Source organism: Poeciliopsis prolifica, unplaced genomic scaffold, assembly GCF_027474105.1.
Source record: "Poeciliopsis prolifica strain line A6 unplaced genomic scaffold, Auburn_PproV2 SCAFFOLD051, whole genome shotgun sequence".
In the NCBI taxonomy this organism is placed as follows: Eukaryota; Metazoa; Chordata; class Actinopteri; order Cyprinodontiformes; family Poeciliidae; genus Poeciliopsis; species Poeciliopsis prolifica.
The window spans coordinates 1706454-1823397 of NW_026562426.1; the positions used below are offsets into that span (position 1 = coordinate 1706454).

At 39.1% G+C, this 116944-nt stretch overlaps 11 protein-coding genes across 21 annotated transcripts in view; 5 read left to right on the forward strand and 6 right to left on the reverse strand.

Annotated features, from left to right (window-relative positions):
* The window catches only part of LOC129378303 (immunoglobulin kappa light chain-like), a 2135-nt gene extending 1155 nt beyond the window's left edge, over positions 1-980 (forward strand). Inside the window, exons 3-5 of the mRNA XM_055058611.1 lie at positions 489-611; positions 699-736; positions 852-980. Of these exons, the coding sequence (XP_054914586.1) occupies positions 489-611; positions 699-736; positions 852-980 (290 nt within the window). The remainder of the gene's footprint in view (positions 1-488; positions 612-698; positions 737-851) is intronic.
* A 1707-nt stretch (positions 981-2687) lies between these two features.
* LOC129378351 (uncharacterized) lies at positions 2688-5214 on the forward strand. 2 transcript variants are annotated; one of them, XM_055058672.1, is made up of 5 exons: positions 2688-2752; positions 2857-3534; positions 4669-4791; positions 4874-4905; positions 4987-5214. In XM_055058672.1, exons 1-5 carry the CDS (start codon positions 2698-2700, stop codon positions 5101-5103), a joined length of 1005 nt encoding a protein of 334 aa, XP_054914647.1. In that variant the 5' UTR covers positions 2688-2697; the 3' UTR covers positions 5104-5214. The 2 variants fall into 2 exon arrangements, with proteins under 2 accessions (XP_054914647.1, XP_054914646.1); XM_055058671.1 differs by having other exon boundaries at positions 4874-5214.
* Positions 5215-6533: 1319 nt separating this feature from the next.
* LOC129378304 (uncharacterized) lies at positions 6534-8761 on the reverse strand. The gene is made up of 3 exons (XM_055058612.1): positions 8731-8761; positions 8292-8657; positions 6534-6982 (listed from the first exon to the last, which is right to left on the reverse strand). The coding sequence occupies exons 1-3, from the start codon at positions 8759-8761 to the stop codon at positions 6534-6536; spliced, it is 846 nt and encodes a 281-aa protein (XP_054914587.1).
* A 4330-nt stretch (positions 8762-13091) lies between these two features.
* On the reverse strand, positions 13092-15778 carry LOC129378354 (putative C-type lectin domain family 20 member A). Its single transcript, XM_055058676.1, has 5 exons — positions 15702-15778; positions 15237-15617; positions 14803-15147; positions 14001-14089; positions 13092-13882 (listed from the first exon to the last, which is right to left on the reverse strand). Exons 1-5 carry the CDS (start codon positions 15733-15735, stop codon positions 13778-13780), a joined length of 954 nt encoding a protein of 317 aa, XP_054914651.1. The 5' UTR covers positions 15736-15778; the 3' UTR covers positions 13092-13777.
* A 1289-nt stretch (positions 15779-17067) lies between these two features.
* Positions 17068-26594, forward strand: cd99l2 (CD99 molecule-like 2). Of its 2 annotated transcripts, none has more exons than XM_055058641.1 (10): positions 17068-17232; positions 19066-19125; positions 20207-20257; positions 21637-21732; positions 21938-21991; positions 23082-23150; positions 23245-23295; positions 23387-23506; positions 24127-24192; positions 24857-26594. In XM_055058641.1, the coding sequence occupies exons 1-10, from the start codon at positions 17172-17174 to the stop codon at positions 24916-24918; spliced, it is 690 nt and encodes a 229-aa protein (XP_054914616.1). In that variant the 5' UTR covers positions 17068-17171; the 3' UTR covers positions 24919-26594. The 2 variants fall into 2 exon arrangements, with proteins under 2 accessions (XP_054914616.1, XP_054914617.1); XM_055058642.1 differs by having other exon boundaries at positions 20210-20257.
* Positions 26595-26645: 51 nt separating this feature from the next.
* LOC129378334 (myotubularin-related protein 2-like) lies at positions 26646-36639 on the reverse strand. Of its 2 annotated transcripts, XM_055058639.1 has the most exons (18): positions 36409-36639; positions 35479-35584; positions 34928-34951; positions 34176-34263; positions 33927-34021; positions 33745-33852; positions 33104-33202; positions 32356-32439; positions 31717-31866; positions 30981-31169; positions 29628-29813; positions 29325-29483; positions 28696-28743; positions 28503-28595; positions 28276-28389; positions 28135-28178; positions 27924-28056; positions 26646-27739 (listed from the first exon to the last, which is right to left on the reverse strand). In XM_055058639.1, exons 1-18 carry the CDS (start codon positions 36507-36509, stop codon positions 27602-27604), a joined length of 1959 nt encoding a protein of 652 aa, XP_054914614.1. In that variant the 5' UTR covers positions 36510-36639; the 3' UTR covers positions 26646-27601. The 2 variants fall into 2 exon arrangements, with proteins under 2 accessions (XP_054914614.1, XP_054914615.1); XM_055058640.1 differs by lacking the exon at positions 36409-36639 and having other exon boundaries at positions 33927-33990; positions 35479-36366.
* Positions 36640-40119: 3480 nt separating this feature from the next.
* mtm1 (myotubularin 1) lies at positions 40120-52922 on the reverse strand. 5 transcript variants are annotated; one of them, XM_055058668.1, is made up of 16 exons: positions 52837-52922; positions 49802-49882; positions 48801-48873; positions 48223-48317; positions 47893-48003; positions 47210-47311; positions 46965-47048; positions 46684-46833; positions 46316-46504; positions 44694-44876; positions 44470-44625; positions 44346-44393; positions 43785-43877; positions 43199-43312; positions 41981-42157; positions 40120-41697 (listed from the first exon to the last, which is right to left on the reverse strand). In XM_055058668.1, exons 2-16 carry the CDS (start codon positions 49856-49858, stop codon positions 41506-41508), a joined length of 1824 nt encoding a protein of 607 aa, XP_054914643.1. In that variant the 5' UTR covers positions 49859-49882; positions 52837-52922; the 3' UTR covers positions 40120-41505. The 5 variants fall into 5 exon arrangements, with proteins under 5 accessions (XP_054914643.1, XP_054914641.1, XP_054914642.1 ...); XM_055058666.1 differs by having other exon boundaries at positions 40120-41700; XM_055058667.1 differs by lacking the exon at positions 52837-52922 and adding an exon at positions 50806-51171 and having other exon boundaries at positions 40120-41700.
* A 4051-nt stretch (positions 52923-56973) lies between these two features.
* Positions 56974-84540, forward strand: nat16 (N-acetyltransferase 16). 4 transcript variants are annotated; one of them, XM_055058424.1, is made up of 7 exons: positions 56974-57137; positions 69586-69712; positions 69800-70032; positions 75792-76020; positions 76968-77192; positions 77292-77626; positions 78127-84540. In XM_055058424.1, the coding sequence occupies exons 4-7, from the start codon at positions 75805-75807 to the stop codon at positions 78353-78355; spliced, it is 1005 nt and encodes a 334-aa protein (XP_054914399.1). In that variant the 5' UTR covers positions 56974-57137; positions 69586-69712; positions 69800-70032; positions 75792-75804; the 3' UTR covers positions 78356-84540. The 4 variants fall into 4 exon arrangements, with proteins under 4 accessions (XP_054914399.1, XP_054914400.1, XP_054914402.1 ...); XM_055058425.1 differs by having other exon boundaries at positions 75795-76020; XM_055058427.1 differs by lacking the exons at positions 69586-69712; positions 69800-70032.
* Positions 84541-87935: 3395 nt separating this feature from the next.
* On the reverse strand, positions 87936-101988 carry acox3 (acyl-CoA oxidase 3, pristanoyl). The gene is made up of 19 exons (XM_055058422.1): positions 101486-101988; positions 99913-100060; positions 99483-99580; positions 99203-99338; positions 98434-98508; positions 98178-98267; positions 97320-97463; positions 96259-96347; positions 95780-95876; positions 94076-94258; positions 93710-93832; positions 93515-93635; positions 93319-93441; positions 92656-92769; positions 92221-92336; positions 91155-91329; positions 90993-91060; positions 90283-90369; positions 87936-89490 (listed from the first exon to the last, which is right to left on the reverse strand). The coding sequence occupies exons 2-19, from the start codon at positions 100030-100032 to the stop codon at positions 89371-89373; spliced, it is 2079 nt and encodes a 692-aa protein (XP_054914397.1). The 5' UTR covers positions 100033-100060; positions 101486-101988; the 3' UTR covers positions 87936-89370.
* A 181-nt stretch (positions 101989-102169) lies between these two features.
* Positions 102170-108350, forward strand: znf16l (zinc finger protein 16 like). Its single transcript, XM_055058723.1, has 3 exons — positions 102170-103204; positions 103593-103802; positions 106738-108350. The coding sequence occupies exons 1-3, from the start codon at positions 102463-102465 to the stop codon at positions 107424-107426; spliced, it is 1641 nt and encodes a 546-aa protein (XP_054914698.1). The 5' UTR covers positions 102170-102462; the 3' UTR covers positions 107427-108350.
* Positions 108351-109586: 1236 nt separating this feature from the next.
* Positions 109587-112590, reverse strand: cd248a (CD248 molecule, endosialin a). The gene has a single exon (XM_055058732.1). It carries the CDS (start codon positions 112530-112532, stop codon positions 110376-110378), a length of 2157 nt encoding a protein of 718 aa, XP_054914707.1. The 5' UTR covers positions 112533-112590; the 3' UTR covers positions 109587-110375.
* Between the last annotated feature and the right edge of the window lie 4354 nt (positions 112591-116944).

The following is a 116944-nucleotide window of genomic DNA, read 5'->3' on the forward strand; positions in this document are numbered from 1 at the left end:
AAAGGAATGACATTCACTATTTCGCGGCTCGCTTTCAGAATGAACTTGTTAGGACAGCCAGGCGTGTTGGCAGCTGCGTGAAAACTTTCCCACAGACAGACTTCCTCAGTGTGTCAGTTGATTTCAAATCTTTAAGACCTTCAAACCTTTTACAAGATTAATAAACCAATACGGTTGTGTTTCTGATGGACTCAGAGTCTGTTTTCATCAGGAACACATCAACCTAAATGTCAGCAGCTAAAACTGAGCTGCCCTTTCTAAATATACTGAATAATGATGTTCCTCTGGTTGACTGATGTGTGTAATTTTAGCCATTTAAATGGAAGTTATAATGGGCATGCTGGTCAGTTTATTTAGTTACTCCAAATATCTTGGTATTACATCCAGGCTGCCGTAGATTACTTATTTTTTTTCACACAATTTTATAGCTACTCAGTGTTTGTATTAAAACACAAAACTAATTGTTTTTATTTCTTGGCTTTTTGCAGGAGAAGGAAACATCTTGTTTTACCTCTTTGTGGGATCTCTGTTTGGGTCTGTCGCCACCGTCCTCGTTGTTTTACTGATTATCTTTGTGAACACGAGAAAGAGAAGAACTCACCGAGCCACGGGTAAAGTGGGAAACATTTATCATTCACTTTATGGCTACTGGAGTGTAATTTTAATTTTTAAAAAGTGTTTAATGTTTTCAAAACTAGAGTCCAGACTGCCTGTGGCCCGCACCATAATAACCGATGTAAGAATAACCAACGAATCACAACCTGAAATTGAAATTATTTTTTATTTATTTGGAATTTTGTTCAAACTTCCGTATTTTTAACCGTCCACCTATAATTATTGTGTATTTCCAGAATGATCACAGAGACTCAAGCGACCTCCACTATGCAGGTATAAGGGTTGAGTCATCCAGCAGATCGCAGAAAAAGAGGAAGAGCAGCCAGTGTGTCTGCGTCTACTCCAGTGTAAACCATGAGAAATAAAGATCCTTTACTATTCAGAATCACTGAGACTTTTCATACGAGGTGAATGTTTTTTGTTCTCTGAATTGAGATAAACTTTGTAAGGCTTAGATAAGACGTCAAATTTATTTCTTTATTTCTTTAGCGTTTTTTTATTTTAACTAAGGCAGCTTTCTAATTTTGTTGTTAGTATTCTTCTGCTCATTTCATATGAATGAGTCAATGAATACATTTTTCTTGGCTTCAATAATATTTCTTTTTGTACACGAAGCTATCTGTGTTTTTCCCACAATAAAGATGTTTCGTTTGTGTCTGCTTGTAGTTTATTAAGGCCAAACTTTTTTTTTTCAACGCTTCAAATATAGATAGCATTACATAAACTTGCTGTTGTTATTTTTGAATTTAATTTTTATTTTTTGACAAGCTCATGAGGAACAAAGATCAGGATAAAATGGGTTTTATGGCACAACACTGAGGTTCACAATAAAAAGTATAAAATAATTCAAATGTGATAGTCAGTCTTTTAAACTGGTCATTGAGTCTAAACATTTGTTTTGGAAGGTTAATTAGAGGTCATTTTACTCTCCAACCAAGTACCTTGTCTGTCATGTCCCTAAATTTTGTGATTTCCAAACTCCTAAAACTGTGAAGTGTCATTTCAGCAATGACACAAATACGGATTCAAAATGTTTTGAGATTTCAATATAGGAACGGTCTACAATGGGAAACATGGTAAAGTCGAATTTATGTGTTTCACATACATATAGATCACAAAGTGCTTCATAAACACAAACATACCAATAAAAAACATTAATCATAAGACTGTCTGAATAAAAAATGGCTTTAGTTGTTTTTTAAGAGTCTGAGCTGCAGGTAAGTCGCCCCCACCTGGTAGAGGATTGTGTTATTGCCAGAGTTTGAATAAAATATGTCATATTAAAACATACGTGTAAATAACAGAAACATTTACGAATGCTGTTAGTGGTAATAGGCATGTAATGAATAAGATACGAACAATGTGTATAAAATAATAGTACAAAATCTTTTATTCAGAAGTTCTGATCTGAACTTATTGCAACATATGAAATAATACTTCAGAAAAGATGGCCTACTTACATCACCCTTAACCTAAGCTGAGATTCATGTTACTTTCTTTAATGAAAAAAAAGATTACTTTAAATTGAAATCTGCCAGGGGTATGAATAAATCTGAACTTAACTTTATGTTTGTGTGTGTGTGTGTGTGTGTGTGTGTGTGTGTGTGTGTGTGTGTGTGTGTGTGTGTGTGTGTGTGTGTGTGTGTGTGCGTGTGTGTGTGTGTGTGTGTGTGTGTGTGTGTGTGTGTGTGTGTGTGTGTGTGTGTGTGTGTGTGTGTGTGAAATGAAGCAAGTTGGTTCAACTGTTTCCTTTTTACAACGTACAATCATGTTCCACGTCAGCAAACAGCTGAATTCTTATTTTTCTTGAAAAAGTATTAAGCATCTCCAGGTAAATGAAATACTCTCCAGATTACCGCATGTAAAACATATATATCTGTCTGTCTACTTTACAGACTCGGTTTTTACGCCTAATACCAGGTTCAAGAGTCATAGAGCACAACTGTGGAGGGAGGCGGCACTGACAATGAGCTCAGAGTGAGACATGCACTCTGACTGGCTAGTCAGACACAGACAAAAAAAAAGGGAGAAAACTCCCTGAAAACTTGTAGTGATGTCTTTTATCACTGCATTTTAAGCACAATGTCTCCTCCAGCCTTTGCTTTGTATTTAGTATCTCTACTCGTTGTGATAGCAGGTAAGTTGAGTTTTTTTTTATGATTCTTTCGTTCTCACCATTCACACCTCCTTCCATTGTAATTTCAACAGATTTCTTGTCTGTCGACATGATTTTGTCTGCAGCTCATAAACCAGTTTTGACACGTTTGTCGTTACTTGTGGAATCAGCTGAAGTTGGAGGCAGAATGGCTTTGCAGTGTCTCTGTGGGGCCGATGCAGCTGTGATGTTTTACTGGTACAAACAAACTCAGGGGAAGGAACCAAGGCTTGTCTGCACATTCTACAAGTATAACAACAACAGCCGTTTTGAAGATCAATTTGATCCTTCTCGTTTCTCTTTAGAAAGTAAAAACCACAGCAACATTTTGCTGAGCATATCCGATTTGAGGATGTCAGACTCAGCAACTTATTACTGTATAAAGAGCGACTTAGCTAACATCAAGTTTTGTGAGGGGACTACACTCACTGTGAAAGGTTCAGGACTAAACCTCCCAACATTACTCCAACAGTCTGAGACGGAGCCCATCCGATCACCGGACTGCTCAGTACAAACTGGGAGCTGCGGTCCAGAGCACAGTTTTTACTGGTTCAGGAACTCTGGAGAATTCCACCCTGGCTTGATTTACAGCCAGACGGGCGATAAGAATCAGTGTGAGAGGAAACGCAAGACATCAACAAACAGCTGTACTTTCAACCTGCCAGTGAAGAACCTGAATAAGTCACAAGATGGAGCCAATTTCTGCGCTGTTGCTTCATGTGGACGCATCCTGTTTGGAGACGAGACCATCGTCCACTCTGAAGGTAGGAAAGTCGCCTCAGTTCAAGAGTACATTTTATCACCAAGTCCAAACATCCAGCTTGCTAATTTCATTCTTGATAACTGTACATGATTCCACTCTGTGAGGTTTAATTTGAGATGCTTTGGCGTTCCGGTGCCCTGTAGAAATAATAACTCCAGGCCTTCACTTATTTAACAGCATCCAGATTCTGTAGCTCTTTTTGTAAATTGTTATCAGTCAGTGAGTTATTTACACCTGACCCACTGAGATGTTTCTAGTACTTTCATTTGAATTCAAATTGTTCATCCAAGCAATTGTACCAAGATTATGGGGTATGGGTGGCTTTTTTGTTGTTGTTTTTTTTTTGTATTTTACTCTTATAACATTGTATGGGTGCAAGCTGTGGGTTGATGGTCTAATAGTACATTTAGCCTATCAGATCTGTCTATCTATCTATCTATCTATCTATCTATCTATCTATCTATCTATCTATCTATCTATCTATCTATCTATCTATCTATCTATCTATCTATCTATCTATCTATCTATCTATCTATCTATCTATCTATCTATCTATCTATCTATCTATCTATCTATCTATCTATCTATCTATCTATCTATCTATCTATCTATCTATCTATCTATCTATCTATCTATCTATCTATCTATCTATCTATCTATCTATCTATCTATCTATCTATCTATCTATCTATCTATCTATCTATCTATCTATCTATCTATCTATCTATCTATCTATCTATCTATCTATCTATCTATCTATCTATCTATCTATCTATCTATCTATCTATCTATCTATCTATCTATCTATCTATCTATCTATCTATCTATCTATCTATCTATCTATCTATCTATCTATCTATCTATCTATCTATCTATCTATCTATCTATGTGAAATATAAAGAGCATATAGCACACTTAATAGTTTTTTTTTCCACTCTTGGTTGCTGATTTTGTGCCACATCTTGTTCTAATTTTCATCTTCTTCCTGCAGAGGGTGTAAAATAGTGTGGCCCCTTTGTCACAGAGGGACAGATTAAACTTTTCTGTTCTTGCAATTTCTTTGTGAACGTGGAGACATCATCCTGAATATTCAAACCAATAAGTGTTGTGTTTTCTGCTGCTCGTCTCCCTGCAGGTGCCTCTGTCTCCATTGTCTTGGTTTATCTCCTGAGTGGAGCTTTGTCATTCTCCATCCTGCTGGCAGCTACACTGGCCTTCTCAGTGTTAAGACTGAGCAAAATACACAGTCGGCAAACAGGTCGCTGCTGTAATTTGAAACTCTGTGTAGCTGTTACACAGTATGGAAGTGAGAGTAAATGTGATTTTATCATCCTTTACAGATTGCAGTGACACATTTCCTCCAATTGCTAAGGTAAAAATCATCTCCTCTAGAGAATTAAAGTCTATTTCTGTTTCAGTGCTGCATTTCCTCTGTTTTCTCTTTCGTATGCAGCAGCTCCAAGGTGGAGAAAAGCCCCAATATGCTGCTGTGAACAATCTGAAACCAAACATGTCAGGAGGAGCAAAGGAGAGCTTCAGTGAATGTGTCTACTCTGTTGTCAGGCAGTAGAGTTCTGTAGGTGGCGCTCATGTTGATGATTGTGATTTTGTCTTTATCTGACTTTATCACAGGGTATAAAGGTGATATGTAAACTTGTAATAAAGTTTTTCCCAAAGCTAACACCTGCTGTCTTTGATACAGAAAACTTGAATGTGTTAAGGATTTTGAGACACTAAAAAATGTAAAAACAATAATTGCAACATGTCCGATGTTAGATCTATAAGCTGATAACCTTTGAACGTTTGGGACTGAGACATTACCACACATATCCAGCTCAGTTGGTCCACTTAGTATGGAAATATTACATATTCAGTTACATCTGAATCAGAATAATCTTTATTAAAATGGACACTTTGCTTGACTTTTTCCTGAATTTTTCCTCTGTGGGTCAATAAAAGATATTTCTAATTTATTCAGTAAAGAGATATTGTTTTGATCGCTTCAAATAAATGTTTAGATTCATCCCAATTATGTACACTGTGTAATAAAAAAGTTGAGATTTTTTAATAAGTTGCTCAACATGTTTATTCAAATATTTCTTATTTGATTTGAGCAATTGGTGTAGATGTAGGACATTAATTCACTGTCAAAGGTTTTCACTAAATGACTAACTCGAAACTAACTGGAAAGAAACTACAGTGCCAGAGAATGACTGGAAGACGGGAGGATAAAAAGAACAGACTAGAAATTAGAGAATGTCAGAGGAAAAAATAAAATTAGAGGAGTGGGAATTGGAAGGTCAGAAAAATGGTGAGAAAGAAGGACAGAAGTAAAGAAGAATAGGAAGCATGAATTCCACAACATGACCAAGAAAGAAGAAAGGATGGAGCAAGGAAGAAAGGAGTGGAGGAAGGAAGGAAGGACACAAGAGAAGAAGAAACTAACCATATAATCAAAGAAGGTGGGAAGGTTAATGAACCTGTGAAATCACTACTTTTGGATGGGAAGTACTCCAACAAAATTATTGTTGTTTTTTTTTCAAGGTATTTCCTTCACAGCCAGACTTTAAGTTAGTCTGATTTATTACGATGAAATGAAATGTAAAGGAATGAAAAGCTACAGGACTGAACTAATCCAAACCCCAGTTGCTGTTAAATACACTTTGGAGGCAACTTCTACTGATAACCAGCAATAATAAACTTTATATAACTGCTTTGGCAACGCTTCAGTGAGAAGAAAAAAATCATTTTAACTTTGACTTCTCAGGTGATAAGTGATCACTGGCTACATTAAAGACTTGTTTTTCCCTTCTAGCTGCTGAAGATAAAATAAAAATAATGTGTTTAAACGTAGTGAAATAAAAATGTAAACTCTTGGATCAAACAGAAAAGTGCAACATAGTTTCAAAAACTGAATAGCAACAGCAGGTGAAATGATTTATTTTGATTTCGTTTGTGGCTGCTATGTAAAACTACATAACCCAACATGCAACACTGGACTTACTGGCTCTTTCTGATGTAAATGCAAACACAAATGATGATAAAGAGCAACAGAATCCCACTTCTGAACACTGAGAGCCAGAGGAAGGTTCCAGTCTGGGACAGCCGTTCTTCAGCATGGCGTCCGATGAGCAGCTCGCTCCCAGAACCAAACAGCATCTTCCCACAGGAAGCAACAACACAGTAATACGTTCCTGCATCAGATGAGCTCAGGTTGTTCTTCTGTAAGTGGTACACACAGGTCTGTGGGGACTTTTGTTGAGCAGGGGTCATTTCACATTGGCTCGTGTGTGTGTTGAGAACTGCTTGGTAAGTTCCTTGCCGGAACCAGAGGACAGTGTGTCCTCCTTCACATGCCCCAGCGTCCACCGTACAGTTGAAGGTCACTGAGCTGCCAGGCTGCAGGGTCTCAGAGTTTGGCTCTTGGACTATTTCCACATGGTTTGTTCCTGTAAACAAATCCCATTCCGAGTTATCTGCTTATGCAAAACTCAAGTCACTTGAGAAACCTAAAATCAGGATTTACTTTACCAAAACTTAAAGGAGATTAAATAACTTGATAACCTTCTGTTTATTAAGGTCGTGTACAGTCTTGTTCATGAAATAAATAAGATTCAGACAACGGATTATGGTTTTGATAGTTGCTGACTTACGTATTTTGAAAGAAAAGTTTAACAAATAAAGTAGAAATACTGGAAATACAAGTTTCCCTTTGGTGCCAATAGTATCACAATTATGGTTGTTACTTTAAAATCTTACCTAGGTGCTTCCTCCTAATTATGCAAATATGACTTCAATTCAAAATGAAACTATTTCATTGGGCAAAATCAGTTTCACCACTGAATTGATCTCAGCTGTTTGCAACAGAACCTTGGTTCGGATGGAAGGTTGGAACTTGCAAACGCCACATTCACTTCCATTTGGACGTGTGAAGTCCATGGACGTCTTTGAAGTTTTAAGCAAATGTCCAAAAATGTGTGTGTTTGTGTGTGTGTGTGGTGTGTGTGTGGGGAGTCGGGGGGGTGCATGCGTGTGTGTGTGTGTGTGTGTGTGTGTGTGTGTGTGTGTGTGTGTGTGTGTGTGTGTGTGTGTGTGTGTGTGTGTGTGTGTGTGTGTGTGTGTGTGTGTGTGTGTGTGTGTGTGTGTGTGTAAAAGGAAGACAGAATAGCATGGAAAGGGTTTGTGTTGCAGCTGGCCTGTCACACTGTGCAGTGCAACAAGGGAAGAAGTGGATTGGCTCGCTGACAATAACAAACATCAACATACAACAGGTAGCAATAGAAAGTCCTCTCACAGGTGGACAGAAAAACGCAAAAAGCAAAAAACAAAAAACAAAAACTTTTTTCATGATTCTCTGTGTCCTTTGATCATTTAGCAGTTCTACGCTCAAGTCGCACTACAAAAGGAATGAGGAAGACCTGCATTCTCAGCCTCAACAACCCAACATGTGGAAGCAGCTCATTGCCTAAGAACCAACCTAAATCACACCATGAGTTCAAGTAGTATTAGTTAAAATACCAGTCAAAGGCCTTAGTAGTTTGATTTGCAGCCTCTAGGGGTTTGACTATAACTTTTCAACATCCTTAGCAAAGTTACAATGGAGCTCATGACCTTCAGACTCCTGACCTTCGGTGAACTTGGCCAAAACTCGAGCTGTTTCCATTACAAATGTGCGCAAACCTTTGACTAGATTTAAAACAGTACAGCTTCATTCTTTAACTAAGAACTAAACAATATTAAAAAAAGGAAATACCAAACCTACAACATTCAAAAACAACCCTTCCCCAAACTCCACCGAGTTGGTGTAGGAGCTTCCACAGTAGTATGTTGCTGAATCTGAGAGCTGGACGTTGGAAATGTGTAAATGATTAATTCCTTCACTTCTTTCCACATAGAAACGGGGGTTCTTCTCCAACCAGTGGAAGACTTTGGATGGTTCGTCGAATTTGTAAATGCTAGACAGGAGCTCCGGTCGTTTCCCTAATTTTTGGCGGTACCAGGAGAAGTGCATCGCAGACTGGCTGCTGTAGAAGCAGCGGAGCTGAACATTTTCCCCGGCGATGGCAGATCTCACGCCACTGTCTTGTTTGACTGGTCCTGACTGGATCACAGCTGTCAAATGAACTGGGCCAAGAGGACAGATGATAAGCTTCAGATATTTCCCAGTAGGTTCCTGGATTACTTGGTTCATACTTACAGACTCCACAGAGAATGGCGCACAGCCGCATCGTCTCAGAGCTCCTCGGGACTAAATCATTTTGAGCAGAACAGCAGACAACAGCATACAAAAACGGGGTTACATTTGATTGGCTGTTCGAGAAGTCAAACTGCGTTTCATTTCAAAACCTGAGACCGAGCAGGAAACAAATCAGCCAACGCAAGCAAATGTGGAGGAAAAAATATTTTGAGAAAGTCCCGTCCAAAACCATTAAGTTGAAAAAAAACAAACTATGGCTAATATTAATATTATACAATATCACAAAATAAAAAAATATTCATTGCAATTGACATAATTTAAGACGATGCAGTTGGGTAGCAGCAAAGTTACCCATCCTGCTCTGAAAACATTCGCTCTTTGTTGTTCAGGTCAGCATAATTGGCTCTTATTAAGGACCGCAGAATTATGACATATTAACCTCATTTAACAGTGACAGTAACAAAAACCATGCACTGTGTCATTATGTGTTGCTAAGAAACATTTTTACTTCTTTCTGTGTCACAAAAGGTCAGAAATATGCTGCGAGTTTCATGTGCTAAAAAAAAAATAAACAGTTCAATAATTGCAAAAACAACTGCATGTACTGTTTTAGACACCGACGATAGTAAGACCATTTATGATGCAGTTGTTGGAACTATTGAACCTGTTAAGCTGTCACTATTTCTGCAGCTGTTACCGGTATGCTGTCAAGACAACTGCAGGTGCTGCCCAACACACAGCCATCATCAGCACTGTTTGGTCCGCTTTAATCCAACTCTAGTCCATTTGTTTGAGGAGGTGTGAATGTGTGATCAAACTTCGATGTAGACCAAGAAAGCGAACACTGGTGTTGGTTCGCTACAAACGCAGTAAGCGGACTAAAGCGCAGGGGTTTCTGGGAAAATAACCTGCCAAAGCATACTCGTGAGTCCAGCACCAGGGGGAGAAATGGCTCTTGGTCTTTTCACAAGAAAAAAAAAGAAATCCTGCAACAGCTAAAATCTGACGCAGTTCTTCTTGGTTTATATTTTCTGAAGAGGGAAGTTGTGTCTTCTCCAGAGGTTTTTGAGTTGTTTCTTTCAGTGGTTCTTGGTGCTCCCTTCAGGAGAAGGGATTTCTGAAAAGTCCAATAATGTCTGTAATTAAATATGAACCCTCTGTTAATAATGTCGCCATGGTTTCTCCAAGTTTTCTCAAAGCGAAGCACATTGTCTGTGATGTTGCTTTTCTGTTGTCAGTGCTGAGCTTCACAAACCTTAAAGAACAAAGAGAAAGTCACTGCAGCAATGTTGACTGAGATTGTTTTGATTTTTGTGAAGCCCAGCAGAGTGATTTGTGTGAAATGTAGGTTGAATACCGCCCCCTGGTGGCTAACTTCTCCACTTCTTTAAAATGACTGCACAGTCAAAGAGTCTTGTGAGTCTATTTTACAAAGTCAAAGCATCAAACGAGAGAAGTGAGGAAAACATGGATGAATGAAAGTGATGATGAGAATATTGCTGCGCAAGAGTTTTGAAGGTTTGTCTTTATTATACCTCAGGTGTCTGATTTGGTCTTACTATTGAACTTGGAGTTAAAACAAAGGAAAAGGTCAGATCAACATTGTTGTGTGAGGCCTTAAGGGAAAAGATGAGGAATTGAAACAGGTCTCAAAATAATTTAAAATTAGACCTTTTACTTGAGGAAATAAGTCAATATGTTGAGGACATCCAAATCACCCGCCAAGTCTGACCAAACTGTCCAAACACCAAAAATCCAGATATAAATGGGATCCCATCTGTAAAGCTGTCTAGTCAAAAATGAAGAGCAATAATTTGGCTTCTTTATCCTGTCATGACAGAAAAGATATATTTTCACCATGTTATCCATTAATTTATAAATGTCCCCATTTCAAACCATTTAACTATTTTAATGAGAGATAAATATTTAACTTAAAAGGTAAATATTTAGCTAATATATAGAAATAATTTATTTTTAATAATTGATTTATCCTGAAGAGGAAAATTTAGTAGAACCAACAGTTCTACTAAATTAAAATACCAATTCTACACATGGTATCAGAGAATTAAAAACAAGAATAAGGAGTTGATGTAGGTTCTAGCTTTTATTTTGATAGTCCACCTACCTGCAGACCACAGGTAAGTGGACTCTAGGTACCATTACCACATAGAATTATCACAGTAAATATTTACCTCTAATATAAATGCCATGTAATGTATGTAATGTATGTAATGTGTTAACTATAAAAATATAGACAGCTTGCTAACTATATACTTCAAACTGTATATGTGGCTAGTAAACTGAACACTTAGCTTGTAATAGCTTGGCTTATTAAATGTCTAATATTTGTCTTTAAGCTAAATATTGCTCATTGTTGCCAGCTCCATGATGTGTTTCTTTTACACTCACCGAACGAAGCTGAACAAGCATCCAGGTAAATTTCTCCAGTGTGCTTCAGACCTTTTCGGCCTTTTCTTCCTTGATGACTGTTTCATGGAAAATGTGTTGCGCGGTGGACGACTGCAGGCAAATGTGAGCATTGAACCCAGGTTTGACTTTTCTAAGCAAATATCTTTATTATAAGACACCACTCAATCTTCATGACGATGCAGAGATTTTTTTTTCTTTATAAACAAGTTGTTTAGGTCTAGCAAGTTGTGAAAAAGTTTGATAATTTTTTTGTCACTTCAGAAACACAGTATATTTCAAGTCTATTTTTAAAGGGTGTGTGATGATGAGAGATGTTATTTTATCACACTGAAATTAGGACAAAATATAGAAGTGAAGGGAGATTATGCAAAATAACACGGACAGTAGCAACTGAAAAGCACTTTATGATGTTCACAAATGAATTGGATATGTATGTTTTTTACTAACAGAGTAATTGGATGGGTGGGTGGTGGATGGGGCAGAGGGACAAGGGTCAGAGTTTTGTTTTGTTGGGGACAACATAATCAGAACCAGGTCTGCAGAGAGAAGAAGTAATTAGGGAGGAAGGTCATCTATGTTAAGATGTTAAGGTCCTACAGGTCAGTGATGGAGGCTGCAATCTTAAGTGATATCAATACTACTTCATGGCACAACTCTAAAAAAAAAAAAAAAAGCGAAAAAGTCCCTTTAAACCAAATATGAGCAGCTGTATTTCCATTAAATATAGAATTGTGGTGTAGTGGGAGAAAAAAGGACTGGATGCCTTTTTGTATTTGCTCACTGAAGAAGATGGAAGAACCTATGAGAAATATATAATAGCAAATTTTGCAACATTCTGAAATCCTATCCAGCATTAGTTGCAATGTCAAACAGCAAAAAAATAAATAAATAAAAACTGCAACATACTCAACAGTCAGTACAAGTTACACAAAATATTCCTAAATGCAAATGAACCCACTGCCATGCATCACTGCTCGAAAGTGGAACAATCCATGACGTTTGTCTTTAGACTCACTGAACAAACTCAAACCTTTCTAGGTAAATTCCACTTATCCCTCATAGTTCTAATGACTGTTTTAGGAAAAAGTGTTACATGGCGAATGACTGTAGGGAAATGTTAGTAATAAAGTCATCATCCAGGTTTGTCTTTGAATTCTCTTTTCTGAGATAATGCCTTGCATTAAAAATATGATACTGCACACAATTTCGATGAGGAGATTTTATCTGAAACTCCAGCTGTTTGAGTTCAGCCCAAACCTGCTTTCCTTCCACTCTAATTGGGTGCTGCTAAAGGTACATCTTCATACATTTCTGTGGTTTTAAAACCTCTGTCCCTCTTGATCCTTTGGCTCATCTTTAGATTTATTATGATTGTCCATCTACAGTCAGAACAGCATAACTTAGAGAAAAACACGCAGTGACGTGAGTGTGAGAAATCAGATCCCCCTCCCTCAAATTTAACTATTTCAATCAATCCCTTTGCAGAAATCTTTTACCATGTCTTTAAACTGAGCTCAAATGTTTTATCGGGAGATGACATTTTAATAGACATTAAGCTAGGTGTTGTTTTAAAGGCTCGTGAAATAGAATTAGGATGATTGCAAAGATGTTTTTGAGATTAGAGTTGTTGGACAAGGGTACAGAAGTCTGCTTTACTCTCAGTCGTTCTAAAGCCATCTCATCAGTTTTATTTCTGAATTTAAAAGACAAATATAGCAAATATAGCAAAATCAATCAGTAATGTTAGGCAGGTATTTAGGCATATTAGCTGAACTCTGGAGAACATAACTGCATAAATCTCTCTTGTTCGGTTAAACTTAACATATGAACATTTGACAATCAGGAAGTAAGAAAGTTAAAAGAAGTATTACAAGCTTTACATTTGTACAAGTGATTACTTTATTGAAATAAATGAGTAACCTAATCACAGACTAAACATAGGAATACAAGGGGAAAACAAGGTTTTGTTTTACACAAACTGATACAGAACACCTGCAGAGAAAAAATATGTCAACATCTATTCATGAAGGTCAAACATAATTTATTACAAATTTTGCTCCATCACTCTTTTGCGTTTCACCCACAGGACTAATGCTTTTTTCAAATAAAGCAGAATTAATTTGTCACACTTAACATTCACATCTTCAGTTTATTTGCTTGCCTTCCACAGTCTAAGCAGTACATGTCAATTTATCTGTGGTTCTGAAAAATAGTCTCTTTAATGGCTTCCGTATCATGGATGATAAACTGTCAGCCTCATAATTCGTAATCACAGCTTTTGAAGCTTATAAAAGAATGGAGATGATTAACTCCTAAAACGTTCAAGCCATAAAACACATATTTACTGGATAACAGAAATGTGCAACCTTTTTAGACTCTTAAATGCATCTGTAAATATATACTTCTATCTTTAATTTGTTTTAGTTTTCATGCTGTTGCTTTATTTGAAACTCTATCTGTACAAAATATATATTTTCCAATGTGTGTTTTTTTTTATATGACTCACATCAAATGGATGCTGTAGACAAATTGGCATTTTAAAGAAAAAAAGACTACGTTAATGAACATTTTCCTGTATTAAAATCTGGCAACAAACAATGAATCTCGGGTTTATATCTTAAGGAAAAGGCTTCACTTCCTTCTTGAAGACTTCACCATCAGGCTGCTCTCTCCACTTTAGGTTTATGTTATTCACTCCGTTCTCCTTCAGCCTGTCCTGGAGCTAGGAGACATAGATAGCAAACATTTTAAAAAGCATTCGTTTACAAAAAAAGAACAACCCTCAAATCCAAAGCATGATAAATACAACAAATATCGAGCCCTAAAAATCCCAGCCTTGCCTTTTTAAGGATGCTCTCTTTCACAACAGCCTCATTGAGATTCACAGAGTCCTCAGTCGTCAGTCTCAGCTTCATGCTCTGCTTTGTTCCTGTTTTGAAATAAAAAAAGAGATTGAAGTTGTGACTAGTAGTCTCTCACCAATTTTTTGTATGCAAATTAGGTAAGTGCCATGAATGCAGCCTGTTTATGCCGGTTACATTAAATGGTCAATGTTTTGTTTAGTTTTAGAAGATGGTAAACTCGGAATGCATTCTGTAGATCTGATAGTGTGATCTAACTTCTTTATCCTGTGATGTTAATAGGTAATTCGCTCAAATAAGCAGATTAAAATATACTTTCTGTTGGTGCTCTTTACTGTTTTTTACCTTTACTTTTTTGTTTCACGATGGTTTTCCTGGGCATGGAAAGGGCAAACTGGCTTGGTTAGTTCAGTGCTAACTTAACTTAGCTGATCGTTACTGATCAACTAAGATCAAGCACTTGTTCTCTCTCTTGCTGTCTGTATCAGATGTTTAACTTAATTGGTCCTCTGCCTCCATTAGTAATAATAATAGTTGTAATAAATGTAGAATTTTTGTGGCTCTGGGGGAAAGGGCATATTTTTGTGTAAAGTGCCACAAGACGACATATGTGACTGTTAGTTGGTGCTATACTGCATAAACACACCAAATTTAAATGTGTGCAATGCACACAATTTAGACTCAATACTTTTTTTTCCCTTACCATGGAGTTTTTGTGTTTGATTTAGAGCATAAGCAAAAATGAAAATCAGTCTAAAAATGTCATAATTGAAACACTTACGGTTGGGGATATGGTAGCAGACAACAGGTAATTTTGTTTCACAGGACAAAAAGCCCCATTTTCCCTTATTCCTTGCAGATGTTATGCCACAGATAATAGTCATTGAGTCAATTGGATTGTAGCCATTATCCCAGTTGTTGATGCCATCAGACCAGAATAGGTTTGGAGATCGAAAGAGGCCAATCCACGAGTAGACTCCAGTCGGCACCAATTCCTCGACCATCCTGTTCTGTAGATCACTGCTTACTGTAGCCAGATCTATGAAGTTCTCCCTGCAGTACATCTGGGCATCGGTCCAATTCATTTCTTTCTTCACATAAACATATGCAGGATCCAGCTGTGTGCCTGTCGTTTAAAAGAAGTCAGAGGTCAGTAAGTTGTTGACATCCTGTTTTAGAATAATGCTTTTGAAAAATCCTGCTAGACATGATTACCATTGTAACAGAGAACTGAGTAATTCATCGCACAGTAATCATCCGACCACAACCCAGCGCCATCAATAGTCACACAGAACTGACTGGCTCCATCAAAATTTGGCTCATTAAAAATGATTTCCCAATTGCTGTAATTAGCACCAGCCCCTTCGAAGCCATCAGACCACATCCAGTGGATTACACTGTAGAGACCAATCCAGGTGTCAGATCTGTGCCAAGCAGATGAAAGCGTGTCCATGAGCCGGGTCAGTTCTTCAGAGTCCTGGATTGTGGCGATGTCTGTATACGTCTGTCTGCAGTAGGCCTGAGCTTCAGTCCATGTCAGAGATTTATCAACAAAGTGGTACTGACGGGGAAGGCTGCCAGAGAGGACGAGGCAGGCTGTAAAAAAGTAGGCATTTTAAAATTTTGAAAATAGTCAATGTTTTATTTTCGATAGAAATGTACATAAAAATATAGAAATACCTGAAAGAAACAAGACTAGCAAGATCCTCTCCATTGTGAGTCGACACCGTGGACTGCAGAAGAAAACGCCGCCTTTCTCAGAGCAGTCTGGGAAAATGAAAACCCTTCTGTGTGCTTTTTGACCATTTGTCTTTTGGTATGCAAAACATGTTGCAGCAGGCTCCAAGAAAATGTTTGAATTGAAACTACGGACAAGATTTGCAACTCGAGTTCATCGTACCTATGCTTCATAACCAAATGATCTACATGACAGAAACAACTCTCACTCGTATGCATCATTATCCACATGCACAATGCAAAACTCCAGAGCTGCAATTTTGTTACATACATACTCATTTAGGATTTGCAAAAAACATGCAGAAATTTTACGAAGATGCTGCATGCAGACAAACAGCTGTAGACCTAAATCATGGAACAGATATTAAATTAAACATTCATAAAATAATCTGTCAATGTTGTAGAACTCCACCATAGTTATTTGTAATGGTTGAAGAGATGCTGTCCATTATAATTGAAAACGGTGGAATAAGCAAGCCAGTAATAATAGTCGCATGGCGGATGATACAGTCCTTCTCTTGAAAAGTCAAGATCAAATCCCTTTAGCTCTTCAAACTCTGGACTTCAACTAAACTTAAATAAATCTGAGCTGTTTTCCCTGAAGATCATCATCTAAAATACTACAACTATTACTTAGTTGGAACTAATGACAATTGTAAGTTGATTCTAAATAGGTAGAGAGCTTATTTTTTGTCAAGATAGTGGTCTCTCCAGATTTGTCTTTGCGACTTTTCTTTCTGCATCGACCAAGATCATTAAGGATATTAAATAAATTGCAATTTTATGAGGAATAAAAATCACAATATGTGAAAAGATCAACCCTGATCTTTTCACATATTGTAGGTGGAAGAAATGGAATATATTTTGAAATTATGAAAGGTATTTTGAAATGTATATGGTTAAAAGTTTATGTAAATGTGGCAATACTGATGAAACTCAGAAATAGTATGCAATTTCAGTTTCTGGACCCAAATATTAAGTTGCTCAACAACACCACCCTTGGAATGTTACTTTCTGTAAACGGTTAAAGGATTTTTGATTTTAAAAAAAGGGGTATCTTGTTATTTTGAGGTGTTACAATGAGATGAGATAATGTGTAATGAGTATCTCAATACAATGGGATTGTTCCAGAAACAGACTTCCATAGAAATTTGTCTTTTTTGCTTTCTAGTAAAGAATTTCCTTATCGTTTGCAAAAAGATCCTGTCGCGGCCATTTTTCCCCCCAGCCCCCTTTATTTTCTGTGTTTTGCATTGTTACCAATTATTCTTCGGTTTTATTTTGAAAGGTAGTCGGAAGTGGCCCAACGTGGGAGTGTCACTGAGTGCGGCAGTCAAAGGTTCCCTGCCTATTCGGCTTTATTTGAAAGCGAATAAAAATACCGTTATCGCAGCTGAATTTAGCCCGCGAGTCATGCTGACCTTTCGCTCTGTGTGGACTCTGTGTGTCCTGGCTCTCCTGCTGCCGCTCGGAGGTAAGAACCCTCTGTCACATCTTAATGCAGCTGCGGCAGCGGCGGCGGCGGCGGCGGCCCTCTTTGTGCCGTAGCAGGTTGGTGAGGTTGGGCGCACGAGGTACAGTTATGCGCCTCAGAAACGCACGAGCTTGAAACGATCCGCCTGCTATCATCCATTTGATTGTTTTCTCTTTTTTTTCAGCAAACCGTAATAGATCCGACACTTATAGGATATTGAATTGATTATAACAATTTGGTATTAAACCTCCGGTTTGTGCAAATACAGAGAAGGTATGCTGACAGAGCAAACTAGAGCAGACCCTGTGCAGTGACGTGTGGTGAGGCACCTTGAGGAGGATAAAGTAGGGGTGTCCGACCTTTCACACACCAATTACTTCTATTTTTTCTCACCAGTCGGCTGAGAAACGACACGAAGATATCTATCTATCTATCTATCTATCTATCTATCTATCTATCTATCTATCTATCTATCTATCTATCTATCTATCTATCTATCTATCTATCTATCTATCTATCTATCTATCTATCTATCTATCTATCTATCTATCTATCGAATACACATCAGTTTTAGCAGACATTTTAAATTGATAGACTTTCACACTGGTTGCAGGTGTCAATCAGTTATGATCGACCTAAAATTTGGTTCAATGATCTAAATGTGAGCGAATACAGACTAACAGGAAGAACCAATTAGGGCCCCTGAGCACATCTTCTGAAGTCGGGATATTTTTCCTCCAGAGTGAAGCATCTTGCCTGATGTTGGACTGGATTTCTGTTTCGTTGTCATTTGTGAAAGTTAGCTCCTCGTTTTCAACAGCAGAGCTCTTCTGGACTGAAAAGGGTTGTCAGTTTGGAGAAAATCTCATCAACATTAATAGTTACACTAAATGGGATGGGGAATAGATTCCCCATCTATTCCCCTGGATAGATGGGGAATAGGTCCCCCATCTGGATAGATGGGGGAATAGGTCTGTTGCAAATTGATAGACCTATTTGCAACAGGTCTATCAAACCTGTTGCAAATAGGTAGCATCAGGTTTGATAGAGGAAAAGTCAGGTAAACGTCCCTCACAAACTCAGTGCTCAAGGCAAGGTGCCAGAGAGCACCAAACTCCATTTTCTTTTATATTGAACAATTAATTTAATTTTACATAGTTGTTGCGATAGGAGTATAGCTTGTTAAATAAATATCTTGTCCTATTTGATGTCAAATGTTTGTTGTGAATATTGTAACGTATATTCACAAAACGCAGTAATTAGTCCCATTTTGTCATTCATTGAGTTATCAGAAATGACAGTGACTGCAGTGTGCTAAACAAAGGTAAGGTAAAGCAGAACAGATGAACAACAACAAGTATGGTTTTACTCTCGGTCGGCTTTACTCCAAAGCCATTCAGTCCGTGAATGGCTTTGGAGTAAACAAAGCCATGGTGAAAACAATGGTGAGGTTTTATTGTCTGATCTTCTTTGTTCTAAAACGGATGGCTTGCAGACCTTCAGCCTTTTTGTGTATGCTGGTGTGTCCACAGAGGTCACTCCAGAGGTCGGCACCATTGCAGAAATAGTCAGTGCCGTTGGCATGGCGCTGGTGGGGGCCATCACCAGCTACAAAGCTAATGTAATCTAGTAAAGGCCTTGACTTGATGAAAGGGTATTCTCTTTACCAGACCAGTAATCCCTGTAGTTGTAGCTTCCCCTCAAATGAAGGATGTCCTCCCCTGAGGGGACACTGAACTGTCCCAGATGACAGTTCACTGTGAACTGTCATCTGGGACAAAATAGTCAGATGTGTAATTTCTGTTTTTCTCTTTCATGTCCTCTGTTCTAAAGTCCTGTCTCAGCTCAACTTCGATCTGACTGATGCTTTGGATGATGACAACTTGAAGCCATGTAAGTAGACTCTTGACCATCTTTATTTATTTTTCTGAATTAGTAAAATAGGACTTGCTTTATGTTGGCATTACCTTTGTTTGCTTTTCACATTCAAGTAGTTCTATTTTGTGCAGGTTTGGGCATTTTAGGCTATCCCTAGTGGTTCATCCCCTTTGTGTGCAGTGCAGAACTGAAAACCTAGTACTGGCCCATCCTGTTATGTGGGCCAGTACTACATAGCAGGTGGGCTGCTACACCTACATATCAGGTGTAAGTGTAGCCCCACGTAGCAGGTGGTACCAGCTGTTATGTCCATCTGAGTCTGTCCAAATTATGGTGAAACTGGACAATCAGCTCCCAGTTTTCTCCAGCAATCCGCAACATAAGAACAAGAATGAATAATGAGCAAGATGTCCATGATCCTCTTCTGCTCGACCTGCCAGACCAGCATGACCTATGACCTTCATGCCATTTGTACAAGTGGCCTTGTTCCAGACCACGCCGTGGATCAGGACGGGAGGCTTGCTGCCCTGGAGGCCTCAGTTAACTCATTAGATGTTTTACTGAGCACGTTACCAAGAAGTGTGAAGACTTGGAAGATCGCTTGATATTAAATAATAAACAGCTGGTGGGCGTATCGGAGGGATTAGAAGAGTTTCTCTGTCCTTGCTTCAGTATTTGCTTGGCCTTGATGCTGATCAATCCTCGTTCGGACCCGTCGTACAGGTCAAGCCAACTGAGTGGGACCCCAGAGCCTGTTGGTTGTTGTGTTGGTCAACCTGTTTCAAGTACGGAATGAGAGGCTATCAAAGGCACATTGTGTTTGGGCACTACAACACAATCAATATATAATATTTAATTTACTGCTCCTGAGAGTCTTTTCAATTCAATTCAGATTCAAAAACACTTTACTGTGATCCCAAACGAACATTTCTGGATAGATGGGGGATATAGTTCCAGTTGTTATTTGATTTCTGTGATTTTGTTGACACAAGCCAGCTGGCCTTCATGATACTCTGTGCAGTTTAAACATCTGCTTTAGATCAATTTCTCACAAACAGCCACAGTCTGTATAAAGCCTGTCCTGTCATTCTGACAGCAGCCTCTGTTGGACCAAAGCCAGAAGCACCAACTCGAGGAGCAGAACAAAGTAAGAAATGTGTCACATGACTTTTGTTTGACTTTCTTAAGTGTGTCATTTAAATTCACTTTAAAGTCAAATATTCACTTTGGGATGGAGTATGGTCTTCCCAGAAATATTTTTGACTTCATTTAAAACAAAATGTGACCCAGGTGTGTAGAAGATGAATCACTGTGCTGAAGATGTGCCGTATCTTCAAGATGTTTTATCTCACGTTCACAAGCTTATTTCAGTTCTGAAAATGACTGGAAGTAACGAGCTTCTAGTATAATACGTTATATTCAGAACAATCACACTGGAGTGTGATTTGATCACCACACACTAAAAGTGCTGGTCATTTGAAGGACAAACTACATAAGCATATTCAACTTGAGGATTTCCATGTTTCCAGGAACATACAGTTGAACTCATGAGTTTACAGAATCTATAAGATACTTTTTTTTTTTTTTTTTGCTATTTACTAAAGAGTATACATAACAAAAAACATTTTTTTTCACTTATTGTTAGTGGTTGGAGGAACAAAATGAACCTAATTTTTCCTTAGATTCATTTAATCCTAAAAAGAATTAAACAGTTTATTGTTTGGTAATATGACGTTCATATTCTCTAACAAATGACTAAAACATATTTCACCAGGGTATGCTCATTTATGAGCACAGCTATACATAATTCAGTCCTCTGAAGAAAATAATAACTGTAGGAACATTTTCATCTCACGTGTGTCAGGAGCATGTGAGATGAGGATAATATTTGGGTGTATTTTTAAACTCAACAATATTCCCAGACAGAGATTGATTCCATAAAATATCCAAAAAGAAGCCTATTCATATGGTGCATGCAGGCCGGTGCAGCACTGAAAGTTTAGACTTCTACATTGGAAAAACTAAAGAGCAGCTACATAAATGTGTGAAACATTTTTGACAGGTAAAATGAAATGAAATGAAAAATCAATATTAAATATAGAAGAGGACTTGAGATTTCATCTTTCTAACTCGTACTCCAGATACATGATCAAAACAATTCACATGGCATCATTTAAAGACATATTTGTATTGTCAAGCAAACATTGAGTTGAATGGATCTAGTGATCGATTGTTCTGACTACGACATATAAGTCCCTTACTGTTAAGAACTGAAGGACTGTTTTAGATGTGAGATCTTGAAGAAACAAAAATAGCCCAGTTGCCTTCAACTAAAGTGCTTAGGGCTGTCACATCCTGGATGATGACTGAGAATCTAAAGCAACATGTTGGAGAAGTCCCTGGAAATGGACACAAAGTTCAGGCAGACTGGTAAACCTGGAATGAAAGTCAAAGTGTGCTGAAGTTCAAGACAAATGTCCTCTGTCATTTACCAGTTACTAAATCACTGTTGGTTTTACTTGCTAGCTACAGTAAGAACTACAACCACCAAAGTCCCAGTAAACGTCAGACCAAAGCTCCCTGCAAGTACTGCAGTATCAAAGAAGACAAAACCCAAGTCAAGTGAGTGAGACAACTCTACCAATCTGCTTTAGATCTAGAAATAACTTTTTAGAAATTATTATTATTATTACTATTAGATGAAGAGCTTTCAGATATAAACATAAGTGTTCGAGGAGATAAAAAAAATATTTTTAGTTTTGGTTTCCTGTTGGTTATGTAATCTAAAAACACATGGTGTTCATAATTGTTCTTTTAATCTTTGCAGCTGGACAAGACTTCGATCTGGCAGATGCTTTGGATCAAAACCAGAAGCCAGGAGGTAGAATTTATAAATGATTATTGATGACGATAGATGATGTTCAGATCCAAGTGATTTGGTGATCCTCAAAGACAGAAGAAATAAAAAAAATCACAGCAATTATTACTAAACAATTTTTACATTTTATTTCAGTTCTGTCTGCGTGATGTCAGCTAGTAGTGCACAGTATTTTGCAAATGTATAGTTACTGCAATATCCCTGTATGGCTGTACTGTGAAGAACAGGTTGAAATGCAGTAAGTGTTAGTAATTAATTAATTAAGTACCAGGCATTTTAGATATCAGTGTTTGTGTATTTGATGACACTTGCAGGATCAAGTATGACTCACATTTGTGAAATTGAAGAGATTTTGTCAGGGAAGCACAAATCATATACAAAATTATGAAGATTAGGCAGAAAAGTTTTTTATTTTGTTAATTTTTCATACTCTGCAGATTGGTGTGTATTGCATTGGGAGAGAAGGGAGAGTGGGACAGGATGAGTGGGTATAAAGTGGGGTGGGAGGGTGGGGAAGAAGGAACGGGGGTGGGGTGGGGCAAATTTGATCAGTAGATGGCACAATTATGAAGGTCAACATGTTTTGGGTTTTGACTCCCAAACTGGAAGTCCCACAAAACGTTTGTGTTTGCATAATCCTTGGATAAAATTGGATCAGTTTAATCGCAGACTCAGCACCAGGCTGACTCCTGTCGTCAACAGAAACACCCAGGGGCCTCATGTCGAGAGAATGCATTCACCATATTTCACACACAAGTCGGCATGTGTAAAAACGTGTAAATTTACACAGACGTTTTACCTGCTGCGAAAATGTGCAACAGTTACAAAGACTTTGTCTGTGGACAGTTACAAAGTACAAAAATCCACTAAAATCTACAGAGGAGCCCCGTTTCTGTAGGAACCAACTCAAATGATGGTATACCGTCCCTTTAAAGGACACCTCCTCTGAGCTCAGGGTGTTTGGAAACAGGGTGAGGAGCCAGCACCCAGGGGGCAGCCACTATCCCCTACAGGTTGATGCAGCGACTCACCAGATTTATTGCCTCTAAGGAGTGCAGCGAGTCTTTACCTTCAACGTTGTTTTTTTTCTCAGGAGGATTTTCTAACAGTGATCTGGAAGATGTGAGCAACGATAACACCTACAAACCTGACAAAGGAAAAGGTCTGCTTTTTTTTTTCCCTTTACTGAAAATCAGCCTAAAGTTAATCATTGTGCTTTATTAAAATGGGTTTCTATTTGACCTCTGTTTCCTCAGGAGGCTATAAAAAAGGAGACGCCAGTCAGAGTTCCCATGGTGAAAACAACGGTGAGTGAAAACAATGGTGTCTGATCTTTTTGTTCTAAAACGGATGGCTTGCAGACCTTCAGCCTTTTTGTGTATGCTGGTGTGTCCACAGAGGTCGCTCCAGAGGTCGGCACCATCGCAGGAATAGTCAGTGCCGTTGGCATGGCGCTGGTGGGGGCCATCACCAGCTACATAAGCTACCAAAAGAAGAAATTGTGCTTCAGTATACAACGTAAGGTTCCTTACTAAAGTCATCCTAAGCTGTGAGAATGTTGGAATCGCAAGTTACTGTGTCATAAACTTAAGCCTCTGTGTGGAGAATGTGATTTTCTCCAATCAGAGGCCTGAAAAAAGTGGTGAACTTCTATTTTAGTTGTACAAAAAGTAACTGGCCCGAGTATAATTTGATTTCATGTCTTTCAAAAGAAAAACAATCAATGAAGTAGAAAGTGTAAATTCCAAAAAACAAAAAAAAACATTCCATCAGCTTTTACTAATTAACAATTAGAAACAAATTAGGTTAGCAATTGTTTAACCATTTTAAAATGAAATTCTACCAAAAAGTCAAATTAATTAATAAGTAAGCGGTTTATATAGATTGCTTGGATTCAAATAGCATTCAAGCTAGAGCTGGGTGATATTTCTGCAAAACCGATCATGTTATGAGCATTTTATATCACTAGATACTGTTAATTATTTAGGTTTTTTTTTTTCGTCTTAAATATCTGAAATACTTCCAAGCTATCATGACTTTTCTTTTATCTAAAGTTTTCACACCAAGCTGTTGGTTTTTATTTGTAGGCAGTTATGACAAGGTAACGAAAATGTTCCTGAGAATCTCTCTTTCCACAGAGAGCCTGAATGTTGACATCAATAAGGCTGAAATCCCAGAGGGAGTGGTGGCAACTGAACCTCAAGGTACTTCATCTACTTCATTTCACATGCGTCATTCTACCCTCAGACACACACTCCAACATATACATCTACTGGTGAGTCTGTTGGCAATGACCAAGCAACAAAGCCAAAGAAAATGTAATTTGTGTGACAAACTCCCAACTGTACACAACAGTAAATATTACAATCTGTGAGACTGTAATAGATGGGTAATGACTGGTGCACAGCGGAGCAGAACTGCATTCAGTGTAAATTAGATTTACTGGAGAGAATTTAATGATCTTTGTCACAGACATGGAACTTTACAGATGGGTTCCTGCAGCCAAACTGAAGACATTTGGTATTTATGGATTACACGTGTCCCACACCTTTACACAAGTCTATTCAAATTGAGGGTTCCCTGGGCTTATGTTAAGGCAGGGGAATTGTCAAAATGTGGCGCTGCATTGTGACAATTCTGACCTCTGACCTTCTAGTTACAATGAATTTATATCCTAAGTTGGTGTTCGGTGACTCATGGTCATCCCTGAAGGGTTGATGTCATCAAACCTTGTGGAGACTGAGGATTGCTCCACTTTCAAACCACTTTATTGTTGTATACCTTTTTTGTTTGTCTGTTTTTATTTTTTGTCTTTAATGGATTTATGTGTGACTGAAAATTTTTTTTGATTTATTTTTCTTTCTGCAGCACAACAGACGCTTTTGGAACAACCAAAGTCTGGACCACCTTGTGATGACAATACAGTTTAGGAACCAGTCAGTCACTGAGTCAGTCAGACATTTCAGCTGTCATTTCATCCACATATAGTGTACTAATATATAAACATAGCAAATTCCATGTTTGTACCATGATAGGCTTTTTTTAAGGCATGGTGCTTATCTAAGCTATAAACTCCTGTTTACACTACTGAGCATTTCATGTTGTTAGAAGTAGAACCACTTGAATTCAAATCAGCATCTCACCTTTGTGTATGAATTCCATTTAGTGTGTTAATGAGGTTTGCATTAGAAAAATGCACATTTTAGAACGTAGTCTGTAGGAAGTGAGTCTGGAGTTTGTCTCAGTGTTGACCAGTGAATGACCAGCAGGTTCTGTCGTTTCTTCAGAGCTCAGGTCAGCGCCATGCCTTCGCTGAGTAGAGAAACACATTTTAGAATTTTTGATGGCTGAAATGATTTTTTTTTTCCTGTTAATCTCACATTCTGACACATGTAAGTGAAACTGCAAAACTACTTTGTGAATTACTTTTATTTATTTCTCTTGCAAGTTTAGAAATTTGTACCTGACTAGTGTGTTTACTGTGACAGATTTACTGGCATGGCTGCACGGGGCAATAGTTGGTAGCAATGTTGCCTTGCAGCAAGAGAAGGTCTTTGTTTTGAATCCCGGCCTAAACTCAGTTTACAATTATAGAAACTTTGTGACATGCTGTAAAATCATCTCTTCTAATCTGAAAATGTGGTGCAGAAGAAATTAAGAAAAGGTTTTATAAAGGCTTATATATGAGTTTACTCTTATCTTCTTATATCTTTACACTGAAATCTGAAAGTACTTCACACACACTGTTGTCTTTCAGAATCAGCCATTTTTCTTCTGACTGTAGTTATGTGAATATTAGGAAATGTCAGCACTACCACAGTCCCAGACCAGATGGGATGAGTTGTTTTCTTCATAAGACACAATCTGACCGTCGCTCCTGATCACACGATGACCTCTGTTCGCTCCACACGCCTGGATTCACGTCAACACACACACACACACACCTCATTTCTAAATCTGGAAATGTCATTTACTGACCTTCACTTACTGCTTTGACCAATTGTTACTCAAAAAAGAACAACAACAAAAATCACTTCACTTGTGATGCCTCTTCAGTGCCTGTTCTAGACATGAATGCTTCTTTCTGCAAATCAAATGATTTGAAACGTATCACTTCTCTGAATGTCAACAAAAACATGTCCAGATCAGAAATGTGAAAAGCTGCTGCTTGAGTTAGAGACTTTAACCGTAGTTGGATCTGTTTGTGTGCTTTGTACTTCTGCTGTTATAATGCTGTATCGAACTGAGACTGTTCCTTTGTACTCTCTGCTGCATGTTTTTCTCTATGTGTGTCTACTGTTGGCCATTGTAACAAAAAAGACATCCTTTGTCGGTTGTAGGGTTTTGACATCATGTGGACTTTACCAGGTTTTCAATCATTCAAGGTAATCCTAGGGGAACCAAACAAAATTTTCTAAATTGAAAACCATGTCTCAGAACTAAAACCCTAGAATTTGAAGGAAATGTACTTTTTTTTACCATGACTTTTTCACAATATTGAACTCTGCTTAAGATGTGCCAGTTAACTGATTTAACTTGAATTATTATTATATGTACTCCAGTTGTCTCCAACATAAACTAGTAAAATAAAGAATTAATAAAGAGACTCCGCTTCCACTGTAATTTCTGAAGAGAATATCAGAAAATATTGAAATGTGTGTATGGCTCAAATATGGAAATTGTTTTTTACATGGGACTTAAAAATGGTCGGATGAAACATTGTCCATAACTAGCAGTTCGTCAATTTTTAGATCGTGTCTCAGATATTTTTTTGTGATTTCGTGGTAAATACTGATGCGATCATTGTAGAGCTGGACTTTTAACTTTTATGTCAACACTTACGGTTGTTAAAAACCTGAACAGAAGTCAGTTTTTAAAAAGAAGCTGAAGGGTTTCCTTTTAGGAAGCAATGTACCCATTACCAAAATGATTATTATGCATTTTACAAATTCATATCAACACTTATGTTGATATGAATTTGAATGAATTGCGATTAATATGTATGCTAAATCTTTCATTTGTCCAATATTTGAATTATTCTATTGTAATGAGTGTTTTAATGATGGACCCCAGTAACGTGGTGTAAAGGATATTCTGTCAACTATTCTGTACAAATTTTCTGCACCATGTAATCTTATGTTGTAGCAAAGCAGGTTGTTGTGATAAATCTACCAAGTAGGTCACAGTAAACGGCCGATCTGAGTCCTACAGTTTAAATCAACAATACCCAGAAAATGTTACATAATCTTTGGTCTAAAATATTAGCCTGGTAAAACCCAGCCTCTTGTCTTGCACTGTTTGCTGCGTTCCGAGGCTCTGGGATCTCACCTGCTTGTCAAGTCTCTCGTTTTGGCCAGGAAACCGTTTTTTGTTTTGTTTTTTTTTATCCCTCTCCTCGCCGTGCTCCCAGATTATTTTCCTGTAATCACCCGGAATTGTGCCGCCTGCTCTCACGGTAGTTCCATCGCTGGAATAAAATCCTTTCTGTTATTTGACTTTACTCATTTTATTTGAGGGGGAAAAAAAATATTTTCAATATTTTCAACTGAAAACATTGTGGTCTCTAGCATTTGATTTACTGGGTCAAAACTTTGGGTAGGACACTTCAGTGTCTCAAACAGCAGAGTGCAGTGAGGTTGCTGTGTAAGGGCTCGGGCGCTCAGGTGTTGGGTGTGTGTTCAGCTCCTCCACCCTCCTCTGCAGCTCCGCTCTGAGGAACAGCAAGTCCTTCAGCGTCTGATGCACTGGCACCTGGGGAAACATCACAGAGCGAAAAACTTAAAACTACCAAATGGAAGGGGGAGAATCGGAACAATAACAGCAAAATGTATGTAATTAATTAAAGCCAGATGAATTTTTTTTTTAAATAGAATTTTTAAAGCCGCTGTTTGAATATCTTGCTAATCTGCTCAAGTAAAGCAAACGGCTGCACTACCTGCGGCCTCATGCGTGGGTTCCAGCGGGCGTAGTAGCTGGTCCACAGCTCCAGGTGTCTGGAGGAAAGCAGCGGATACAGAACGCAGTTCTCATAGACCAGGTAGAACGGGTTGGTGAATTCACTGGGCTGGCTGGAGGACGACATCAGGGTCACAATAGGTCAAACGTTTGGTTATTAGCTACCTGGAGTCAGATGGACAGATTTTCACCTGTTGATGTAGGACCACAGGGACAGTGTCTTGGTGTGAACCTCCTGGTTAAGAAATAAGAACAATTTCAGAAAAAAAACAATTACAAGATTGTGGTATTACATAAATATTTAGTGTATGTTACTGTCACCATGACCACACCTTGGCTAATTTCTCCTGCTCACTGTTGCAGAGGAAGGTGCCGAAGAGGCAGCTGTAGAGATGATCCAGGACGGTGATGAGGAACAGCTCATTAAATTCAAAGGCCGAAGGAAACTAAAAAAAAAAAAAAGAGTGGAGAATGATTTTGAGAAGTAGTGTCACATGCCGGTGGATGCGGCTTTCATATTTACGGTCTCAAGTTCTGAAACTGAGCATAAAACTCTCACCTGTCGGGTCATCTGCCAAACGCAGTCAATAAACTGAACAAACAGAGGTGAGCGCTCTGTGTAAGTGTGGGTCTGATCACCGTGTCCAACGCGCTGCATGGAACAGGAAGACATCCAGCAGTGAGTACACACACACACACACACACACACAGATACACAGCAGAAACGTTTCATGAAGCTGAACACATCTTACAGAAGCAAACTTGTGTCCGAAGCTGATCCACTCCTTTTCCAGCAGAACCTGAACAAACAAAAAATGTCCCTTCAAACTAAATGTACTATTAACTGTGTTTGTTGTAGACGTAGTGCGTTTTGAGTCTTACTTTCAGTTGTTATAAAAATGCTCAAGTCATAAAATATTACTTAAAAAGGAATTTGACTTTGTAATTTAGCGCTTCTGTCTCTTTAAAAAACTCCTCTTTCTGAAACTTCGCCTTGAAGACGTCATCACTACTTGGCTCCTCTTGACCCTTTAACAGTGTTTTCACCATCGTTTCACTGAGAAGTGGCTCCTGTAATGAGCTCAGCAGATGCACAGCTCCCCCAGGTTTTTGCTAATTGCTGCTGTCTAGTCTGAAGGAGCTGAGTGGGGGCGGGGCTGCTCAGTGAGGCTGGGAACCTGCAGCTCAGAGGAGGAGCTGCGCCTCAAAGGCGGAGCTAGGCCCACCCAGGCATGGAGATGACAAAAGTTCTCAAACATGAATGACGGAATCAAAGCAACACTTCAGGTATGTCTTTGATGAGGGAATAGCATTTAAAATGATGTCCATTTTACATGACGCTGCCCCTTTAAAACCGTATCAATGACTCGTAGTGAGTCACCTGGAATCCTCGCAGCGTCCGGTAGTAGCTGTCCAGCATCAGCATTGAGAGGGAAGTGAGCTGAGCCGTTCTGTCCCAGCCGTCACTGCAGTGGACCACCACCGACGTTTTCCCAGATTCCAGCTTGTCGGCTATTTTCACTGCTCCTGAGAGCAAGAGCTGCACACAACAGGGTCAGATACAGGATTTACAATATCCTGTTTGTACAATACAGGAACATTTTGCATAAAACAAAAGGTTCTGTTTTTTTTGGGTTTTTTTGTCTGTAGCACTTTCATATTTGTGGATATTTATCAGACTTACTCGTAGATAGTCCAGCCAGTGAGTCTGGTCGATGGCAGAGTGCCAGTGGGCCTCATCAATAGTCGGATAAATCACGTCCCTCATCTTCCTGAGAGACTCCCGGATCACGTGGATGTTCGGAATTTCCAGGAAAATCAGCTCAATGTTGGGATAGAAATTTTCATTTTCATATCCTCCATCTTTTGCCTTTATGTTCGTTCGGGTGAACAGACGGAGACAGAAGAAGTTAAAAATGTAATATTTACATGGACTAAATAAAGACAAACCCATTTTTAAGTCAAACCTAAATGTTCCTGTTTTAGATAAATCAGAATAATCAAAGCTACGTCTGAGAGAAGATTAATTGAGATATGGATTGTTTAATTTCTTTAAAAGAGGAGATATATTTACATTTCCTTAATATCTTGGTAGTCTTGGTGATTTAAAAGGTTTCAACGGTGATACCGTTAAATAATTCAAATTATATCAATCAATAAATTGAAATCTTGGATAGTTTAGTAAAATTTGTGCATTTAAATAAAAGATTTGGAAAAAAGAAACAAAAAAAACTTTAAATTATCCTGGAGTCTCAAATAAAAATGTTTTTGATTTTCATAACTGATTTAATAAAGGAAACATTTGCATTGATTTATTATCAGACCGGTAAATATTCAGGTCATCAGGTGTTTTTTCATTCATCAGAGGATTGTGCAAATTGAAATGACAAAAATACATTTGATTAATGGAAACATGCCGATTAAAAAAAAAACTTGCGTTTTTCACCAAAAGGTTTTCGTGCTGGGATGAGGTTGTTTATCTGCCGTCGTCGATGTATTTCATAGAACTGCACTTTTTTTTTTGCCTCACATGAGTCGTGTGATCAACAGCAGGATGTTGCAAGACTAAAACCAAGAAGTATATGACAGGAAGTGGTTTCTGGGTGGTTTCCTGGTTTCCCTAAAAGTCAGCACACAAGTAGGCGGGGCTTGTTGCTCCAACGCCTGAATAAAACGCAGACGTCTCGTCTGATTGGCTGACAGATGATGAGCTCCAGCTCCACGGCTGAGTTATGGATGTATTATAGATATTTCATGTAACTGTTTACAGCCGTCACTCCCATAATTATTAATAACTTAAAGCATGAACAAAGTTATTCACATGTGATTTTTAATGTCATTTCTCATTAAATAGAAACACTGTAGTTGTGAAATTGTTTATTTTAACAGAATATAGACAAAGATTTGTGCTCATTTGTAATAAAAACAGCTGGTGAGAAAAAAAATAGCATTGTGTTTTTGTTCAGTGTATATTATCTGATTGTAGATCAAACAAAATATTTAAAAACACACATCTGCGTGTGTGTGTGTGTTTCACCTTGCTGGACAGGGCTTCACTGGTCTGTCGAGAATCGAAGACGGTGAGCTTGTGGGACTGCGCGTTGGCGTCCATGATGAGCTGGAGGAAGCGCTCGTCCTCTTTGCAGCGGCTGTCCAGAGGGCCGACCAGCGGCTGGCTGCAGCGAACCACAGCGGCCTGAGACTCCGGGTGGATCCAGGACAAGACCTGCAGGGACAGACGGAAAGTCTCAGACGTGACCCGAACCATGAGCAGAGATCGGCGGTGCTCAACCTGAGCTATCTCTGTAGCTTTGACAGGGCTTGGGCTACTAGAGGACAAACTGACCACTTTTCCTCATTCTGCTGCTCTTTCTGCCACAGTGGAGCCCAATACAAAGTTAGCCTGTTTTTATTTATTTTCCCCAAATGTCTTTTTATTAATTATTGTAAATAAATGAAAGTATAGTCAAAGCCAGTTTTGTACGTGTATATAAGTGACTGTTACTTTACAAACAGTCATAATTTTTGCTCTGTTTCAACAAAATGTGTATTTTGTGTGTTTAGATTCAACCCTGTAGGTTCTTGTTTTTAAGATCCTGGTTGGATATGAAAGATGATTTACTTTTTGTAGGTCAACCTTTAATCCAATGGAGTAATGGAGGGAAACTGAAACTGCCAAATTCTTAAGAAACAGTTTGGTTTTTTTTCCCGCTGCTATCTGGATCATCATCAGCTCCGGTACAGATGGACAAACGTCTGTGAAAACCACTGACCGGTAGGCGGCGCTTGGCTCTGAATGACGCCACGCGTTGTGTGTCTTCTTCTGTCATGTTGTTGGGGAGAACCAGGACGGAGGGGTAGGTGTCACACAGATCGTAGTGGAGGTTCAGCTTACTGATGCACCAGCTCTCATTTGGTAGACCCTGGTGCAGCGTGTTCACACACAAAGGTAAGAGAGTGACAGATGCATAATCTTCATCTTTTAAGGTGACGGGACAAAAAAACAAACAAACAAAAAAAACACTTTGCTTAAATCTAAACTTTCATTGGTTTAAGACGAGCAGAGTTCACCAACAGATCAAGAAGAAATGGGAAAGCTTAGAACCTTTGACTTCTCAGTTTTTATTAGTTTTTTTTTTCTCCTTTAGACCAATGTTTGAAATCCAAATATCTGAGACTGACAGAAACGTGTCGAATCAGCTTGTTCACGTCGTTTCTACCAGTTCAAGATTCACCAAGTTCTTTTCTCAGAACATAAAGCCATACACGTCTGCACACGTCACATCTCTGTTGTTTTTGCTAGAAAGTTTGATCGGGTGAAAAAACTTGCCTTCGGTTTTACTGACAATCGTCCCAGGAAACCAAACTAAAGAAGTGATTCACACCAACAGCCGGGAGCTTGTTGTGGTTACCTGCCGGTTGTACTCTGCTGTCGGATCGTAGACCTTCCAGCCGTCCACAGGAAACTGCTCCTTGTACTTGAAGGCAAAAAACGGCTGAAGAAAAAAGTGACAACGTTCAGTCTGTCGGACGCAAAGTCAACACAACTCAAAAAAAGACACGTCGTCTGTTTTTGTCATCCCCTTCGATGAAGACAAAAATGGGTTCAGATATATATTTTAAAAAATGTAATTACATTAAAAACACTGAAATTACTAACCTAAGTTACAAATTTACAAAAACGCCTGTGGTTCCACATTCTGGATTTAAATCTGCCTGAGCTTCATGCAGCACTAACAGGACGATGTTATTCCCAGAATTATAATCCCCACATAAATCTGTACATAAGGTTACGTAATATCACATGAAATGTGGAGACACAAACAAGTGACTGACATCCACCAGTTCATCTCAGCATCCTCGCTCCATCATGACACTCCACTCTGAGTTCCTGCAAACTGCTTTGCTTGTGTTAGCTGTTTGTTTTCATATTAATAATATCTTTCAATATTCTTATATACGGTGTGAGAATGATTTTGTTGTGAGCAGCTGTCAGCGTTCAGCGCTCTGAGAGGTAAAAGGTGCTGTGATCATTTCTAATTAATGCTTGCTGACCACTTGATCTTTAAATAGTTTTAATAATAAATGAGCTAACATCCCGGTCTTTGTTACCTAGCAACGTCCAGTTTACCATTGTAATGATTTCTTAACTGGACTAACCAGACTGCTGGACAGAGGGAAAGCACGTTTGGACAAAACCTCTTCAATATCTGGCTGGTTCTCTTCTGGTTTGTAGGTAAACCTGGTGCTCCTAATGTCCTGGACAATGAGAGAAAAAAGAAACAGTCAACTTGAAAACTTTCAACAATAATAATTAAAAAAAACTTATAAAAAAACAAAAAAAAATAGGGATGCTCAATATTATCGTCATTGGCATCGGCCGATATTAGCTGTAAAATTTTAAATCGGACATTCTGTCAAAAAAATCTCACCGATATAAAAGGTGTTGTTATATGACAAAGCAGTGACAGTGATGCACAACGTCAAATTTGAGTGATGGCAGAGGAAATGTCATGAATAAACTAGACATGAAACATAATGCAAGTTGAAAGTGTTGCATCATCTTTAGCATTTGCATTTGGTAGCTGGCTAAATTGACAAAAATAATGCAGTATTTTAATTCCACAGTAGAGAAAGCCATATAGGAGGAAAATATTGGCATTGGTATTGGTACGAGTTTTACAATATCGGCATATCAGATATCGACCAAAAATCAGATATTGTGCATCCCTAAACAAACTTATGTGGACGAGATTTGGAGGTCGGGTTCTTAGAGGAGAGTGGAGCAGAAAAGGTTTTACCTTACAAACCAACTCGATTCCCTTGGTGTCATCTCCTTGGTTAGGAACATTAATGTTCTCCAATTTGCTTATTGCTCCCAAGTTGACATCAAGAATAAAAGAAGAGTCCTTAAAGACAACAGGCTGACATTAGCTCACACAGAAAGAACATTGTAGGAAATAGAAAGGAAGAGAAGGAGCACCTTGATCAAACTGGTAAAGTAGAGCTTGTAGTCAGTGATGGTCAGAGTGCCAGTGATAAGACCACTGAATGGACAGATATACATAACATCTTTAACTGAATATGATTACACACACAAACACGACAACAAGAGAGAGGAGACAGAGAAAAGGCTGTTAACTGGTTAAGGGCAGAATATGAAAATGCCTGGATATGAGACTGTGACAAATATGATGCTGGTAGTGAAACACGTGAAAATGGAGAACAGTACCTGTGATCTGAACAGTTTCTCCTGGCAGAAGAGGCACTTGGTTGTGTGAAAGTTTGGCGAGTGCACCGAATCCCAGAGCTGGACGGTTCTGAAGAGAGCAGAGAGTACGATTACGTACCTACAGGTCTACAGCCAAAATGGCTGTTTTAGGGTCATGTTGATGAGCTGAATCCTAAAATCACGTTGGGTTTTGCTCAATCAGGTCAACTTTCTGATCTATGGAGCAACATGAGCATCAAAATGCATGATTTTTCTCACATCTGGATCAGTTTCCTGAGAATCTGACCAATGAGTGACGAGCAGGAGGAGAGATTCCATCAGGACAGAAAAGAGACGGAGAATTTTACACAATGAAGGCATAATGTTCAATTCGCATGTACTTACATTTATCAGTGTTTATTATTCAATCTACAGAAATCTAAGGTTGTAACATTTCATTAATTAAAACATTTTTTTTTCTCCAGAAACCTTTTTTGAATGAGGAATTTTAACAGAAATGTTAAAATGTCCCAAAAATGTCATCAATTTAGTCAGAAGATCAAATTTCTCTGAATCAAATTATAATAAAAGCTTGATCTGATTGAGAAAATGAATCTCATTTTTGGATTCAGCAGTGCAAAACTAATCATAAATCGGTTGATAAAACATAGACAACTTCCAAAAAAATATTTACGAGTAACGCTATATATGAATTATGATTAACTTGGTGAAGGAGATGCACTGTAAACAGGTGAAAGAAACATAAATATTACCCAGGAACTCAGCCTTTTGGACACCTGCAGGTAAAACAGAGCAGAACACATTCATCAACCCGGAAGCTCAAATTCAGATGGAAATGAACTCAAGCAACAAAGCAGCGAATAAGATTCACTTTCTGAATTTTGCTACTTCTTGAAAAAAATGGCAGCAGAAAAACAAAATCAGGGATATGAAGGTTATGGTTTAGAGTTTGGTTAAGATCACTAAAAACTAGATAGAACTAGATCAGATTCCTGTGTATCCAGTGACAGACTAAAATGAACTTGAACTGAGTTAGACTGTATGTAGAAAATGCAATACAATATCTTCAGTACCTTTCAGAGGTTGGATAATGTTCCTGTTTGGGCCAAAAGACCAGAGCAGTTAGGACTGTATTAATCTCTAACTGGTGCAATGAAAACACTGTAACTGTACATATTTTTCTGATCTATCAGAAAAGCTCAATGCTTTCCGATAATGTTGCCCTGATATCCGAAATGTGATGACAGATTTTTTTTCTTAACGTCAGCATCGAGTTTGTCAGTTTTAGGTTTGTGATAGTTACCCTGGTATCCCTGTTCAGAACATCTGGTGCCGCTGTTCGTGGGACCTGATTGGATAAGGTGGCTGCAATTAGCTGCTTGCACCACTCCACATGAGAACCTGCAGAACTGAAGGAATGACCGGAAGAGCAGCTCAGGGAAACTCATTCTCAGTTTGTTAAACCGTGAACTTTTCAAAGTAAACTGAAAAAGATCAATATTATCGGTTAAACTCTGAAAACAATTTCAGAAGCAACTGTAGACCAAAGACCTGAGAATACCAAGAGGGTCCATAAATAGATAACAGATGACGCTTCATTCATTTATAAAAAAAATGTAAAAACAGACACATGGATTCAAAAACAATTCCAAGGGTTTCTATGTCGCAGACCAAACATCAAAAACACTGAATCTCATGTTAAGTCAACAGTAGTAGTCATAATGTTACTCAGTCCTGTTTTAATCATCTGAAAATCACAATTACAGCTCAGTTAGTCTGACCCGGTAGAACCCAGACCCTGGTTCTACACCATTAGCTTCATACAGAGGGCCAGGGCTGCCAGTGATAAGACCACAGACAGACAGACTGTCGTCACTACTTCTCCCTCTGGTCGCTGATTGGCCCGGTACTTCTATCAGAGATAATCCAAGTGAATGGGAGAAAAGACTGGAGTCCTGTCCTCCTCAAATCATGTTCGTTTCATTTGAAAATGATTTTATTTATACATTTTCGTCTCTTGTTTAAAGCCATAGAAAACATGCGAACCCGATACCGTTTTGTTACAACTCCATTATGACTTCCTGTTGATGAACAAACTAACTTTCATCACAGACTGCTTCAATCGTTCTTTTAACTCTGACGGGAACGAAAATATCGAGCCATCCAGCAGCCAAACGGGAGGAACTTTCCTGAACCGGGTCTGATCAGTGGAGCCGGGTCTGAACCTGCTGACCTGTCCGCTGCATCGGGGCTGGCTGGCGGGCTGGAGGTCTGGCCGGAGGTCGGGCCCCTCCAGGCGCCGGGGATCGGTCTGGCTCCGTCTTTCTTCTCCATGTCGCCCGAACAGTTCAGTCAGATGAGATCCGGGCAGCTTTCAGCACCGGGGCCGCGCTCGGCTCGGCTCGGTTCCGTTTCACTCCGGGTCTCGGCTCTTCGGTTTCCTCTCTGCAGCATCTCTTCCTCTCTGCAGCTCCGCCCCCTTCATGCAGCGCAGCGTCGATCCGAGTGATGATCTCCGGGTTCAGCCACAGGAAACCAGGGGTCAGGAGGTCAACTTCAGCTGCAGGAGCTTTCATGGAAAATGGAGAGATCCTGCTCTGTGATCAGTGAACTATAAGGAAATGATTTGCTGTATTTTGTTTGATAGTGATTTTTTTTTTATCCTACCAGCTAAAACGCCATTTTGAAATGTCTTTGAAATGCACACTTTATACTAAGTTTTATTATACACTTACTGGAGGTCGTACTCTACCAAATTTCTTACACTGTTACTGTAAATATCCACAGATCAGTTTGGTACAGTACTGATGGCAATAGGACAAACTGAGGCCTCATGTGATTCAGCTTCTCCATTTTTTTTTTACGTTTCTCTTTAATGTCATTCAAATAATGACATACTGTAATTCAAAGGTTGCTAAACATCGAAGAGGCATTTAGAGTTTCAGAAAATATCAGTCAGCAGAAACTCTGGAGGACCAGTGGACTTGTTTCCATGATATGTTTTGCTCACTGTCTCATCTGCACGATCATCTTTAAATGGTCATCTACCCAGCACACATTTCTTCAGAAACATTATCAGTAAACATTTTCCTGGCTCTCCCACCATCTTTGCCGCCACACTGTAACAGAAATCAAACCTTTTCCAAACGACACAATTTCAAAACTTTATTATTTTCTGTTTTCTAACTTCTTGGTAACATCCGATTACCATTTGGTCCAATAAACTAAAAATAAAAATAATTGATGTGCAATCACCTGCCACTCTGTCCTTCTGGTCCGGTCATATTCTGTACATCTACATTATTACAAACATCTCCAGGATCTATTGACCCAAAATTAACTGAAAAAATACTCAATCATAATAATAATTGGATCAAATGTATGAAGATAAAGCTTCAAACTAAGGTGAACTAATCAAACTGTATCCAATAGTTTGAAAAGGGGGAAAATTGAACAAAATATTTGACTGGTAGGAACATAGAAAATCAATGTCGTCATAAACGAACATAGTAAATGTAACATCTTTCCACCGGGAGTTAGGAAAGCATGGACACATTAATTAGAGGTGAAAATGAGGATTTCAATGTTACTGATCACCAAGGTTATCACAGTTAAAATAAAAACTAGGATTGAGAAAACATTAACTGTAATAAATAAAAATGACAATTAATGGGGGAAAGTATAAGAAAGTGGAACTATATCATGTGTCTGTGAAAATAAAAGATGCTGAAATTACAAATATATCTTTTGTTTTTGTGTTCATGAATCCATGTGAAATTGATTTTGCAGCTGAAAGAAACTGAGAAAGAAATGATGCATCAGTCCAAAAGAGACAACGCCAATCAATGCAGAGAAAAGTTGAGATTTTAGAAAATTGTAATTTAATAACAAATATTTACACTGAAGACAAAATTCAGAAAAAAAAAAAAAAAAAAAAAAAAAAGAGTATGACTTGGAAAAAGAAATATTAGAAACAAAAGCAAATAGAACTATTTTTCTGATGCCCCACAACCCCATCAGTTTACAGTCGTTCCGCCTCCGCAGCCGTCGCTCTGAGACAAATACTGTCAGTCAAAAGAGCCGAACATGCAGAGAGTTTATCAGGAACATCAGCACCTTCTGATCCCCTCAGCCCAAAAGCAAAGTTAAAATTCATATCCACAACTTCTAAGACAACACTGGTTAAAATGTTTTCCCTCTGAACCCAAACGACTCATCAGAAAGGTAAATAAAGAGATAGGTTTTAGACAATAAAACAGGTTCTGATTGAGCTAACGACGTTATAGTGCAAATTAAATAAACGAGAGAATAGTTTGTTCCTAAAAAGCTAACAATCCTGCCAAAATAAATGTTTGCTGTAGCTTCCACCGAGCTGACGAGTTTCATTTCATTTTCATTTGAGCTGAAACTGACCCACACAGACAGGAGATCTAATGCTGCTCTGAGCTTTTCCCGTGTCTCCAGAAGGTGGCAGCAGTCAGCTGTTCTGGTGAATCTGCCATTTGTAGGGTGAAGAGGTAGAATGTAGATGGTAATATAGCACTCTGAGCAGACGATGGAAGTCAGACAGCCAGTTCAACGTGTGTGTGCAAGACTGAAAGGCACAAGTAGACAAACAAACCTACGAGTGGATTGAAAAGTCGACTGAGGAAGTCAAAATAGTAGATCACACACACACCAGATGTCTGGTCAGTGTAAACACTCGTGGCGACTGAAGAGGGTTTCTGGTTCTGAGAGAGAATAAGGAAATGTGGCTTGGTTTAAATTAAAAAGAGGAAGCGCTTAAAAAACAAGGCACTTTTCGTTTTACTTATTTGCAAAAGAGCGGTCTCAGAAGGGCTCAAAATAAATCTGATGTAATGACCATCACTAAATTTTAGAATTTAAGACCATTAGAGCTTTGAATTCAAGAGTCAAGAACATAACATGGTCTGAAATATCACCAACTTACTGAAGAGCCGACTTTAGAAAATAAAATTTTTGAAAACCTCTCATAAGCCTAAAGGAAAAACATCGGTTTAGTACCCACAATATCATCTTTTCTTCTGCATGCCCTCAGTCTCAGACAGTGGCAGGAACAAGGCACGATGATCTGAGGCCCATTTTAAAAACCGTTGGCATGTCAATCTGCTAATGCTAGGCCTAACACTGGGGTCCGTTTTTAAAATCAGAGGAATTTTATCCTTCTGGAGTAAATGGACTCAAATTTTAAGTCTGATAAATTTAAACATCCAGAAATGCTTTAAAAATTCAAGGTAGGTGAAATATTTAGACAGTCACACTTATGCCACAGGAAGTGAAAGAGAGAAGTATGAGGGAGTTTCACCTCGAGGTAAACGACATCCTGTAGCTGACAAACACATTTATCAAGTTAACTGGACAGTTTTCTCACCACAACCAGTTACAACTTCATCCCTGTGAGATTCATTTTACTGTAATAGAACCTGCAGTTTACCAGAAACTGTCCAAAAGTCCAGCTTTAGCCAAACGTCTTGCCCTCAAGTTTTCTTCTATGCGAGACAGAAATATGAATGCAATATCGTTTCAACAACATGCATCTCCTTTTTCCTCTTCCAAGGTTAATGTACAGTCCCAGTCCTCAGTTCTATTACTATCCAGAAAGTCAACCTACACATAGTAACTAAAAACACTTAACCTGGTTTTATACTGCTGCATACACTTCGCATTTTACCATCCAGCTTTTAAATTTGATGACCAGAGCCTCAAACCTAATCCCTCTGTGTTGTCTGCATGTAATAATACTAAAATACATTCACAACGGTTTGTTGAATATTGTCATTTTAAACACTCTTTGCCAGTTTCGGCTTTAAATTGAACAGTCTGGCTTCAACGGATGCACGAGTCGAGCAACTCTTCGAAGGATGCACATTAACTGCACCAGCAGCTTGACTCATGGCAAAACATTTAAAACTTAGCTCACAACTTGTGGGGTAGTGTTTATTATTCCAAGTGTGGTTTCACTTGGTTTATTATCATCATTTTTATTCAACAATACTACTGGTCAAAATGATTCGTTGTTTAGAAACTCATGTTTCAGATTTGAACTCATTTATAGTTACTTTGTTGGCTTACTGGTTGTAGGTATTAACTGTAAATACATAATTTCCTGCACCTGTTAATCCAACATGGTAGTGAGTTCCACTGAAATGTTATCAGTTATTACAGAGAGGAGAGAGTTATTACAGAGGGCAGCTCGTCTCTGATCAACATCGGTAACATCGGTTAAGAAACGCAAAACCTTCCTGACAGTGACGACCTCATAGGAATAGCTGAGTTTAAATCCATAATAAATCAAGTTTTCATCCGTCTTCAAATAAACATTTGCAGATGAAGCTGCTTTAATGCATTTCTCTGTAGGATCAAAGCAGGGATAGATGCAGCGCCTGAAGTCTTTACAGCACAATTCTTCCACATTTTGGTAATGTTACTCTTATTGAAAAGATATATTCAGTTAATTTTACAGAAATCTGCATACAACTTTCTCTTTTTGCAATTTCAATAAAAAAAATAACTTTCCGAAGCATATTTGACTGCGATCACGACCTCAAGTCCTACAGTGAGCCTGTTAAAGCCATCTCCAGTCTAAAACAAAACTCATCACTTGTGCAGCCGTCGGCAGCCGTCCATACAAACCTCATCTGACTCACCGAATGGAAACTCAAACATCCCTACAGATGAAGCACATCAATCAGTTGACGCAAATAACTGCCAGGTGATTGGGCGTCTTAGCGTCGCAGTGATTTCTGATCCTGCATTCGGCGGCCTGAGGTGGAGAACGTGTAGAGGTGAAGGTGATTTTTCTGGACAGGCTGAGTTTGACTTTTCTTTGTTGGTAACTGGCCTGAGAACACTTAAGGTACCAAATAGTCGTTTTCCTAAATTGTCTGTTCTCTTGTCCTCTTTAAAAAAAAAACCAAAAAAAAAAAACCTTAGTCTCACCTAGTTAATATATTATTCAAACTTCTGATGAACTCAATAATGTTAAATGACGGTTTATATTAAATAAGAAACTATAGAAAACACGACCTGCAGTGGCTGTGTGTGCATCCTGTCCTCTGGAGCCCTTCAACTTTGAAATTCTTCAAAGCTTTGCTGTGTTTAAAATGTTCAGAGAGATATTGCATAATTCACCAATTTGTCAACTTTTCTATTAGGTACAAATGAAAGAGATAGTTTTTCCAAAACCAAACCAAGCCTCTCCCTGTGCAGTGTGTGTGAGTTAGAACAAAAAGAAAGAAGACTTCAAATAAGAGGACATGAACAGTGCAATCCAAAAGAGGTTCTGCCTCTCGTCTGTGAAGGAAGAGCTTTAAAACGGAGTCTGTAGGTGTGTGTACTGCTGTGAAGGTGTGGAGGCTGTAGATGAGGTGGTGTTTGGCGTGGTGCTGTTAGCCAGCTGATAGGGAGAGGAAGAATCGGATAACTGAAGCTGCTCCAGTTTCTTTAAGTATTCTTCTCTGAGGGCCAAAAGCTCCTTGTAGCGCTGCTCCACTGGACTCTGCTGCTGAAGGCACACACACACACACGCACGCGCACACACGTGTTACTGAAAGTTATAGTTTTCAAAAAAAGACAAGTCTATCAAACTATTGACAAATATTGTGCCTTCAGTTTTCAGAACATTACAAAAGGAAAGAAAATGTGCATTTCATTTCCAAATCAAAACAAAACTCTAGAAAGCACCAATATATTCTTCAAACACACACACACACACACACACACACACACACACACACACACACACACACACACACACACACACACACACACATTGTGTGTCCTACCTGGTGTCGTATACGCGGGTTCCAACGGATGTAGTAGGTCACCCACAGCTCTAGGTGGCGCATGCTTGCCACGGGGTATAGAACCTGTCCAGACTCTGGGGTGTAGAATGGGTTCAAATAAATATCCATCTTGCTGTTGACCAGAGACCACAGAGACACCGTCTTCGATCGCAGCTCCTGATGCAGAGACAGAGAGCAACTTGGGTTATTGACACATCATGTTGTCTCAAGGCACTTTACAACAAGAAAGTAAATACAATCGAATCAGAGAGACACATTTCAAGTCAATGACAGAAAGATGACTGTGCGTTGATCTTTGTATGGGTGTACTTATACACACCACATACAGAGAACCACTTTCACAGTAATTACCAACAACTAGAGGCCATTTCAGAACCTTTTTCTGGTCCTCACTTTCTGCAGCTCTACTGATCTGTACTAGATATATTTACAACAGTCTTTCTCAACCCGAGTCCAAAGACTGTTCTCAAAACACTGCACGTAAACTAATGTTTATTTCCTGACAAGAGGTCAAAGTTCAAGACGTACTGCTGGCTTATCAAAAGTTTGTGTTTAAAAATAACATTGGAAAAGAGGTTTAAGACTAGGGAACTCATGTATGCACAAAAAAATATAAGGTGCCATATTTTATGCAGAAGTCAACATGTAAAAAATAAACATGGTGTGAAAGTTTGCTTAAATATACACAAACATTTCACCTGCTGTGAAATTATGCAGCAGCAATGCAAACTGCAAAGCGGCAAAATTCACCTAAATTTGACTACACTTCTGAGAAAAAATAATTATATTTTTTTTCAATTGTCCCCATGCCACCTTTTAGTGTGAAAATTGCACTTAATACATGACTTTGTCTAACACTTCATATTTAATGTTTTCTTATTATTTTATTTAGGCAAGGTTTAATTCCACTAAAGTTCAGGGTTCACAGACAACTCACTGATGAAGACGGAAGCTCGCAGCCTTTCAGGAAGATGGAACAAAACCCCAAAACTAAAAATATATTTTTGAAGTGCAAGGACGTGTGTGTGTCAGCGTGTGTAAAACTTTTGCAGTAGTACATCAACAAATGTGGTTTCAAGGAGTTTAAATATGGCCGTAGTCGTTTTGAACCAACCTGTGACAAATAAGTTGAGTCGTTCGCTGTCTTAAACAGCCACGTTAGGAAAATAAGGGAAGGAACCCTTGATGGTCACTTACCTGCTGGTCTCGTATACTCTCACAGTTGTAGAGGAAAGTCCCAAAGCGACAGCTGTAGAGATGATCCAAGATTGTGAGCAGGAGATGCTCATTGAACTCAAAGGCTGTAGGAAACTGAGAGGACAAAATCCGGTTACATTTCCAAAACGCCAACAATCATGTGTTTCTGCTCCTGCACCCAAATCCTCCGTTAACCCTTACAGCCATTTCTTACCCCAAACAGTCACAGCTTGACAGACCTTTAGATGGACCACATTTCACCTCTGTTCATGTTTGTGCTAAATATTTTTTCTATAAAAAATAAATAAAAATAAAAATGGAACAGCTACATATCAGGCCTCAATTAAATGCCAAAGAATAAAAATGAGTTTCAAGAGGCGATTTGAGAAAGACAAAACTATCCTCCATAACTTAAATATATGCAATTCAACCAAGCTCACAAAACTTATTCCAGAAAAAAACATTTTAAGAGTTTGTAGTTTTTTGTTTTTTTTAACAGTTTCATCAGATACAAACAGTAAATTAAAAACAATGCAAGTAAATGTCTTAATAAGAGCATCTTATCAATCACTTGTGCTTAACTAACCTGTTTGGTCATCTGCCATACACAATCAATGAACTGAACAAATATTGGCGATCTGTCCTGGTCTGCGTGGTTTTTGTCACCGTGGCCAATCCGCTAAACACACAAAAACACAAACAGTCAACAATTTTTTTAAAGGGGCAATATTACGCGTTTTCTAGCCAAAGAATGCCATTTTATAGCAAAATCAAGTAACTAATGTCACCTTCAGATGTCATAAAAGTTGTATTTTATATTTTATTTAACCTTGTAACATTTTTACCAGCGTTTCACTGAAACGTAACTCATGAGATTTCTTAAACATGCATGGAAAAAAAAAAAGTAAAATAGTGCAGGTGTGTTTTTGATGACATTACAGCATGACAAAGATCAAAGAAGTGGATTTACATAATACTGCCCCTTTAGTAAATAAGTTGCGCAATCAATTGCATTTATGTGGATATTTCATTGGCATGTCTTATAATAAGTGTGACCTAATTATAATCAACAAAACTACACAACTGTAGCATAGTCTGAAAAAAAAAAAAAAAACCAAAACAAAAAAAAAAAACATCAGAATGTTACCGATGCAAATTTGTGACCAAAGCTGATCCATTCCTTTTCAATCAGGACCTATGAAGAAAAGTTTGACAGATTATTTAAAATCGGGCCGAATCCAGCCGGTTTGGTTTGGTGTGAAGTTACCGACCTGGAAGCCCCTTAGCGTGCGATAGTGGCTGTCTAGCATCAGCATGGCCAGTGAGGTAAGCTGTGCCGTCCGGTCCCATCCGTCACTACAATGAACCAGAACCGAATTCCCACTGGAAACCTTGTCGGCCACTTGGATGGCTCCCGACAACACCAGCTACACACATAGAGTTTTTAGTATACGCACAAAACCTTTGAAAGTAGAATGAATCTTTCTATGCTTACCTTAATATGTTCTAGCCAGTGTGTGGACTCTAGACTGGACAGCCAGTGGGATTCCTCCACATTTGGGTAGACAATATCTTTGAGTTTCTTAAGGGACTCCCTCATAACGTGAATATTCTGGATGTCCAGAAAGACTAGCTCAGCATTTAGGTACTCGTCCCCTTCATAGCCCCCTCCAGTGGCCTGAAATTGCCAACACAATGTGAAGCTAAAGTTACATTGGTAGACAAACAGAAGAAAATTTCTGTAACACTCTTATTGGAAGGACTAAACATTCATTCACAGTATTTATTATAGACCCAAGCAAAACCTAAAGGAAACTCCTTTGCAGGTGCAATCCATTAATTGTGTACATCTTCATAAATATGTGGAACATATGATGATTAGTAGAGAGAGCAAAATACTGGGAGGAGCATGTGCAAGTGCATTGGTTTACCACCCACAAAGCCGTTTATTAAACCTGAACCACCACATTGCTAGTGATGATTTTGTGTCTATTTTTATCCAGTTTGAATAGCTGGTGCAAGCTGGAGCAGTGCAACGTCTACAGTTACTGTGGGAAAATGGGTACAGATACAACGACAGAAGACATTGCTTGTCAAATATTTGGAATATTTAAAAAATATAAATTAGAAATACTCTACTGCAAAGGTAATTTAGAGCTGCAGGACTACTTAATATTTCCAGCGCACCATCAATTCATTGTTTTGTTGTACGGCCTGCATCCAACAGAAGATGGCGCAGATTTGCCTGCTGCATGTTCCACAAATTGTGTGGGCAAAAGATTAATAGAGCTATGCCACCGACAATATTCATACAATCAAACCAAAACAAAATTACCACCGCACAACTGGAGTGTTGTAGTTTTACTCAACAAAGCTAAGGCTGCTTTGTTGAGTAAAACCAGCAAAGCCAAGATGAGAAATAAACCTGCTTATTTCTCATCTTGGTCACTGAATCCAAAGGAAAAGTCTAAGCATTTTCAAATCTGTCACCTCCAGTTAAACCTCTTGCTCCAACTCATGGTAGAGAGTGTCAGTGCATCCAAACCAAATATCACAATTATCTTAATTATTTTTTTAACTTGGAGCTACCATTCTGGTTCCACTCTTTCTGTACACTGTAACCACACCCTTACTGTGAACCCATCAGTGACTAAGACTGCTATTGTCTCACTCTCTCTATGCATGTCATCCACTATTCTCTCTTTTTTTGCTACTCTGGACTTCCTCATTGCAGTGTGAAAGTTCCTCTTTTGGTACGCTCTCATAATACTCCTCTGATCCTCAAAGACACAGAAATGCTCTTTCTAACCTCTGTGCTTCTCTATCAGACTTCCAAGAGCATAACATGAATTTTGAAAACTCCCTCTGCATCAACTCAAAGAGCAGCAGACTGATTTTATCTCTCTTTATGATCTCGCTTCAGCCTCATGCATCCATTTCATCACTTGATGCTCTTCACCCTTTGTTACTAATCTATCCTCCTGTCCATTTCCCTTTCCTAGTTCCTAACTGATGCGGTCAGAAGGTGGACACAGTAACACCACAGTAGTTTGAATTGTTGAAACATGACTCCAGGTTGGTTGCTATTGTTTAGAAGTACTTCTTTTTCCTTCTGACCTTGTTTGCGACCGCGTTGACGTTGGGCCGGGCGTCGTAAATGGTGAGTTTTTTTGTGGTGTCGTTTCCCTCTCTGATGAGGTCCAGGTACCGCTCGTCGTCTTTATTTCTTTTACCAGACATTCCAACGAGGGGCTGGCTGCAGCGAACAATCACTGCCTGATTTTCCCGGTGGATCCATGACAGAACCTGGACCAAAATTCAAAGATGGTTCAATTTCAGGTGAAAAACACCATGGTAACTAGCGTCTGCATGGCGAGATGCAAGCACAGCTCATGTAACCAATCTCATGTGCATGCATTTTAAGAATGTGTTCTGTGATGTAAAGAAATCCCACTAGTTTATCTGGTTAAAAAGCTTGCTCTTACCGGTATGCGTCCTCTTGACCGGAAGGCAGCCACTTTTCTAAGGTCATCTTCTTTACTTTTGAAAGGGACTGCAAGGACGGTCGGGTACGTGTCACACAGATCATAACTCTTATTGATGAATGTAATACGCCATTTGTTGTTTGGTAAGCCCTGTAGGAACGACATTAAATTAGAAAAGACCGACTACAATACTGCGATGTTGTCCGAGCGGCGTTTAGATGCGACACTAGTTAAAACACAAATTCTAGCCTGAAAAAGCAGCAAATAATCCAGACATTTACCTGACGCCTAAACTCCTCCATAGCTTTATAGACGAGCCAGCCATTCTCAGTGTACTTTTCCTGATTCACATAAGCAAAAAGAGGCTGCAAGAAAGGAAACACATTTTCAGTTGAAATCTAAATAACAAAAGCTGAGATCAAGGGAGTCCTTTAAGATTTCTCTGTCACAATTGAATTGCATAACCAGCAGGACGCTATTGAGCTGGATGAATCATTTGATTCAGGCGAGTCACAGAAGAACTTACCAAACTATGTGAAACAGGAAAGGCATATCTGAAGAGCATCTCAAAGATCCCTCTCCTGCTGTGGCCTTCCTGCTTCAGAGCGAATCTCAGATTCCTCATGTCCTGAGGACCCAAAAATCAGACACTTTATCATCATCACAGGAAAAAAAAATCATTAGAGAAGGGCATTCAAATGTACATTTTTAAATAATGGTCAAAGTATATAAATTGGACTGGTTTAAAAGACTAATGTTTTAATACAATTTTCCACTGTCTCAGGGAACCAACAGAGACAACCTCCCTCCTGACAGCTCACATCATCGCTGGTGTCCAGCAGCGGGTCCAATGATTGCCACAGCAACGGGCAAGGACATCACTGGTCACACCTATCAGAAGCTACATCTGCAGCAGAAGCCTCAGGTTGTTCACTCGGCTTGCACGAACCTGAACTTCTTGCGCATCATCTAAATTTTGTACCCTGGGAAACCAGCCAACCTTTCCCAGAATGAAAGATTTCTCCAACAGAACCCACTGCCAGAAATTCTAAACTCACCATCAACACATGCTTGGGTTGTAATTAGCACCAAGCTAGCTAAAAAAAAAAAAATCTCAAAAATGCAATATGTGAAAATTTTACTGCTCCAAGCTGCACTCCTCAATTTTTGGATGTTCAAATAAAAACTGCAAATGCACATGTTACTCACCTTGCATGTGATATCCAATCCATATGAGTTTTCTCCGCGGCTCGAAGCTCCACCCATCTTCTCCACTCGACTTATGACACCCAGAGGAACGTCCAGGGCCAGCGGCACGTCCTGCCGCACAGAGAAACAGTTAACTCTGCACTCACTGATGAACAATATGGATGGAAATAAAGAATTCACAGTTCAAGTACACGCTATGAAGTTATTAACGTTAAACTGCAGCACGTCAAGCTGAAGGTTGAAGAATGACTGTTAAAACTGTGCTGTTAATAATTGTGTGTCGACTGGCTGACGTTCTGCACAGACATACAAACACTTCAGAAAACTTACAGCATCTGAGCTTTTGAAGGACAGTCTGTAGTTGGTAATCAACACTTTCCCTTTAACAGCTCCATTGAATGGACACATGTAGATGATCTCCTGATCTGAAAGTAGACACAATATCAAATTACTGCAACAACTTTGACATTTTTCACTTTGTGTCATGTTTGAGCCTATTACAGACAAGAACAGAAAACAAGACACAAATTAGTTGCAAAAAATTCTATGGCTGCTTCTTAATTCTGTAGAAATAAAGTATTGTAAAAAGTGATAATAAATCAAAAGAACGGTCGGTACTTAAAATGAAAATGACCCGCATGCGACACTTCCAGGTCATTCAACTCGTCAGTTTGTGGCCCCATTACAAGTTCACATAATTGTTCCTTCTTATTTCTAGTCTGAACTCAAAAAATATGTTTTATTCCAGCATATACTAGTGTGCCAAGTGTAATATTTTGGAATACTAAAAACTTACAATGTCTCAAAATGTTTGCCAAACTCAAAAAAAAAAAGTACATTTTTAAAAATATGAAAATCGCTCAGGTAAAGTGCAGCTGATGTGTATTTTCTGACAGTTGCTTCATTACCTGTAATTCGATCTTCTCCTGGAAGTAGAGAGACATCTGCTAACAATTCCATCTTCAGCGAATTTCTGCCAGTCTAAAAGGAAGAAACATTTTACTTTTAGTTTATTTTGCACAATTAAAATACAGATTAAAGATATTGGTAAAATAATAATGCAGAAGGAGGCTAAATAAACTACATAAAAACACATCTGCAAAGCATTAATGGGAATTTAAATAGAATCTAGGACAATAATTAAAAAAAAACACGACAATGACACTATTGCATAAAGTTTACACTGTTTTACAGAAGTATATTGTGTCTGTTTTACCAAGTATAAAAGGTCATTCCAAAGTTTACCTGTGCTGTACCGAAGAGAAAACTGACCTCCGCCGGTCTGATATTCAGGAAGATTACTTCCTCAAGAAATACAACCTAAACTCCAACCTTCTATCCATGGAGAGCCTGCTGACAGCCTGCATCACAGTGTGGTAGGCAGCTGCTCTGCTGCAGACAATGCTGGGCTCCAGAGTCATAACAACAGCTCAGAGGACTGTTGGTCTGATGCACATTTTTACCTGTAAGGTTATGGCTTACTGGGCTCATAATCATCACTAAAGACAGCTCCCACCCTGGCTTCTCTCCGTTTCACCTCAGAGAGGCGCTACAGGTGCAGCCGAACTAAAACAGACTCAATTATTCCCAAAAGTAACAATCACCCTGAACTCTCGCATTCCGATTCCAGCTTGTCCAAGCTCAAGAGAACGTGCTGCCCAGCTAGTCACGGTAGCAATAATCACAGTCCCTGAACTGTAGGCATCATGGTTCGTTTTTACACCAAACCATTTACAGGCAATTGTGTTCATACATTGAATATTTAGTGTTTCTACTTGCTTTTTAGGCAAGTGCTTTACACAGCAAACTATTACATGAACAAAAAGTATTCAAATCATCTCTTGAAATTTTCTGCATTTTACGGAAAACCTTTCGATTCCAAATACAAACATAAACAAATCCAACCTACACTAGCGATGTGAGAGTCCGGAGAGCTGGAGTGGTACAGAGAGACAGGTGAGGCCATCGCTCAGTGAGTGGCTTCCACAGTCTGAGAAATACATAAAAAAAAAAAGCTTAAGACGTCATGTGTAAAAGAACGGATATTTCAACTGGAAAATGATGGATCATGATTGTGATTTTACAATGAAAATTTTCATGTGTTTGTCACGATCGCCCACTCCTACATGTAAAAATGCTAGCATTCCTAAATAAAATTAAAAAAAAAGATGGCAATGCAGATCAAATGGGTTAAAAAAACATTGAACTTTGCATTAAACAAAACAAGAAGTGAGTTATTAAAAACCAATAGATGAGCTAGAGTTTTACACAAGAAATGAGTAAATAAAAATTCCACAGCAGCCGCCTGACAGCTTGCTGATGTCACTTGTAGTTTGGGCGATTTAGAACAGAACGCTCCCCAAATGTTTGCCTTTAAAACATGCTTCTCAATGACAGACACCATCTGAACGGCTATAAAAGACTTGCTTTATGTGGATACAAGCTTCACTTGGCAGAAGATCTATTACAATATGCAAAAAAGACCAAGCTGGTCAAGCTGTGACCACCCAACATGACAGCCTGCATCCCACATTAGGGCAGCCTTCCATCACTGGACAAGAAATCCCTGAACAGTCGCCTTCCTGATCATAACAATTGTTTCTCGTTTTAGAAGTGTGCGAATCTACATTCTGGGTAGGTGGAACATAAGTGACTCCATGTACATTTTAATTGTACACAATATCTTTCAAATGAGTTTCAGCTAAGAAAAATAAAAAGTTAATTTTCTACCAGTCTGGTAAAGACCAGACCTTTGTTCAATATGTTCCTTCAAACAGAGGGTTAGGGCTCCGAGTCGTTGGGAAACTACGTCTTCTTGGAGGCGTGGATTGGGTTTTAGTTTTACATTATATCAAATCGCTAACGTTTGTCTGTGACTTATGTAATGCAGAAGTTTGAAGCTATGATGCTTACCTGAAATGCCTGTGCTGTAAACAATAATCCGCCACAGCAAAGAGCCAATACAAACGAGGCAACTGTTGTTGATTTAATGTTTGGAAGCATGAAAAACATGGACTGAACAGTTTCCTTCACTTCCTCCGCCACCATTGCTAAAACTACAGGCAGACTACAATTCGAAAATAAAGCAGAAAATCAACGTCATGGATCACAACGTCTCCTCCTGTTCGCTGATTGGATCAGTAGAAAACCTACCGGAGGTAATCCAAGTGACTGGGAGAAAGCTCAGACTGTGAAAGGAAGGCAATGGCCAGTCTACCACTCTGTAGGTTTTCATTATTCTGGATAATCATATCAAGAGAGAAGCAGAAATATTATATGGCTCTCATTTCTTAAAGCAACAGAGCTGGCTGTGCTTGGGACCCACCTTGGGAAATCCCAAATAAGTTTCTCATAGAACATTTTTATATTAATAAAATAAATGTCTGGGCACTTCAGCCAACAAACTAGTCCATATCTGATACCGGACACCCCGCACCTTTCTGTAAATGTAGCTCTACATTTACCAATGGAGCAAGGAAAGTCTAGTGAAAAAATATTTTGTACTCTTTATACATCTGATCTCTGCAACTTTCCAGAATATTTCCTCATGGATGAAAATAATGATGTCTCAAAATGATGGGTCTCAAGGGATCACCTTGCCTTGTTGATGCTTCAGTCTGTGTATTCAAAAAAATAAGTGGCTTCTCTTGAAAAGGCAGCACCTCAGCCAGGATCCATAAAATAAATGTGATCTAGAATGCCCGAAAATCTAACATTATTTCTCCCAGAGCGACCCTCCAGAAATGTATATTTCTCATCCAGCATTTTTAAGTCGGCAGAGAAGCAGTCCACAGCGGCATAGTTCAGTCAGTTCAAACAGGATACTTATGTTTGCTAGCAAATGTAGAAAATCTAGAGATTATTGGATTGACAAAGACTGACATAGTCCTTTCTGATGTAAATGTTTTAGTATTTTTCTTTTAAAAATTAGAATATTGTACACTTGGTACAATATTCCAAGTTGTACCAAGGTTGTGATTTTATATTTCAGGGGGGAGCACGGTACTAATGACTCATCAATATTTTCTTTGAGTTATTAAGTATTCAAAATAAAGTTGTTTTTCCTCTGAGTCGCTATGTTTGGGATTACACATCTAATTTGTGGATGATACTGAACTTTTACAATGACGGTCTGCCTTTTAAAAATCAAATCATAATTGATTTTAGAGACTGTGATTCTCAAAGTTGATCACGTGTACGGTTTTTATTGTACACACTGTCCTGAAAGGATTCACAACAACCTTAGCATTCCAAAGAACCTGCTGTCATTCAAAATGTCCTTTTCTGCCCTTTCCACTAATACTGAGACTTAGATTTAATGTCAAAAAGAAAATTAAAGCAGAAATGCATTATCCCTTTAAAAGGCAATGAAGTGAGCTGCTCTGCTGAGTAATTGTTTTTGATCAGGTTTCAATCAAAATGTAGGCAACGTCCACAGGTGGTGCAGTACGACAACGGTATCATACGATAAGAACTTTCATTTCCGCAAACATTTCTCACTTAGTCGGTTCGCAGTTTCTCAACTCAGCAAGGTTACACAAAGAAGAGCAAGCACCCCAAAACATACATAACATTCAAAACTTGGTTATGAGCACCTGGGCTGCAATAACAGAGATTACAGCTGTTTCCGACCAGCGTACAAATGGCTGCATGAGAATTTACTGACCAGGTTGTGGAGCCGGTGAACGCGTCAGAGCTGTGAGCACAGAAGCAAAAAGGCCAGGCGGCTCCTTTTAAAACCCTGTTAAAGTTAGCACCCAGCAGCAGGCTCAGCTGTGGACCTGGACCAGGAAATAGTGAAGGCCCTGACCAAACGGCAGCTTGTTGCTGTACAAATGAAACGAATTTCTAGCTCACAGTTCAGAGAAACGCGTATCAAAACCCGCTTCGCAAAACTTTATCTGGGCTGACATGACGCAGGGGCGAGCAAACGTCTTTACGTACCTGAAAAGTGCGACTGTTTTTGTTGCTAAATGTCGATGTGTTCTCGTCCAGCCACAGCAGCGACTCACTCTGCGTCACGTGCCGAGCTGTCACAGCGCAGATTGGTTCAATTCGGGTCTCCACCATTACAACACCGGCGCACTTGCCGGCGCACACAAGCGGTGTCCGATGGCGCGCGCCTGCCTTATCTATCTAAATGCTGAGCAAGTGCACCGTATGTGTAATAGAAACAGAGAAACTTTTCCCAACGCCATACAAATCTGAATGTTATAATGCAATGTTAGGGGTGCCCAAAGTGGGTCCTCGAGGGCCGGCATCCTGCATGTTTTAGTTCTCTCCCTGGTTTAACGCACCTGGATCCAATGATGGCTCGTTAGAGGCCTGAAAAACACTGACATGCTGACAAAGTTGTTACAACCACCAGAGAGAGAACTAAAACATGCAAGAAACCGGCGGCCCTCCAGGACCGACCCTTGTTATAATGGTATTGTGTTCCTAATGTATTTCAGGACCTAACCTTAATATTACTTATATTATTGTTTTTATTCTATTTCTCCAATGACATGATCATAGTAGTTCTATTTTCTTTAATTCTATTCTGCGATGTTAGTTTTGCAAGTTTAGAGATAAACTCTCACTCTGCAGTGATAGAAAAAGGAGCAGACCCACAAGCTGCTTTCTTTGGAATGTATGGGATTTAATATGTGATATTTCACAAAATGTGATTTGTCAAGGAATTTTACAAGAAAAGAAAACACACATCCGGTTCATAGATACGAATATCCAACCAATCATGTTATAATCCGATTTAATTTGTGTAGGATTGTGCGTTTCAACTTTTATTCACAGGGAGCCACCAGGGGGAGTGCGTGTTTCACTTTTTGTTATTTCTGTACACGAGGGGTCCTCAAACATTTCCACGTCATGGCCCCCAAACAAGATTAGCGTCAGAGCGAGGAGCCCTTTTGCAAACCCACAGCCAATGCTACAAAATGTGTAAAGAAACATCAGCTTTTAGAATGTATTTACTCACCTTTGTTCACTATTAAATAATTATTACGTTCGCTTAATATGAACACTGCCTCATTCAGACGCTCAAAATATGTCATTATATATCTATAACTTAGATGACCTTAATAAAATCTCTGAATATCATTTAAGTGGTCATTTACTGAAATAAGTTATAAAAAAAATGTACAGATATTTTTGTCTTAAATTAAGGTACTTTAACTTTAGTTTACAGAAAACCTCCAATATCTAGCTCACAAAATACCTTTCTTACATTTACTCAGTATTTTGGTTTAAAACTGAATCAAAAATCTGAGAAATAGATATCTATACTTATCAGTATCATAGACTGCAAATATTATGTACTGGAATCAATAATATTAATCTTCAGCCATAACAGCGACCGCTAACGTTTGTATATTTTACTCTGCACTTTCAAATCATAGAAAACCATTTCAATACTTTCATCAAATTGCTGTGGCACATCTGAAAACTGCAGGACAGCAGCCCTTGAGGACTGGAGTGAGACACCACTGCCTTAGATCAACATTTAGAACAATCTATTTTATAGTATAAAACATGGAGAATCAACATTTGTTGTGTATTTTCTTTTTGCTCTTTCCTTTGGTTGATTGTTTTGTTTGAATTTCTTTCTAAATCATATTTTAGTTCATACTTTGAATACAACAAGGTATGTATGGATGTATGGATGGATGTCAATCTTTCGCCCTGTTTGTCACCCACTTTTCTAAAAATATTTCTAGCCCTCCTTCCTGCCCGGCTTTTTGTATTAGTGTGACACCCCAAGGTCAACCCAGGGCCCTAAGTGTGGGCCAGAGATAGTCGATCATAATTTCCTAATCAGGAGGAATCTGTGAAGTCATAGTTCTATATGTTTACTCTGCTGTTGTGAACCACACTGCTAAAGCACCAGGATGTATTGCAGCAGGAGAGGTTTCACAGGAGCTGTGAGGTGTCTTGTGGATCATGTTGCACAGATCTGCTCATGGGTTTATAAGTGGGTGCATGAACACACACATTAGTGTGGCACTCTGCAGCACAAGAAATGTAGTCCAATCAGCAGCGCCCTCAACTCAGGTAATGTAAGGAATCCACCAAACATAAGGCTGGTTTTGCAACAGAGTTGAGGAAGGCAAACAGTCTCCAAAGCAGCATTTCATGGGAAAAGGCCTGAGATTAAAAATGACTACCGGTAAGCTGTTCACTGGAGTCAGTTCAAATGTAATTTGACTTTGGTTTTGCATTTGATGAAAATAAATGCAGAATTTATTGAAGGAACAGTTTGCACTGCTCGTTTTTTTTTATAGATTAGCTCTATTAATGCATATTTAAGATATTTAATGCCAAACTTATATCCGGAGGAAAATAAAGTTTTTCTAAAATGCTTGGATTTGTTTGATTCAATGAAATACAGAATTCAATGAGTCAATACTTGAATTCATATTTAAAACTGTGAAATAAATGTATGTCTAAGGTTAAAAACGGATTTGGTCATCATTAAATCATTAACTTGGAACCAAATGTTTAAAATGTGTGTTAAAAATGTTCTGTGTTCTGTTGGTGTTTCACATCTTCATTGATTCACACTCACTGGTGAAAATAGAAAAGATTGAGTGAAATCCTAAAGTCTCCTCAAGTCCTCCTTTTCAAGTGAGGGAAGCCATGAAATTATAAAAGACTTGATGGATCATGACAGGTGTATGCAGAAGCAAACGCCTGGATACCAATTGAAACCAAAAAAAAAAAGATATAAACTGTCCGATTGATGCGATCATCCTGTGACACCGCTTGGATGAAACGGAAGCCCTTCAGATCATCTATGTTTGGTCAGGTGTCTCATCTTCCTCTTGACAACAGCCTATTGATTTTCTGTGGGGTTCCAGTTAGGGAAGTTTGCTGGCCAATCAAAAACAGGAACACCTTGGTCACTGAAGCAGCTTTTGGTGTCTTTGGCAGCATGTGCACAGTGCCAAACCTGCACTCCACGCAACTTATCAGCGAAGGATGAAACGCTGAAGGATTTCCAGATAAACAGCGTCACTGTGCTCTCAGGTCAGATTCTGGCCTCCATGTGGCTCCGCCCCTGCCCTTCATGCCAAAGTTGGTGGGGACATGTCCACACCAGTCCTTCAGGAAGTTACGCCTTGATTCTGCACATGCCGGTGCCGTGAAGCTAAAATCTGAGTCATGTTTCTCAGAAGAGAAATATGACACAAGAAACAACACTTTGAATACAACAAGGGATGGATGGATGGATGGATGGATGGATGGATGGATCGATGGATGGATGGATGGATGGATGGATGGATGGATGGATGGATGGATGGATGGATGGATGGATGGATGGATGGATGGATGGATGGATGGATGGATGGATGGATGGATGGATGGATGGATGGAAATATAATGCAAAAGACTTGTCTTAGAAATATGAGTCATATTTCTCGTGTGAGTCTCTTGCATCTGTTTTGGTTCACAGACATTTGTGTCGGCACAACTGTGTGAACGTCCTCTTCCAGTACTTCAGTCACAATTGGGTCTGGAGTTTCACTGGAACTGCAGCAGCAATAAGTAACAAACGGTTTCAACATAAAGACCATCAGCGAAAGGGCTTTTCTTCCTCTGTTCTTGTTCGCTTGACGTTAAATATGAATCATTTCAAAACCAGTAAACCAGATACTAAGTTCTTATTCCAGTAACGTTTTATTTTGCCATGTTTTCCAAGCACAATGTGAGACATCACTTCCCTCAGCTTTGGGGAGAATAGCTCCTTAGTTTTTCTCTCTCTCTGCGTGTGACATCTCAGTATGGAGTCAAAATTTAATTTAACATTTCAATGAAGAAATTAAAGACTTCAGTTCTGGGTACAGAAAAAAAGAAAAATTAGATGTAGCTTTTATTTGTAAAGCAGACATTTACAAAACATTCTTTCCAGTTTTTAATATTTGCATTTTTAGTGTCTAATTAACTAGATACTCTTGCACAGAGATGCAGGCGGTGGACGGTGAGTCTGCTCACTGGATGGCTGCTTTGGTATTGAATGACATTGAAACGCTGAGAACCCGAAGCGTCACTCACAACGGTGACGTAGGGCTTGCAGTGGGCGGGGCTTGCGACCAATGTCTCCGGTGGTTCTCCCACAGAACCGGTCTGACTGCTGCTCCTCATTCATCAGCGGGACGGTGAGCTTCGTGCAGCCTTGCGATCCCGTCCGCCACTCTGTCTGTTCCGGCATCCGACACCGAGGACACCGCCGCCGGCCATCATCCGCGGTAAGAGCCGAGCGGCGGCGGGCTGCGGAGCATCGATCGGTCAGGGAGAATTGATGGCTCAGCGCTGTCCTATAAGGCCTGGCTGCGAGAGGGAAAATTACCAGCCATAGCATCATCACTGCAGCATCTCTGCAAAGTGCTCTCATTCCGAACTCAGCCCGTCTCATTTCGCCGCGGTCCGCCGCAGCAGCCTGCGGTCACCCCCCACCCCCCATCCCCCCTTGCCCTCCCCTACACGCAAGAAACGCGGGTCGCCATCCGTTGAACGCTTTTCTGCGTTTTAAGGTCGCAAATAGGAATTTGGGTCACTTCGGTCGTTTGAGGTCTGCTCCAGCCGTCCTTTCTCTCTGCCCCCGTTTCCATGGCAGAGCGACGAATAAGAAGTTCTGGTTAGGCCATCGGGACGCGCTTCCCCTGTCGAAACGGATGAGCGTTAGACAGAAACGGCCCAGGATGCTTGTTGGTTTTATTTTTATTTTTTTTCCCCTTCCACATTGCGTCCGAATCGCCAGAAAGAGACGTATCCCCTAGTCTCTCTGCGTAGCCGCTCTGCCTGAAGCAGGCACTGAGCTGTATGGATGGGACAGCCTGAGTTAACTGACAGGTGTAGTAATAACAGCGGAATCCAAACGGATATTCAGTAATTAATAGTTAATTACTGTCCACAATAAGACAAAATGTTTCAGTGACACTTTAACGCTGATGTAGAATCAGTCTATTTTGAAATTGTTGTTAGAAAAAAAAAACAATAAAAAAGTTTAATAAAACAGAGGGAGGCAGCTTTAGGTGGAAACAAATTTTTAAAAGAATTTTCTTTTTATTATTCTTAGTAATAAATCATTTGAGGTTTTTCCAAATAATTGTCAATGCTGGTTTAATTTGCTCAATTTGACCTTGTGGGACTGGACTGGTGTGACCTTTGCACATAAATATTAAAAATATGTCAAAAAAAATTAACATAAAATTAAAAATGTGATTTAATATCCCTCGCGTTAGGTAGACATTTTCTCAATTTGCATACCGCTGTGTGATCAACATGGAAGTTGCATTGAACGTTTGAAACTAGGACATTTACATTAGTAATGAATAATATCTAAATGATTTCATTTATTTTTTTCCATCTGCACTAGAAATCCTGCATATTCTCAGGATTCCTACAGCCTTGTAACTCCTGAAAATGTGTGAAATCTGTTTTCCAGATTTGGATAAATATGAAAAAAAAAAACCTGCCAAAGTTTGAAGGGGAAAAAATGTAACAATGCTTCATGAATGTAATCATTTTTCCATTAATTTAATGTAACCTGACATGTTTGATCTTTTATCTGGGTCTAACTTGAACCATGTGTGTTTTGTTAGTATTTTTTAAAGGAAAATAAAAACAAACTGTTGAGCAAATCTATTAGTTTAACATAACCCAGAGGTTTAGATCTTGAAATAAAGTTGAGTGCTTCATCAGTCCAGATGCCAAAAAAAAAAAAAAAAAAAATGTTGAAATGTCTGTAAGCCACACTTCAGAAAAAATTAAGTCAGACTTAGTGTGGTATTGTTCGATTATTTGTAGAACCTGCAGATATTAACCCAGCTAATTAAGCAGATTCAAGCTTACCGTTTTATTTAAAATGCTCACGATGGTATAAAGCAAAAAATAAAAATAAAACAAACAAACAAAAAAACCCACGGAAATCCTGCTTTCAAAAAGAATTTAAATGAGATAAATTCAGAGAATTTTTCCTGTTTTCTGTTCGATTGGAACCTAATGAGATTGAATGTTTTCCTGGACCAATAATAGAACAGAAGGCAGTGAGACTGAATGAGAGGAAGAGAAACAGACCATAAGAGGAAAGGGAGACCCTGTGCTCCCTCCCAAACAGCAGAGGACTCAGTGGACAGACCTGATGATGGACAGATCTGTCACTGGATATAATTTGAATGTTTTCTGACCTTAAATTACAGAGCGAGGATCTATTTCCCTATAAAAGTTGGACAAATTAGATTTTAAAAAGTTAACAAAACCATAAAGTTTCTTTACAATAACACCTACGCTACCAGCAGGGTGTATCTTTTTCTTTACAGATGAGATTCAGTAATGATACTAGTGGGCACTGTCTGAACTACTGTGAGGGTCAGAGTGGCAGCCTGCGGTGGATCAGCAGGGTGTGTATGAAAACACCAGGAGCGTCTTAATGGACGGACAGAAAACAGAGCGTCAGACTCAATTTCATTTGGACCCACATCAAGATCGAGAACGGCCTCAACGGGCCAGTTATAGTGGACCGCATTGACAAAACATTAACAAACTGTTAAAATATTAATAAGTAGCTGTCTGCATTCATGAGAACGTTTTGAAATGAAATGATATCAAGGCTGTGTGCAGACAAAACTGCTGATTTGACTGATAAAATAATATTTAAGTAGACAACTGTAAAATAGAAGGTTCTGTTTCTACAGTCTAGAGGGCCACACAAGAACTTCTGGTGGCTGGATTTGTCCTTATGTTTGACAATTTGACATGAGTTTTGGACTAGGCCTTAAAATGTGGAGGTTCTGATTTGGCTCAGGCGGTTATATGATAGAAATTTCAACGTTGTACAGTTTTAGCCCAAAATTGTAAAAGAAGCATGTTCTAAAATATAAATATTATCTTATGCATATCACAAATTATATACAGAACCATTTAAAATATGATTGAGGAGTTTATTTATTTCAGTGGCTTAATTCAATAAGTGAAACACAAATTATCTTCATGTTTTAAAGATTATAGTTCTGCTAATTATGATGATTTTATTTCGGTTATGGTAGCACAGGAAACACAAAAATGTGAGACAAAATATTCCTTCAAACAAATAAATAAAGCATTTTCAAATGGACAAGCGCAATACCTGATTAAAGCTCGTTATTTTAATCTGGCAAACGAGCGCCGCAGCCACGCTTTACTGTAATTTATTGAAGGTGACTGTAAGTGACAATACCACAGAAGGAGGAGTCGCTGCATGGAGTCGGCTGCAGTGGGGACTGGACCATCACAATTCCCACAATTACAAGCCTGGAAGCCACCGGGACAGTCGAGGCAAAAATAATTTCCCCTGGGAGGATCTTTAAAGAGATCAGGGTTTTCAGCGCCATCAATAAAAGTCTTGAGTCAACTGGGGACAAATAATTACCTCACAGTAAATATCTACTCTGTTCTACAACACTGATTAGTTTTTTTCTGTTCCTTCTTTACTTTCATTGTCTTTTATTGAAAGCCAATGCTACGCTGTTACATTGCAGTGTGGTGATGTAATACGAGATATAGAAATGTACAGAGCAATAAATGCAAGTATAAAGCAGCGTTAAAGATGCTTATAATCTCCAGGTGAGTGTTTAGGGAATGTTTTGATACAAATGCTTATTTGGCATATGCATTCAGTCATTTTGTTCTTAAAAATACTTTATAGTCGAAGCTTCCTAAAGATATGCCTCTTTTTAATTAATTTACATTTGAACATCCTTTATTTAACAATTTATCTTTTCACCTTTGACTGAATAAATGTGATGACGCTCCGTACAATTCTGTTTTATTATTTCCTTCAAGAAGCTGTATTGGACTTTTTACAGCTTCTTGAAAATGGACTTTTTTGAGCTTTCCATCATGTTATAATGTTATTTCCTCATCAAAAGCAGACATGGCCTTGATTCGTGCATGTCTGAGAAATCCTTTAATCTCCATTTCAACCAGTCAGCTGTGCAAAACGCCTGGTTGGATCTAGCTCCGCCTTCTAGATGAAACTCCTCCTTGGAGTTCCGCCTCACAGAGAAGCCCTCCCCCACACAGCGCCCCCACTCTGCTCCTTCAGACTAGCCAGCGTCAATCAGCAAACACTTGCTGGAACTGCACGGCTGCTGGGCTCTTTATAGCAGCCGCTTCTCAGTGACACGCTGGTAAAGACATTGTTAAAGAGTTAATAGAGGAGCCATGCAGTGATGATTTTCTGAAGGCAGAGTGTCAGAAAGAGCAGGTGTTTTTAAAGAGACAGGCCCAATTTCAAGGCGTTAAATTAGGAAGTAAAAGTAATATAAAAACATTTTTAATGACAACATTGTTGCTTGATTATGCTATAAAATTGCACAATATGCCTGGAAAACACATTATAATGCCCCTTTAAAAATCCAAACAACCAGTAAATTGGGAAAACAATGAGAAAATTGATCAATAATTTAAATGAAACCATGAATAGCAATTGTATATTAGCCATGTCTTATGATTCTTGTCATAAGTAAATGTTAAAAAAGTTGAACTGATGGATTCAGTTCAACAGAATGATCTTTGATCATTCTGGATCTTTCCTAGAACCAGAATGTTTCTTAAATCTGAAAATGTTTAAAATTTAATGTTTCTTAAATGACTGAAAACATATGCCAACTGATTAAATGAAAATACATATTATTGTGTTTTAGTACTGTATTTGTCCAAGTTTTTATTCTTCAGCTTGACTGCATCTTGTTTTTTTCAGTCTTCATTCAGGACTGGGGTCTGACTGACTAAATTGTTTGCAGGGGTCGTTGGAACATTGACTTAGCGTTTGATTTTTGAAGGCCATCTTTCTCATGTTCTTCAGGAAATTTGACTTTATCTGGACAGTGAATTTGATACTCACTGGTCTCTAGTGCCTCTGTTTCTGCTTGGTGTACTGTGTCAGTGGGCTGGACTTAGACGTGGTTCGAGTTTTCTTCTGATCAGTGGCTTTCGCCGTTGCTGAGGCCAGTATACTATGCAGGACGCCAGGTGGGACTACTTGGTGATTAAATTCCTGGTCTGACCAACATGCACATCTTTTTCCTTTCCTGTTTATATTCTGACAAATGTGCACCGGCTTTTAAAAAAATACAACTAAAACATGAAACAGATTCAAGGTAGCCAAAACGGGGGCAGCTTAGCTAAAGGAACACAGCTCACAGGAAAACAAGACAAACAAAGTATAATGGCTTCTTGCAATCAAGACAAGAGAAAGGAGTGTTAGGACAAATGCATGCACAAAAGGAGTCTTCGCAATAAAAATACAAAAACTGCAACCTTTAATTCAACCTGAAATGGTTGGTCATTGCACTCTAGTCTTGGATAGTTTCATCACAAGTCTCAATACATGACCAGGCTTCAAAAGGATTGCTGGACACCAAATCAGATTTGGGAGCATCTGCCCAGAACAATAGGGACAGTTTTAGCAAATGTTTGATGATACTTCTACTTCTCAGCATTGTAGGGTGTCCTGCCACTTTTTGGTCCATTTTAAGCACTAAAGTTTGTTTCCTTATTGGTTCATAACCTTTTGTGTGAATAAATTAAAGGGAACCCCGGAGCAGAGCAAACAGCTCCACTGAGACCCGCTTTCTGAGGTTGTCTCGGTCCGCTTCCACATTAACTTCGCTCCTGGTGTGAATTCAGACCTGCCTCAGTCTGTATACAGGGAGCATAGTCCTTTTTATGCTGTTGCATCATGGGAAAAATTTGCCCTTCAGTGTTGCGAACGCTACCACTGCATGTACTGATCGTACTGAAATCATACCCGACTTGCTGTTTCCTGTCAGGATGTTGTGGGTCTGGATGCGTAGAGGATACCGTCTCATTCAGCTTGCAGCGTGCGACTGCAGACCCCGTTCCAAAATTAGAAATATTACATCACAAAACTCGCATTGAATGAGCTGCTCTTGACATTCAAAATGGGATTGCTAGTAATAACAGAATTGCAGCTCTCAGAAGTTCCATGTTTGTTGTATTTTCAGGTCTGTGCTCTGTCTTTTCTGTCCAGTCAAAGTAATTATCGTCTCCTCTGTGGCTTTGTTTACAATAATGAGACGTACGTCTTTTATTTATCATTATGTTTCCAGAACATAAAAAGTCCTTTAAGTGAAGCAAATGGGTGTGATTGTTTCTGCAGAGAGGACAGAAGGTGGACAGATGAATTTCACAGTTCTTGGGGAAAAAGTTCCGTAGCTGTGTAGTTGTTGTCTTGATGTACCTGTACGGTTTCCCCACACAGCAGCAGTATAAACAGTTTGTGCTCTGGGTGGGTGTGATCAACAGAAACACAACTGGCCTTCCTTTGCAGTCTGCCAGCATATATTAAGTCGAGGTTTGGTACCTGACTCCCCACGATCCCTTGAGCAGTTTTCACCACCCGGGCCATGTCCTTTTTGTCCTGAACTGTGCAGCTGCTGTACTACAGTTATACTGAGGCAGAAGATGCTCTCAGTCGTGGCTCTGTAGGAGTTTTTGATCAACTCACCAGGGAATCCAGCTGCTTCTCAGTTTCCTGAAGAGGAAGAGTCTTTTTTGTTGGGCCCTTCCTTGTCAGAAAAGAGGTGGTCAGCGACCAGATCCAGTCCGAGGTGGTTGTGTATCCCCAGGAATTTCATGTTGTCCATGTACTCCACCCCTTCCCCTTGAATGATAACAAGTGTGTGCACAGATAACTGTTATCAGGCGTGTTATCACACTGTTATAACAATGTTATAACAAACCTCACATAAACCCATAGTGTTTTTTATCTACCTCTTTTAAACAGGATTCCTGGCATTTTGATCCTTTTCATATCCAGCATATATATATATATATATACATATATATAGCTATTGAAAAATAAGAAAATCTTAGAAGTACTTCAATAAAATACATCTTAAGATGAAAAATCACACACAAAAAATTGTTGTTTTAGTCTTCTGAGAGTTTGAGCTCTCAGAAGACTAATTTAAAGTGTTGCATAGTGAATTCTATGCAACACTTTAAATGAAATTAGTTCAAGTCATGTGCAAGACGTGGTGGAGCGCACCCTGTTACTTCCCCGCTCCCAAAAGTTGTCTCTAAGGTGTCTTCCTGGTTCATTACAACTTAAATCCTGAATCGATTTGTATAGCATCATCCCCCCTGTGTGCTGGGTTAAACTGAAGTAAACCCTCCTGCCCGGGCCAAGATGTAAAAAAAGGAAAATTCCAAAAAATGTTTGACACAAAATTGCAAGTTTCAAAAAAATATCAAGAGCTGTGAGGTGTGGGGATGTCAAATTTATGAGATAAATTGGGAAAGCTAACAAATATTCTATCTGAATATCGTTCACTCAATTGCTTAATACCTTTATCACGTCAAAATGAAAAATTGGTGTTGATTAGAGAAGGAGGAACATGCGGGTGTTGATGACGTGGATGGGAGGATGAATTTGAAATGTTGCCAAAATTGGCACCAAATCTAAGCAGCATTGGGAGCCACTGGGTAAAATGCAACTTCATAAGACAAAGAGGACTAAAATGAAGCCAAATCAGAGATTTCTTGACACAATTTACTGGAACAAGTGTTGAGGCTTCCACCTGTGTCTTCTGGAGTTTCTGACGAAGCAGATCAGGCTGATTTGTGTTGAAGGACACGATCCTCACAGCGCTGCCTGCTCTGTCCCGATGACAGTGGGCTTGTTGTGCTATGGCATTATCATCTCCAACTCCACGGAAATAAGCAAACAGAAGGGGGTCTTGATATGAGTTTGTCTGTTTACTCAGGTGGGCCAACAGGAGTCTCTTCAGGACCTTCATGATGTGGGATGTCAGGGAAACGGGTCTATAGTCACTGATGACTGATGGGTGAGTTTTCTTCGGTACCGGAACCAAGCGGGATGTCTTCCACATCAGCAGAACCTTCTCTTGAGTCAGGTTAAGGTCGAAGGAATGTTGCAGAATCCCACAGAGTTGCTCTGTAGCTTCGGGCCTTCAGGACTGGGGCTGACGCCATCCAGACCTGCAGCCTTGTTCCGGTTCGGTCTCTCCAGCTGCCTCTTCGTCTGACTTCTAGATACAGAAAAGTGGGAGTCGGAGATAAAGGGAGCAGCAGCATCTCCTGATTTGGTCGAAGACAAATTTGTGAAAGCAGAAGAGTCCATGACTGAGGTGGAAGATGAAACATCTAAGGACTGACAGGAAAGCTGTGGGTCAGAGGAAGGTGGGATGTTTGTCTGGTTGGGGACCGGAGAGGACGAAGATGGGCTTGTGCCTGACCTGAACCTGTTAAAGAATGTGTTCAGCCCATTTGCTCTGTCAAAACTTCCATCTACCTGATCCTCCTTTTGCTTGAAGCCTGTGATCTTCTTCTATCCACACATCTTTGATATTCTTCCTCTACAGTTTATTCTCCAGGTTCTTCCTGTCTTTCTTGCTGTCTGTGATCTTGACTTTGAGCTGCTTCTGTATAACTCTGTCTCGCTCCTTAAAGGTTTTCTTTCTTGTTCAACAGTTCCTTTTGTTCACTGGTTGATCCAGGTTTTTTTTCAGGGAAGCGTCTCACTGATCTGGTGATGTTGGTGTTTAGTTTATATAGATGGTCACACACTCAGTCATGGCACTGATGTCCTCTCCAGGTGGCTGGCAAAGAGTAACCTAGTTTGTAGACTCAAAACAATCCTGTGGGGCTTCAGCAGTTTCTTGTGACCACTGTATGTGTGACTTTAATTGCATTTAATATTTAACAGAAACACAGCAATTTTGAAATTGTGCTTTTTAGCAGAATATCCAAAGCATTTTAGGCAGAGTTTTAATGGAAACGCAGATAAAGTTCTGCAGAGACCTGCTAGCAAATCTTTTGATTCAGATGTGATGAAGAAGGCAGAGAACAAAAATGTGTATTATACCAAACTTGAGGATTGACACTGCACAGCCCCAGTATGATGTAACTTCCAGGGACATATTGGCATTTTATAGCACAATCATGTAATTATGTTACATTCAATTATTAAAAAAATGCTGTATACATCAAATTGTCTTTGCAATTTGATGCCTTGAATTTGACGTCTGTCTCTTTAAGAATCTTCTCTTTCCGGTGCGCCAAACATCATCACTGTGCCTCTCCATGATGCCATTGGCAGCCATTAGGAGCTTTTGTCTATGAGTACATTTCTTGCTGACCACATGGATCACCAGTATTCAGAGCTGGATTGATATATTACCGTACTATATTGACAGGAACTCTTCTCCTACTTTAAATATTTTTTAAAATTTTGAAATGCTTAAGGTGATTTTATTGTGATGCGTTCATTGTTTTTCTAAACACATACGTTTTTACGTGGTAAAGAGGTACAGCTCCCACTTTGTTTATGTCTGTTGTAAGAAAACGAGTCTTTATTTTGTCACAGAATGACTCAGAAGAGGCTTTGGAAGTGAATAACTAGTGTTTGAATTGATATAGTTTTGTTGCTTACTTGTAGGTGTGACAGACAAGAAGGTTGAATACTTTGCAGGGTATTAGAGGAATAGCAAAGACATAATGGCTTGTGTGAGTTGTGGAAGGTGAAAAAGCATTTTGTATTTGTTACTTTTGACCAGATAAACAGCACAGAAGAAAAAGGAACTGTTTAGACTTGTTGTCAGTGGCACCACCAGGAATTTTGGGTTCCATGACAGAAAGTGAATCTCCTGCCCTCGTCTTCTCACCGGCTGTCATCACAATCTTTTGAGTCTATCTGATTATCAAAACCTTTACAGATCAAACTTTAGAGGGTTGTATTGTCGCTCCATGTAGCGTCGGCTGTTCCTGACAGTTTTCTGGATTTCTGACCACATTAAATTATTATTTTTCTCCGTCACCCGGTGCCTCCACCTCAACTCTTCCTCATCACCAACAAATCTTCATGACAGCAACGGTCTGCAGATAGTACAAACACACAAAGGTGTAAATCTTACTCTCTATTTTTAATTAAAACACAATTATTCTACACATACACCATGTAAAAGTGACCACAATGCTTTCATTACTTTTCTGCTTCAGTTAAACAGCCATTAATCCTGCGATGTGTCACTATCAGTGTGGTTTGACTGAAGAACCACGCGGCAGCGGCCTCCCATCCACAAACACACACACACACACACACACACACACACACACACACACACACACACACACACACACACACACACACACACACACACACACACACACACACACACACACACACACACACACACACACACACACACACACACTGATCAAAACTGATACATTAGAAAATGAGAAACTGATGTTAGAGTTGATATGTAAATACATAAAATTTATATAGAACTTTAGACAAATAAAATGAATAAAGTAATTCACGCTGAAACAAGCTAAAAACAAAGCTAAACTCAGATAGAACATGACTCAAAATAAAACATCATGACCATGAATTTCTACTGCTAAGTAACCACTGTGAGGCTTAGCATTATGAATGTTTGATAGTGATACAATTGATACATCATGTATCAATTGTTCTGTATGGTATCTCACGAAAAATTAAGGGGCATTTCTGTAATATTTTTCAAAGTTGAAACAGAAACGTATGTGACTCAGAAAGTCCTCAGTAACCTCACAGTCCTCAGCATATCAACCATACAATCACTCAATTTATTGAGGACAAATAGCCTAAAATATATAAGAGTATGTTAGTGTCTTACTATGTGAGTTTATAGTTGCTCAAACATGTTTTTCAAATGAAATATTAAAATCAATTTGAAGTGTGTCTGGGATGGCGCAGCATGTTGGCGTTGATGATGTGGGAGGCGGCAATGGTTTGTACATATGCTAACATTTCTTTCTTCTTTATATTAATAAAAAAGGCAGCTGAATTGGAATTACATATGACGAAATCTTTGTTGTTCGTATCATAGGAAGAACATTTAAACGAAGTAAGAAAACTGAAATTAGAAGTTAACACAATATCGGAAGCAAGAACACAACTGCAAATACTGAGGTTCAGCTTAGAGAACTTTGATCATATTAACAGAACCACCAAACCTAGGCAAATCAATTGAAAAAGAATAAAGTAAATGTAGTAATTTCAATAATCAGTGACATCAATAAATGTTCCATAAGAAACTGTTTAAACTTGGGATTAATAAGTGAATGAAAACACAACGGGTTGTGTAGAATGTATCTTTAATAACCACCTAACTCCATGATGCGTCAAAAATGGCAGAGCTCCAGGACCCAAACATTTCCTGCAGAATCCCACACAAATACTCTGACACTGCGGTTCTCAACCTTCCAACGGATGATCGCACAAATTCTGTGTGGCCAGTAAAAACATTAAAGATGAAAATTTATGATGACATGGTCCACTTCCTCATCTGACCTGAACCCAGTTGAGAACTTGCCGGAAGTTCTTAAACGGGAGGCAGTACGACTCTAGTCGGTCTTTAACTCATCAAGAAACAGAAACTCCATGAATGGTAAGTTTAACACTGTTATTGAAAAGAAGCATGGCTATGTTGGTCACGTTTCTTTTCTGAATGTCAGAAATGTTTATTTGAAAATTTTTGAGTTGTTTTGAAAATCTCACAAAAAAAAAAATCCAACAAGTGAAATTGGATAATGCGTATGTTTTATGTAATTGCACAATAATTTTGTACACAAGTAGAGCCCTCCAAGACAAGTAAAAGTCTTTAGGAGGTATGACCTAAAGCCAGCAGAAGAGTCTACCTTTTTGGATCAAAAGGTCATTTTTGTGAGTTTTGACATTTTACCAGCTTTGGTAAACTTCCCTTAGCTATCCTTAAGCATGGCATGTTAAAATTTCTAGTAGTTATGGTGTCATGTGGGTGTTTGGAGCGGGGGTTGTGTGTCCTTACTGGGTTTTTGGGGCCGGAGCTCTCATGAGTGAGGGTGTCCCCCACTGGGTGGGATTGGTGACCTCTGCGTAAGGGGTCATGTGCTCGATGTTTGTATGTTGGTTGGGGTTGACCCAGTAGAACCTCATCACCCTCACTGATACAGCCAACCGCAGCTGAGTCATCCAAGAACTTCTGTAGATGAGCAAAGACTGATGCTGTCAGGGAGGTCTGCGCTAAGTTGGCTACTAGACTACTTTGGATAGCCTACCCTTTGGTCTTGGTTCATAATAATCATAGTGTTCAGGTTTAGTAGAATTTTAAATCCAGACAGGAACAAAAATCTCAGAGTGATTCTGACCTCCAAGTCTGAAGACAAAGTTGCTAGGGGTTACCATTAATGTCTGGCCATGGTGTTGGGGACAAAATGCTCCGAGATAGAGAGAAATTATAATGTGTTTTTTTTTTCCAAAAAGAAAAAAAGAAAAGAAAGAAAAGATAACAGACAGAAATAAATTATAGAATATGTATTACTGTCTCTCTTGTTCTTCTTATTATTTGGGATTCATTCATGCCTTGTACTTCTGTAGAGTTTATCTGCATTTTCTGTTTTTTCTTTCTTGCAACATTTAAAATATTTTCTCAAAATTTTCTTGACAATTGGATGGAAACACGCTGTTCACTTGTTAATGGTGGTAAGGTGCTACACATTTGCTACAGCTGACCTTGGTCAGTTTCACAGAAATGAGGCTGCTGTGTATATGCTATCTAAAATACAATAATTAAGGTCCAGACTGTCGTGATCCTGCAGTGTCTGTGTTCTGAGTTGTGTGAATGTGAGTCATCTGCTCCCTAGAGGATCTCTGTGGCAGTGCGTGGGAATCTGGCAGCCAGCACACCTGGGCGGCATTTCCAATCAAACTGCCAGCAGCATTTAAGGAGCAGCGGAGCCTTCATCGGTGTCTGATGATTAACCAATACTGGTACTCTGAGCTCCTTGTGTCTCTTTGACAAGACTAATCCTGTGAGTTTCTCCTTTGATCTTACCTTGTGTTCTATTGGACCCCTAGGTTCTGATGAATTCCTAATGGTTCCTTACTTTGGAGAATTTTCTGAGAAACAAGACATCTTCCGGATCTTCAACAAATGGTGCAATCATCTTCAACAAATGCTGCTCCTGATACCGCTCACACCTGCCTGCCTACCTGCTACCTGCTGGACATAAACCTTCGGGTTCCTCAGCTTTAACTGATCACCAGCAGGATCCCAGCCCATAGACCAAACTTCAACTTCCCCTAACACCGTAAGACTCATCTATTCAAGATTTACCCCTTTGGCAAGCTTCTAACCAGTCTCCCTGTTTCAGACCCTGTGTAGTGCCAAGCCCCTAGAGAAGACATTTTTAAAATATATTCACTTATAAATAAATCATTCTTTTCTTTAAATTGTGTCCAGCGTCTGATATTGAATGTGGGTTGAACGGCGACCTAAGGGCAGGACAGATAAAGCCTATAAGAATCAAATTGCCTTGTTGCGGCCTGTGTAAGGGTGGCCAGATCATAACTTGGAGAATCCATCCTTGTCAGACCTTAACCTAAACATACTTATTTAAAAGTAAATAAACCGAATGACAAACTTGCCCTCCTGACTAAGACAGAAAACTAAGTGCAAAACGATCAGCAGTTCATTCCTACAAAATCCTCAAACGCTTTTGGAGAAGGCAGTGCGGCTGGTTTGGATGAGCAGAGGATGAATAGTAGAGGTGGGCGAATTGATCCAAAATATCTATCAATTCCTGGAATTGGATTGATACTGGTGTGGTAAGATAGTTTAAGATTCCCTCTTGAAATGTAGTTTTTTTTAAATGTCACTTTTGCAATAGAGGTGATCCAATCAGTCCCTTCTTGTGACGAGGGGCTTCTTAACCATCTCAGGTTCTTTTTGCTCAGGCATCTGAACCACATGACCTATAGACAGAAGATTTCTATGTAGTGTTTTGACACTGCTATTTCTGTCATCTTGAACTTTGTAAAATGGCAAACTTGGTCTCTTAGGTGGTAGGTTTCCAGCAATCTTTGATTTCTTGTCAGGCCAACATTTTCAACTAAGACGTCGTCTTCCATTTTTACGTGATTTCTTAAATGATTATAGTGAGCCTTGTTTCTGAGATGACTTGTTAGCTGTTTCAGTAGCCAGCTGATAAGCTTCCTGCAATTCTTTTTTCATGTTCTCCACATGAAAAAAGATGAGGTATTTCACTCTATCCCTCATCAACAGTCCAGATGCCATTGGGCAGTCTTGCCTCTTTCCCGTACATTAAGAAATATGGAGAGTATCCTGTGGTATCATTTTATCTACAGTTGTATCTGTGTACTAACTGACTGATGTGCTGACTCCATTGTGTTTTTTTTCACAGTTTGCGATATTCCAGACATAGAGTGTAATGTCCTGTTGAAATGTGGATGGTAGGGCAAAGTCTAATTTTGTTGTTTTTTATTTAAAATCCTTTGCATCATCATCTCCAGAAGTTCCACAATCGTCCCCAGAGCAGAACCAGAACAGAACCAGCCTTCTTTATCAGGTTGTTGAGCTTTTTTAAGTCCTTGGTTCTGACACTGCTGCCCCAGCAGATGACGGCAAAAGAAATGATGCTCTCAACACGAGACTTGTAAAAGATGCGCAGCATCTTGCTGCAAAACTTTAAGGATCTTCGTTAACAGGTCCAGTGGAGAAACCCAGACATCCCAGTTCCAAGCAACTTTCTTCAGGTCCTTCTAGGGAATTACAAGGCAGTCCCAGGCTTTATGGTGCCTCTAGTGAGTTCTGGGTTTGTTCTGTGGTGTCCTTCCATTGGAATGTGCCTGGGGAACCAGGAGAGGCAGTGACCCAGACCCAGAAGGCATCCTGATAGATGATAATCTGTTTAATAGGAAGGAATCATGGCTTGAGCTCCTTGCGCCGGAATTTCATTCTTTTGGTCATGATCCATATCATTGCTGCAGGTGAGGGCTGGAATGCTGTTTGGCTCAGCTCTTCCTTTACCACTCTATCCCTGCACTACTGCAGACGCTGCCCCAGTTTGCCTGTCAATTTGCTGCTCCGTCCTCCTCATGAACAAGATACCAAGATACTTTAATTCCTCCAACTAAAGCACAGGCTGATATTATGCACAGATATGTATTACTGTGCGTTGCACAAAGGGAGCAATGCACCTTTTTTTGGTTGAGAACCATGGCCTCCAACTTAAGGACCCAGCATGGTCGGATCGAAGGCAAATTGTGGATGTGCAGACATGTTTGTTTTTAGACAGACGCTTCACAATCCACAAGATACACCGCCTCGTTCCGTTGCAGCACACATCATGGATCAACTGATCACAGATTCAGAGGAAGACATAACTGATGGACTGCAAAATCTCATTGTATTTTTCCACATTAAAGAAGAAACTCATCAGTGAGCCGTTCTCCCACCGCACTGAACCAGAACCGACCAGGAGGAGTTTGATATTTTAGTACATACTACTTTACCTTCTCAAACAATTGCTCCTCAAAATCTACTCTGACTGTGACTCAGTGGTTTTCCACATAAATAAGTGCACAGATGAAATTCAGACCAATCATATAACAGGTTTGCGTGGAGAAAGGGGCGAAAGGTTTGCCTGGGCGGGTTGTGACAGGAAGGGGCAGACGACACGAGACCGACAACAAAATAATACAATTTTCATCATACAGCTGCGACAAAGCAAAGTGATTTTGTCAGTTTGGCTCAATCATGAAGAGTCCTTTAGAGGAATCAACTTTCTTCCCAGTCTTCAGTGCATTGCTAAGTTCTTGGTGAGAAGAAGAACAACACCATTTGCAAAAGACAAAGAAGAGACCTTATAGTTCCCTAACCAGACATCCTTCACTCCATAACTACAATCTACAAGGACCAGTTGAACCCAAAAGCCACTCAGATATATCTCACTCCTGACAAAGTTTTATGATGCCCCTCAGGAGTTCTGCAGAACAATTTATATTAATAGTTTTAGAAACATTTAATGACTCAAAAAGGAAAACTCATGGTTACTTTTCCAAATACTTTGTGCAAATTATATATATATATCATTGAACATTATTTGATATGAGGATGAAAATTACATGTTTTGCAAGATTTAGAACCAAAATCTAATTACACCCCAGTGTGTGTTTCATGATTGTACAGTTAGTTGTATGCAACTGTATCGTCAAGCTGGTGCCTTTAAGAATTGCAGTTATTACCTCTTAAGCTGTATTGACCCAACTGACATCAGCGTAAATATAAATATTTTTTTTTCAAGAGTCATTGTTGGCTAACATGTTCTACCACAAAAGTTTATGTTGCTCTGGATAAGAATCTGCTGTGAGTCACTGCTCACAAATTCCATTTGTGTGGAGTCCACTGCCAGCCAGATGGAAAAAGCCAGCAGTAGCATGAGAGGATAAAAAGAACAATGAATCAATGAGTGCATGTGCGCGAACGCGAGACAGAAACAGGAAAACAAAACAGCATCCAGCTCAGTGACAGGACAGGACCAGACTATTCAGCCAAGGTCCTCTGAATGATGGGAAAATACCAGAGTCTGCATAGAGTAACTGCGTCTATCTGTTGTGACTAGACTTTGTTTTGACTGCAAATGCCCGTACAGCTCACATGGCCCTTTGATATTTTATTGGGACATGATTATTGGAGCAAACTAAAACTCTTAACTATGAAAGTGCTGTTCGTGTTTGTTGCAGTGCCTGTCTCATAGAATTGTAAGAAGTGATTTAACTGGGTAAAAAAAAAAACTGATTCTAAAATTCACTTTTTGAAAAGGAGGTAATTTCCTTCCTTTCATGCCTCACATTATGAGTCATACAATTGCGGAGGGTCTGAAGGAAGGATTATTACTTATTTGTTCTGATTTGTTGCCTCTTCCTGCAGTCCTTGTTAATTTAGCTGCTCTTATAGATCTTTACCTGTTTGCGTACTTCTTCGCACCTTTCACGCAGTGACACAGGGCTTGAAGGAAAAACATATCCGTAAGCATGAAAAACTATTCAGCAGTCAACACGCGGATTGGACGAAGCAATATATGAGGGTTCTGTTGCAGAAGCCGAGGATGATCCAGGACTACATTCTCAAAAAAACTAAGAAAGCAAAAAACAAAAGCAACCTTTTGCAGGTGGGCAGAGGCGACCTCTGATGGAGGACCGAAACACACTTCAGCTGGATGACATGGAGGCTATCTGGAGGAACACAATCCATCAGGGTGAAGATGGATTCTGTCTCGTATGAATGTGGTTTGGTTCAAAATCAACTCAAGAACAAAAGCCAAAGACATGATGATGATGCTGAAGCTGGTAGAGTAATTATCCACAGTGAAACATGTTCTGTATGGACGTGAACTAAAAGGCCACTCAGTGGGGAGGAAGCCATTACTTTAAAAGAAGCATAAAAAGGCAGATTGCAGTTTGCAGATGCACACCGGGACAAAGACCTTCCTGTGGTGGGGTCCTATGAAATTAAAGTGGAACTATTTGGGCACAATGACCGTCGTTACAGTTGGAAGAAGATTGTACCATCCTAACTGTCAAGTATGGGAGTGGCAGCATCATATTGTGGGGCCGTTTTGCTGCAGAAGAAACTGGTGCTCTTCATAGGATAATCCTCACCGCTTATGGCAATCACTATTAAGCTATTTGAAGCTGTTGTCCTGTGAGCCTTCTGTTAACTCAGAAACCTCTCCTCTGAATCTGTTATGGGTTTGGGTCTGCCAGACCTTTTCCTGTCAGTTTGTTCCAGTTTCTAAGTACCTTTTGATGGCAAAGGAGATTGTACTCACTGACACCTTGACTTTTGCAATTTCTCTGTAGGAAAGACCAAGATTTTTAGGTATCATGATGGTCTGCCTCTCATCCTCTCTTAGTTGTCTTTTTTCCAGTATTATATTGTAATGTAGTACTGATCTGTTTAACAGATTCTCACAAGGGTATGACAAAACAGTGTGTTCCAGTGCAATTTTTATGCAAATACAGGGGTTTGTAAGATATCCAGAGAATCTAGAAGGCCTTTAGGAATTAGTAGCACCAACTTTTAGGGTTTCATTCATCTCAATTGCTACAGATCAGCTTGAAATTGTGAACCCATTCTGAGTTTACGGAGAAAGTTTTTTTTGCATAATCCTGAAATGAACATTCATTTTCAGTCTGGGGTAATCTTACTGGGGGGTTTTTTGTGCTTTTTTTTAAGTTGGCAGGGCACCACTTACCTTTGAACCATTTCAAGCCATTCTTACAATTTTTGAACTGCATAAAAATCTGGAAAAAATTTAGCATTCTAAAACTTTTGACTAGTGGTCCTCTACCCCATTTCATTGTTTCTTTTATATATTTTTGCTGTATTTTTTTAAAATTTCAACCAATTACTGTGCTTGCGAATTAGCCTTTGTTGAAAACCTTTGTAATAACCGTTGAATTGTTTCATTTTGTAACAGTATCCTATATGCTGCCCTTGATTAAATAAACTTAATTAACTATTTCACTCATTGGACTCATTTATTTATTTTAGACAGGAAAAGATTTCAAGAAATCGGGCTTGGCTTAGCAGGAAGGTTTGTAAACTTTTAATTGACTTTTAAGAAGTTTGCTGGCCTCAGCACTACACTCACAGTTTCGAACTGTTGCTAATCTAAACTATCCATGCTGCTCTCAGAAAGTTTGTTCAGGAGAGCGTGACAAGAACGGGCGGACGACATGAACCCGAGGACAAAATGATGCCATTTTGGTCAGAGGGAACCAGCTCCACATTGAACTACCCTTTGCCACTGTCACTAGAAGTTTGCCTAATGATTTCTTTCTCTTTTTTTTTTTGTCTGTGCACCACTTTCACATTTGCACTTTTACTGTATGATCTGAGTGAGTAATATTGCTCACTATTTCTAGAAATTTAAGCTAAGAAAAATGAATTCATGACTCATACTGTAGGTAAGACCTGCAGGATGTCTTTGCTGCTCTTCCTCTGTGAAATTTAAAAACGCATTTCCCTCACGTTTTATCTCAGCAGTTGCTGCAGGATGAAGATTGATACCAATCTGACCATTCCTCAGCTTCCTGAGGCCCCCTCCCAAGCTGGTCTTCAGTTTGCTGTTGCCACTGAGGAAGACTTTGATGAAATTATGGCAATGAGCAAGGACATCTATGGTGGTCTGGACTACCTTCCCACCAGATACACCAGCTGGCTCCAGGAATCCAACCGCACAGTCATTCTGGCACGCAAAGAGGGAAAAGTGGTGAGTTTGCTACTCGTTCACGTCTTCATACAAATATATCTTCTCATCGGCCGCATTATTAAGAACACCTTGCTAGTAATGAGTTTGATCATGTTTTACTTCCGTGAACTACCCTTTGCCACTGTCACAGTAACAGAAAAAAATATTGTAACATATATGTCATGAGATATTTATAGATGGTAGGCCCTAATGCAGAAAAGATTTTTTTTTTTTTAAATGCAGGTAGCAAAGACAGGACAAAAAGTAATCCGTAACAAAAATAACAACACAGAGATGAGGGAAGCCGGGGAAGTAATGAAGCATAACAGGAGGAACCAGCAAGGAATGTGAACAGGAGAGGGATTTAAATACTGGGAGGGCGAATGTTGGAACAAAAGATCTGGGCAGACTGAGGAGAGAGAGAAAATAGCACAGGGGGCGAGCAAGAGCACACAAGCGACTAGGAAATTAACTCAAAGAATACCTGGAGCTAAGAAACATCAAAACTAGAGTGACTGAGGAAGGACGAAACAGACACACAGCTGATCTAATTAAAGAAAAGGAACTAAGGAACACAGAAATGAACTAAACCCAAAACCAACTCAAACAACCCAACATCCTGACAGTTTATCTGTTCATTTTAATTTTGGTGAGGCTGTGACCACACCAAAATTTTGTCCTCTCTTGTGTCTGTTTTCGGTACCATTCTTACAGACGGTTGTGTGTGAAAGTTCCAGCTGATCAACACTTTTAAAATATTCACTTAAACCTCATCATGCTCTAACGGCTAACATGTAATTGGAAAAGCTGCAATATTATTTACATTTCCACACATTTACATTTGCTCAATTATTCTCATTGCTTCATTTGTGTATGTCTGTGTATTACTATACACAAAGGATTAGGGTTTTAATGAATACTGTGCCATTTTGGTCACGTTTTCTGTTCTTGTTCTTATTCTTTGGTAGATTGCTCTGGAATCAGCGTGTGTGATTGATGACGGGGAGACGATGCTTGTGGAAGGTCTCCGTGTCGCTCCTCAGGAAAGGGGGAAGGGCGTAGCCGGAGTTCTGCTGCGCTTCTGCTCTGAGTTGGTCAAATCCAAGTATCCAGATGTGAAAGTGACCCGCCTGACCCGTGACGATCAGCTTGGGCCGAAGGACTTTGAAAAGTATCGCCTCATCACCAAGCAGGTACAATTGACAAAGCAAGCCCTGGAAATACTTTTGTTCTCTTTCTCCCTCCGTAAGCCGTTTTAAGAATTAAACGACTGCATTTCCTGCACTCCACAGGGCATTCTGCTGGTACGTTTCAGAGCTGAAGAACTCAAACTGCGACTTCGCGAAATTATTCCGAGTGCCGGCATTCGTTCTTCACAGCAGCCCGGTCCTCCTCCTGTGCTTCTCGATCAAACATCTATCCATCAGCTCTACCTTACCACTGACTTGATGCACGACGTGCTTCCTAACGCCACCATCATTCAAGACTGGCAGCCGTTCAAGCTTCTACCGAGCAACATTGCGATCCTACTGAAGAAGGACATCGACTGGCTGGTGGATGACGTGTCCAATCCGACTGTGGCCAGCCTCTGTACCTTCCCTTTCAAGGTGCCCATTGGAGATGATTGGTAACTTTTCTTATTTTTTCATAGAACAAGTTAAATAGGTCCTTCAAATTAATTATTACATTATTACAACTATTTTAGAGGACATTTTTCGTAACTTTTCCATTGGCTCGATAAATAATGTCCAGGAATATGAAATAGTCATAATTAGGTGAAGAATAAAACATTAGCAACATCTTAAAAATTGCCTAGTGCCCCATTCTCAGACCATTGACTGTTTGTCTATGTATGTTTTACACATGACTTTTTGAAACAAGTCACAGAAAATGTGGAATGTTTTCACCATATTAATTTATTTTAGATGTGCTTTAGACCTCACATATAATAAAGAAAGCAGGTTTAATGGAATTTAATTAACCTCCTGCATATCTACAAAAGAGACAGATTATAAACAAGCACCGTTTTGTATATTCTGTGGATATATATATATATATATATATATATATATATATATTTTTTTTTTTTTTATTGATAAGTAAATGTATTCTTTTCTTCTGACACAGGTATTACCTGAACATTGACATGTTCGGTAGAGACCTGAGTTTGGCTGAGCAGCAGTTCCTGTGCCACCTTCAGCGCCACACAAACCACCTGAAGGGTCATGTGATGTGCCAGATATTCCTGGAGCCTGGTCTTTGGAGGCCCATGACTGATTTCTGTCAGAACACTTTAAAAGTAGATTTGGTGAAAGAGTACACTGAGCAATGTGTGGTGGAGTCAGATCTGATCTAGCAGAAGAAGTTAAATGAGGTAAAGACGGAAGAAAGAGAGAAAGAAAGAAAGAAAGAAAGAAAGAAAGAAAGAAAGAAAGAAAGAAAGAAAGAAAGAAAGAAAGAAAGAAAGAAAGAAAGAAAGAAAGAAAGAAAGAATTAAAGAGAATAGAATTCAAATACACTAAAATAAAAAAAAAAAACAAGAACTTTTTTTTGGACAGAAAGATACTAAGATAAAAAAGTATATTTTAACAAACTTACATTCTGATATATTTTATTCAATGGAAAGTGAACACTTAGGGGGATGATTAATGCTGCATAGTCAAAAGAGTTTCCTGCAGGTCAACAGCACAAATATTTTTGGCAGGGTTGTTCTGAACTGAACCTTGCATCAAATCCATTGCATGCAAATTTAGAGACCTCTAGTGCTAAATCTGAGGAAAATTAACATTTTCAGTATGTTTGAGACAACAACAACAAAAAAAACCCCAACACAATAGTAAATCTAGTGTAAGACAAAAACCATAGCCTTCTTAGCTTATTAGTGTATTTGATGTTAGCTCAATTTTGTACATCCCGTTTGATTTTAAAGGGTTAAGAGGAATGGTAAGATTCGTCTCGCTGGTAGCAATAATGCATTCTAGAATAAGTACAAGTGTTCTTTTATTTTGAAGAGATAACAGTCCCTTTACCTCATTTCAAACCTTCTTCTTCTGCTCTTTCTGTAAAAACTGAAACTTTATATGTTTAAAGGCTGAGTTGGGGTTACTAAGTCTGCACAAGTTTAAAGGCACTTTAACAAAAACAATGGAGGTGTTGAATTATAAGAAGGGGTAGTTCAGGATCAAATAAGTATTACAGATTCCCTTCATTCCTGCAGTTGCAACAATAACTAGGGTTAGGAATATCAGTTCAAATGTGCATTAAAATTATGCTAATATCCTCTGATATAAATACCTGATAGGTTTGGGGGTCTTGTGAACTTGACAAAACGCTCTACAAGTAGAAACCATTTTTAAATTTCATTTGGGGCCAGATGCTTCTTCCCCTTTTATTTTTTCCCCAAGTATTTGACTGTAAAATAGCTATGTATGTAACAAAGCTAATGTAAAATTTTCACTTCAATGGTACAATGTTGTGCTAATTAATCTTAAAAAAAAAAAAGTACTCCGATCCAGCTTTATTTATGTTCTAAATTCAGTTCGGCCAACTGCACTGCAGCTGGACCTCCTCTGTCCGCCAACACAACACGGACAGAAAGTTTAAAAGTGTTTGTCTATTCTTTTATTAGTTTTGACGAGCCTCCAAGTTGATATTCTCACTTGTAAAGGAAGAATATTATTTCTAACAGGCGATAAAAAGAGGGATTAAGAAAACCTAATCCAATAATCCCAACGTGCGTCCTTCCAAAACCCGCCTCTCTGTGTCTGCTGCTAACGCCCGCAGACTCTGAGCAGTCAGCCGGATCACGGCGAAGGAAAACACTGCACTTCTATTAAATGAAGTCAGGCTGCACAGTTCGTCACGTGCAACCATAAAATATACATGTTCTTTAAGAAATGTATGTTTTCTTGTTCTGACTTAAGAGTTCTCGTTTTCGCTCCGATATTGAACTGCTCCCACCGAGAACTCTGCTCTCACTCTGACTCTAGTGCCTCTTGCACAAATGCATCCTGCTTTTTGTCAGAAAGCTCCACAGATCTGCTCTCTCATGTTTGTGCTCCATGGAGGTGTGGATCAATACTACCGATACAGATATTAATATTGGTTCCGGATCGATACCAGTGTGGTACTATTACTTTATTAGTTGTTTTTTTTGTTTTTTTAAACTTGTTTTAAGTTTAAAAGTAGACTTCCTTCCATAAGTGCAAGCAGCCTCTCAAGCTGAACACACATCTGGGTGTTCGACAGGAATTTGATCCCAAACGCGCAACCAAACCGTTCTGAAACATTTAGCACTGACAGGGGTAAAATCTCACCTTTGACCTCACTAAACAATGAGGCTGGTACAAAGTACCTGTTTTGGACGCTCTGCTCTTTGTGTTTTACATGTAAATAAAACATAACATAAAGCCATCGCAGCTTTGCTCTGTTTAGCAGCTCCCGAGTTACGACGAATTTTTACATTAACTTAAAATCCAGCGTCTTCCTGATCTGGTGACGGCCAGGATTCTGGTGTCATATGGATTCTTGCACCATTTTTTTTTTTTTTTTGTCCCGGTGCTCTCGGCTGAGATTTAAGTAGGTCATGCTTAAATGACTAACGTTGTGATCGTAATAAAACTTTACATTGCCAGGTTTAATCACCGCCATTTCTAAACAAGAGAAACTGAATGCGAGCCTTTGTAGGCTATCTTTTCCCATCCGATGTTTCATTAGGGATTGCGGTGAAGGCTTTTTAAAATGCATTTTTCTCAGCCGTACCCATCTGTACTTCTCTACAAACTGCAGCACTGTTGACCGAGATTACACCTGAAGGGCATCATAGTGGCTTGATTTAAAGGGGCAGTATTATGTCTAAATCCACTTTTTGTCATTCCCTCGTCAAAAACGTACCCATAGAGTTGCTTTGATTCTTTCACAAATGTTCGGGAAATCCTTGAACTTCCCATGGCAACCGTTCAGGTTTTTAAAATGTCTGGGGGAACCAAAGTCCGCCTTTCAGACACAGCTCCTCTCCGGAGATGTAGTTTCCAAGCTTCTGCCTTACAGGGCACTTTGCTCCTTCAAACTAGCAGCAGCAACAGCAATTAGCAAACACATCTGTTCAGCTCATAATATGAACTATTTCTCAGTTCAGTCGTCTGATGAACGTTTGCGAACACTTCGTTGCGTAATGTTGACGCACTGGAGGCAAAGAGCAGGAACATCTTAAGGAGGCAGAGGCCCAATTGCAAGATGCTAAATTGCAAAGTCAAATTTCTCTTGAGTCATGTTTGATTATGTACAGTGTTTTTATAGTAAGTGATAGTGACAGTTACTGTGTGCCTACAGAAAACACATAATACTGCCCCTTCAGAGGTCGAATGGGTTCTCAGTTAAAAAAAGAACTCTGATCAGTCCGGCCAGAGAAAGGCAGCAAATCATTAGGCAGGAACATCGCCTCTCTTTCCCTGCAGTCATTTACTTACACTTCTAATAAATATATTTTTAATCAGAACAGTGGTCAACATGTGCAGTGCTTTAGGAGACGGTAAACTTATTTGTTCTGCACAGTTGCCATTAGAAGTGGGCGGTTTTAGGAGTCAGGTCAGCTTTGGGTTGGAAGGACGGAGTGATGAAGGTGTGTGCCTTGTCCTATTTATGTTTTTTTTTTTCTTTAGCATGTCAGTTGTTTTTCTGCAATTAAAAAGGGGGCTATTCAAAGTTTTTAGATTGTTTGATATTTCCAACAAAAAAAAACCCATCTTAAATAAGCTCTGTAAGTTCATCATAGTTACTATTTTTGAAAATTTGCTAAATACGTTGGCTGTTTTTTCTTTTTTTTTTTAAAGATATATAGCTGCCATCATTCAAGTTACCATGCGGGTAACATGGAGGGTGTTTTTTGGACTCATGAAGCTCACACCCGTTTTTATCAGCTCCATGCACTGTATTCACACTGTATTTAACTTTATTTCTTTGAGTCGAAAACAAAAATTATCTGCAAATTGATTCTTAAAATATTAAAACATTATTTTAAATGTTTCACCAGCAATGGGAGAGAAATAAAAACAAGGAGACAGCATATATCTCTGCAGTGGTTATGACAGTATTTGTTCAGACGTACAACATGTGAAATGTAACAGGACCACCATCATGTCTCCCTTTCATCACACCTTTCCCTGTTAGTCACCTTGGTAGATTGTTCAAGTTCTTTCTGCAGGCAAATGTTCTGATAAAACAGTTTCTGTCTCTTAGTTACCGTCGTGACTAAAACAATTCCTAACTGTGCTTTGCCTCCTTTTACATCACTGCTGACGATGCTTAGACAAACTACCTTTTACTGATCTACGACACTCTCACATCCCATAATAATTTATTTCGTTCTGGTTAAATAAAGCAAATTAGCAAATCTATCTGCATGTCTGTGTGAATTCTTTTCTTTTTTGATGCCGACCTTAAAACCAATCAAGTAACGTGTGGTGATTCTCAAACCATTCAGGCGTCACGCTTTGCCATCCGGGCGGAGGGCACCGTTGGACCAATGAGCTTACAGATATTCATTTAAAATGGGTTTTTTAAACTATTTTTTTAAAAAATGTATTTTTTTTTTTAGAAAGCCATCATTGTGATGCTCTCTGCATCTTCAGTAACCAGCTTAAAATTATTTCTGGTGTCGGCGTCATACATGTTATGTCTCATTGTGGTTTTAAAAGAAACACGTATGTTAGTCAAAACAGAGGATCCTTCTCTCAGGAAGCCCAACCAATAGATGTAGACACAATCACAGCCGCCCAGCAGTGAGTGGATTCTCTGTCTATTCAGCTACACATTCCAGAAGACACAAGTTTGTGTCACACACTGTGTCAGCTATGAATGTGAGGCAGTTCCCCCAACTCCATCACTCTGTTTTTCCAACCCTGAGCTGGCTCGACTCATCGAAACATCTCGTTTTCCTGACGGGTCAGGCCAGACCCACAGAGACCACACTGCGCTCTGTGGGACGGTGTAAATAGGATTAGACCAACAGAACAAATATCTTTACTCGGCTTACATGTCAGTGTGTACATGCATGTTTACACACATGGTGTAGGTGTTTGCGGTTCACAGTTCTCATTGTCCAATTCGGTTAGTTTTCCGTAATCCGGGACAAAACCAGCACATTTCAAAGAACACGGAAATGTCACAATTATTCAATAAAATCCAGTGAGATTGTACAGTTTCTTTTTTTCAACAAGAGACTAGAAATAAAAACAAAAAACACCTGCAGCCATAAAAGACACAGCATCATGTTTAATCCTGCTAACAGACACAATCTGAGTAGAAGGACCAGAAATGAACAAAATGCAGAAGGTTTTTGTACATGAGACACTCAACATGTACAGAAAAATGGTTCTGTGGCGAAGCTGTTGGTTTTTGTAAGCCAGATGTTTTTGGGATGTGATATCTGAAACATTAAGATATTGGAGTTGAAAATATTTGTTCTTGTATTTTGGAAGAATATTTTCCCAGGAAAGGAAGGCGTTGGACACCAAGCATTTACTTTATTTTTTTTTTGCATTAAATATTTAATATTCATAGTTAATGGGCACGGAAAAGTGTGACATCTTTACACTTTTCCATCTACTTACAAATATCAATTTTGATTCTTTTTTTACCACTTACATCACAAATTATACATATTATGATTGATTATGCAATCGGTTATCACTCAAGAGAAAGCTAAATATATTTTACTGATATTTTCATTACCAGAGTTTTGTATGCCATTCTCAGGGCACCGGTTTGTTTGTGGGGGAAAGTGGGTGTGGATGCTAAATACCCCACATCCAACGGGGTCAGGAATCCTCGATTCGTCACCAAGACCACCTTCAGAATCTAAACGGGGTTTCTGGACAGCGTCATGTCTGTGTGCCGTCCACTGTGACGCAGCACACCATTATTTATGCACTGATCACTTTGAGCCAATGACAGCCTTGATAGGACTGTTACAAAAACACCGACAAGGCTGTCCTGTTTTCTATACTAGAAAGCTTCATCTCGTCGTTCCCTTGGTGACTGTAATGCTAGGAATCGTTTTGACAGGCAGATGCTTTGCTAACGTACCCATAACACTTGAACATTTCTCGCAGTTTGTCACGTTTATATTTAGTTAATACCTCATTTTTCAACTGGAATTGAAGGAGAAAGACCAAACGTGAAGTGTTGCATAATTGGGAAGATAAACATTTCAAACATTTGAAAGTATGACATATTCCACCCGCTTTAACTAATCACTTCGTAGAACCACTTTTTCACTTCAGTTCCTCGGACTTCATAATGCCGCCAGTTCACTGATGTTCTCCAGCAAACCTTTGGGAACTTCAAGGAACAGGTTTAAATTGCACACATCGGACTCAACAGAAAACACACACCTCATTTGTCACATTTTTATTTTCATAAAATATGTGAAAGTTGTGTATCGCTCTTTGGAGTAGCCAGGAATTGCTTTTCAGGCGGGTCTAAGAAAAAATGAGATCCCAAAAGGAAATTAAATGTTGTTGTAACTCATATTAATTCAAATTTTGCAAAGAGTTATTGTTTTATGTATTTAAATGTATTCATTTGATGTGACAAATTTACTATTGTAGTGTTTCAATATAATTGTCACATCATATTATCATCAAGCTGAAATTTAACTATCTCTGCAGTCACTAAGTTTTGAAATCCTGTAACTTGTGACCAGTTGAAGTGATCAGAAGTCGGCAAGACTTTCTAAACGATACCGGATCCTGCAAACGCTCCCGTCAGTAGAACAATCCCACCGCAGTGGTTCAGCATTCCAAGGCCTGTTGGGGAACCAATGGGTTTTTCAGTCACTGTTTGCAAAAAAACTCCTGATATTGCAAAACTTCTAATTTAATCTCATTATAATCTATCATTGTATCTACCTCAGTGATGCAACCAAGAATTGTTGCAAGAACATCACATGTCTGGCCCATAATGCATTGCGAACAGCTTTCCGAACTCTGCTTGACGCACTCACCAAAACGGTGGTGTAGTTGTGTTTAAATCTCTGTTCTTGGCTTGAGAATTTTATGGCATATTAACATTTTACTCAGTGATGGAGCCAGAAATCTTTTCTGCCAACCCTGAAAAAAATGGGGAGAATATTTGCAAGTTCCACTTTTGTTTCAACAGATTCATAAAAGCAAAAGCGGTCGCTCTACGATTTTGTTGTCCGCCATTTTGGCTAACGTGGGTCGAAAAAAAAAAAAAATCCTGTCAATTTTCTTTCAATTACTGATGATATTTAATTGGACTTCATTGTTTAATATTTGAACAAGCTGAAGATGTAACTTTTTCTCTACAGTGACACAATTTTGAAATCGCTTTCGACCGGCTAAAGTGATCAGAAGTTGGCTGAACTTTCTGAACTTTACCTGATCCCGCAATTCAGCGAATAATTCTGTAGCAGTGAGGTACCTGAGCTGGACGCACACCAAACCTCTCACCAAACCATCACTCTTCAACGCGCCGCCATCAGCTCTCAGATAGCGTCCAGCTGAGAGGTGGACAAAGAACGGAGGGAAAGGGATTCTGACTTTCTCTCTCCAAACCTTGCAAAAGTTTCCCAAGATCCTACCAAAGTCTTCCGAGATCCGGCGAAATATTGAAAAAATCTGAATTAGGATGTTATACCAAATTATGCGACCCATCATAATCTGTGACTGCCGGGCGCAATTACATATTTCTCTGTGCGACTTAAATATAAAAACTTATGTTGTGTTTAGAATCATTTATGAAATGCTTATTGATTTAATGCATTGGGTTCAGTGGGTTTCCACGTGGGCGATCAACGACAAATACAAAATGATACATTATGTTTCTCCTGTCAACGCTCGCGAAGCCGAATCCTGCATAACAGGATCTTGATACATTTTCACAGGACCTTGAGGAACATTTGCAGGATCTGGAGAAAGTAAACACAGGCTGCGCATTGAAGAGAAATTGATGAAGTTTTGTGTGTGTAAAGTTGAAGGTGTTTGTGCGTCAGCACCAAGAGGTGAGGTGTGTGTAAATTGACAAAATGAAAAAGTCAAAAGATTTTTTTTTTGTCACCATTTTTAAAAAAAAAGTTTTTGAACTTTTTTTTTAACAGAGATGAAAGAAAGAGAGAATTATAAAATATGAATTTATAATTTTGAAAAATTACTATTCACACACAACTACTTAGTACAGACCAAAGACTGTTTCAAGTCTATGCACAGAGAACATTGTAGAGGTAACTGATTAAAATCAATAAAATCATAATAAAATTCCATCTGACCTTGAAAGCATCTTGCTCCATGATGGAGCAAGAAGCAAAATGAAAAGAAAACAATAATATAACATAAATAACACATAAAACGCCCATCAAACACAAAGTTGTTTTTGGTCAAAAAGGTTGAAGGTGTATGATGACTTTGAAGATACATTAAGAGTAATTAATACCTGTCTCTATGGTAACCCCTTTTCTAGTTTTATTCCAGTTGTCAAAGCTGCACAAAAACAAAGAGCAGATAAATGTGTTAATTGTTTCTATAAATCAGACAAATCCTTTATGAGTGAATAAAAATAGAATTTTAAAGACAAAATTTCCTTGAATGTAAACTAAAAGTGTGTTTTTGTACTTTATAGAAAATATGTATTTTTATATGTAATTCTCTACATTGTTCTTGCAATGCTCATTCCAGATTTTGTTAAATAAGTGGTAAAATAAAGAACGTCAGGCCAATATTTATATATCAAGATTAAGACTATTTTTCAAGGTTTGTTAACAACAATGGGAGTTTGTGATTGGTGGAAACCTAACAGATATTTATTTTACTAAATTAGAAGCATTTTTAAACGTTGTCACGTGATTCTTATTAAAGTCTCATGTTAAAATGTCACTTATTGTGATTTTATCTTGTTTTTTTAAATATGTTTATTTCTTATTGTAGTTTTGTTGTCACCCTCACACTGTACAGATGAAACGTGTACACTGACTAAAAACATTCAGGAGACAAAAATAAATAAATGAATAAATAAAAATCATCAACAAAATAAAGTCAATCTAACACAAACAGCAGTCATTTGTTCTGCATGTGAACGTGGAGATGCAGCGAATGACCGGCGCCGTGTCCCGCGGTGCCCCACATCACCTCCTGACCCTGCGACGATAATCGCAGAACATGAGCTGCAAACAGTTCATTATTCTTAAACATAAGAAATATGTGCAGACATGAAAACAAAGCAATCACAAGATCATTAGACGTCATTTACCCAGAATGCACCGCAGGGTGAACTCCTTCATGTGACAATATTTTATTAAAATTTATGAAAACCTAAACAGTATTATTGTTTTTGCATCTAAAATAAACTTTTGTCAAATAAATTCTATTGCTACAACTAATGGATCCCTTTAAATATCTACGTAGTGAATCGAGACGATTTGGCCAGACTGGGAAAAAAAAAAAAACAGTCATAAGTTCTGTTTATATCCTAACAGAACAATAATAAAACACAACACATCAAACAATCACATGTTGTCAATCACATATTCTTTGCTTGCCGTGTTGTGATGGAGAAATGTAGCCTGACGTCCAACAACGCCTCCTAGAGGACATTCAGAAAACTTTATTAAAAATGAATTTTATTCTTCATCCACCATTATGACGGATTCGTCCATCTGTCATTCATTGCTCACTGGTGACATCTGCCGCTGAACTGATCTCTAAATAAAGACCCGGACGAAAAAAATGATCTTTTTATCCTGCATGTCGATGCTTATCCATTTAAAAAAGGATAGCATCTCTTTAATGGCTTCTTATTTTACTATAAATGAGTCCAGAGTAAACGTAGACATTTAGAGCTGGGTGTGGTATCATGATATGGTATAAATACCTGCCGTCATATGTGCATATATGAGAGAGAGGGAAAGAGAAGCACATAAAGAATATTTTGAAGCCTTTATTGTTGTTGCTTGCAATGATCTTGACAATTAAGATTAAAACATTAGACCAGAAAAAAACCTTTGATACAGAGCTGTGGAAATAATAAAATGTATGTTAAACAGCAGCTTAAAGACTGTGATTAAAAGGTGCTAATGGTAAGGCCATTTTATTTATATAGCACATTTTCAGCAACAAGGCAATTCAAATTTAAAAGTTTAAAATCAGTTTATAATCTGACAAATGATTTTAAATATCAACTAGCAGAATTTCCTGCTCAGCATTTCATTCATCTCTGTGCCATTCATTTGCTGATGACAAAATAGTAATATATGTTATTTGCTGGGATGCATTTGTGAACAAGCCAAGCTCTTACACAAAGATTAAACTCGTGGAATCAGATTGTAGCTATGGTAACCCAACAATCAAACTATGAAGATCTTTTTTCTTTTTTGCACTTTTACAAAACTTGCCATATTAAGTTGAAATGTCAAACAATTTAAGGCTTTTAACTGATCTTTTCTGAAACCATTAAATCTGATTTAATAGTCTTGTCATTTTCAACTAGAACGTTTCTAAAAAAACGGGGCCTGTCGGTTTGGAACGCAGCGGTTCTGATGCTAAAATTTGAAACAATCCTAAAATAACATACAACGAGCTTCATTGCATGTGGACAGTCACAGGAATGTTGAGTAACATGGACTTACTCTATTCAGTGTGTTAAAATTAGTGTATAAGATAAAATGAGCCAAAATGCTAATGTAAGCCTAAATGCTGCCAGTGGCATGTGGCAGCATTTAGGCTTACATCGACTTCCTCTATTCAGTGGACCAAACATGGCAAATAAATATTTAAAAAATAGCTAAAAAGCTTGTTTTAGGGAAAAGGCTGGATATAGGGCGGTGCACTGCTATTGTCTGTGCTAATGTTACTGCACTGCCGTCTGATTTTTACCTTAGCAAAAGTAAAAATCAGATGTTTAGTTTGTGGCATTTTGTTACCAGAAAACGCTCTTTGCAACAGATTAACAAATATTGTTATTGTTCTAAAAACATAAGATTTCGTCTGCTCTTTTGATGTATTACTTATCTTGTACTACTTATAGTAAGTAGTACAACTTTTATAGTATAACTTACTAAATAAATGTGTGTTTTTTAGTGATATTATTTTTTTCGCTGAATTTCAAGCTGCAAACCCACTTCTTGGGACAACACCGGCAATAATTCATAAATTCACCAATGAGCAAGTTTGGCTGAACAAAACTAATAAAAACATTTTTAATGCCACTGAGCTTCGGACTAAATACCTTTTAAGGCCTTAAATTTGACCAAATCGATTTAATGACTTTCAAAGCCCCAGAGAAACATTGCAGCTCATCTTAAGTTTATTTTCTTGCTGAAAAAGGATCTGTTGTCTCTTCCATGTTGTTGTTTGGCCTCTAAAGTTTGGAACGAAGGGATCCGACCGTCGGTTTATTGGAGCAGAACTCTTTCCACCAGGAGGGACGCTCCAGCACCTGACTGCCTTGCATCACTGTGGACCACAGGTTCTTATACAGCTGCAGACAGAAGAAATGATCTAGTGAATGAAGCTGCTTAAGATGCCATGCACACCAGAAACAATAATATTAACTGATATTGTGTGCAGTAAGACTTCAACAGATGCTTATTTGCACTTTTATACTGTTCACGCCTTAGTCCAAAGTTACTCATAGCTTTAGCAGATTTAGGCTATAAGTAGTTATTGTATTTTGCAACAACAATGTATTGGTTGGTTTTTATACTTGAATAGAGAAACTTTTCAGTATTTAGTCTTTAATTTATTTATTTTAATCCATTGTCATTTTGTTATTGCTCAGCAGAACTGACTCATTATGGTAACAGCAAAAAATGTCACTCAGGTTTGTATTTCTTTACCTCTCCAGGGCTGGGCATTTATTGTATTGTGTATCATTTATAATATTTTATAAATTGATAAATTATCTTATGAGGAGAATTTTGATTTATTTTCATCATAAATACCAGTTCATGTACAAAATTCACACAACTGTCTGTATTGCCGGAATTGTTGACCTTTTTCTCCACTGTTTGTTCAATGAGAGATTAAATACATGTCGATAAATTAGAAAATATGATGAAATGCAGTTACTGTGTCCGGTTTAGTGACATAAATGCCACTCATTTAAGTGACTGCATTCCTAAAGAAGTATATTGGAAGTGGATATGTTGTTCTAGAGCGCGCTAAAAAGACAAAGAAGTAATGAATAGTTCTTATTGTCATTTTTGTCATTACCACAATAATATCATAAAATATCATGCTAACACTTTCAGTCCATATTGTCCATCCTTACCTCTCCGTCGGCTTTGGCAATAGGGGAGTTGAGGATGAAATCTGTGGGAGCTAAAACATCCACTAAAGCCACCGCTTCATTCTTCAACTGTCGAGGCAAAAAGATATTTAAGACGACAATTCATGATTCAGGTCCATGAAAACATAAAAGAGATAACAAAACTGAACGCTAATGACTTCTGGAAAGCACTCCCCACACACTCTGCCATCACTATGACCACGAAGATAATAGGAGGGAGGGAAGGACGCATGTTTGTTGGTGCACACAAACTTGCTAAAATAGTTGCCCTCTCATTTTTCATAAAAATATATATATTTGAAATAGGGAGGGGCTTAGCTTGTATGACAACGAAAGTCTTGATTCATGTGAAAGGATGTGGGCAAGACGTCAAATTGAAGAAAAATATTCAGAAGCCAAACGGTTTTAAATCTTAATTTCTTTTGTTCTAATCAGTAATGCAAAGTGAATGAGGAGAGGACCAATTTAAACCAAATAGATGAGTGTGTGACCTTCCTTTTAGTTGAAAACACATTTTCAAGGTTACTTAATAGTTCTTTGTATATTTAAAGTGCAAATGAAGATATGTTACAGAAAATAATCACATCTGACACAAAGTTGTCCATTTTGGGTAATGAAGCGTTAAGTTCATTACACAGGCTGCTGGTTCCTCCTCATATCTGTGATTACTTATGTCAGACATGACAAAATACCTCTGAGCAGAGCCTCAGGATGGTCAACTGGACCAACTCCGCCGGTTTCCTTCCAGACATATAATCACCTGAACAAGAACAGTATTGTGAAAAAGCATTAAAGTTATGATACAGGCAAATCTTATTGGTCTGTTTCCATTTAATTCAGAGAGGGTGACAAACCCTGGAACAGTGTCGCCATGTGGTTGCTGAGGCTCCACAGTCCATAAAGGGCACACAGTTTTCTTAGCACTGGTTTGAGGTCAGAGGGCGTGTCCTGATCAATGGTCAGACTATGAAACCTCTGCAGGCAGCAGTGTTCAATGTAGGTGATAGCCAAGGACCTGCAGTAGTATACCTGAACACACACATGGACACGCAGGTTAACGTTGAACTTCTTTAAAATTGCTTGTATTTATTATCAAGTAAACTCCAACTGAAGAGAGTCAGGTTGTGTCTAGTTTTCTACTTTATTCTGGCTCTCGTTCAAGATTAGTAAAAAGAGATGTTGTAGAATAAAATCACCATAAACATATTTAACTGATTATATGTTTATGCTCGTCAATATAATACCTGACAAATGAACTGGAACAGCATCATTTCTGAAGTGATTTAACTTTCGACACATAACTGTACACAAATAAGACTTATCTTTAATGACACTGAAGGTTGTTGCAAAAATAATATTTTTTTTCTGCTGGCTGAAAAACATAGTATTAGTAACATGGTGTCAATGCAGAATGGTGTACAATATTCGCAATATTTCTTCCCTGTGTTTTGTTCCTCAGTGTGTTTTGTTCCTCGGTGTGTTTCGTTCCTCGGTGTGTTTCGTTCCTCAGTGTGTTTCGTTCCTCGGTGTGTTTCGTTTCTCAGTGTGTTTCGTTCCTCGGTGTGTTTTGTTCCTCGGTGTGTTTCGTTCCTCAGTGTGTTTCGTTCCTCAGTGTGTTTTGTTCCTCAGTGTGTTTCGTTCCTCAGTGTGTTTCGTTCCTCGGTGTGTTTCGTTCCTCAGTGTGTTTCGTTCCTCAGTGTGTTTCGTTCCTCAGTGTGTTTCGTTCCTCAGTGTGTTTGTTCGTTCCTCAGGTGTGTTTTGTGTTCCTCAGTGTGTTTCGTTCCTCGGTGTGTTTCGTTCCTCAGTGTGTTTCGTTCCTCAGTGTGTTTCGTTCCTCAGTGTGTTTCGTTCCTCAGTGTGTTTTGTTTCTCAGTGTGTTTCGTTCCTCAGTGTGTTTTGTTCCTCAGTGTGTTTCGTTACCTGGCTGTTGTTACGGGCCTCAAACTCATCACTGCTTACGGCGCTCTGTTGTTCCCACCTCCTCTGACTCTCCACAAGCAGAAAACTGACGAGCCACATGTAGGCAGCTAAAGAAACTGAAGTCATGGAAAAAGAAATTGTGTTTTAATAGAGGATTAAAAAAAAGGACCGAAGACTGATAAACTTCATGCAGTAAATATTAATATGTTATGAACATGACAAGCACCTTGTTCTTTTTTCTCACCAAATCGTTTTGTTAAATTCATCTCAAAGTTTTGATATTACTTAATACAAACATTTGACAATGATGTGTCGACATTTGACAAAAGGATTAAGCTCGTCTGAATTCAACTCTAATCGGGACACAAAATTTGACATATAGAAGAACAGCGTAGAAGAAATGTGTTTTTTTATGAAGTGGATTTATCCTCGTACCCTCAGGTTCCATACAGTCCTCTACTGTTGTTGCTGTAAACTTGCTTTCCAGATGTTTTAAATGATCATCCAAGAAGTCCACAGTGTGAAAGGGAGACTGAATGGGAACTCCATCTGAAACCAAAAAGCAAAGGTGGAGATCAGTAATCAGCTGTTAGAGTAGAGATGACAATTAGGTGACTGCAGATGTTTATTGTAGATACAATTACATCACTTACTGATGAACATACAACATAGAATGAATAAGGTTCTTTGAAGAGCAATTATTCATTCAAATATACAGTCAAATTCAGGTATTCGGGTCTGAATATTTATGTTTTCTCATGATTAATGTTTTTTCCCTCCATTTCTTTCTCATTTTGTCTTTGGAGTGTGTCTGGTGAAGGAGCCACGTTCTGCTGGTTTTCTTCCTGCTGCGCCTCATTCATAGAGTAATGCCGACTTCTGATCATTTCAAACAGTGAAATGTTCCCCGATTTCAAAACAGCTGGTTTTACTATAAACATTCTATATGTTTCTTGTACCTGATGTCGCTTACAATAGGTGAAAAATTGTCCCACTTGATCAAAACATATGCTTTGTAAAATGAGTGCCATTAAACAAGAGAGCCCGTTTCCTCCTCTTTCTTGACAAGTAAGCTTAAAGACCTTCCCCTACACTTACTGTGGGCTTTGGCCTGGAACAAGCTCAGAAGGTAGTTGCTGGTCTGCTGGAGCAAAACGTTGTTGTCTCCTTCATATGTGCAGTTTGGGTCATTATCATCACGCAGCTCACCCAGTCGGTTCACTGTAACACACAGAGTTATAGCGCTCACACTGACTCAGTGACCTGGGGGGAGTGTTTGTGATGAACTACTGACTGGCCAGGTATCCATGGCCACCACAGGCCTCTCTGCACTCCTGGATGCCCCTCTGAGCCGTCCAGGAACCCAGCGGTTTACTGGAGCACCCGATGGCATGGATCTCCCTTCCCATCTCTGCCTGTGAATCACGGGATCAAAAGATTCAACGCCTGTGTGGAATAAAAGAATAAAAGTTTATCATGCTGTACTTACTTGTCTGTCACTGTTGTCCTTCATCAGCTGTCCGAACTGGAACTCAACAAAGTTCATGAAGATGGTTTTAGTGAAGTGTTCCAGGACATACGCTGCTGCCACATAAGGGATCAGACGCCACTGCTACGATCCAAACAAAATATGCGCATGAGCATCGATAGTCATTACCTTAAGCATAAACATTTTCTTTATGGAATGTTTGAAGTAATAATAACTACATATGAAAAGCAGAGATCAAACCACCAAACTGTACTTTTTGAAATGGAACAAATGCGGTGAAAAAACATCCTGTTCTTGTTCTTTAACTAAATCCAATTCAATCTTTACTCTTTCTAAATGCTTGAGGGTTTATAGTTCAGAATGTACCTGTAACTGGTATTCCAGAACTGGAATCTCCTCTGTGTTACTTGGTCCAAACTGTTTCCTGGTGGCTGAGAATCGAACAGCGACAGTGACAGCAAGCTTCAAGTTGACGAAAGCCATCCTGGTGATATAAATCCGACCTCCGGAAAGGGCCCCCAAAGAGGCTCCAAAACGCTTGTTAGAGTCCTACAGGAAAGAAAGGATATTACTGTGGCTTTTGTCAATATTGGATTCATCATCCAATTTTGACAAGTTTAAAAAGTAATGAGTTCTTTAACAACAAAGTGTCCACTTGCGTGAAGCTGCATAAAAACGAGCACTTTCAATCTGTGAAACTCTGCTTTCACAGATTACAACAAATTGGGGGTTTAAAATAATAAAAGAAAAGCAAAATGCTGGAAGATGACAAATGTATATTTTCTAGCAATTGCTATGTGCCGCTTAGTGATCATACTTTTACACATGGCTGGTGTCCAGAAGAAATGTACATAAAAAAGGATGTTTTTTAAGAAGCAGTGTTTGTATTCTTAGGGCTTTTGATTTTTAGGGAGGCATTGCATACAACCTAATGTTTTGAAGTGAAAAATGTAAACATTGTGCACAAAACATAATGTGCACGCATAACAGCACACAAAGAAAACAATTTGATTAACACTGTGTATGTTATGAAAGGCGGTAAAAATGAATTATTGAAGCAGTTTAGCTTACACTGGGGAGCTCAGGTGAAAAACCCAGTTTGTTTATTCCTCCCTATCGGCTTTATGGCTTAAAGAGTGGAGTAAACCTTTAACTATACACTCAGATTCTCTTTCCATTCTGACATCAATATGTGAATGGCTGCATAAAACAAGAACATCAATTGTTCTGTCCACTCAGTACAGTCCGTGTCTGAGTAAGAAGTGGATTCTCAGCAAAAGATGAGAGCATGGAGCGTAAACGTAGACAGTGTCCCTGAAGGCATCATCCCTGTGAACTCCAGGTTATTTAAACAAATGGACCTGGAATATTTGCTTTCTATGAATGAACACAGACCAATGCTCCTCGACTACTCTTGTGTCCAGAACCTAATACTCAGTTTTTAGTGCATTTTATCTAAGATAGTCGGCATCAAACATGTTTTCTGTCTGAGAAAAAAATGACTGAAGGACCTCTGTGTTTGTACCCAGGAAGTTGTAGCTGAGAGACCTTACATTCTGATCTGACCCAACTAAAGCACCTAAATATATTAAACATTTATTTCCATCAGACAATAATTGACAGCTATTTTTTTAAGTAGCCAGGAGGTATTGAGTATCTGGTTACATTAGCGTGGTCTTCTACTGCTGAAGATCATCTGCTTCAAAATTTACATGTTATGCTTTCAGAAATTATAGTCTCCATACATTATTTCAGTCAGTAATCTCTATAATATTAAACCAGACAATTATTCTCATCCCTCTGACATCAACCAGGACTTCATCCAGACAACTATTACCATCTTTTGGGCGATATTCTCTGTCAACCCAAGAGAAGGTTGTGAGTGAAAATCCCATTACCTCAACAGTTAATCCCATTACCTCAACAGTTAAGTCACTTAAGTTACCATTCTGAGGAACTTCACCAATCATGTGCACTGTATCTACATAATGTTGAAATGCAGAGTTGTCCTATGCGACTGTCTGATACTGGTACTCGTGTTAGCAAGAAATTGAGGAGGTGTAGAAATACCTTGAATGGTGTCACATATTGTCCATCCGGGGTAACATCGCCTGTTCGGTTTAGCAGGTTTTCCCTGGGAATTCTCACATTGTGAAACATTGCAAACCTGTTGAAAAAAGAGCCAAAAGAATAAAACATTGTTGTGTTTTATTAGAAAGAAACAACGCAGTATAAATCAAACAAAACTGTTTGTGATGCCTTTATATTTGGTTCCTTACAGTACTTTACTAGTTCTGACTCTGTATAACACGACACTCTCTCGATTCTCTACACATCATGTATCATCTTCTATTACGATAGAACTCAAAGTAAGTTTGTAATTTAATTCATAGATATTTTTTGCTGACTTTCCACAGAACTGTATTACATTAGTCCAGGTAAATTATTGTTCAGTCAACTTTAAAAACTGAGTTTAGTAAGTGTTTGGATCATACACTGTCAAAATCGTATAGAGTAAGAATGGTATAAGTACCGCTGCAGCTACCTACCCATTATCCAGTCCATTCTGGCCTAATTTTTTTCCCATGTCCCCAACTAGAACACCAGGTAGAGCCAGCAGGGTTTTGGGGTCTCTGATCTGCAGAACACGGGTTTTAAATGAGGTATTACAGTAATCGGGTTGTCTCATCTTCAGATAAAGATCAGAAATAGTGAATGCATAATAACTACAATATCGAACATGAGAAATATGTTATGTCACATACAGACTAGAAATGTTTAATTGGAATTAATCTTTTCTTATTCCAAAAAATCTTACAATGTTGATTTAGAACTATAAAGCAACATTTGCGTTTAAATCAGTCCAAATAAATGTGTCTAAATTAGACTGCTGTTCAATCTAGGCCACATGAATTACACACTTCAGTGATAATGTCCTGTAGTGCAAGTTGACACCAATAGTTTCACACCACAGGAATAGACACAGTATTTCTTTACATATGTTGGTTGAGCATAGAAAATGCAGGCGTGATGCACTTTTCCAATATCAAATATTGATTCTATGCAAAATAAAACTAAGATGTGTGAAGTCTTACTTTAAACTTATTTTTGTAAAGTTCAGCGAATTACACTTTTCTTGTTTTTTTCTTTTTTTGCTAACGCTAGTCAGACTTGATTATCTTTTAACTGCACACTTACAATGTACATATTGAGCAAAATTTTGTTGCAAGACTCCAACGATAACAGATAATAATATTACTAATAATAACAATGTGAAGTATTAATATAAATATATACAATAAAAATGTTTAATGGAAGTTTAGCAGTTTAATCTGGATGTTCTGCAGTTGAGGCAGCAGGGAGGGCACACCATGGTGACGGTGGAAAAGGTCTTTGGTGATTGGCCGAGCCCTGGCCAGGCAACAGGCAACGACTGCGACCTCTCTGCTGACCTCACCACCAAACTCTGGCTGGTCAGTTTCCAGTCAGAGGTGTTAAATGCCCAAAACCAGACTGGGATGGTAGGCTGTCTACGGTCCCACTGGAGTAGTGAGGATGGGAAGTTTTATTGCCGATTACAAACACAAACTTTACGTAATTGGAGCCTTACAGGAACAATGAAAGAGTGCAGGCCATGGCACATCTGGTCAGGTGTGTAGAGCTGAGCAAATACGACAGCATGAGTGGCCGTCTTTCCCATGTTTCCAACCCAGAACTTTGCAGCTTCAAAGTCTGGAGAATTGATGACAAACTCCTGCAGCACAGACACAGAGGATAAAAAAGAGTGTTATACAAATCATCACAATAACTACTGATTTATGACATTGCAGCCTCAGCCCAATGCAGTCAGTTCTGTTTGTCAGTGGAATATGGGGTATGAGGTCAACCCAAATTCCAAATGCTGGTCCTCAGTGGTGGTTTCTGATACTATGGGTGACATGGGCAAACATATAAATGTACTGGTGAAATGCAGAGACCAAGAGGGCATTGGGAAACTGCAGAAAGCCCAAGGTTTCATCAGACAATCTCTCTATATAGAGTATCTCAGTAAGTTCAGTTAACCACAATTTAAACTGAGGCACTTTATCAGTATTCCACAATTTTAATATTACTTTTTTGGCTATTACCATATCATACACCACAGGCATTTGCATAGAGCTACTATAGTTAATAAGTAAAGGAGAATATCTAAATAATGCAGTCTGGGACTCAGGACCCAACATGCACTTATAGATTTGTGAAATCCAGTTGAGTTTGAGTTTCAGACCAGAAGAGATGAGGCCAGCAGCCCTCAGTGGACATTTATCACAGTGTGAAGAGGCTGAGGGGTAAATCCGCCCACCGCCCTCAGTTACCCCGACCCTCCAAACCATCACCGTCCTTCCAGGCATAACCCAAAACCCTTAGCTCATTTATAGAACATTTCTATAAACACATTTGAAAAGGTGTTGTGGTTGTGTATGCTGACCTGGGAAGAAGGGTCATATGTGGCTGTGGTTCTCATGGCTCGAGTGTTGCTACCATGGCTGAGCTCAGTCAGTGCAAAGCACCCAAACGTCTGAGAATAAAAATGAGCAAAATAAAATCACTAAACGTAACTAGCACTCTTTCTGCATGCAAAGATTCATACATTAACGGACAATGCGAAGAACAAAACTCACTTTTTTGTTTCTTGTTCAATTAGTGAAAAGTAAAGCTGTTTGCATTTTGAAGTTGTCACTTACTTCCATGTCTTCAATGTCCTTTACATATTTGCCATGTCTGCCTGACCCTGAACCGATGATGGTTCCTGCAAACATCTGAAACAAGATTTCAAGAGTTACTCATTTTACTCTGACAAGTACTTTGAAGCACAACATTTGAGAGAAAATGACACAATAGTGTCTTAACAGGTCAGGCTAAAAACCAATCCTCCAGCTGCAGCTGAACCAGAACGCTGCTGCTGGTGTTCTGACTAAAACCAGGAAGATGGGGACATCATCCAGTTTTACAGTCCTTCCACTGAGAGAAGAGACTTTAAAATCGTTTTGTTAGTTTATATATTACTGACAGGCTTAGCACCACAACGCATTAAAGATCTACTGTTGTTGCATCAACCTTTCACACCTCTCAGATTTGCTGGTTCAGGATCTGAACCAGGAATTCAAACAAGCTAGAAAAAGGTTTAACAGCCTTGTGTGTAGTCCCTACAGACGACCACGTTAAAAGTTTCCAAGTTTTGAAAAGAAGATTCCAAACACCCTGTAGAATAGAAAATTTACATCTACATTAGCTTAAGGGATTAGGAAATTATTCCAAATTTCCAAATTTGGAACAGTACCAGTCTCACATCAGCGGCGCCAGGCATAAGAACCAAATGAAGAACATGCATTATTCCAAAGAATAATGCATGGTTAGCCTAAATATTTTTATTAAAAGCAACAATTCTAAAGCAGACAAATTACTATCACATTTTAATCACAAAACCTATCTAGAAAACCAAAAAGATCTTACCACTCTGTTAAGGCCATACTTGGCGACCAGAGCCCAGTCATACATGCCCAGACAGTCGTCCAAGATGACAACCTTCCACGGGTTTGCCATCATATCTTCTTTAGTCAGGAAGTTGTAGCGAAAGAGCTGCTTTACCCTGCATGTTTCACATTAGATCTGTCTTCACGCACCATTTTCAGTAAGAGATATTGAGCAAAACCTCACAGATGCTAAATAGGTTTCGTCATGTAGCATTTGTGATGGTGTAATGTTCAGAACAATTCAAACAAGTAACCAATACCTGAGGAAGTTAAGTTCTCTCTTCTTCTCAACAGAAACATCCTCTCCAGGCTGACGGGCAAACACGGGATCATTTTCCAAACTGTTGAACACGTGTTGCTGCACCAGACATGAGAGGAGAAAATACATGGAACTTCACCATAAAACAGAACAAACACATTCATTTTGACGTATGAAATTGTCTTTTTAATTGCGTGTTTCATCCACTTTTAAATGTATTGATGTTGAAAATTAAACTTCTTGTTGAGCCACACCTCCAGCCCTCTAACCCCAAAAAATGAGTATGTATTAGTATATAAAACTTTCCCTTGCTGGGGTAATATCTTGCAGTATTACAAGCACTTAAAACTGAAATAGGCAATGATAGAAAATTAAAAACCAGATCCAATATTATTTTGGAAAACCTTTGACAGCAGAGAATCTGATCTCACTTTGAACTGTAATATTTCCTCTCCATCAATGAAGTGGAGCATCTCCTTCCAGCTGAAGGAGGCTTTGTTCCTGTAGGCGTCAAGCGGACCGCTGGGGAGGTCGGCCACAACCTGCTCCATGTTCTGGACGAATTCAGAGCTTCACCTCCTGCAAAGGAACAGCAGCATGCTTTATTAGCGGGCTAATAAAACAGAATAGAATTAAACTACTAAAAATGATAGTTAAACTTTCAATAACAGGCAATTATTTTCTTTCCCTGAAACATTGCTATTTAATGTCTGACTGCTTTCATTTATTTACCTACATCATGGTCAGTATGGTCATTTTTCCCATACATACCATGCCTATAAAAGTCAGTCACCTTCTGGAATGTTTTGCTCCTTTTTAATGTTTTTAAAAATCAATAATGATTAACAAAATGTGTCTTTTTTTTCCCAACAACTTTGATGAGGAAAAATACACACAAAAAAACTTTTATTGTCAAACTGGGAATTGACTTCTACAAAATAATAAAACTTACATAAAAATAGTTAGCATAAAATTAGGGCCTGCATAACTATTTACAATATGCTTTAAAGTAGTATCCTAGTTGTATATCAGAACAGAGAGGGAAATGCAATATAACGCAGACGTGTTTGCAGAACTCTTAAAAGCATGTGCATATCAGTTTGCTTAATTTTTTTTCTAGATGGAAAAATTAAGCAAAGTCAAAATATTATTCAATTCGGGAAAAAAAATAAAAGTACATAATTGATGAGTATAAAAATGAATGAGATGAGATAAAAATGCGATAATGTATTAAATGTGTTCATTTAGATTCATCTGTGTGTGTCTATTAGATCTGATGTAAAGGGGATCCAGGAGTGAAATAATTGAAGGAGGAAGAGAATGAAAGACCCCACACAACCAATCAACTGACTGTTTTGTGGTGATCAGTGAAATGTGAGGCTGGAATACCGTGTGTTTGAACGACAAGCCAACGAATGACAAACACAACAGAGAATCAGAAGAGCTGAAACAGAACACAAAGTCCAGACTTCAACCTGATCAAATGCGCTTGAGCTGCGCATTAAAAAAAAAATCCCACATCGCAACATTGAACATGTTCTCCTTAACATTTATTTTTGAATTTGGCTTCATTCTGCCTTTACAGCATATCCTACAATTTGTTTGAGCATTTTTTTGTCCATGTAAAGTCAGACTGAAATGATTGTGGAACATCATAAATCATTTACTAATGAATGCTGAAGGCACATTCTTAACATATCCTATCGATCTATAACACATTCACAGCCTTACTTGTAATTACATTAGACAATATGGTTATTTACTGAGTCCTAAATGTAGTTTCTACCCTAATAAAATGATGTGTGCTTTCTGAACAGACTGAAAATGTATGCCCGTTTAAATGAACGACTAATGGATAAATGAATTTATAATAACCCATTATAAACACCTTATTTCAGCTCGTGTCCTTTCAATAGTTTAGCTCAAGTCAGAGGGCTGACAGACAGACAGACAGTCAGATAAAGAAACAGAGAAAACGCATTAAATGTTCTGTTTTCTTCGTACCCTTTGACCTTGTTTACTTATGTCTGCAGGTTTCCTTGCACTGGGTGAAAAGTTCCTCAGAAGTTGCTTCCCTGCTAAAGACAAACTCTGCAAGCTCTTTTGACTCGACAGGTCAATCACTTCCTGTCTGACTCCTTCACAATAAGAGAATCAACTTCGGTCATTTCAATTTGAAAACATTTACATGATAAAAACAAATCTTGTCAGTCATTTCCAGGAGACTCCGTCCTGTTTCATTTGATTTATCATGTAATAACTTATTGTAGAGATGAAATATCGCCCTTTAGAACCATTCCTTATTTTATTTTGAACGTTTCGACTTGTTTTTTTTTAGCACAATAACTTTATTCTCACCTATTTGACAAACACCCTAAATCAACGTCAAAACTTACCAGACTGTTGTCTAATATTAACTTTAATTGCTATCATTTAAAAGTACTGCCAATAAAAAAATAAACAGCTGTGACAAAAAATAAAATTGACACGTGATGATACAGACGAAAGGGAGGCCATCCTTTCGAAATATCTTTATAAAGATGTAACGAATTTGTCATTCATTTGAATTAATATGTAAATACAAAGGTTAGATTTGAAAATATCATGTGAAATTTCAGAAGATTTCAATGAATTAGGAAGAAACATTATTTACACTAATGACTTTCTTGAAGCAAATATCGAACCATTTTTAACTGCTAACACACGTTTTAAGGTATGTAGTATAATCGACTATCAATTTACAGTTATTGTCTGTATATACATACTAAAAAAGGTGTACTTTTAGGTTCCTGAGATTAAACGCTCAGGAACCACACTCCATACCAGTAGGTGGCGGTAATGCTTATCTAACGTTTCTAATCATGAAGAAAACTGTTGTTGTGATTTAAAAATGACGTCACAGCTACCGTCAGCCTATGCTCAGCATCACCGAGTTAGCTCGCAGGCTAGCTTTCAGCTAAAAGCGCTGCTGAGGGTTATCTATGAGTCGCAAAAGAAACCCCAGTTTTCTGGAAACAAAACGGTCTCCTGAATTCTACGGTGCATTCATGGACCTCGCCGGGACAGCAGACAGAGCTGACGAGGATTGTCTCGAGCTGGAACGCGAAGAGGAGCTCTTGTGCTCGGTCAGCGACATCACGGAGCACCTGAAGCGAAACATCGCCGTGGTTCTGGAGACAGCTCAGGCGGAGATCCGACGAGTGGTCAGTATCCGGATACAAGTCCTGAAAATGGAGCTGCGCGAGAAAAATAAGGAGATCGAAAGGTTAAAAGCTAAGCTCGAGGTGGTTCAGAGGGATGGAAGAGATGGCTTTACCACCCTGGAGCCCACCACTGAGTCTGGCTTCATGAAATTCCCCTTCAACCTGGGATCCAAGCATGGTGGCATCGATCCCAGGCGAGCCAAATCTGTTATCCCCGAGGTGAAAAGGGAAAATATCGACGCGATTTGTGACTACCTGATGAAAGACAAAAACTCGAAGGGTTGTGGCGAAATGGACTCTGAGCTGCTCAGCCAAGCCAGAGGGGAAAAAGAGGCTGACGAAGAACCGGAAATCCAGCCTCTGAGCCTGTGGTCAGACAGCAGGGTGGACGCTTCAGGGCCGGTGCATGGAGACCCAGACTCCACTTCAGATTACATCTTCAGCATGCCTCCCATCGGCAGCAAACGGATGTATGACTATGAATGGATGGCACCTGCGGCATATTCTTCAGAGCTGAAAGGTAAACAAACAGAATGACAAACGATGATTGGGAAAATAATAAAAAATTCTAGCATTTAATGCAACTTATGTAGAATATATAAAGTCTGCAATGTTATTAACTAGTATTAGTCTATATTTTCGCAAGCAAAACTAATAATCTTCCTTCTGCTGAAAATATTGATCATTATGAGATTTACTTATTTCTTGTTGTTTTGATGCCAAGAAACTGCATTTGTTTTCTTCTAAATCAGGAAAAACTAGTATATTAAAAATAGCTTGACAAGCCGAAACATTGTCACCATGTTGCGTGTCACAACAAAAGCAAAAACAGAAGAACTCACTCGTGATACTTTTTCACAGAATGATGTCTTGCCCATCATAAGGCTTTTCCCATTCTTTCCTCCTAGACATGAAGCAGCCTGAATGTGAAAACACCAGGGCCGCTGTGCTTGAGGATGATGACCACCACGCTGACGAGTCGTCCAGGAGGGACGGAGGTGGCGGACAGAAGCAAACCCAGGTCTGTTTCTCACACGTCCAGCTCTCGGACTGCTCCACCAAACCCCACGGCTCTTCAGGGACGGAAGGGGCTCCGCTGGAAGACAACACAGAGACAGGTGGGAAACAGACGCTCGCCGCAAATTGTTAAATGATATTTTTAAGGATTATACAACCCGATATTAGCATTTCTCAAGTTTTTGCAGGTGGTGACATAATGGTATTCATTCTGCTCTTTTATAAAGTGTTCAACCTTTTCTTTTTCTAGAGAAATCTGGTCTTTGATATTTTTTTATTGCTTTATTATTCATCAAGTTATGTAATATGACCAAAAAAATTACAAGATTTTAGGAAAATTTTCAGTGGTGAAAAAGCAAAACAATCTTCCCCCAGACTTAATAAAAGTCTGATATTGCGCTTTTCCAGTCATTTTGACAACTCAAAGCTTTTTACGCTGGAGTCACATTCACCCATTCGCACTCACAAACGCACACACATTTATACGCAGACCGGTAGGCAATTTGAGGTTAAGTGCCTTGCCCAGAGGCACATCGACATGTGGAGAAAGCTGGAATCTAACCTACAACCTTCCGAGCGCAAGACGACTACTCTGCCATACAACCACAGTCCCTGTATTTACCTTTAGAAGTTTTTATTAATTTAAATATAAAGGTGGGATGTACATCACAGATTATAGCATGGTAAAAAAGGAAAAGTGATTTTACTGGATTATTATCAGGAAATTAAGAAAGAAAAAAATTATTTTGGTTCATATTACTCACCCCTAGTTAAATATTTATAGTAGGTTGTCATTATGTCCTTCTGTATTAAACCTTGGGATGCAGAAAATTTCACATGGGCCTAATTCCACAGCAGGCTTCCAAACATGGAAAAACAAAGCAGCATTCATGGGCTCATTGTAAAGGGAATTACATTTCTTTAGCAAGACCAGACATGTTTTACTGTTACGATCATTTACAAGTATTTAGGTCATGTACTTTGTGTATGCTGGGCTTTTCTGATCATTGTATGATCCTAGAAAATGTTCTTACAAATTAAGACCTAAAAGTGCATTTTGGCACTTTAATGCTGTTTTATTAAATTACTGTTGCTTGAAGAGAGGACTTTTTTTTTTTTTTTGGAAGCAGTGGAGAATTCTGAAATGCCTGTTCATGAAAAGCAGTGATGAATCCAAGATAATGCAATGAAATCTGTCATTCGTTGTTTTCTATCTGAATATGGAATAGAGTTTACAGAATGCACTGACATTTTTTTTATTTATTTATTTTTTCAAAGTTGTCTGTCAGTGAGTTCAGAGAAGATTCTGATGACAGAAGAGTTTCTTAGTGACTTGCCAAGGATTTCAGACTCAGGTAATAAGTTTTTTGGAGCAGGCTCTAACTTTACAAGAACTGCATGAGGCGCTGCAGAGCACGGAAAGTGGTAAAGCTTCAGGGATAGATGGCTTTCCTGTGGAACTTTCTAAATCACGCTGCTCTGTGTCGGTCGTCTTCAGTAACAGTGCAGTGAGGGGAAAGTGTTGCAGAGCTCTGCTCACTGTTGTTCATAACAAGGAGAACATTTATGAAATCAAGAATTAGAGACCTGTCAGTCTGTTATGTGCTGATTATGAGATCTTAAAAGTTCTGGCATGCAGATTGAAAAAAAGTGATGAAGTTATACATGTTGATCAGTCTTATTATATCGCTGACTAATAAGAGATAGCATATCATCAATTTGAGATTATTTGGACGTCTCTAATTTATTAGAGATGGGGTGGAGCAGCATCATCTCTGGAACAGTTTGAACGCTGGAGCCCCAACAAGTCTTCAAACGATTCTGAATCTAATAGAACAGAGGTGAGAGAAAGCCGTATTGGACCGGTACACCCGGCTGGACGCTGCAGAAGCGGCTTCTGCGTGGAAAGAATGAGAGGAGCAATGTTCGAGAGAGATGCCTGGAGAATTAGAAGCGAGTGGCTTGACTTCCTGGTTCGGTGATGAAAAGTGGATCTTGATGTGAAACGTCTGGACCGAAAATGGTGAAAGATTGGTTTGTACGGGGCAAGGAAGGAGTTAAGACAGAAGAAGAGATGAACTGACCAAGAGGCAGGAAACTGATCAGTTTTACTTCTGATCACACTGACCCAGGTGTGGAAAGGGAACTGCTCTGTATTCTTGCTTAATATTGCAGTATAAGCAACAGGTGTTCATGTTGTAACATTAAATATTTACACACAAACATTTTTTCCTTTGTACTTCTATTGAAATAGATACTAGTGCTTAAAAAAACACATCTTCTTCAGTGTTGGAAATGAACAGTCACGCTCTCTTCCTTAGTTTCCCTTTATTTGTTGCTCTCAATGTCACTTTTGTCTCATTTCGACTTCGCTCCGGAGTTTGTGCCGTCCTCTTCATCTCACAGCAGTCCAGCCTTTCGAGTGTGTTGGTAAAACAACGTTTTTTTTAGCCGCATTGGTGTGAAAAAAAGCGGCGGCTTACAGTATGGAAATGACTGTCAAATTAAGGTCAAAGGAGAGAGGTGACTGAAATTGAAGCCGTATCTGGTACTCATTTATTTACATATGGAAATTGATGAGAATAAGCCCTGCATGCGTCGGTCTCTGCTCTGCACAATGAAAAATCATGCCTGTACCTGGGATGAAGGTGAAACTACATTAATCTGAATTCATATTGAGCCATAAAAACAGACTTAGCAGTTACTAATGTCAATAATAAAAGTGCAAACTTCACATCCATTTATGCCATACAACATTTAGTTTTACTTTAAATAGTCATTCAGAAGTGTTCCCATGAAACCTAGCATTAGGGTATCTCTGCTTTCTCTAAGATGAGGGCAGAACAAGGGTTCTCTCTTTTCCACTTCCGCTCTTACTCGGGTCCAAACTGGAAACGGCTCTGGCCTTCCACGTCCCAGACTTACAGAACAGCAGTCTAGTCTTTTTCCTATTGTCCAGCGGATAATAAGTAGCTTATTGTCACATACGTGCCCCCCAGTATATATTTAACCTAATTATGTTTGCTTGTTTTTCAGGCCAACGGTTTATCAGCCACACCTACATCTGTTCACTTTGTGGAACCTTTTGCCCCGACTCCGTGTTTTTGGAGGATCACATCAAACTCATACACCCAGATGCTGATGACGCGTCGGCTGCCAGGGCCCAAAAGTCATCATCTGGGGAAGATGGCAGCAGTGATTCTGTCAGCGTTGGGAAGGGGACCAGTGAGGGCAGTCCAGGAGTGAGCTCCGGTGTGAGCGCTGGAGGAGGAGGACCTGGGAAGAAGGAGATCAAAACTGAAGGGGGGTACGAATGCGGGGACTGCGGCCGTCACTTCAACTACCTTGGCAACCTTAGGCAACACCAGCGTATCCACACTGGAGAAAAACCTTTCATGTGTCCAGAATGTGGCGAGAGGTTTCGCCACGCCGCCCGATTAAAAAGCCACAGGTTGGTGCACAGCGGCGCCCAGAGTCCTTTCCCGTGTCCGCAGTGTGGGAAAGGTTTCTCTGTGCTTTCTGGTCTCAAACGACACCAAAGGGTGCACACCGGTGAGAGTCCGTATGCCTGCCCCGAGTGTGGCCGATGCTTCAAAGAGCTAGGAAATTTGTACACCCACCAGAGGATCCACAGTGGGGCTACTCCGTACTGTTGTCAGCAATGTGGACGCTGCTTCCGCCATCTAGGTACATATAAGAGTCACCGGTGCTCTCCAGCACCATAACCGCCTTTAAAGTACACTGACTGTACTAGTCATGAAAGATGAAGTAGAAACAAGTTTTTAACCCTGTGATCTTTTTCTGTTACTTTGAGCATTTTGTGACAGTGAAATACACTGATATGGAAAAAATGTCTAAAGATAATCATAAAGCATCTCAGAACATGTTTTCTAATGTTTCCTGGTTCATTTTTGAGCAGTAGCAATGTTCTCAGGGACTTAAAGTCACTTGTTTTATAGGTTTTGTCCTGATCCTATAGTCCACGAAATACGGCCATTAACATCAAAGTTGAGGGTTTTTGGACTGTATGCATTTAACTGTAATTATTTTTGACAATATATTACTTGTGACATATCCATGTGAAATAGCAGATTTAATTAAAATATATTTATAGATTTATTCCACCTTGTGAATTGGCTTACAAGCAGAAAAAACCTGGCATGATCATTGAGATTGATGACATCACATTCCACGTGTTTGTATTTTAAGACAGTATTGATTGCAGTTGTATGTTTTAGAATTGCTTGTAAAATGTTAGTAAAAGGTTTTCTTATTTATACATGCTGACAAGTGGCTGACCATGCTCGTTTTCTCCTGAAAAGTGATAGTCTTGTTTATCTTTATGCACCACATTGAACTGAACCATAAAGCCGCCTGATGGATTCACACAGATTCAACAAGTGTTCATGTTGAAGACTTTAACATCAGTCCCAAGCCTGATCCTCTGTATTATTTCGAAGCAGAAGGTTAACAGAAGAGAAGAATTGGTGGAAATTCTTTCCTTTGCACTCCGTTGGAGGAAGACTGAAGTCTCCACTACTGACAGTAAAACATAAAAGCAAGTCTTGAATTTATTAATATGTATGTTGCTGAGCCCAAAGTATCCTAATCTTATTGAATGCCATTAAACTTTAACCAGTTTTAGTTCATGCGTGTGTTTTATTACTGTGACAGGGTTCAGGACGTTGTTGTTACTTTTGGTATTATTAGTTTATTCTTCTGCACAAAGGACTGTTGCAGGTTCATATTTATTCACACAACAGTTTATAATATACTTTGAGAATCCATTGCTGGTAGTGATGAGGCTGAATATTCAATATATGATATAAAATGTTTCAAGGGAAATAACATTTGCATTACTTTGATCTATATGTATATGTACGTATAGCTACATATGGCAAAATGTTTGCTCCAGGAATCCATCAATATATTTCATAGTTCAATCACTGTTGGTGTTTTGCTGTTTTCATTTTAACACCAACATGATGCATATCTCATCATCACTACCTCACCGTTGTGAGCAGCGTGGCGTTGACACTAATATGATTAACAAAATAACTCTGGTAATATTAGCCTTTCTCTGTTTACAGTGTAGATTCCAGCTCCATCATATAGCAGAGCTCTTATTGCCCCATACGCTCCTACCAGATCACTTCATTCAGACTGCAGGTTTACTGATAGAACTTCAAAACGTAGAATGTGAGACAGATAGTGTATCAGTTTGCGAGGCAGACACCCTGAATACTCTTAAGACTAGGCTTAAAACTTTCCTTTGCGATAAAGCTTCCAGTTCGACTGGCTTAAGTTTTCCTAAACTTCCTCTGGAGTTCTGATGTTATAGTCGCAGTCTTAACGACTTTTCCATACTCGGCTATATCCTCCTCTCCCATTTGGTATCATATTCTGTTATTTCGATTTTTACCTTTATTCTCTCCCAGTTTTTGTTCTTCACAGAATCTCCATCTGGCTTGTCGTTCTGTTTGCGCGCTCTCTCTGTGTTGTCCTCTCTCCAGTGAGCCGTGGCAGGATGCCATCACGCTGAGCCTGGTTCTTTCTTTCTTCCTCTATTGGAATCTGTATGATTAGATTTAATTTACTTTTTTTTTTTTTTTTTTTTTTTGTAAAACGCCTTGAAACGCATATTATGTTGTGAATAAATAAACTAAAAACTGCATTAAACCAGAGAGTCCCAGTAAAATATGGTCAGGGGTTTTTGGTACAGTACCTTTATCGAAAGGTTGAACTGCGGCTCAAAAATCTCAGTTTTACAACAGACCATTTTGATTGTACTAATTATCAACAATCAACATGGAACAGTGAGAAGATTACTAATATTTTACACAATTTATCAGCAAGGGGGAAAAAAAATTGAAACGAGTCGATGATAATTTTAGAATGATATTTACCTCTACAGTGATCTTTATGTTACAGAACATGTACAGCAACATTAAAAAACTGCACTTAAAAAAATTGCGTACAGCTGCAGTTATTTCAAAGTTTCACAAAATAACTATCGTAAAAAGGAATCAAAATGACAAAATCTTAAAAATGGTAAAGTACAAGTATCATATCACCCCATTGAAACATTGTCATCTTAAAGTCAAAACAAGAAGTGCTCTTCATATGAAAAATATCCTTCTGTAAGTGTTTACAGTGTCTTTGATACCGATTTGAAATAAACATATACTGAAAGAAATTCAAGCAAAGTCAAGCATCTCAGAAAGATAAAATAATACTAAGTCACTATTTTCAGATCTCAGCGCTTATAAGTGCTTGTATTAAAATGCAAAAAGAAATGTTGTTTTAGTTACCTCGTGACAGTTTTGTAAATATTAAAAAATATATATTTTTTTGATGTAAGGATCTTAAAATAGGTTTTCCGACTGCATTAATATGAACTGTCCCATTTAAATTATAATAATAAAAAAAGTTGTTATAATAGAAATGTTCTTAATTATCTTTTGAAATCCTAATACGTCTCACTGTTTTGGCAATCAGAAATGTACTAAACACTGTCACTGTTTTTGTTACTTCATCATATGTTTTTAAGTAAAGCAATAGAATCAAAAAGTTTTCATTTCCACAGTCACAGACTTAAAATGTTCAACCACTTGGTTTTCATTGTCTATGACTACTTGTCTCTCGGTTTAAATCTCAGTTTCTGTCTTCATGATCTAAACGGTGGCCTTGTCCCCTGGGGGGCCAGGTGCCCCCTGTTTGTCATGCGCACCAGATATCCAGTGGTAGCACTCGGTGCCAGTGGCATTCTTGTTTCTTGGCTTTACGCCACAATGAGTGCAGTAGAAAATACTCAGTGCCACCATCACCACGATGAAGATGCAGATGGGCACAAGCAGGCCGACCAGGAGCCCAGTGTTGCTCTGTTTATGCTCCCTGTCATCTTGGACAGAATCCAGATTGTCCCCATCTCCACCACCCCCATTCAGGAATGGGGGGAGTGGCTTCAGTGTGGGAACGGCAGGGTCTGGAGAGTGTGTAATTTCCTCATAATTCTTTCCCTCCTTCCCAGCCTCCTGCCCAGGGAGCTGGGGGTGATCACGTGGAGAGAACTTTTCCTGCTCTGCTTCTTTTTTTATGTCTGAAGCTGTATGTGGATTGTCCAAACTTTGAGTGGAAGAAGAAAACGATGGCCACCAATTCCAAGCTCCTTCTGAGATTGTAGATGTGGGAAGGGATGGTATAGTTGTAGTAGTTTCCTGTTCATCATTTTCATACAAGTCATCCACAGCGCTTAAGCTAGTCCTGGGTTTGTCCTGGGAGGCACTGGTGTCCCACATTTCCTCAGGTTTGGAGACTGTTGATGGACTGGTCAGCCAGTCCAGAGGTTGCTCCTGATTTTCTGGCCAGTGATCGGTGGTTGGCTCTGGGCTCCAGGGGGACAAAACAGGATTCCATCCAAGTTCAATCTGTCCAACATGAGGAAAGGGGAGAGGGGTAGATCTAACCTGATTGTTCCTTATTTTCTGACATGTTGATTGATCAGACGAAAGTTCATAGCCATCCTTACAGAAGCACTGAAAACCTCCCACATAATTCACACACATCTGCTCACACATCCCAGGAATCTGACACTCATCATCATCTAAGCATTGTGTGGGGTCTTCTCTATCAACTGAAAAACCCAGAAGACAGTGGCAGGTATAGGAGCCTGGTATGTTTTCACAAGCATGTTGGCATACGTTATCCAAGCACTCATCTATATCCTCACAGTCCCCCATTTCATTGACGACATAACCCTCCAGACACTGACATTCAAATGTCCCGGGCGAATTTGTACATCTCTGCTGACAAGGAGCCTGAAGACACTCATCCACGTCTAGACAAGCATGTTCATCTGGTGCAAGCATGTATCCATCAGGGCAGGCACAGCGGTAGCCGTCTGAAAGAGGCAAGCACTCAGATTCACAGGGGGCTCCTTGACAAACATCAGGCTCGCAGGTCTGTCCGTCATATCTGAGATGAAAACCTTTTGCACAGTCACAGGAAATCAGACCGCCGGCTTGTGTGCAGAAATGTTCACATCCACCGTTATCTCGCTCACACAACTGGTGTGAAATTGAGGGATTTGAGCAAAAAGGTGGTTCAGGAGACCATCCTACTGAACCATCATTTGTCCTCTGCACACACTGAACTTTCTGATTGGCATTTGTAAGGCATTGTAAATTAGCAACAGATCCGACTGGTAGATGGGTTAAGGTTGTGCTCAGCAGGTTAAAAGGTGTCGTGTAAAGGACAACTCCCGAACCCTCACTTGACAAGGGCGAACACATTCCGTTGTAAGCAAAGTGGCAAAGATATCCATCAGCAGGGACAGAGCATGGACCATGAATCCATTTGAAGTTATCACTGTGTTGTAGTGAGTCGTAGTCAAAAGACACGCAGAGAGAAACCAAACACATATCAGGAGAGTCCTCTGTTTGCCAGTTGGTATACTCTGTGTCTTGATCGCCAGTTGTCCAAGAGAAACCCCTCAGTGAATTTGCGTTGCACTGACGAGGCTGACGTTGCAAGCCAATCCAGACTTTGACCTTGGTACGTGACGACCGCAAGTCCACAGTGGAGAAAAGGGTGGCAATAGCGTTGGCCTCCTCTTTGCGCTTGATGGTAACCAAATTTCCACCTTTCTCTTTGCAGGACCTCCATGAGTCTAGGAAGATTTTACGTTCAAAGTAAATCACAAAGCAGCCTTCTGCATTACAAAGTGCGTCTCTCTCTCTCAGGTCCTGGCTCAGGACTGAAGAAAATCCAAAGAGTGAATACAGCACAGAAGACAAGAGAAAAATAGCATAACTAAAGAACAGAAACCCCATTATTTTTCTCCTGTGGATATCTTCTTCCAGTGTACATCAGTCTCTGACTTGACTTTTTTTTTTTTTTTTTTTTTGTCCAGACTGCATGTACTCTTTACTCTGCTGTGCTTAAGCTTATCTTCACAGGCACTGGGATCATGCAAACTGTCCCACGATTACAGAAAGCACAAAGGGAGGGAATAATAGGAAAGGGGGCTGGGACCGTTGACTGAGAGAGGCTGGGCAAGAGAGGATAGAGGAGGGAAATTGAGGCAAAAATGATTTATTTTTGAAAGAAGTTCAAGTGGTGTCTCTGTGGGGTAGGGTGGGATATGTGGATGTGTGTTTATGTGTGCTGGGGGGAGTGAGATGGATTGCACGGTGTGACTTTGTGCTAGAGTGGGGAGGAGGAGCAGCAAACGATGGAATGCTTTCTTTTGGAGAGTATGTCATATGGTTTTCATAAACCCTGTTCATGGATACATTTATTCTTCAACTATTTGCCTGTACAAGCACACGACCACGCATACACGCGCACCAACATCTTCGATTGCAACATGTAAATGCAAGAGATTTACTCCGATACACTTACTCTGCAATAAGAATGAATTCCTTCCATAAATGCAGCGGCTATCTTCTGCTTCTTCTGGATTTCTGATCATGCCTGAGCTCAAGTCTTTTTTACCTTTAGTCATGCTAACAAGCATTCTTCCTTCAGTGTAACTCTTTTGCAGTCAAGTCCTTGATTAAAATTCAAGTCTCTGCCTTTGTGAGTTCACAATACTTGACTACTTTGTTTAGGTTTATTGGATAAAATCCCAATAAATACCCAGTAATTCATATGCAAGTTCACCCATATGAATACTTGTGTAAGTCATGGTAAGTGAGATTAACTTCTCTCATAGGAAATACACACAAGGAGTCTGATTCTTGGACTTCTTGTGTTTTCTTCAGCTGCCTCTCACAGTTAGAAGACATGCATGTTAGTTTAATGAGCCATTTCCAGTTGACTTCAGATGGTAGGTTGTCCATCAGTTTCCATTCTCAGTTGCCACCCATGAGGCAAGCTTCAGTAGACGTAGAAAGTGATGTAGAGTTTGCTGGTGAATAAATAAATATCCTCAGATTCCAGCTGATCTGTTTCTCTTAAGCTGGCTGGAAAAATAGAGAAAGTTTTCAAGGTCAGTGCAGAGTAGGGCTGCTGTTAATGGTTACTGAAGTAACCGCATAGTCTATTAGTTATTCTGACAATAGAATAACTAATAGACAATCGAACAATCAAGTAAAATCTTCATAAAATGAAATGTAGGTAAGTACTACTAGTACAGTGGTATTAATTAGTTGTGCCTCTATAATTAGCACTTTTCTGTAGTTTCGAAAGTGAAGCTACAGAAAAGTAGCTTGAGTTCAGCTACTTTTTGACCTGGACAAAAAGTACACAAAAATCTGTAAAAAAATATATTCAATTTAGTGATAAAAGTATAAATGATAAAACAACAGGCTCACAAAAACACTTCAAAAACATGTGCATGTTCCAGTTTTTAGATCAGGACTTGACTTCAATCCATTTAATAATTGAACTTTCACTTTGCCCAGCCATTTATAGACTTTGTTTCCACGTTAGCTGTGAGATCTGACATCAATAAAAAGAATGTGGTATTCCATACATTTTCATCAGTCAATGTCCTGAACAGAATGTAAAAGTGGCCATATCAGGGGTGGGGGGGCATAGGTCATTTAGTTTTATTAACAAGAGCCAATAGCACTTAGCTCCTGTTCAGAACTCAATAGCGGCAGTGAGAGTGTTGTGCAACACAAATAATCATCTGTCCGAAACGCTTGGCACAAAATTTGAAACAGATCATTTGCCTCAAGAAATTTAAATTCAAGGTAAATTTGAGGTCAAGAATTTAATGAATCCATTTCAACGATTCATGGACTCATTCCATAAAGTGTTGAAATGGCCCAAAGAAAACCTTTGACTGAACCAAGAAAACAAAATCAAGTCATTAAAGTGGAAAACAGTGAAGTTTCAGATATGTATGGATCATTTATTCAACCAGGGAAAAATAACTGAGATCAAGACTTCTCTTTTAAGAATGACAAACATTAAGACCAAAACACACAAAAAGGAGACATTGCACAGCATTAAACATCAGGACAGCTTTCACTGGAACTGAGACATGGCTAACCATGAGACTACTATCGTATCGATGTCAAGATTTTATGTCATTCAAGACGTTATATTCCACTACCTATTATAATATGTACAATATTGTAATGTTCAATGTCAGACTCCATAATTTGGAGTTAATGTCCACAGAAAAATTTGTGAATCCACAAAAACTAACCCGCCAATTGGAAGGGTGCACTGTTTTTCAAAACCAGGAAACCTGGTGTCTAAAATAGAAATGCAGAAAAACAAATCCCTGCTTTAGTTACATGTATGCTGGGCTCTTGGTGCGGGGGGTGGAAGAGACTGGCGCTGGTGTTCAGCTGTTTGTGGGTGACAGACGGGGTCACCCTGGAGAGGTCACCCTGGAGAGGTCAACAGTCCATCGCATTGCACAATTGGAATATATGTTATTGAATTGAAATGATTTTTTGCTAAGTGCCCTGAGACGACGTTTGTTGTGAATCGACGTGGTACAAATAAACTGAATTGAAACTGAACCCAATGAAGGATCTTCAGTCAGAGGCTTTGTCAGGACTGCTTTAAGACAGACAGCTACAGGAAATTCTTCCTGAATGCACCCATCACTGTGGGTTATTGAATATTCAATCTTCTTTTGATTTTAATTCAACATTGTTTTACTTAAATTTCACTTGTGATCATATTTAGACTTCTGCCTCTCACCATGTTGGCTGATTTGTCTCTGTTAGAACATTATGTCCTCATAAGGACACAGACACATGTACACTTTTGCTGTATGCTACTGTGGGAAGTTAGAAAGAGACCCCATCTCTGTGTCTCTCTCTCACACACACACACACACACACACACAACACACACACACACACACACACACACACACACACACACACACACACACACACCCCCACACACACACACACACACACGCATACACACACACAGCTATTATTGTCACTGTGGAAAAGTTGTTGGATTGTTTTTCCTTTCAGTTGAAGATGTGGACTATGTGTGCCTCTAAACTGGATGCAGGTTTGTTTCTTTAACAAATCAATTTAGAGGCAAATAAGAGGAACTAAAAAATATCATACACTAATGTGCAAAAACAGACATTAAAAGGGGCCACATGGCAGAGTGGTGGAGCTGTTAGAGGCAGCGGTCCTCAGCACAGCGATCCCCTATTTGATTCCCAGGATGCACGCATTCTCCATGTTCATCAATGAATAAAGATCATTAGCACAAGTAAAACAAAATAAAAAATTTAAAAAATTAAATGAAAATAACTGCTCTGACAAAAAAAAGTGGTATCATGTAACTCTTAATCAGTTCGAACCTCTGCAGTGCACTCAGAGGCTCACAAGCTGTCATGTTTCCAGCAGCTTTAATGGTCTCTTCATAATGTGTGCTTCTTCTCAAAGCCGTTCATCATCATTCTCTGGGATTTGTCGGATATTTTAAAAGTCAGACGAAATTGTCAGTTTTTTTTTTCTTCGCATAAAAGACACAACCAACTGAAAATCTAAAATTCTGTTTTCATTTCAAACCTTTTTCTGGTTTTTATTATTACTTTTAGAGACTTTTACACCTTTGCTCCTGTGCAGAGAGGCAATCACAATGTTCTACTGTCTTTTATCCACTTGGCAACTTGCTGGTATTTTAGGCAGAAGCAACACATTCTGCAGTTATGGACTGGAATATTAGAACCAATACGAGTCAATATAAAAAATATTTCTCTTTAACAGAGCGTCATTGAATAATGAGTTGTTTAATATATTGGCCCTCTATGTGTTACTCCTCTGTGTTCAACCAAAAGTGTTCTCATGCTCCAGTCGTGCCCTTCCCCAAATAAAACAGGAAGTTTGGGGTTAGACCATCAGAGAGAGGGCAGACGAGAAGGGGAGGGGGCCGATGTGGTGCTGAGGGAACTGGGGGGGTTTGGATGAACAAACCCCCCCAGTCCTCTCACGGAAAGTGAGTGAGTCAAACAAGAAGAATTTTAAGGGACATAGTGTAACTGATTGTTTGTATCAAACCACATGGGAGCAGCTATTTCTCAGCGCCGGTTTATTTTTAGGATTCTTTTAACGGATCTGAGTTTAGCAATAATAGCCCGAAGAAACTTTGCCTAAAATCTGCACATATTTCTGCACCAGAACAGTCGGGCCGGATGAAAACGCCATCCCGAAAAAGACGAAACTGTGATTAGCCACAGCTGGAGAAGTTCACATCGAAAACAAGAGCTAAACAAACAGGGAGGCGAATGGGACGACATCAAGAAAAA

Excerpts from the sequence above, each read along its gene's own strand:
- cd99l2 (XM_055058641.1), top strand. The coding sequence starts at position 17,172 with ATGCTGACCTTTCGCTCTGTGTGGACTCTGTGTGTCCTGGCTCTCCTG. Across the intron at positions 23,507-24,126 it reads ATTGTGCTTCAGTATACAAC|AGAGCCTGAATGTTGACATC; the intron begins GTAAGGTTCCTT and ends CTCTTTCCACAG. Across the intron at positions 24,193-24,856 it reads GGTGGCAACTGAACCTCAAG|CACAACAGACGCTTTTGGAA; the intron begins GTACTTCATCTA and ends TTCTTTCTGCAG.
- znf16l (XM_055058723.1), top strand. The coding sequence starts at position 102,463 with ATGAGTCGCAAAAGAAACCCCAGTTTTCTGGAAACAAAACGGTCTCCT. Across the intron at positions 103,205-103,592 it reads ATATTCTTCAGAGCTGAAAG|ACATGAAGCAGCCTGAATGT; the intron begins GTAAACAAACAG and ends CTTTCCTCCTAG. Across the intron at positions 103,803-106,737 it reads GGAAGACAACACAGAGACAG|GCCAACGGTTTATCAGCCAC; the intron begins GTGGGAAACAGA and ends CTTGTTTTTCAG.
- LOC129378334 (XM_055058639.1), bottom strand. The coding sequence starts at position 36,509 with ATGGAGAAGAAAGACGGAGCCAGACCGATCCCCGGCGCCTGGAGGGGC. Across the intron at positions 32,440-33,103 it reads TCCCTCTGTCCAGCAGTCTG|CCGTTTTTTGCCTTCAAGTA; the intron begins GTTAGTCCAGTT and ends TTTTTTCTTCAG. Across the intron at positions 28,390-28,502 it reads TTTGGCAGATGACCCGACAG|TTTCCTTCGGCCTTTGAATT; the intron begins GTGAGAGTTTTA and ends TTTTTTTTTTAG.
- LOC129378354 (XM_055058676.1), bottom strand. The coding sequence starts at position 15,735 with ATGGAGAGGATCTTGCTAGTCTTGTTTCTTTCAG. Across the intron at positions 14,090-14,802 it reads CTGCTACCATATCCCCAACC|GAACAAAGCAGAGCATGAAG; the intron begins GTAAGTGTTTCA and ends ATTTCAAAACAG. Across the intron at positions 13,883-14,000 it reads AAGAGAGCATCCTTAAAAAG|CTCCAGGACAGGCTGAAGGA; the intron begins GCAAGGCTGGGA and ends TATGTCTCCTAG.
- mtm1 (XM_055058666.1), bottom strand. The coding sequence starts at position 49,858 with ATGGCCTCACCTGTCTCTCTGTACCACTCCAGCTCTCCGGACTCTCAC. Across the intron at positions 48,874-49,801 it reads CGGACTCTCACATCGCTAGT|ACTGGCAGAAATTCGCTGAA; the intron begins GTAGGTTGGATT and ends TCTTCCTTTTAG. Across the intron at positions 46,505-46,683 it reads GGTCAAGAGGACGCATACCG|GTTCTGTCATGGATCCACCG; the intron begins GTAAGAGCAAGC and ends ATTTTGGTCCAG.
- LOC129378351 (XM_055058671.1), top strand. The coding sequence starts at position 2,698 with ATGTCTCCTCCAGCCTTTGCTTTGTATTTAGTATCTCTACTCGTTGTG. Across the intron at positions 3,535-4,668 it reads GACCATCGTCCACTCTGAAG|GTGCCTCTGTCTCCATTGTC; the intron begins GTAGGAAAGTCG and ends GTCTCCCTGCAG. Across the intron at positions 4,792-4,873 it reads AATACACAGTCGGCAAACAG|ATTGCAGTGACACATTTCCT; the intron begins GTCGCTGCTGTA and ends CATCCTTTACAG.
- acox3 (XM_055058422.1), bottom strand. The coding sequence starts at position 100,032 with ATGGAGCAGGTTGTGGCCGACCTCCCCAGCGGTCCGCTTGACGCCTAC. Across the intron at positions 94,259-95,779 it reads AATATGTGACACCATTCAAG|GACTCTAACAAGCGTTTTGG; the intron begins GTATTTCTACAC and ends TCTTTCCTGTAG. Across the intron at positions 93,636-93,709 it reads AGGACAACAGTGACAGACAA|GCAGAGATGGGAAGGGAGAT; the intron begins GTAAGTACAGCA and ends CGTGATTCACAG.
- LOC129378304 (XM_055058612.1), bottom strand. The coding sequence starts at position 8,761 with ATGCGGCTGTGCGCCATTCTCTGTGGAGTCT. Across the intron at positions 8,658-8,730 it reads CGCCATTCTCTGTGGAGTCT|TTCATTTGACAGCTGTGATC; the intron begins GTAAGTATGAAC and ends CTCTTGGCCCAG. Across the intron at positions 6,983-8,291 it reads GTTGTTTTTGAATGTTGTAG|GAACAAACCATGTGGAAATA; the intron begins GTTTGGTATTTC and ends ATTTGTTTACAG.
- cd248a (XM_055058732.1), bottom strand. The coding sequence starts at position 112,532 with ATGGGGTTTCTGTTCTTTAGTTATGCTATTTTTCTCTTGTCTTCTGTG.
- nat16 (XM_055058424.1), top strand. The coding sequence starts at position 75,805 with ATGAAGATTGATACCAATCTGACCATTCCTCAGCTTCCTGAGGCCCCC. Across the intron at positions 77,193-77,291 it reads ATCGCCTCATCACCAAGCAG|GGCATTCTGCTGGTACGTTT; the intron begins GTACAATTGACA and ends TGCACTCCACAG. Across the intron at positions 77,627-78,126 it reads GTGCCCATTGGAGATGATTG|GTATTACCTGAACATTGACA; the intron begins GTAACTTTTCTT and ends CTTCTGACACAG.